Below are 144,179 nucleotides of genomic sequence, written 5' to 3' on the forward strand. Positions count from 1 at the left end.
CAGTGGAGCTCAGTTACAGTGTCCAGGCAGACCCTCCAGAGAGTGTTTAATATAATAAACAGGGTCCAAACCATGGAATGTTCACGACATAAAATTCCCTAGACATGCCACTACTCCACATTTTTCACACTGCATATCTTCCTTTATCAAGGTAATCCCTTAGTCCCACAGAGTAATTACAGCTCCTTTTCTACTTTTTCCACTTAAATGCAGTCAGCAGGGATCTCCCCAAGCTTTATTCACTGGCTGGGGCTTGGACTCTTTCTTCTGCACTCACAGCAGAGTCTTGACCTAGGTTACACATGAAAACAACATGCGAGCTTGAAAAGGCCCCATCACCAGGCCCTGTCCCTAGAGATTCAGACTTCAGTGGCCTGGGGCAGGGCCCAGGCATCATGAGATTTAAAGCCCATCGGATGATTCCGATGGACAGCCAGGGTTGAGGACCACTCACTTATGGCCTGGACGTGTTCATGGGCTACACCACAGCTCCTCCAAACAGGTTTTATCCAAGTCTCTCTTGGTTCCACCTTTCTAAAATCCTAATCTGATAGAACATTCCATGATGATGGAAATACTCGTATAGGGACTGGAAAGAGAATAAAGCAACTGAGGCAGGTAGGGGGCAAATTTTAAGGAAGCTTTTACTTTCAGATTCAGACTCTCCACTTGCATGATCCTGGGAGTGAGTGTCTCCTTAAATTAAAAAATACATATATATATATATATATATATATATATATATATATATATATAATTTTATATTTTAATATAATAACATATAGTTTTAAAATGTATATATACATTTTATTTTTTAAATGTTTATTTATTTTTGAGAGAGAGAGAGAGATAGAAAGAGAGAGACAAAGCACAAGTGGAGAAGGGGCAGAGAGAGAGGGAGACACAGAATCCGAAGCAGACTCCAGGCTCTGAGCTGTCAGCACAGAGCCCGATGCAGGGCTTGAACCCACGGACTGCGAGATCATAACCTGAGCTGAAGTTGGATGCTTAACCAACTGAGCCACCCAGGCTCCCCTTTAATATATATATTTTTAAAGATTTTATTTTCAGGTGATCTCTACACCCTATGTGAGGCTCAAACTCACAACCCTGAGATCAAGAGTCACGTGTTGCACTGACTGAGTCAGCCAGGTATCCTGCCTCCTTAAATTTTGGACCTTGGGTTCCTCACCCTAATATTGGCCTTGGTTAATATGGCACATGCCTTCTCTGTGGGGACCATATTGCCTCCAGGGAGATAAAAATTGGTTCCTGGTTGGAGGTGGGGTGGGAAATCTTGCTGTTTTTATGTTTGAAGCACAGATATACATATAGCACATACAGAGATGTATACTACATCTGTGTTATTAACACTTCATGGTGGTGGCAATCGGGAAAAATGTCTAAATGAAAAGTCTTCTTGGGGAAGCAATAGTGAAAAAAAGGTGGGAAAACACTGATATAGGACATTGAGCGTAAGTGCTATTGAGCCTGTGAAATGTAGCTAGTGGGACTAAGAAACTGAATTTTAAATTACATCGAATTTTAATTAATTTCTCTTTAAATGCCTACCTATGCCTGCTGGTTACCACGTTACACAAGCACAGGTTGAGAGGATGGACGAGACAAGTGAGATTCCTGCTCTGGTCCAAAGCACAGACATGTCCTGGAAATGAATGGATTCTCCCAAGCAGGTCACAGTGTAAGTACTGATCTATTCATTCACACAGTCTCTCAGAGCCCAACACATATTCCCAGACCCCAGATTCTTCTGCCTGTTGCCCAAAGGCCAGTGCTTAAGAGATGAGCTTTGATTGGAAAGGAATATGAGCTTTATTTATTCGGGAGGCTGGCCACTTGAAAACAAGGTGGCCTCTTGTCCAAAGGTCAACTGCGGGGTTTCTGCCTGGCCCAGGAATTTTTAAAGGGGTTTGAGGCAGTTAATCAGTAAAGGCAGTGCAACGGTCCATAAGATTTCTTGATTACGTGCAGACCGGTGTCAGCTCTAGATGGTTATCTCAGTGCTCAGACATTGTGCAAGGGTGTTGGTCTGGTTCCTTAGTGCCCCGGGGATTGTGCAAGTGGGTCTAGTTTCTGTTTCATGACGTGCAGGAGGGCTCTGTTCTTTCTAGGAAAGAATGCGTGATCTACAGATATATGAAGAAAGGTTAATCACTCATGTGAGCTAAAGGCATTTGCTACAGTTTAAAGACTACTGGGTTGGCTGGAAGGGCCAAAGTGGCTCCATCACCAGCCATGTGCCACAGAGGCGCAGACAGGAAGCAGGGCACAAGAAAAAGAAAGGTTAAACCCAACAGGGACAAATATTCTATAAAAGGATAATGAAGACACTGTCCTAGGGGAAAATGATCTCCCAGCCATGTGACTGTCGTCATCGAGGGGTACTTGTAACATCTGCCACACCCTGTCTCACGACCAGGACGCTTTGCATTTATGAAAGTTAACTTTTCCTTACAATTTGCTGGCTTTGCTCTCCTCCATAGCCCCATCTTAAACTTGAATCACTTCACTTGTTCATCCTCACCAGGCTCCCCAGTGATGCAGCTAGATGCAACTGTTTCCTACTCTCCAATTCACGGGGCCTCTGCATTCTGCTCCAAAGGTCCCTTCCTGTTCCCACAGTTGTCCAAGCTGGAGACACTCCCTGCTCCCTCCCACAATTCTCCAGCCTAGAGCTGTTGTGCCCTCAGGAGCCCCTGAAGAACAGGGTGTACTCCATCCCTGCTTCTCCATAGCTTTTTTTTTTTTTTTCCATAACAATAAACATCTATTATCTCAGTAAGTATCTGTGAGTCAAGAGTTCGGGAATAGGTGAGCTGTGTGATCCTGGCATGAAGTCTCCCATGACGTTGCAGTTGGGATGTCAGCAGAAGAGCAGTCATCTGAAGGTGTGAGTGGGGCTGGAGAATCCACTTCCAAGATGGCTCCCTTCACTCACATGGCTGGTGAGTTGGTGCTGGCTGTTGGTGGATGCCTCAGTTGCTTGCCACACAGACCTTCGCTTAAGGCTTCTTGAGTGTTCTTTTTTTTCCAGCTTTTTCTTTTTTCTTTTTTTCTTCATTATTATTTTTTTAATTTACATCCAGGTTAGTTGGCATATAGTGCAACAATGATTTCAGGAGTAGATTCCTTAGTGCCCCTGACCCATTTAGCCCATCCCCCCCCCCCCACAACCCCTCCAGTAACCCTCTGTTTGTTCTCCATATTTAAGAGTCTCTTATGTTTCATCCCCCTCCCTGTTTTTATATTATTTTTGCTTCCCTTCCCTTATATTCATCTGTTTTGTATCTTAAAGTCTTCCTTGAGGGTTCTTTGACTTTTAAAATCTTCAATAAGGGGCTCCTGGGTGGCTCAGTTCACGCAGTGTCCAACTCTTGATTTCGGCTCAGGTCATGATCTCACAGTTTGTGGGACTGAGCCCTGTGATGGGCTCTGTGCTGACAGCACAGAGCCTGCTTGGGATTCTCTCCCTCTCTCCCTCTCTCTGCCCCTCCCCTGCTCGCCCTTACTCTTTCTCAAAATAAATCAACATAAAAAAATCTTCAATAAGCTTTCTCTATTTTGGTAGTACTGGAAGTATTCTTTCTTGCCCACATTATTCCTGCAGCAGAAGCCAATGCTGCTTCCTCTAGAGTTCTAGCCCCATCCCCTTGGGTGCTTCCTATGCTTTTTGAAGTGAAATTGGTTGTGGAGGATGGTTCCTTTCTCTACCGGGGTAGGGCTAACACTCTTTGTAGAGGCAGGTGCCTTCTTCCTTTTTCTTCTCCCATTCCCACCATGCCTGACAAACTATCATTTGTCTCCAGATGCCAAAGTTTGAAGCCATTTTATCTTCTACGAGATGCTCTTGAGAAAACCTGAATTTTATTTAATTTTAATTTTTTTTTTTTGAGAGAGTGCATGCACGCGTGGGAGTGCATGAGCAGGGGGAGGGGGAAGGGCAGAGAGAGAGGGAGAGAGAGAATCTTAAGCAGGCTCAACCTCACGACTGTGAGATCATGACTCAAGCCAAAATCAAGAGTCACACACTCAACTGACTGAGCCACCCAGGTGCCCCGAGAAAACCTGAATTTTAGAACAAAATGGCAGTTTAAGTCCTTAAAAATACTCTCAGCTATGCAATAATTTTATTGCATTTTCCTTCTGCTTCATCCTAAAAAAAACAACACATCCCTTATGGAGGAAGACCCCCCCTTCTTTCTTATCTGTCCATTCATGTTTGAACCCACTCTTGGGGTCCCTAGTCCCCCCAAGATCCTCTGGGCTGAGGAACGGCCAGCTCTGGGTGAGAAACACAATGAGAAGAATATGGGTATTGAATACCACAGCATTTGCTAAACCCCAAATCTGCACACTGGCTCCCAGCCTGCTTTTGTTTGTTTGTCTGTTTTAATTTTATGTTTACGTAATCTCCACAGCCAGCGTGGGGCTCAAACTTACAACCCTGAGATCAAGAGTCCAACGCTCTACTGACCCGACCAGCCAGGCACCCCTTCCATCCTGCTTTGAAGTGAGCCTGCCTTAGTCCTGCAAGGGAGTGAGACCTGGTGCCTCCCAATGTATGACTGAGTTCTTTCCAGCGCTGACTCTATCCCGTGCTGTGCTGCTGCCTGCTTGTACCAGCTCACAAGAGGAAATGGTCACGTTTTCAGGACTTTTGCAAGCTGGCTGTTACACACGGCCTTTATTAAAAATTAAGTTATAGGGGCGGTTGGGTGGCTCAGTCAGGTGAGTGTCCACCTTTGGATTTCGGCTCCGGTCATGATCTCACGCTTTATGGGACGGAGCCCCACATTGGGCTCTGTGCTGACTGTGCAGACTCTGCTTGGATTCTCTCTCTCCCTCTCTCTCTGCCCCGCCCCTGCCTGTGCTCCCTCTCTCTCTCTCTCTCTCTCTCTCTCTCTCAAAATAAATAAACTTAAAAAAAATTAAGTTATATAAACTTATGATTAGCTGAATTATATTTTAAAAGGCAACAAATACTCCAAACTTATTGCTTCCAGATTGTTTTATATTTTGCTATTATGCCCTTGAAGTATATAAATATGTACTTCTATGCATATATGTATATATAAAACATCTATACTACATATTATTTAGCATATATTTGCATAAATATTGTGGACATACTATAAGATGGGGGACTACTGAATGTCTCTTGCAACCCCCAACTCTGCATCCCATGACATCATATCGGTAGCTTGAAATCAGCTGCAACTGAGTATTCACGCCATGGAAATCAGCCAGGACATCAAATCAAAGGTTGATTTATTGTTTTGTTGATTAAACGTCTAGACTTTAGAAGGTGATAGAGAAAGTTTTAATAATGCAGATTAAACGTAAAAGTGTATTGTCATGTCCGCGGCGGTTACATTGTGAATAGCACAAAATATTGTGACATCATGATTGAATTGTAACCAAAGTCTGGGCACAGACACAGGAGTTCAGCAAGATCCAGCAAAAGCATTCCGTAAGAATTAAGTGCGCAGTAAAGAAAACAATCAGTAGAGTGAAAGGCACCTACAAAATGAGAGAAAATATTTGCAAGCCTTAGAACTAATAGGGGTTAATCTCCAGAATATATAAGGAACTCTTACCACTCATGAACAAAATAACTAAGAACCAGATTACAAAATGGACTAAGGACTTGAGACATACCAATGGTCAATGGGTATATGAAGAATTGCTTGCCATCACTAATAATCAGGGGAATGAAAATCAAAACCACAATGGGATATCATCTCCTACCTGTTAGGATTGCTATTATAAAAAAAAAAATCAAAAGATAGTAAGTGTTGGTGAGGTTGTGGAAAAATTGTACCCTTTGTACAGTGTTGTTAGAAATGTAAAATGGTTCAGCTGCTATGGAAAACAGTATGGACGTAGCTCAAAAAATTAAAAATAGAACTACCATATGATTCAGCAATCCCATTTCTGGTATTTATCCCAAAGAAGTGAAATCAGGAGCCTTGAAGAGATATTAGCACTCACATGTTCCTTGCAGCCCTAGCCACAATGGTCAAGATGTGGAAAAAACCCGAATGTCCCTCGAGGGATGAATGGAGAAAGAAAAGGTGGCATTTACATACGATGGAGTATTATTCAACTTTAAAAAGAAGGAAATCCTGCTGTATGCAACAATGCAATAAATAAATCCCGTTTTGAACCCGGAGGACACGACACTGAGTGAAATAAACCAGTCCAGGACTGTGTGATTCCATTTATGTGAGATAGCTACAAGAGTCAAACTTTATAGCAGCAGAGAATACAACTGTGGTTGCCAGTGGCTGGAGGCAAGGAGAAAACGGGGAGCTCTCAATCAATAGGTACCAAGTTTCAGTTCTGCGATTCGACAAATGTTCTAGAGATCTGCTCTATAGCATTGCGCCGATAGATAATGATTCTACACGGTACGCTTAAAACTGTTAAGAGGGCAGGGGCGCCTGGGTGGCGCAGTCGGTTAAGCGTCCGACTTCAGCCAGGTCACGATCTCGCGGTTCGTGAGTTCGAGCCCCGCGTCAGGCTCTGGGCTGATGGCTCGGAGCCTGGAGCCTGTTTCCGATTCTGTGTCTCCCTCTCTCTCTGCCCCTCCCCCGTTCATGCTCTGTCTCTCTCTGTCCCAAAAATAAATAAAAAACGTTGAAAAAAAATTAAAAAAAAAAAATTTAAAAAAAAAAAAAAAAGAGAAAAAAAAAAAACTGTTAAGAGGGCAGATCTCCTGTTAAATGTTTTTACTACAATAAAATTTGAATTTAACTTAATGTATTTATTGTGTTTTATTGTATTTTATTTTTTAAAGTTTATTTTTTACTTTGAGAGAGGGAGAGCAAGTGAGCAAGCACGCGTCGGGGAGGCGCAGAGGGACAGGGAGACAGAGAATCCCAAGTAGGCTCTGTGCTGTCAGCACAGAGCCCAGCACTAGGCTTGATCTCACAAACCGTCTGACCATGACCTGAGCCAAAATCAAGAGTGGGATGCTTAACCGACTGAGCCACCCAGGCGTACCACTGCAATAAAGAAAAAAAAAAAAAAAGAATCCATTGGCTACGTGTTATTGTCAGTGAAGATATTTCGTATTTTATTATTTGCAAAGTATGTGATGCACGTTCTTCATATCAGTAAAATTTATAATAAGCTTAGGTTTGTGTATACACGCGTGCACTCCCTCGCCCTCGCCCCCAAGCTGGTCGTTAAGCATTTAGAGGCACTGCTGAACCTGGCTGTCCGAGCAGGGTTTGGGGGGAAAGGGTGTTTCCGGCTCCGTCCCTGCCAAGCTCGGGTATCTGCCTCGTGAAGGCCCTGTCCTGTGCTGGAACCGGGCTTCCTTCACCTGGGACTTCGCCCAGAAGTGCGGTTTGGCTCTCACAGTGAGGCATCCTCCAAGGAGCTGGCCACCCACGTCCTGCCTCCTGCACACATTCGCTTCCCTCTGCCAAATCGCCAGATGTGAGACGTGTCTCGGCACAGGAGAGAAATGGGTAAAGATGGCTGGCATCCTGAGCCCCCAAGTTGTCAGCCTCCTGCTCTCCCGGCTCGGTTAAGGGAGTTGTGTCTACACGAAACCATGGTTTCTTTTTTTCTCTAAGAAATGTCTCTTCGTGTGTGGCCTCCAGCCATCTCCTTTAAAACCACCTGGCACACATGTATAATCCTGGCCTCTACCCAGGCCCACCAGGTTATAATCTCGGGGGGGCAGAGTCTGCAATTTTAACTGCTCCGCTGATTCCTCATTCTTCTCCTGGGGGCCTGCTGTCTGCCAGGCACTGTTCTAGGCTCTGGATATGCCAGGGAACAAAACAGACAAAAATCCCTGTTTGCACGGATGTTATAGCTAACGGGGAAACACCAAATAGACAAGGTATTTAAGTAAAATATATAGCATATTAGTCAGTCACAAGTGTTAGGGTGAAAAATAAAGCCGGGAGAGAGGGTAGGAAGTATGAAGGTGAAGTTTGAATAAAGACCGGAAGAGGAGTCATGTGAATATCTGGGGGAAAGGTGCTCCAGGCAGAGGGAACAGAAAACCCAACAGCCCCGAGGAAGGACTTTGCTTGGAGTGACCCATGAATAGGAGGAGGCCAGTATGACTGAGGGATCCCCAGAACATTCTTCTGCACGCTAAAATGGAGAACTCCCTCTGTGGGCAAATGCCACTAACTTTTTCCTGTAAAGTCTGCCATCCTGGGCGCACTGACACTTCCGGAATCTTCCTCCGGTTCGTGTGTGTCTTTCACCAAGTTCTTCTTGAGTACTTAGGAGGTGCCTATGAGGTTATGAGGCTGAAAGTCCTTCCCTTGTAAGGGGGCTCCTGTTTCTTTGCCTGCAATCCAGCTCTGGGACTCTGGGACTTCATTCTTCAGCTCCTTAAGCTTTACACCATCCTCAAAATTCTCTTCGGTTATCCTTTATTCTCTGCTCTTGGCCACAGGGTAATAGTACTACGCAGCCTGGGTTCAGCTCCCAGAACCTCTGTCCCAGTGAAAGGCATGGGTCCCTCATTGGCCTGCAGGGGATGCCAGGAGGTTGAGTTTAGTCTTGGACATACTGAGTCTGAATAGGAGGACATGTGCAGGAGTTGGGTTGATATGTCTACGGCCCAGAAGAGAGGTCAGGAATGGAAGTACTGTTTGAAGTCAGTGGTAAACATTTGTTGAAATGCTTTTCATGTGCTAAGCTGGTGATTCTCAACCCTGACTGCACATTAAAAGCACCAGAAGGGCTTTTAGGGCCACCTGGCTGGCTCAGTAGGTAGAGCATATGACTCTTTTTATTTTTTTATTTTTTATTTTTATTTTTTAATTTTTTTTTCAACGTTTTTTATTTATTTTTGGGACAGAGAGAGACAGAGCATGAACAGGGGAGGGGCAGAGAGAGAGGGAGACACAGAATCGGAAACAGGCTCCAGGCTCCGAGCCATCAGCCCAGAGCCTGACGCGGGGCTCGAACTCACGGACCGCGAGATCGTGACCTGGCTGAAGTCGGACGCTTAACCGACTGCGCCACCCAGGCGCCCCAACTCTTTTTATTTTTTAATGTGTATTTATCCTTGAGAGACAGAGAGAGATAGAGCATGAGCAGGGGAGGGGCAGAGAGAGAGGGAGACACAGAATCCGAGGCAGGCTCCAGGCTCTGAGCCATCAGCACAGAGCCTGACGCGGGGCTCAAAGTCTCGAACCATGAGATCATAACCTGAGCCGAAGTCAGATGCTTCGCTGACTGAGCCACCCAGGCTCCCCTAGAGCATGTAACTCTTAATCTCAGAGTCGTGAGTTTGAGCCCCAATGTTGGGTGCAGAGATTAATTAAAAAAATAAACAAACTAAAAAAAAAATACAAGGGTCCTACTTCAGACCAATTAGCATTGAATCTTTGGGGGTGAGGCCCAGGCATCTGTGTATTTTAAAAGTTCCTTACATGATGCTATTATGGAGCCAGGGTTGAGAAGCACTGTGATAAGTAATGGGGTAGATTGGTGTTTCTCAACCTTGGTGTCACATTGGAACAATCTAGGGAGTTTTTGAACATATTGCTGCCTGGGTTTTACCCGTAGAGAGATAATTGGTTTGGGTGCAGGTGGACCTGGGGATTTAAAAAAGCTCCCCAGGCTCCTGGGTGGCTCAGTCGGTTGAGCATCTGACTCTTGATTTTGGCTCAGGTCATGATCCCAGTCTTGTAGGATTGAGCGCCTTGTTGGCCTCCATGCTGAGTATAGAGACTGATTGGGATTCTCCTTAATATTCTCTCTCTCTCTCTCTCTCTCTCTGGACATCTGGGTGGCTCAGTTGGTTAAGCATCCGACTTTGGCTCAGGTCATGATCTTGCGGTTCATGAGGTCGAGCCCCACGTTGGGCTTGCTGCTGTCTGCCCATCAGCGCAGAGCTCACTTCAGATCCTCTCTGCTCCTCCCCTGCTTGCGATCTCCCCCAAATAAGTAAATATACAAAAACAAAGATTCTCTCTCTCCCTCTGCCCCTCCCCCACTCACACACTCTGTCTCAAATTAAAAAAATAATAATAAAATAAAAATTAAAAAGCTCCCTGGGTGACGTAGTCAAAGTTGAGAACCACTGAGCTGGGTGCTGCACGCTTAGGAGGAGAGGATTACAAAGATGAGCCAGAAATCTTTCCCACGTCCAGAATCTCACTTTGTCAGAAAAGGCACCATAAACCAAAAGGTTGCCACCGTACCGGAAAAAAAATTCCAGTTGACTTCCGGTTGCTCCAAATCCTTGTCAACACTCACTATTGTCTGCATTTAAAATTTTAGGCGTGCCAGTAGATGTACAGTAATATCTCACTGGCATAAATTGTAAATTTGTTCATACTTCTTCCTGCTCCACTGTCTGCAATTCTCTGTTGCTTTTGGATGAAGCTCAGAGTTGTTACCATGAACTTGGAAAAGGTACTTGCTCAGTCCCCTGCTTACCTCCGAGACTCACAGGTATCTCATGCTCTAGCCACATGGAACTACTTTCAGCAACCTCAACGCACTATCTTTTCCTCGCTTTTGCATTTCTCTGTCTGTTAGTACCTCTGCCTAGAACATTCCTCACCCTTCTTTCATTGGGTCCATCCCTATTTTCCTGTCCTTAACTTAGAGGTCAATTGCTCCAGACGTCACTGACCGCCTCTTTCCACTCCTAGACTCTGTCCTATCTTTCCTGGAATACCCCATTTTCCCCTCTCCTGCCCAGTTTCCCCACCCCCAACCTGATGAATGCCCTTCCAGCTGATTCCAAGCTGGTAGATTTCCAAGTCAGCCCCCATACTCTTGCCATCAAAAAATGGGGTCTTTCTCTGCTCCCTTGAGTAATTACCCATATAAGGAAAATATTATGCTCATTTTACAGACAAGCAAACCAAGCCCAAGATCACATGGCTTGTAGGTGACATAACTATATTCAAAGGCAAGAGTTCTGGCTCCAGACCCTAAGCTCTTCCCAGTAGGCTGTGGGAATCTGGCTGCCGTGGGCGTGCTTGTCTATAGCTCTTCTTGCCCCCGACTCTCTTCTGACAAGGAGCATCACCTGTCTTCTTTAGGGGGAACTCCTACTCTCATTCTAAGGGGGATTGCCAACCACAACACGCCCTGCTCCTGTGGCTTCAGGGCATCAGACCTGACCAAGAAAATCGGAGCCTTCCTTGCAATTTTCTGAATTAAAACTTATGAAACGTTGGGTGAAGCTGACAAGAGGTGATGAATTGCCATGTTTTCAGCTTCGTGGAGAAAACAGGTCTGAAAAAAAAGGAAGTACCACCCACCTGGTTTGTGTGTGTGTGTGTGTGTGTGCTGGGGGTACAGGGGACAGTGGGGGTGGGGGGTTGCTGAGTGAGCAGTCACACGCTCAGTGAGAGCAGGAGGTATGGAAGTTCTCACTTTTATTGACCGTGAAGTCAGTTGCATCCCTAGGCTTCCCAAGGTTTAGTTACTTTGGTCAATAAATTCCCCCACTTTGCCTCAGTTCCTTGAAACTAGGTCACTTGCAACAATTTAAAGAACCCTCATAATATACAAGCCTTGGAGGAATTAATCAAGGGGGGAGGATTAAGGCATTAGGTAAAACCGGCCTCTTCGAACAGCTTGGGGGGTGGCAGGGGTTGAACTGGAGTAGGGTCTGTTGATGACAAAGGTGAGAACGTAGTCTCTGGCCCTGGCTCCTTCTGTCAAGTGAAAGCCCTCAGCCCCCAGTTCAACTTGACTGCAAAGGCATTTAGGACTTAGGGGAGAAATGAAAATGTATTCTTCTACATCAGAGGAAAAAAAGTGTCTAACAGGTTGTGAATAATTCAGATTTAATTACAAGGAAAATGCCTTCCTTTCCTTTTTTCTTTTTATTCTGTCCCCTGCCTGATGCTTAGGCAGCAGGTTTAGGAGATATTTTTGTTCTAGAAATTCCACTTGAGAAATAGCTAGCCAAGTCCTCAGCTTTTCTTCTTGCTGGGTGTGAAGACAGGGGTGTTTGGGATGTGGGTAGGAAGGAGCAGCAGATATGCCTCAGCTCTTCCTACCGGAGGCTGCCAGGCTTGGTACCCACTCCGGGGGTCCTACTCTAGTGTCTGGGTCCTCTGAGCTTGTGGCTTAGAGACCGGAAGGTACAGATGTGAGACGCTGCCAACCACGCAGATGGGCGCCATTACAATTTTGTGGTGTTGCGTCTCGGAAGGGGCCTTATGCCGCTCAGCAATCCTATTACACGCTTACTGCCGTTGATTTCAGACCTCATTACTCACCTCCAGCCCTCAATACTCACTCTCCCATCCCCATTCTGCCCTCCTCTCCAGAGGCTGATTTTTAAAATACAGCTCTATTGAGATATAATTCATATGCCATAAAATTCACCCCTTTAAATTATAGAATTCAATGATTTTTTTATTATATTCACAAAGTTGGACAACCACGTACCAGTCTCTAATTTTAGAACATTTTTATCACTCCAAAAGGAAGCCCCATACCCATCAGTAAGTACTTCCCATTTCCCCCCTCCCCATAGTCTCTGGCAACAACTAATCTAATTTTCTACCTATTATCTCAGTAGGATTTGCCCATTCTGGATATTTCATATAAATGAAATTCACACAGCATGTGGTCTTTGTGACCGGCTTCTTTCACTAGAATGATGTTTTCTCAATTGATCCATGTTGTAGCATGTATCAGTATTTCATTGCTTTTTTTTTTTTTTTTACGTTGATTTATTATTGAGAGACAGAGAGAGACAGAGCATGACAGAGAGAGAGAGGGAGACACAGAATCTGAAGCAGGATACAGGCTCTGAGCTGTCAGCACAGAGCCCAATGCGGGGCTCAAACCCACAAACCGCGAGATCATGACCTGAGCTGAAGTCAGACGTTCAACTGACTGAGCCACCCAGGCGTCCCATTTCATTCCTTTTTATGGCTGAATAATATTCCTTTGTATGGACATGTATTTGTTTTTTTCCACTCATCAGTTGATAGACATTTGGGTTGTTTCTAGTTTGGGGCTGTTATGAATAATGGTGCTCTACACATTGGTGTACACGTTTTTGTGTGGATATATTTCCAATTCTTTCAGATGTATCTCAAGAGTACCATTGCTCAGTCACATGGTAACTTTCTGAGTCACCATTGAATAGGTAGGTCACATCGGGACTTTTGAGAAATTGCCAGGATGTTTTCCAAAGTGGTTGCACCATTTTACAATCCTACCGACAATGTATAAGGATTCTGATTTCTCCGTATCTTTACCAACGCTTGTGATTGTTATGTCTTTTATATTTTAGTCCTTCTATCATTGTCCTTTTGATTTACATTTCTCTAACGACTAATCTTTTCCAGTCCTGATGTCCTTTGCCCATTTTATAATTAGGTCATTTGTTTTTCTTTTTATTCTTAAGTTGTAATAGTCCTTTATATAGTCTGGGAATAAGTCCCTTATGTTATCTCCAAATATTTTCCCCCCTTGCATGGGTTATCTTTTTGTGTTTTTGATAGTGTCCTTTGAAGCACAAATTTTTAATTTTGATGATGTCTGATATATATATATATATATATATATATATATATATATATATATACATATATATATATATATATACATATATTTTTTTATATATATTTTTTCTTATCACTTATACTTCTAGTGTCATATCTAAGAAATCCCTGCCTAACCCAAGGTCTTGAAGATTTAGTCTAGTATTTTCTTCTATAAGTTTTATAGTTTTGGCTCTTACATTTAGATCTGATTCATCTTGAGTTTATTTCTGTATTTGTGTGAAGTAGGAGTCCAGCTTCATTCTTTTGCATGTGGATATCCAGTTGTCCCAACACCATTTGTTGAAAGATTGTTTTTTTCCCAGGTGCCTGGCTGGCTAGGTTGGAGGAGCATGTGACTCTGGATCTTGGGGTTGTGAGTTTGGGCCCCACGTTGGAATTAGAGATTACATAAAAATAAAATCTTAAAAAAAAAGTCCATGGGGATGTCTGGGTGGCTCAGTCGGTTAATCGTCCAACTCTTGGTTTCGGCTCAGGTCGTGATCTTGTAGTTCATGGGTTCGAGCCCTGCGTGGTCTGCTTGGGATTCTCTCTCTCCCTCTCTCTCTGCCCCTCCCTTGCTCACACTCTTTCTCTTTCAAAATAAATAAATAAACTTAAAAAAAAGTCTAATCTTTCCCATTTGAGTTGTCCTGGCATTGGTGTTGAAAATCAATTGACTATAAATGTAAGGGCTTATCTTTAGCATCCGAATTTGATTCCATTAATCTATAGGTTTACCCTCTTGCTAGAACCACACAGTCTTTATAGTGTAATTTTGAAGTGTGTTTGGAAATCAGGAGGTGTGTCTTCCAACTTTGTTCTTTTTCAAGACTGTTCTAGCTATTCTGAGTTTCTTGAATTCTATATGAATTTTAGGGTCAGCCTGTCAATTTTTGCAAAAAGGCTGCTGGGATTTTGATAGGGATTGTGCTGAATCTGTAGATCAGTTTGGGAATTATTGTCATGTTAGTAATATTAAGTCTTCTGATCCATGAATTGAGATGTCTTTTCATTTCTTTAGGTCTTCCTTAATTCTTTTTTTTTTTTTTTAATTTTTTTAAAATGTTTATTTTTGAGAGAGAGAGAGAAAGTGTGCAAGCAAGAGAGGGGCAGAGAGAGAGGGAGACACGGAATCCAAAGCAGACTCCAGGCTCTGAGCTGTCAGCACAGAGCCTGATGCAGGGCTCAAACCCATGAACCATGAGATTATGACCTGAGCTGAAGTCGGCCGCTTAACTGACTGAGCCACTCATGCATCCCATGTCTTCCTTAATTCTTTCAACAATGTTCTTCAGTAATCAGTGTACAAATCTTGCACTTCTTTCACTGAACTTGTTCTCAAGTATTTTATTCTTTTTGATGCTCTTGTAACCCTAATGGTTTTCTTAATTTCATTTTTGGATTGTTCATTGCTGCTGTGTAGAAATAGAATTGATTTTTTAATAATTGATTTATATATGTTACTGTTGTTGTATTTGTTCATTAGTTCTAATAGTTTTTGAATATCCCTAAGAATATTCTATATATGAGATCATGTCATCTACAAATAGAGATAGATTCACTTCTTCCTTTCCAGTCTGGCTACCTTTTATTTCTTTTTCTTATCTAATTGCCCTAGCAAAAGAGTTTTGAAATGGCTTAATGTAGTTGTCCTAAGGTATATCCTGGGCTTTGGATTCCGTCAGATCTGGTTATGATTTCTGGCTCTACCCCTCCACTCATTGTGTGATTGTAGGCTGGTATCTGGACTCCTTTGAACTTTGATATTTCACCTGTAAAACCCAACTCGTAGGGTTTTAACAAATGTATTTTATTTTATCATTTCATTTCATTTCAGGCTCCATGCCCAATGTGGGGCTTGAACTCACAATCTTGAGGCCAAGAGTTGTGTGCTCTACTGAGGGATAACGATTTTAAGTGAGCATTTTCATCTTTCTGGAAATTTTTAGGATTTTCTCTTTATTCTTGATGTTTCCACCATCATGTATCTGAGCGTGGACTTCTTTGGCTCTTCTTCCTCACCAGTGCTCTTATCTGGTAAGCTGCTCACTGTTACCACAAGGGCTCCTATAGTTCTTTTACGTCCCCAGTTAATCACCTTGGCAAGTACTCCTGGGCCCACCTTTCCTTCTTCTATCCACGTGCAGCTCAGAGTCCCTGTCCCCACATTTCCGCCTTCTCTGGACATTCTCTTGCAGATTTGGGGGATGGTTTCCTCCCGTTTGGCTTACCCTTATTGCTGTCTGCCTCCCTGCTTTCAGCTTTGATTTAAAATTTCTGACCATCTGATGACACTTGCCTGTTTTCCCTGCTGATATAGATTTTCTTCATGGGATTTGAGGGGAACACAGATATAGGTGCTTATACTCAGCTTCTCATGTGAACCAACCTCCAAGGGAACTTTCGAACACACTACTTACGTATTGAGTACAGGGCATGGAATTGGTTCACCGTAGGTACTCAGCAAGTTATTTTCAGATCAAATCAAGGGACAGGTGGATGGTAGAGAACATTCCGGACACCGTAAAGCCCATTAGCCTCTCAGTCCTGACCACCATAATATAATGTTTAGGAGATGTATTGTGGAAAAAAATGGACTAGTTAGGGGACTCTCAACATTACTTTATCTCTCTGGCCCTCACTTTCCAACTCTTGAAATGGGGCTGGTAATAACTCTCACCTGGTGGGATTGCCATGAAGATAAATTCAACAACGCACAGAAGGTGCTTAGAATGTTACTCATGGCATATTAATCAATAAGGATTATATATTTTTTTAATAGTGACAGGGCATCTGGGTGGCTCAGTCAGTTGAGCATCTGACTCTTGATTTTGGCTCAGGTCGTGATCCTGTGGTTCATGAGTTTGAGCCCACTTGGGATTCTCTCTCTCCCCCTCTCTCTGCCCCTGCTTGGAGATTCTCTCTCTCTCCCTCTCTCTGCCCCTCCCCTGCTTGTGTTCTCTCTCTCTCTCTCTCTCTCAAAATAAATAGATAAACTTAAAAACAATAATTAAAAAAAAAATCAGGCAACAGTGAACATGTCAGATTCAAAACTATTCAAAAGTCATGTGATCTGTGTTACTTGAAGCCAATCTAACCTTACCAGCAGCCCTCCCTCCTCCAAGTCTGTTTCCCCATTCATCTGCACCTGCCTCCACTTCGCCCCCACCCCTCCACATCGCATTCGTGTGCCTGCTCTCCCCGGCCAAGCAACCCAGAAGCTTGCCGCATTGTCTTCCCTTTAATGGGCCTTAATAAAAACCCTTAACCAAGGCTGTCATTGCTGTCAGCAGGGGGTGAGTAAGCAATTAGCATTCCTTACTTAATGGGCCAGTATTTCTCTTGGGGTGTCAGTACCGATTAGGAGAAGGAACTAAAGTTTTCATCTTGTTCCCTGATGGACAGAGTACAACGTGTGGCAAGACCCCTTTTCTTCAGGGTACCACACAGGTGAATTTGAGAACAGCTCTACCTGTGGTGGCCCTGGAGCGGTGACATAGAGGTCATCGTCTTACAAGTCACGCTTTAGAAGTACAAATGCTCCTTATGCTCTGACAGTGGCCATATGGATCTAGCTGGGTGAGGTTGGAAGGCACAAAGCTATGAATCTAGAGAAAGAGATTGATAAAAAAAGAGCATAAAGGATGCATTTCTGGCAATTAAGAAAGCATCACATACCAAGAGATGCCTAGAAGAAATGTAGAGAATGTATTTCTGGGCGGATAAAAGAAAGCTCTCGTTTATTTGCAACTATTTATTGAGCAGGGGTTATAGCTGGAAACCAAACAGACCCAAGTCTCTTCCCTCATGTCTCTTACATTCCAGTTGGAGGGTATTGGGGGACCAAGGGGCCAAAGGAAAAAGAAAGTTTAGATGATGGTGGTTAACATTTCAAGATTAGCGATGAACATGAGTAGGTTCTTCAAGGTAGATCTGTAGGGGCAAGTGAAAGACCGCAGATCCCTGATCTTGGCTAGCAAGAGGAGGGGAGAAATTCCAAGAGGTCAAGGAGCTTGTGGGGAGAGGCTGAGAGCTTCTGGGGAGGGCTGGGGAGGGCTGACAGAGAGCAAGGGGACCTGTGACCTAGTTTGGTGGCTGGACGTGGGTTCTTGAGGGAGACGCGGTAAAGGGTTGGTTGGTTGCCGTGGTGTGAACTCGCTAGCAAGCTTGCGTTGCTAGGTGCTGGTGGCTAGAGGAATCCAGGGTTTGGGGACCGAGGAAGACAGAACAGTGTACTGGTTATAGGCCTGAGATCCAGAAGAACTGGGTTTGAGTTGCGGTCTGCCGCCTGCTGTGTGTGTGACCTTAGGAAGTTTTGTAGTTTCTCTGCTGATGAGGACTTCAGTTTCTTCATCTTTAAAATGGGAACAATGTTGTAGCTTAGTTGCATGCATTTAGTAGGTTAATGAGTGTGTGTGTGTGTGTGTGTGTGTGTGTGTGTATATATATATATATATATATATATATATATATATATATATATATATATATCTGACATTATTATCCTGTTTGCAAAATTGTCTCTGCACCGGCTGATTCACAGCCGCCTCTGGAGGGAGACTGGGTGGAAACATGCCTCTTTCTCAGACCTGTCAAGGCCATCATCCCAGGGGGTGAGCCGCTCAGACGCCCAGGGTTGCTTGGGGTCCACTGCAGCTGGGCAGGGGCTCCTGGCCGCCTCTGTGTCCTTGCACTTAGAGGCCTCTTTTCACTTTGTTTTTAAATATTTCTCGAAGCTCTAATTGCTACACTTCCTCAAATGTTCTTAATACAGGCAATCAGCGAGTACTGCAATTAGGAGGGCCTAATTACCATCGGCTTTCTTTCTCTTCTCTCAGAAACCACCATTGGAACAGTCACAAATAAACCTTAATGAAGACCAAAGATCTTTCTCCAGTCGAAAGGCGTTTGTAATCATGATCTGTTATTGTCCAAGCCAGCAGGCAGAGGGGGCTTTACAGGGGCTCTTACACATTCAGCAGCAGGAGGTGCAGGGAGAGGTGTGGCTGGGGTCCGGGAGGAGGTGAGCAGGCAGGCTCAGGGCTGGGGGTCTGTGATCCATGCAGGCGTCCCAGGGGGCTTGCATTCAGTCTCCCTAGGGTTGTGCTTTAATTTATGTATTTGGCTGATAGAGTCTGTTAAGTCACCCTTCTAAACACTTCTTGAGATGCAGCACATGAATGGGAAAGTGTACGCATCTTAAGATTTGTGAGCCTTTAAATGTGTACGTGGATCCCAAATAACCACCACTCAGATCCAGCCTTAGCACGGGGGATTGAGCAAAGGCACTCCCTGGAAGCGGGGACACAGGTGAACACGTCAGATAGTGCGGGGAAGCCTGGAAGCCAGTCACGTCCAGCTGGAGCAGCAAGACCACTGAGGGGCTGGTGCAGAAACCACGGAAGGCCGTAGGCCCATCGGAGCTGCCGTCTCTGTGATCTCACACCGAAGCGTCTGATGGCGGATCAGGTCCCTGTGCATCAGCAAAGCCGGAGTTCGGGCTGGACGTGGTGTGGGGACTGCAGGGCTGGGGCGAGCCGGAGCCTGGTAGCATGTCAACGTCTGTCTCTCACCACCTGGAACCTTCGATGGTACCGTGTCCCTTCTTCCCTCCTCCTCCCCCCACCGCCTACAGCTTCGCTTCACCAGTTCGGACCCGGAACCACGCAGGGAAGGTGGTTGTGGGATGCCTGGCCCCCAGTCTAACCAGGCTGACTGTAGAACAATCCAGCACAATGGAAAAATGTCCGTGTCCACCAGCTGTGGCTCGTGGGGTCGTGTCCTCCAGCCCCAAGATGTAGGGCCCTTGAGAGAGTCTGTGTTCCAGCCGCAGGACGCCTAGAGCAGGGTCCTTCCCAGAGCTGGTGCGAGGTGGAGGTCTCTGGCTGGATCTCACTCTGTGTCCGTCTCTCTCCAAGCTAACAGAACTGGGTCGAACTCTCAGCCGGTGACCTTGGCCACCGCACTGTTAGCATGGCATTCACGGGGCGGGGGGCGGGGGGGGGGTGCGGTTCTCAACCTTGGCTGCACAATGGAATCATCCAGGGAGCTGTACAAAGTGCTGATGCCCACCCCCTAGAGAGGTCGATATGACTGGTCTGCGGTGCGGCCTGGGCGTCAGAATTTAAAAAAAAAAAAATCTCCCTAGATGATTTGAATGGGCAGCCAAGGTTGGGAACCAGTGCAAGATCTATAGATTGGGAGGCTGGCTCTGCTCTCAGGGGCTTTCTGCTTCCCCCCTGCAGCAGAAAGGTTAAATGGAACGGAGGCTGACCTCCCCGGGGTAGGTTCCCCCCCCCCCCCCCCCCAGCCTCCCCGGGCATACTCCTCTTCTTCCTTCCAAGCTCATTGCTTTTGGCTCACAGATCAGCTTGTGATAAGATCTGGAACACGGGGGAGCTAGAAGGTCTGCTTAAGCCTCAAGCTTCCATCCAGCTAATGAGAGATTCCTACACGTGCCCAAACTCTCCCCGTTTCTCCCCATGATGGCGAGAGGAGAGAGGGTCTGCAGGGTCAGAGAGAAGCTACCAGAGCACAGGTCCATTCATGCGGGTCAGAATCCTCAAACTGTAAACTCCCCTGCTGTACTATATAATGTGGCAACCAGAGTTAATCCTGTGTTGTAGATCTGAAAGTTGCTAAGGGAGTAGATCTCAAAAGTTCTCATCACACAGACACAGAAATGGTGACCCTGTGAGGTACGGATGTGTTAATTAACCCTAGGGTGAAGATCATTTCACAACATATACATATATCAAATCGTGAAGTTCTATGACTTAAGCTTACACAATGTTATGTCGATTCTATTTCAATAAAGTTGGAAAAAAAGAAAAAGAATACTCAGACCCTGACTCTTAGATGATCTCCTTGTCTGGGTCCCGTCCAAACCCAGAGAGTGAATCAGACTCTCAGAGAAGTGGGTCCTGGCATAGGTATTTTGTATTTCATATAATTTTGCTAATTTTATAAACATTTGTATGGAGTTATATTACAGTAGAATATGCAAATCTTTAAAAACTTAAAAAAATTTTTTTTAATATTTATTTATTTTTGAGAGAGACAGAGCGTGAGCAGGGGAGGGGCAGAGATAGGAGGAGACACGGAATCTGAAGCAGGCTCCAGGCTCTGAGCTGTGAGCACAGAGCCCGACACGGAGCTCAAACCCACAAACAGCGAGATCATGACCTGAGCCGAAGTCAGTCACTTAATTGAGTGAGCCACCCAGTTGCCCCTAGAATACACGAATCTTAAAGTTTACTTACTTATTATGAGAGAGAGAGAGAAGCAGAGAGAGAGAGGGAGAGAGAGAACCCCAAGCAGGTTCCATGTTGTCAGCGCAGAGCTTGATGGGCTCGATCTCACAAACCCTGAAATGATGGCTTGAGCGGAGACGTCAAGGGTTGGACGCTTAACCAACTGAGCCACCCAGACGTGCCACAATCAGTCGAAGTTGTTTTTTTTTTTTTTTTTTTTTTTTTTAAAGTAGGCTTGGGGCGCCTGGGTGGCACAGTCGGTTAAGCATCCAACTTCAGCCAGGTCACGATCTCGCGGTCCGTGAGTTCGAGCCCCGCGTCAGGCTCTGGGCTGACGGCTCGGAGCCTGGAGCCTGTTTCCGATTCTGTGTCTCCCTCTCTCTCTGCCCCTCCCCCGTTCATGCTCTGTCTCTCTCTGTCCCAAAAATAAATAAAAAAACGTTGAAAAAAAATAAAAAAATAAAAAATAAAAAAAAAATAAAGTAGGCTTTATGTCCAGCAGGGAGCCCAACATGGGGCTTGATCTCATGACCCTGAGATCAAGACCTGGCCTGTATCACAGTGATACAGGACATGGGTCTCCGTCAGTTTACGAATATCTAAGTAAATAATAATAATAAAAAAAAGGCAATCTTATCAATAGCCTAATCTCCAGAAACCTGTAGGCTCAGTTTCCTGGAGCCCCAATATCACCCCTCCAAAATGTTATGGGGAACAAAGGCAAGAAGGAAATGGCAGGGAAAATGAACTTTCCTTATAACCCGCAGCCCATTGACAAATACTTAAGGCAAATACAGGGTATAACATTTCTCCTGGAACTGATGTGTAACATTTAACTAAGGTTAACGCCTTGGTGAAGGGAAAACAGCCTTAGCTTGACAATAGCAAGGCCCGGGGGATCTTAGGAGTCCTGTTTAGCATATCAAAGTCCCTCTGGAGGCCTCCCTTTGATTTTACCTCCCCAACTTCATAGTATATAATGAGGCTCTTTTTGCCCTTGGGTCCTGTCCCCGTGCTTTAATAAAATCACCGTTTTGCACCAAAGAATTCTTTCCTGGTCGTCGGCTCCGTACCCCCCTCCCCCCATCACCCCAAAACCTCATCAGAATACACAGATCTTAAGAGTATAGCTCAATGAATTTTTACAGAAATATATACCCATGTACCACCACCCCAATAAAGCTATAGAACTTTCGGGCACCAGTCCCCCAACTCCTTGTATGCCTCTCCCAGGAGGTAACTGCCCCTCCCGCCACAGGAGACCACTATTCTGACTTCTATCACCTAGTTTAGTTTTGCTTTGCACTTGAACTTCATCTAAATGGCACCATGCAGTACACAGTCTTTTAGATCTAGCAGCTTTCTCTTAACGTCTGTGAAATTCATCTACCTTGCAGGGTCAGCAGTAATTCATTCCATCGACTGACCATGCCCCAGTGTATTGATCCATTCGATTTATGATAGAAATTTGATTGTTTTCCATCTCTGGCTATCCTAACAAAAGCCCCCGTGGTCACTTTTGTACGTATCTTTGGGTGTAACTCATGTTTTGGGTGCACATGTGTTTTTTGGGGGCATATAATTGGAAGGGGAACCGCCGGGACATAGGTTCAGTGTATGTTTAGTATTTACAGACAGGAAATAGTTTTTTTGTTTTGTTTTGTTTTGTTTTGTTTTGTTTTGTTTTGCCTCTTGGAACTTCCTAAGGTGGTTCTAATGTTGAGTCCAAGTTGAGAATAAGGAATCTGGAAGGTCAGGAGAGGCACTTTCAGTAAATGCATCGTATGAGAAAGGGGTTGCTGTGTCTTTAGCATAATCAGGCCAGGTTTGTTATTTCTCAAGTGTTAAACAAACTTCAACAGAGTAAATGTGAAGATGGAATTAGCTTTATTAAGTGATTCATGACTCAGGCAGCGTCCCATCCAGCAGGCGGAGGGGAGCTCCGATGAGTTGTTCAAAATGGAAAATTTTTATAAGTAGAAGGGAGGGATGGGGAGTTATTAGCAAAAGAAAAGAAAAGATGGTTTTGGGCAAGGTCACCTTCCCTTAGGGGGAAGTGCGGGGGGCAGGTGGATTACCTCATCTTCCCGCGGAGGACGGAGAGCCCATGTGACAGATTACCTCACCGGGACTGATCAGAAAATCCCAGGTTGATTGGCTCAAAATTCTGGAGAGAGGATAAACCTGCAATTAAGTCCTGGTTTGCTGTCCTGGGGGCAAGTGACCCCACTTTGGCCCCGTGGCTTTTTTTTTTTTTTGTTAACGCCCTCAATCCTGTCCCGATTTTCTCCCACTCTGAAGCCTGCCTATGTCCCGAGACGTCCTTCCTTAAAATCTGCTCTCCTTGTCCAGCATATAACCAAGCCCCAGCCACCCAAGCTGCCCATTCTGGTGGTCGCTGTCCTCGGCACTCTGGCCAGTGAGGAAGGATGAGCTCTGATCTCGTTTTCTCCTGGTTTCCCAACATGGAGAGAAGGAAGGGTCCTGGCCCCATGGATGAGGCGTACAAGGACAGAGGGGGATACTTTCCAATTCAGCTCTAGTTTTCTTTCCTCCTAAGGCAGCCGAAATCAGACACTACTTGCTTCCCTGAGGATTGACTTCCTAATCAAATCGGTAGACCTCCAAAGGCTACACAGGGAAAGCCTGCCAAAATAGGAGAGAGGTGTGGCTCAAGCCTGTTCTGAGTTATTTTGGAGGAACGTAAGATTTATTACTGTACTGATTCCCGGCCGATGACGTGAAATATTTAAAACCTAATACAGTTGAGGCTAGCATAATTATTGAGGAATGTGAAAGTGTTAACGTTCCCAGAACTGATGTTACCCGGGCCTAATATTATTCAGGAGGAAGCTTACTATTCAAACAGAATTGGAATGAACTGGACTGCTTTCACCATCTTCCTTTGTGTTCAAAGAGGACATTATCTTCTCAAGGGGGGAATGGCTGCCATTTGCATAATGTCATTCCTTTTGTTCCTTCTGTTGTCCCAACTGATTGCTTTAGAATATTCGACCTCTGCTACTCCCCTATCTTTCTTGCTAATAACGATCGTCCTCTTCCCTCTAGATATGGCAAACGTAGGTAAACCGAGCCCACTCCAAAGCGCAAGCCTCCCTGTGAATCCCCCTCCACTGGGGTGGTGATATGAACACATTGACCGTAGGGTGCCAGAGACTGGATGGTGGGGGGTAGGGAGGGACAAGCCAGCTCCCTGGGCTCCCTGCTGAATGGGAATGTCTCATTACCTGATGGGAAAGGGTGGGTTTGAAGAAAACAGAGGCCAGATTGAAGTTTTAGGAGTTCTCTTTCCATCTCAGGAAGTAGGGATTGCTTGTTTCCTTGTGGTTAATAAAATCCACTAAGTTTCTGCAACTCAGCTGCTCTGCCTGCTCTAAATTGTCCTGAGACCTTAAGGGGCAAGGATACTGGGGCTGAGGATGGATAGGACTTTGTAATACTAAATGTTTTCCTTTCTCAAGCACTGGCTATGAGCTGGTCGTGTTAAGTGCCACACAAGCATTCCCTTGTTAATAAACAAACACCGCACCCAGTGAGGCAGATTCTACTGTTAACCCCATTTTGGAATATAGGAAGAGAAAAAACTTTTCCTCTATTCTCTTAGGTTCTGTCCCTGGGTCCTGTAAATTAAACCGACAAAAGATCGGTTAACGGGAGAAGATACTAATTATTTAATTTTTTGCATGCACTCCAAGATCTCACAGGAAAGGAATAACTCAAAGTGGCTAGACCACAAAGGGTGATAAGTTTATGGAGAAGTGACACAACAAAAAGGAAAGAGGTTTGGGCTTCGGATGGCAGTAGACTGTAAGAAGGTAAATATACAGGGTAACTAATGGAAGGTTATTTCAGTAAGATTTGTTTATGCAGATCCAAGTTTGTGCCATCTCCAGTGATAAGAATCCTTTCCTTTTCATGGCACAGGAGTGGGCATTTGGGGGATAACTTCACAAAGGGAAATTTATGCCTTGCCTTTAGGCAGAAAGGGGGAGGGTAGAGAGACTTTCTTATATCTGCTGTTTCTTGATTGCCTTCAGCTCAAAATAATCCTTATGTGTGCTAGGGGGTGAGCCATATTTTGACTTGGCATATCCCGAGCCCCTCCAGCAGCTGAGCGGACTATAGAGTGTAACTTGCCTATCAAATTACAGAGAAGGGCTTGAACTGGGTCTGTTTTAAAGAGAAGAAAGTGGGGTTGAGGCAGCAGGGGCAGACCTCCAAGTGCAAGGAGGTCAAGGTCATGTAGCTCAAAATTTCTGCTCTTCCAAGCCCGTTACCCCTCAGGACACTCAACAAAGGAAGGACTTGTAGAGACGAGCGGTAGCAGGAGAGGGAGAAGAACTAGGACGATGAAGACTTGCGAGTCAAGCCAGGAAGCTTCTATCAGGAAGGCTGGGAGTCAGCCCCAAAAGGTCAGCAACCAGAGATGAATCAACCCCAGAAGTGGGGAATAAAACCCAGGATTTGTTGTTTTATAACAAGGCAGTAGGGAGTGGGAGAAGAGGCAGGGAGAGAAGAGGATGGTAAGGGTTAAAGCTATGAAGAAGTTTATTGCAAGGAAACTGGCTGATATGAATGTGGGGTTGGCTGGACAAATCTGAAATCTGGAGGGCAGGCTGTTAAGGAAGGGCAGGCTGGAAACTCTTGGGCAGGGGCTGATGCTGCTGTGCATGGGTGGAGTTTCCTCTTTAGGGAAGCCTCGGTTCTGCTCTTAAGACCCTTCAACTGATTGCACCAGGCCCACCCAGATTCTTGAGAATAAGCCCTTTCACTTAAAGTCAAATGATCATAGATGTTAATCACACCACACAATTTCTCCACAGCAACACCTGACTAGTGTTTGATGGAATAACTGGGTTATTCACATAGAACTGCCCGTCACAGTGCTCAAAAAGCTCTTGCTGAATTATTAGGCAACAAGAAGCCAGTATTTATTGAGCAGTTAATGGATGTCAGGCACTGTTCTAAGAAGTTTGTATGTGTTAATTACTTTCCCTTCCCAACACATTTATAAAGTCAGTATTATTATTACTTGTGTCCAACATTAGTGCTGCTTATCAATCTGTATTTCCTCTTCTTTCTCTAGGGACATGGTAGGTTTTTACTTTGCTATTCCCTTCAAATTCAGTAGAGCCACGTGACTTGTTTTGATCTATGAATCATGAGCAGGAATGACGTGTATCACTTCCAGGTCGGCACATTTAAGAGCGAGCTTGTCACCTCTTTTTCCTTCCATCTTGTCACTTTGACCAGCAATATCCAGACGGATATCCCTACCAGCCTGGGTGTCCTGGAGCGGGCGATGTGAGCAGAGCCCCCCGGCTGACCACATTGGACACACGGCATGTGTTTTAAGCTACTGATATCTCGGGGCTGTTTGTTTCCACTGTGTAACCCAACCTATCCCCATTATCTGGTTTTGCGAAAGGGGAAACTGAGGCACATGGCGATGAAGTAAGTAACTCTTCCAAAGTCACACAACTAGAAGCCGGGATTCAAATGCCACCATCTATGCGTCCTTGCTGTCTGGAACCCTAGAATGACTCAGACTGCCACTTTTTCTAAAACTTGATGCTTCAGTTTTCCTTTCGGGAGAGACTTTTACTTCCTCTTCTCCCATCCCAGACATTTGGCGACGTCTGGAGACATTTTTGGCCGTCACAACTTGGCGGGTGGGGGGAGGGGGCTTTGTGCTACTGGCATCTGGTGGGTAGAAGCCAGGGATGCTGCAAACATCTAACGCACACGACAGTCTCCCCGTCCCCCCAGCCCCCCAAAAGCTATCCAGCCCAAATCCTCTGTTGCTTAAGTTCACCACAGTTGGCTTCTTTTGCTCGTAACCAGAGACGCGACTGGGTTGTCAGGAGTTAGTTAATTAATTAATCGAAAACAGTGGGGTGTCAGTGCTGGGACTAGTCTTATTTGACATTTGCCTAAGTGATCTGGAGGAGTAAGGGGTGTGGGCCCCGCATTCCCTGTGACACTTAGCTGTGCCAGGTAGTGAAATGCCAAGCCACTGGTGAGAAGCTGCAGGAAGGTCTCACCAGGCTGTGTGAGTGGGCAAGGATGAGCTTCAGTGTGGGCAAGTGCAAGGTGCCGCGTTTGGCAAAAAATAATCCAAGCTATACTTAGAGGTTGGAAAAGGATGGAACGGGAGAGGGGAAAATAGATACAAATGAAAGGACTTCAGGAAGTGATTCCCAAGCCTGATTCTCAGCCTCACCTGAGCTCTAGACAACAACACGGATGCTTAGGCCCTCGTCCGGACGCGCCCGATCAGAGGTCTGGGCGGTACTACTCAGGCCTGTTTTTTATTTTCTGCAGGAATACAGACCCAGTTTCCCCAGATTTTCTGATTTTCAAAAGAAGCTAAAGAGACTGGCTTTTATGTGTAAGTTCCGACGCCCCCCCACCCCCCTTTTGGGAACTTTTAATTTTGAAATAATGTCAAGCCTATAGAAAAAATTCCAAGAATGGTAAGAAGAGCTTCCTTTTTCTTTTTTAAGTTTACTTATTTATTTTGAGAGGGAGAGAGACAGCACGAGCAGAGGAGGGGCAGAGAGAGGGGGAGACAGACAGTCCCAAGCAGGCCCCGCACTGTCAGCACAGAGCCCAGTGTGGGTCTCGAACTCACGAACCGTGAGATCATGACCTGAGCTGAAATCAAGTGTCTGATGCTCAACTGACTGAGCCACCCAGGCGCCCCAAAGAGCTTCTATATCCTATACCCAGATTCGGCAGTTGCTGACCTTTTGCCTCATTGGCTTTATGAGTTCCCAGTTTTTAGAAACATCCAATGGATCAAGCTACACAAGAATGTAAATGGACTTTCACCCTTAAACTATCAGTTGATGACTTCTGAAGGTCAGGCTCACTTCAAACCAAGCAAATAAGAGTCTCTGTGGTGGGGTCTAGACATCTGTGTTTAAAAAATAAATTTTTTTTAACGTTTATTTATTTTTGAGACAGAGAGAGAGACAGAGCATGAACGGGGGAGGAGCAGAGAGAGAGGGAGACACAGAATTGGAAGCAGGCTCCAGGCTCTGAGCCATCAGCCCAGAGCCCGACGCGGGGCTCGAACTCACGGACCGCGAGATCGCGAGATCGTGACCTGAGCTGAAGTTGGACGCTTAACCGACTGAGCCACCCAAGCGCCCTGTATTTTTTTAAAAATTTCCTCCAGACGATGCTAATATGCAGCTAGGGCTGAGAACCATTGGTCCTGGTCCCTCATGGTAATTCCATGTCCCTTATATGTGGTGGCTTTAGGCATAGACAGACATGTGATCCCATTCGTGTGACCCCATCTGGGCCGGAGAGGAGGGGGAAGTCTAATGGAATGATTCTAGGGAAGTTCTCTTCCCTCCTAAAGATACACAGAAATGAGTCAGCTCTCCTTCTGTGGGATGGTGTACTTGGATACAATGGGACGTTGTACCTGGATGTGACGGATGCTGGCCTAAGGACGGAAGGCCTAAAGATGGCCTAAGGGTGGAAAGGTGACAAGACTTTGGGTCCTTGGATGTATATTTGAGCTGCTGAATTAACTAACCTGGGGGCCCCTTTCCCCGGGGATTGCTTTTTACAAGGGATGCGTGTTCCTTACTCCACTTGTGTGGTAGAGGTGACTAGCCACCTGCCAAAGATACACGCATACCTTATATTATGTCGAGTTATTACCGGGAAGTGTGGAGGCCAAGGGCAGCCTACCCCACGATGGCTCACTTTGGAATGAAGACTATTCTGAATTAAAAAGCGATCAGCAACCGGAAGGTTTAGGAAAAGTTCTTTACCTCCCCCACAACTGCCTAAAAAGAATTGAGAGAGAGAAACTGCTCCAGGAAGAGAGCTATGCCCATAGATAACCCAACAGGATGACAGAAACTAAGGTATGGTAGACAGGGACGCACCCAGCAAGGCCTGTTTAGTCAATGTTCTCTATGTCCCACTGACCCACAAACATTTGTCTCATTCCCTTGTGAATCACATTCCTTCCTTTTGAAGTCCCAGACCCCACCTCTTTCTCCTTAGGTCACAATGACATGTGTACGTTCATTTTGCCTGATCGCCTTTGGATTTTCTGTGTCTGTGTGGATTCCACGTCCGTACGCTGTTAAATTTGATTTTCTCCTAATCATCCGTCTCACATGCAGTTTGATTTCTCAGTCTGGCCAGGAGGACCTCGAGGGGGACAGGACACTCTTGCACCCGACAGGAGAAACTCTCCAAACATGGATGCCATTTTCAGCACCTCCCCTGGAATCTAGATGGGACCATGTGACTCGTTCTCACTAGTGGAATGTGACACGAGTGGGTTACTTCGGGTCCAGGTGATTGAGGGTAGGTGTATAATCCTTCACCTCCTCACCCCACCCGTAAGCCCCCTCCACTCCGTCTACCCACGTGGATAACATCAGGACAACCCTGGAGCCCCAAGATGGCACAGGTACGAGACAGAAACAATTTGGTTTCCTCGGTTACAGCCTGGAGCAGAGCCATCCAGGGGCGCGGCTCAGCTAGGAAATCTACACTGGGCTTTGTGTGAGCAGGAAATCAAGGTTTGTTGGGTTAAGCTCCCAAGATTTTGGGGTTTCTTTGCTATGACAGACAGGCTCGACGATCTAAGGAAGACAAGCTATTTGAGTTAGAATTGGGTGTTCCTTGTAGACCAAAGATTATTATTATTTTTTAAGTAAGCTCTACACCCAACATGGGCTTGAACTCACAACCCCAAGATCAAGGGTCTCGTGTTCCACCAACAGAGCCAGCCAGACACTCCTCAAAGATTCTTATTTAAATGATCAGAGAAGGACCTATAAAGTCCAGATAACCATCTCAAAACTAGTTTTTGTTTGTCTGGTTTTGCTTTTGTTTGCAAAGACGCAATCAGGATTCTGCAAATTAAATCACTGTCCAGGAGTTACTTGCTTTCTGCCTGGTGACTTGGCTCTGCCATTGCCTTTGGGGTGGCTTTGATTTTAGACTGATGATTTGCTAGCCCTCAAGACACGTCACCTGATTTCTGGTCCCTGGTTCTTTCTCTGTCTTGGCTCTTTCTGAACGGAACTGGCTCTAAGGTTCTGATTTCCCTTGTATAAACATCATGACTAAATGCCCTCCTGGTCCTGCTGCCCTGCTGTCCCTAAGGGGAACTCTCAGCCAACCCCATATGGCTGGGTATCCCCCAGTTCTGGAAGCTTCCAAAGGCACAGGTTCTGGTCAGTGCTCCTTTGGTAACTAGGAGCAGAGATGCACTCAGGCTTGCTCAAAGGAAAAGGGAGATTGTTGAAGGGATGCAGAAAGTCTCCCAGAGGAAATGGGATGGCAAGCTATCAGAAACCAAGGAAGCCACACTCTGCTTATGATGCTATGGCTTTCCTTTAAACAGTTCTTAATGCATTCACAAGCCCTGCGTCCTTCCTTCAGACAGCGCACTGTCCACCAGATGAATAGTGGTACCACTCTTGGCACGGAGGACAACAGTGGAGGACGAGACAGTTGGGTACGCTCCTCTCGTGGATCTAACATTCTAGTAAGCAAACAAATACACACGCACAAAATATTACAGACTTTTGAACTATCAAGGGAATAAGTATGGACTATACCAAAGAAAAGCAGTGGCTCTCCTGCCGAGAATTGAAGGAAGTCCTCGCTGAAGAGATGATTTGTCAGCCTGGACCTGAAGGATGAGAAAGGGCCAGTCATAGAAAGAGATAGGGGAGATTTCAAGCAATGGGAACAGCAGGTGCAAAGGCCCTGAGGTGGAAATGTGTTTGGCTGGGTCAAAGAAGTGAAAAGAGAAGACACATGACGAGAGGGTAGGCAGCCAGGTGAAAAGTGACAGAATAAAGTTGGACCGGTTAGCAGGGTCTCCCTAATGCAAGACCTTGGAGCCCATGGCAAAAATTTGGATTTTATGTACATACAGTGAGAAACCTTTGCAGGGTTGTCCTCTCTTTGCCACGTATGTGGCCCATTGTTGTTGCCCTGGTCCCAAGGCTTCCTTATATCTTTTCTGTCCTGTACCCTTTAGCCAACTAGCAATTGCTTTCTGTGTCTCTTCATTAGAATTCCTGGCAGAGATCATCTGACTGGCTTAGTTTACCTTTTTTTCTTTTTAAGTTTATTTATTTATTTTGAGAGAGAGACGAGAGAGACAGAGCACACTAGTGGGGGAGGGGCAGAGAGAGAGGGAGAGAGAGAATCCCAAGCAGGCTCCACACTACCAGTGCAGAGCCCTGTGTGGGGCTCGAACCCACGAGCCCTGGGATCACGACCCGAGTCGAAGTCAAGAGCTGGATGCTTAACTGAGTGAGCTACCCGGGTGCCCCGCGTAGTTTACCTTTTTAAGTCAAGTCAATCCCAGGCTGCTGGCCACCCAACAAATAGATTGGCTGGCTGCAGATCTGGTATGATCTGTGATCCAGCCAGCTGTGCTCTGGGGCAAGGTCATGTCTAACTGATGATAATGTCCACATACTGGAGACTTGAGCAAAGCCAGCAATGATAGGAGCTCTTAGAGAAGTATTTCTGAAGATAAAATTTACGAAACTAGGATGTCACTGGGCACCTAACTTATTAAACTTCCAAAAAATATGTATCACATTGTATCTGAGCAGCACACGCTCCCCCCCCCCCCCAAAGGAACTCCAACTCTTTCTTTAGGTCTGACTGTAAATATCACATCCTCTTCCTTGACCCTCCATCAAAATTAGCACCCGCCCCATATATTCCTTGGTATTCTTTGCACTATAGTTTCGCTTTATGACACAGATCACAGTTTTCCATGATGTTGATTTGTGCGCTCACTTGTTTGGTGCACGTTTCCCCCTCTGGATGGAGCATTCCACCAGGGCAGTGCTAGTACCTGTGAGGATTATGGCTGTTTTGGTACACAGTAGGTCCTCGATAGTGAGTGCTAGGTGAATGGGTGAATGAATGAATGAATGAATGCACGGGAGTGAGAGATCGTGTGGCCTGAGGAGTCACCAAAGATTTCGTGGAAGCAATGAGGCTTGATCTTGATCTTGAAGACTGGACAGAATTTGGAGAAGACAAGGACAGACATTTCAGGCAGGAATAATACTCATCAGCAAAGCCCGTGCACAGGCAGTAAGTGCGGTACTGCCAGGGCTGACTGTGGGCACTGATTAGAGCAGAGGCGTGTGTTGATAAGATCTGGAAAATCAGGGGCGCCTGGGTGGCTCAGTTGGTTCAGCACCCAACTTTGGCTCAGGTCATTATTTTGCAGTCCATGTGTTCGAGCCCCACGTCGGGCTCTGTGCTGACGGCTCAGAGCCTGGAGCCTGCTTCGGATTCTGTATCTCCCTCTCTCTCTGTCCCTCACCTGCTCGTGCTCTGTCTCTCTCTCTCTCAAAAATAAATAAACGTTAAGAAAATTTTATAAGATCTGGAAAATCAAATTGTCTGTGTGGGAAAGGGCCTAAATAGAGAAGATAGAAATCTGAGAACTGGATTAAAACAATAGCTAACATGTGCATGGTGATTGTGTTTCAAGCACTTTTCTAAGTGTTTTATGAGTGTAAGCTCATCCAGCCTTCACAGCACACCTGAGGAGTAAGTACTGTGTTTGTGGCCATTTTACAGATGGAGAGGCTGAGGCACAAGGCAATTACCCTGCCGAAGTTCTCACGGCTGATGAATGCAGAGTTGGGATTCAAACACGGGCAGACGCAGCTGCAGAGTGTGTGGGTTTGAAGGTTATGCCAAGCCACCTCTCTGCTCTGGGGAGGTAAAGAGACAGAATTTGGCCAGAGATCAGCTCTGGGGGCCACAGAGCGCGACAGAGACACCCAGGGGTTCTGGTCTTGAGATTGGCCGGAGGATGCTGCGGGTCCAGAAATGAGCGGGCTGGGAAACGGAGCCGCATCCAGGGGAGAAGATGAGGGACTCAGTAAGGAGCAAGAGGTTTGAGAATCGTGGTCGGCAAGGCTTAGGCGGTGACTCTTTCCTTCGCTTTGGAATCAGGCAGACACGGCTTTGAGCACCTGCTTTGCTGCAAGTTTCAACATCAACAATTCAACAAGAGTACCTATCTCAAAAGTGAGGATTAAAAGAGGCAAAACAAGTGAAGTTCACAGCACACAGAGTGGGGGCCAGGGACCACGAATACTCCTCACGGGGTTGGCCGGGCTGGAAACTGCAAACTGCGAGTGGTAATATTAATCTTCATTTGATGTCAGCCACCTAGGTCTCTGAGGCCGCACGCGCCAAAGCCTTGCAGGGAGCAGACCTTAGATGGAACGGGATGCGGGAAAGGTGGGCAGGGGGTCCTTCCAGGGGTCAGGGGCCTACTTCTCTCTTCCTGCTCTCTGGCCTTTGTACCTGTAGTTTGTACTTGGTCTCCAGAGCAGACGTCTGGCTAGTGAAGCCCCTGGGAACTTTCTCTCCATCCCCATCTCCCCAGATGCCCTGTTTTTGATAAAGTCCTAGTTCCCAGGGCTCCGGGCTGCGGCTTGTTCTACTTCACAGGATTCGTCACCTGTTCACTCCATCCCTCAGATCCTTCCCTCTCCAAGGGTGCCTGAAGCCTCGAAGCCCAAAGCCAGGGATGAGACAATGGGACCTGAGTCACCTCTGCAGTGTTAGAGGACACCGGTCCCTTAGTTGAGACAGTTACCCTCCCCAGTGCGCCTTGCATCTTTCTGATTCAACCGAGGGAAGTGTCTTCCCTGGTGAGAGAATATCTCTAACATCTTTCTAACACTTTGGTTACATCCTTCTTATGAAGATCAAGCAGCAGCCGTCAGCTTAGAACGGGCAGCAGCTAGAGGACGGCGTGATTGCTTTGTTTTTATTGTGTCTATTTTCCCAGTTGCCATTTCCTTACGACAAACAATTCCAGTTTTCCTTTCAAAGCAGTGACATAAAGTTCAACTATCAAACCTATTTATTGAAGTAAAATGAGTCGATGTAAAGAAAAACGGTCGACAGGTAGTTGTCGATGTAGTATGTGCCTATGAAAAACTTGATGAGGGTAGTGCTCGGATGGCCGGTCCGGAAAATCCTGGTAGACCAGGAAGTCGCTCACATTAGGGACTATCAATAGGTTGACTATCAATGTCGGTTCCACTCGTTAGCATCTTACACACGTTCCCTCTTCAAGCCTCTGTTCCCTCACTTGCCAAAATGAGGATAGTAATTCCTACTGCACACGGGGTTGTTTTAAGGATTCAGTGAGATAATTTGATGTATGTGAGTGTAATTTGCATGAGATGACTCTTAAAAAAATTTTTTTTAATGTTTATTTATTTTTGAGAGAGACGAAGACGGACAAAGTGTGAGCAGGGGAGGAGCAGAGAGAGGGGGACACAGAATCCTAAGCAAGCTCTGAACTGTCAACATAGAGCCCGACGCGGGGCTCGAACTCACAAACTGTGAGATCATGACCTGAGCCGAAGTCAGACGCTCAACCGACTGAGCCACCCAGGCGCCCCTGCATGTGATGACTCTTAAGGGTTAAATGAAATGAGTTGTTGGGAGTCTGCGTTCTACAAATTCACCGCGTGGGTGTGGGCCAGCGCCTCCCTCCCCAGGCCTTCTGTCCCATGGTAAAGTCTGGGCAAGTCATGTAACCTCTCTTGCCTCAGTTTCCTCCTTGGGAAAAATGGGGCTATTACTGGCAGGATTAAATAACGAAGTTCGTGTCTGGTGCTAGATCACAGCCTGGCACGTGACAGCGTTAGGTAAGCGTGAGCTCTTGGGACCATCACTGTGCCCTCTGCGGTGATCGCAGCCCTAGGTGGCAAAGCTCTCCGGAAGTGTGAGCATCTGACGTGGGCCAAAAGCCCTCTAGGAAGCCAGTGTTGGCGGAGGTGACTTTGACCTCTCTTGCCTTTTGGTACGGAATATTCAAAATATTCAAATGTCCTTCCCCCGTGCCCTCAGGCCCCCTCCCCCCATATAGAACATCTATTTGGCTTCTGTCGTCCTGCAATGATGCTTTTGCTGTATCCCCCTCAACCCCCAAATTCATATGTTGAACTCCTAGCTCTCCTTGTGATGGTATTTGCAGATGGGGCTCTGGGGAGGTAATTAGGGCTCCACGGGGGGCGGGCTGGGCTGGGAATAGTGGCTACCTAAGAAGAAGAAGGAGAGAGAGAGAGACAGAGACAGAGAGACAGAGCGAGGGAACTGCCACCTCGCAGCTGTGAAGACACAGTGAGAAGGGGCCATTTGCAAGCTAGAAGGAAAGCCCTCCGCTGTGGCTCTTAGGCAACAGACTTGACAAGACAAAGGGCCCACAGTGACACCTGGCTGGATACAGAGAGGCTCTTTAAGCCACGGGCCCTATGCAGCTGACCAATGGGCTACTTGCAACCCACTTAAAGATTACCAAAAAAAAGGGAAAGTTCTATCCGTCCCCCCCCCCCCCCCCCCCCACTCTGCCCTGTGACTCTGGCCCGTCAACACCTCCTGGGGCAGGATGGCCTCTCCTGTGCTGTCCTGCCCGCTGCCCCCATTGCGGTGTATTCAATAAACGCTTCTCTCTTCTGTTCTGCTTTGGGCGAATCCTCGCCCGGCCCTCGCCACCGGCCTCCACCCAATCGGGACGCCCCACACTCACCAAGAACCAAATCTGCCGGCACCCTGATCTTGGACTTCCCAGCCCAGAAGGATGAGCAGCAAATATCTGTTGTTTAAGCCTAACTCCTAAACTATGGAGTTTTGTAAGAGCAGCGCACGTTGACTCAAATAAAGCTCACTCTGCTTAGAATGCATCCAAAAATTAAAAACCTATGTATTGATTATTTACACATGACATTTTGTTTGAGCCTCACAACTCTGTGGAGAACACTCTACCATGTTCCATTGTACAGATGAGGAGACTGAGGCTTCAAGGTCAGGAGCACTTGCCCCCGGGCCTAGAGCTCCTGGGTACCAGAGCCAGCTTGCTTGCCCCCAGCTAGCCTCCAGGGATTCAGGGGAGGGACTCGCCGACTCTGACACTGGTCGGGGGAGCACCTTGCTGGCCTCAAGGGGTGACAGGGTGGTGGGGAGCCTTCCTGGTGGTTAGCGTGTGACGAGCAGAATTCAGCTTCTCACACAGAGGCGAGCCAGTCCCACGGCAGGCAGGGAGTTTGTGCAAGAAGTAGCCGGAAGAAACAGAACACGCCCAGCTTGGTTGGTTACAACAAGGCAAAACCTTTAATAACATGAGTGCTTATTACATTAGCTGCTTCAGGGCTCTGACATCTTTGATTTCTGGTCATGTTTTTCTAACACGTAAAGGTGAATGCCTCCCTCAGGGCCACCTGGGCGGGTGGGGTCCTGAGGATTCATGTGAGTGGGCAATGGGGACAACTGCACGCGCCTGGGGAATCGGGGGTCCCCCTCCCCCCCAAGCCACCACCCGTGACTTTGAGTAAAGTCCTCTTCCAAGGAGGGAAGAATGTGGAGGTCCTTCCAGTAAAGAAGGAAGAGAGGAAAACATCTGGCACAGATACACAGAGAGAGAAATGACATCATGGGGTTGGCTTGAAAAGTTGGGGGGGGGGGCCTGGAGGGGGAGGGTTGGGAGTTGGGGGAGGGGGGTAGGACCCGGAGGGCCCGGGGCCAGGTTTGGGAGAGGGCTGAGTCCATTTGGTTTCATTCTTTGTAAAAAGTAATACCATCACGAGGACCATGCCATGCAACCTCCCAGCCACCTCTGTTCGCTGCCCCCGCGGCTGTGCTGGGGCGGAGGCCAGAGGGCAGAGGTCAGTTCAGACGGGCGTAGTGCGCCTGTTGGCCGGATTATTATGCAGCGACTCCTTGAACTCTTTGGGCGTGGAATTGTGGAACTGTAGAAAAGCGTGGTCCCGGTCGGAGTTGAGGAGGGTCCCCATGGTGATCTTTGAGGGGTCCCGGGAGAGGGTGAACATGGAGATGTCAGTGGAAGGGATGGTGTGGAAGCCTTTGCTGATGGGGGACAGGTCTCGGGATCTGGGCTCCGTGGAGCGCGAACTTGAACGCCTCCGGAATCGATACCTGTAGGGCGGAAGGCGTGCAAAGGTGGATTTCTTCAGGAGCTCCGAGTGGGATTTGGCACGTAACTGCTGATGTTTTTCTATATAGATGTGCACAGCGACAACTCCCACGATTTCTGCGATGATGAAAGAGAAGGCCCCGAAATAAAAGGACCAGCCATAGGAGTAGCTTTTTTTGGAGTCACGCTGCCCGGGGTCTCCGGCATTGGCTGATATATAAACTATGATGCCGATGATGTTGCTTAACCCTAAAAGAAGGGAAAAGAGAAACACATCTTTCACACACCTCTGCGGTAACTTTGAGCCTTGAAATATTTACAGAAAGTGTGGAGGTAACAGGGAGACGGGTGAATGGATTTATGGCTGGGAAATCCCACCACGGGGTATGTCTCACGAGGTCCGTCTCTTGGGATGTGAGGAATTCTGCTGCTCGGTCCCCGGTGGCCTGCGTTCAGCTATGGGATGCGCCCTATTTCTGTAGCGAGCGCCGGCGAGCTCCGGAATGCATGCATTCTCCCTTACGAGCCATTCATTCCATCCAAACCTGATCTCTGGCGCTAAGTCATGAGGATGGCAGAATGAAGGAGGTACAGGTACCCGCCTCTGAATTCCTCACCGTGGGTAGGAGAGACTGACATGTAAATGCAATTAGAGCAAAATACAGGGAGGGCTCTATCAGAGACGCACGTAAAATGGTTCGGGAGCAAAGGGAGGCAAGACAGGTGCGCCCCTGGGGTTTGAAAACAAGGTGACATTGAATGGGGTTGAGCCAGGAGCCGAAAGGCTACTGACTACATTATGTGACAGAAGAAATCAAGAGTGACCTGCTAGGGTGTTAGCTTGGATGATGAGGTGACATCCTGAGCTAAAATGAGAGGCAGCAAAGAGAACAGGTTTAGAGAAGAGGAAGGATTGGAATGCACTGAGGTGGACGTGTTTATCGAGAGTCTAAATGCAGCTGTCCGGTGGACATAGATGGGTCTACACCTGTAGTTGGGGGACCCAACGAGTCCAAGGGGAAGGGACAGTAGCTTACTAAGTCTTTTTTATCTGCACCGGAGAAGGTAATGCTTTCAGTTAGCTGTCGGTTGAGCGTCAGGAATTGGGGAGCGCGAAGCCGACGTCCCCAGTAGGCATGGCCTGCAGACTTAGTGTCCCTAAGTGCCATCGGAGTAGCCCTGGAAATAGTCACTTAGAGATGAGCTGATTCTCTAGGGAGTGGTAAGAAGAAACAATATAGAACCTGAGGACCCAGGGGCTGTGATGATCTCTGACCACCTTCCTCACATTATTGTTCCAAAGGTTGAGTCTCTCTTTTTGTCTCTTCCGGGGCGTGATACCAACATTGACTCGGGGGAGTTGGTATATCGGCTGGCATCTCCTTGCCTCCAATTTTAGGGCGGGGCTAAATGGAGGCCCTCGTTACAGTTCCTAGCACAGCTGGTGAGTAACCAGATCCAGCGGCCTCCTGTGCTCCCTTTCTGGTCCTTGGCTGCTCCGTACTCTTCTTGTGGATCCCCAAGGTCTCCCCAGTGGTCCATCAACTAAAGGGTTAAAGCTGGGCACGGCAGGGGCCACGAGACTCTGCTCCAGTGCTGTTCTGACCTGCTGGTGCACGTGCCTTGAGGGGAGTTAATATTGGATTCTGATCTCTGGCCATTCATTCTCCATCTAGGACTTGCTTCAGGAAGGCGGGCTGGGGGGTCTGCTTCTGCCCCGTCTCCTCTTGCAGGCATGATCCTACGCAGGCATCCAGCAGGTAGGCAGCGAGTTCTAATCACTGAGCTATTTCTAAACATGGGCGTTGACACAGACAGCCCCGTGTCAGGCTGCAGGAAACCACAGGATGAAAAACTCCTTCTCTTTCTGGAGTGTCAATTCGGCTTGAAGATTAGTGGGGAAGACACATTCTTTTATATTAAAATGAACATGGATATAATAAGGAGGAGAGAGCAGAATTCACATGAATTTTTAAGTGTAAATGGGAGCCAGACTTCAAAGACATTTCAGCTCACTCAAGGCGCTTCTAGTGATGCCCCCCGAGTCCCCAGGGCCATGTTTTCTTTCTCCTCTGCTAGCAGGGAAATTCTGGTGGCAAAGTTTGGGAGGCCCCTCAAGGAGGCCTTTTTTGGGGGAGGGGGAGGGGGAGAAGTTCAAAGAAAGACTTGGATGTCAGACCAGGTTAAAGGAGGCAGGAAGCCAAGTGACTTGCCATTAACTTATAGGGCTCTTACCATGTGCCAGGCACTGTACAAAGTCTTAACATGCATCATCTCAGTTATTACAACCGACCTGCTCCTCCCTTGGGGAGTCTGGGTGGCACAGTTGGTTAAGCATCTGACTCTTGGTCTCAGCTTGGGTCATGATCTCACAGTTTGTGAGTTTGAGCCCCACATCAGGCTCTGAGCTGATGGCACAGAGCCTGCTTGGGATTCTGTCTCTCCTTCTCTGTGCCCCTCCCCGATTTGTGCGCACGCGTACTCTCTCTCTCTCTCTCTCTCAAAATAAATAAATAAACTTAAAAAATTAAAAAAAAAACTAATCCTCTCTTAAAGTTTATTTCTTTATTTTTTGGTAATCTCTACATCCAACGTGGGGTTAGAGCTCACAACCCTGAGATCAAGAGTTGCACACTCTTCCAGCTAAGCCAGCCAGGTGCCTCTAACCCTCTTTTACAGAAGAGGAAACTGAGGCACAGAGAAGCCATGTAACTTTCCACGCTGACAGTGCTAGGAAATAGTAGAGGTGGGATTTGAACCCAGGACTGTGTTTTGGCCACAGTGCACTTAGATTTCAGTAACAAATTTTAGGAAGAACAAGATGTAGGTGGGCAATCACTTTCTCCCAACCACTAGACTGTCAACATCTTGAGGGCAGACCTAGGCTGGCTTTGTTCATGGCTTTGGCCCCATCTCCTAGCCCAGAGCCTGGCCATAGCCAAGAGTGTTTCCTGAATGACTAAGCACATTGAGGTGCCCGAGAATTAACAGGTGCAATGTATATACCAGCAGCTCCTATGTAGTAAGTGGTTACTGTGTACTAGGTGCTATCCTAGGCATCTTACAAATACAAACTCATTTGAGCCTCTTAACAGCCTCAAGAAGTAGGGCCATCGTTACCCCCACTTTTCAGATAAGGAAACTAAGTCACAGAGAGGTGAAGGGACTTGCCCAAGGTTACACAGCTGGGAAGTAGTAGAGCCAAGATTTGCACCCTGCAGCCTGGCTTCAGAGCCCATGCTCCTCAGTATTATGCACAGTGCCTGTCCCGTAGTAGGTGCTCAATAAAAGGTCGTTGACTGCTTGCCTGAAACCTCAGATCCTAAGAAGAGCTGAGCAAAAAAGAGCCTTAGAGAGTGCCGAATCCTCTGACACTTTCATTTTGTAGGTGGGAAAATGGAGGCATTTCAGCATTCCTTTGGGAGATGGGGGTGTCTAGGAATAGGCCCCAAGCTTCTGGCTTCTCCTCAGGGCTTTCACCGCTGCCCCTCATGTTTCCCAGTCCCCATGTGTCCAATCCACCTGCCATCTTTCACAATACCCTTTGTGAGAAAGAAGTTGCTGGTGACACACTCTTCCCTGAAAATCCCCTTGGGGGACAAAATAATGATCCTTCTCCCACATGGGAAACCCGAATGTCAGCACAATGCATTATGCACTGGGTCAGTCAGAGCCCAGCGGGTCTGGACAGGCCGCGGATGACTAGAAAGTGCCTCAAAGCCACACAAATTCCCGAGTTTGCCAGTTGCTACCGTCAGTCCACACAGAGCGTGGTCAGGGGCCGTGACCACCTTTGGGCTGACCACATCCCCATGGCAAGATGGCGGCTTTCTCTCTGGTCTGTTGCTGGATTTGGTGTGGTTCAACTTCCCCGTTTTCCTGTTTCCCAGGGCAAACAGTGGGGGAAGAATGGGGGCAAGGTCTAGGAGGGGGGCAGGGCGCTGGGTTTTAGACTTTGGAGCCATGTCGTTGCTGCTTTTCCAATACTAGAAAATAATATTGGGGGGCACCTGGCTGGCTCGGTCAGAAGAGCATGTGACCCTCGATCTCGGGGCTGTGAGTTCGAGCCCCGCGTTACGTGTAGTGATGACTAAAAAAAAATAAAATAAACTTAAAAAAGAAAATAAAATAATATTGTGCTTTTTATGGTCAGCCTCTTTCCAACAACACTGAGATGTGGATACTATTATTATTTCCCATTTTACAGTCGAAGAAACCAGGGTATGGGGAGTCGGGGAGGTTCCCGAGGCTCACCCAGGTAGAGCCAGAATTAACATCTAGAAGGAAAGCCCCCCCTTTACACATCATTTCTTCTTCTACTGTTCCCACCCTGCTAAATGGTCTGCCATCACTGGGCCAAGTTGGAAGGCCACCACCAGAGTTGAGTCCCCTTCCCCCACCCACCTTGTTCTACGCTTCTCTAAAGCATTCGTCCTGAGGGCACTGGATGAGGGGTGGGGTGGGAAGAGAAGGAAGGGGGGATGGACACGCAGGGGTAAGGGAGGAAATGAGGCGGGTGGAGGAGGGATGGAAATGGGGGGAGGAGAGAGAAGGCAGAGCATAGGGCCCCTTCCCGAACTGACTCATCCTTCTCGCCACCTTCTGGACAGGCCAGGTATTGGTTATGAGCTCTTCCCAGAGGGCATCCGGAGCTGCTGGCTTTTTACCTGGTTCCCGGAGACGCTTTGAACAATATGAGGATTTGAGCCCTTGGAAAGCCGTGACACGTCTCAAAGGGCCAGAGACATACGCAGACGTGCCCAAGTGAACAGAAAGGCAGACCCCGTCAAAGCACACTGAACCGGTCCTTCAGGGCACACATTACACGCACCACACCTGCCCCCCACCCTACGCACAAGCATGACCCTTGAACAACACGGGAGTTAGGGGTGCTGACCCCCCCGCACAGTCAAAAATCCGTGTTTTACTTTTGGTTTTCCCAAAACTTAACTACTAATTGCCTACTGTTGACGGGAAGCCTTACTGAGAACACGGTCAACAAACTCGTATTTTGTTTGTTCTATGTATTCTATACTGTATTCTTACAATGAAGTAAGCTAGGGAAAAGAAAATGCCATTAAAAAAATCATAGGGAAGACAAAAATACATTTCCACTGCTATATGCATTTACTGAAAATCCGTTCCTCAGTGGACCCGCACAGTTCAAACCCATGTCGTTCAAGGGTCACCGTACATATGCTGTCTCACTAGTCAGCCCCTGTCCCCCTCTGAGCTGATCCTGCCACCCTAGTCTCCTGCCTTCCTATGATGCCACCCTCGCGTATCAGCATCTTTGGTTCTAAGTAAAGTCTGTGGCTCTTCATTCTTTTTTTTTTTTTAATTTTGTTTCAGAGAGAGAGAGAGAGACAGGGAGAGCAGAGGAGAGGGGCAGAGGGAGGGAGAGAGAGAATCCCAAGCAGGTTCCACGCCCAGAGCAGAGCCTGGCAGAGCGGGGCTCCATCCCACGACCCTGGGATCATGACCTGAGCAGAAGTCAAACTCGGAGGCTCAACTGACTGAGCCACCCGGGAGCCCCTGGCTTTTCATTGTTCACACGAGCGGAGTATTTTCTCACTCTTGCCCTGGATGGAACCCTGAAGAGCACTGCTCTGTCCTCGTGGGCCTGGCTGGGGGTTGGTGCCTGTGAGGACCTCGGGGCCGGGGCCGGAAGCTCACCTGCAGAGACGAAAAAGATGCCCGCACTGAGGATGACATTGTGTCTGCTTCGGTGGAATTCGCTGGCCGCCACGCAGAGCCCGCCAAAGAAGAGCAGCGTGACGCTGAGGATGGGGAAGACACTGGAGGCCCTCACAGCTCCTGCGGAGAGAAGGGGAGAGGGTTCCACTTGCGTCCCCGCCAGCCCCGGGATCCACCCATCCCAGGCACAGGCGTCCCAGGGGAAAACAGCGCCTGCGCAGGAGGACAGAGCCTGCATCTAACACGGGCGTGAGACCAGTACGGCCGCTCAGGGTTCTGTGCTCGGTGCTAAAGCTCTCCAGTCGCCGTCCTGAAATTCTTAATCAGTCTGTCTTTGAATTGCGTTTTAGAAGTGAAGCCTGATGGGCCCACGGACATTGCACTAGGGGACTCGGAGCCTTGACTTGTGTCATCGTCTCTGTCTCCCCACACCCCCTTCTCCTTGGGATGGGACCTTAGCTGTCCATTCTCCTGCCCCAACCAGTGATCACTGGCACCCTTCGTTCCTGGTGGGGGCTGGGCATGGATGGAGGAAGGATCAGGGTTCGGTGCGAGCCCCAGGCACCTGCAAAGCTCTGCATTCACCCCTCAGAGTGTCTCCATGCCCCTCGGGGTAGTGTGACATTAGGTAGGCAAATAAAAGACACTGTGACAGATCAAGAGAGAGAGAGAACAGAAAAGAAGAAAAAGCTTTTTTGCCTGTGTTTTGAAGGAGGAGCTGGGATCTTCCTTCACCCTGGACCCTGCCAATTCTGTAGCCAGCCCTGCACCCAGAGTCTCTCCCGTCGGCTCACATGCTGTTGGCCAAAATGCAGAGCCTTTCCCCACTGCACACCTATCTTTGCCTATTCCTTGGTCTGACAATATTCTCTTGATACCCACTTAGTCACTGAATGAACAAAGGATTTACTTATCCATGCAACAATGTTACTGTGTACCTACTGGATGCCAGGCGCTGTGTTGGGCCCTCAGGTACCACCAGGGGACATGTGCGGCCACCCCCAGGGCACAGGAGCTGCCCTTCAAAGTAGGGGCTGGCTGAGGGGCTGGAGCAGCTCTTGGAGGCCCCTGTGTTAACTCTTTAGTTGCTGGATCATGGAGAGGCCCTAAGGGAGGCCCCTTAGGCCTGGGGGAGGGGTCCTATGGTAGGGGTTCCAATATTTACCCAGCCAGTATAAGGGTAGTTCCTGGTCTGTCCAGACCAGAATATACCAGTTGAATAAATTCCATGTTCACGGTGTACAAAAGAGTTAGGGTCCCAGGTCTCATGGGGCTTACAAGCCAGTTGAGTTGACAGTCAGACATGGCTATGTCATTTGCAGGCCCCAGTGCAAAATGAAAATGCAAGGTCTCTTGTTCCAACATTAAGCATTTCAAGATGGCGACTGGAGAGAATTGAACACCATGAGGCTCTTGGAAGGGCCGGGGATGGTGAGAAGTTGGAGGATTTAGGGTATATTTCTTTTGATCGATCGATTGATTGATTGATTTAGAGCAGGGGAGGGGCAGACAGAGAAGGAGAGAGACAGAATCCCAAGGAGGCTCCAAGCTGTCCGCGTGAAGCCAGATGTGGAGCTTGAACTTACAAACCCCGAGATCATGACCTGAGCCAAAACCAAGAGTCAGGTGCTAACCGACCGAGCCACCCAGGCGCCCCAGGATATGATCCTAAGGTGAAGCCACCAGAACTGGCAGTGCATGGTGGGAGACACAGGAGTTGAAAACCGTGCCCATATCTGGTGCCATGCTGCTGAGCTCAGGGTGGTGCCCAAAATGCCTAGGGCAAGTGCAGGTGCAGCAGTGGGGGGGGGGGGGGGGTCATGGCAGGAAGGGTGTGAGTTCATTTTTGGCCTTGGGAAGTTCAAAGCTGAAGGTTCAAGGCTTTCAAGCCCCCCATTCATGGTGACCCTACCCCTGCTGTTTCTCTTTGCCACTGCACAGAGGTGCTTATGTGCCAACTGCCAAACTCTTTCTACAACTTGATGTCATGTCACAAAAGTTTTCTGAAAGTCTGGTAGCTGATTTAGCCAAGTGGGTTGCCTGGGAAGGGCACTGGAGTAGAAGTGGGGTGAGGGTGTGAGGGCACACAAGGGTGAGGTTCTCTTAATGAGAAGAAAAGGAAAGAGTGTTTGCTTTTGCCTAAAGACAGCCACCCAAATACCCAGCACTGGAGTCTGGGCAGACCCGGGGCCCCTTAACAGCGTCCCTCCCAACACTCTGCTTCCATGGTGAGATTTTGGGAGAGGCTGGATTCCCTGCTTCCTTTAGCCCCCAGTCGAGGGGTACCCTGGGGAGGGGGGCTCTGGCGTCCCGGGTGGGCACACGAGCCTGGCTGCAGGCACAGCTCATTTATAACTTCTCAATATTGACGCGTATGACTTATGGGCTTCCATTTGGACCCTCAGCCTGGGACCCCACAAATATCAGGGGTTGATCTGCCTCCAATGGCTTCAAGGGAAACTTGCGAACAAACCTTTAAAGCGTTCGTTCGCATTGTGTATTGGCAGGAATTGCGCAAATATTCAATGTGATGAGTTTAATTGATTGAAGGAGACTTTAAATTAAAAAAAAAATTTCAAAGCATGATTAAATTATGATCATGCACAAAGGAAACAATCTGAACGTTTGACGCTATTGAATCGTGTTGCTTATAAAAGTGCAACTTTGCAAGGTGGCTGCAGTAAGGACGTGGCAACCAGCTGGTGGCCAGACTCACTCTTTACCCACAAACGAGATACAGGGCTGCAGGTGTCTGCCTCAGGACGTCGCCTCTGTGACTTACTCTACGTTCATATTAGCCCTATGGACACGAGGGGGCTTCAAACAAAAACGTTTTACTGTCTTCCTCCCCTACTTACTTCTTTCCTCTACTGTTCTTCCTCCCCAAACTATCTAGGGGTAAGTTGAGGTTGGAGACCCCTGCAGGAGCGTGCCCCTGGCTCCGTGTGGTGGGGTCGGGGATTCCAAAATTCCCAGCGGGACATTCGTGTACTCAGAAAGGCCTCTCCTTAACCTCAGCCTGATTCTGTGGCCAGTGAAGTGTGGGTGGACCGTGGGATGGGGGCAAGGACCCTCATCTTCTTAGGGGGAGCAAAATACTCTGTTGGAAAAGCAATCCACCTCTGGGAAGAACTTAAATCAGTTCTGCAAGTTGTGAAATAGAAGTTATAGCTGTGTTTCACCTCCAGCAGGGCAAACATCACCATGTTGCATTAAAGCAGGAAAGAAAAACAAAGAAAAACCATGGGTACTCAGTAAAATCCCTCTGGAGATGACACTAAGGTCATTCTTCTGAGGAGGTCCATGTACAAAGCAACGTCTCTACGTGTGGCCTGTAGTCCCCATACCAAATTTTTCTGCTGCTGGTACAAATTCCCGTAGGCATTTGGATGAATCCTACTAGATGCATAAGGACCGCAAACAGAGAAATGGTATGTTTACATTTTAAAAATCATCTTAAAAACAACTATTTCTTAATCGACCCTACTACCCCTTACATTGTAATGTGGTTCAAGGCTCATATAGAGACTTACAGTCCGTCTGCAGACTAACAGGTGTGAGTAGGGCTAAAAATGGTTGTAACTGAAACACCATTCTTCTTGAGTTACGAGTTACAAACATACTCTGAATAGGACAATTTATTGAAGTTTTTATTATTTTATTTTATTTTTAAAGTTTATTTTTGCAAGAGAGAGAGAGAGAAAGCAGGGGAGAGAAAGAGAGAGACAGAGAGGGAGACAGAAAATCTGAAGCAGGCTCTGTGTGGACAGTGGAGAGCCCTACTCAGGGGTCGAACTCACGAACCTCGAGATCAGGCCCTGATCCCAAGTTGGACACTTAACCAACTGACCCGTCTAGGTGTCCCTCTTGAAGTTTTTATTTGTAATAGCCATAAAAAAAAAAGACACCCCTTACTTTTAACATTCCCTAACAGTAAATTTAGTCAATGCCTTTGAAATTCCCTTTTGCGTGAACTTGACACACATTTTGTTGAAGAAGTTACATTTAGATTATGTTAAGCCCCAAGTTCTCTCTGTGCCTAGATCAATGTCAGGCCCCTATTTGCAGCTGGACTTTGCTATGCTTGTCTCGTGCAACAGAAAAGAGAGAGCCCACATTGCTTCATCATTCCAAGTTGAGCCCTGGGCTGAGGGTAACGTGTGTGAGCTCAGTTAAATTTCTTGAGCCTGTCACGTAGATGACATTATCATCTCCATATCCGACTAGATAAAGACGGCTGAGAGATGGAAAGGTTAAGCAATTTGACCCAGGTTTAATCCAGCCAGTAGGGAGTCAGACAAGGGTAAAAGCCCAGGCCAACCAGAACTCAGAAACCTCACACCAAGCCATCATCTCTTCTGCCCCTCACGTGCTGCCTTTGTGACAGTCCCGCGTCAGATCCAGGTTACTGATCTCGGGACAACCCCAGCCCAGATGCTGGCCCTGCCCCAATAGGATGGAAACTGCAGAGAGGGGAACTTGGATTTACATCTATTCTCCCAGGGCTTGCCCCTTAGGACCGTGCCCAATAACACCTCAACTCAACTCTCTCAGGAAGGCGAAAACTTGTGTTCTAGTTGGAGAAAATTCCTTAGTTTCCTCCTAAGCAGACTAAAAAGACCTTTCAGTTTTGACTCACCTACTTTTCCCCTTTCTATTTCTGGTTTATTGACATTAAAGAGACTTAGATATCAGAATCGCTTGAATGTCTCTGTCTAGTAGCAAAGGTCCCAGAAGCTCCTTTGGAGTATCCGTTTCCAGGGGTGAGCATTGAGGAGCCTCAGGGGCAGCCGGGTGACTGCAGGGCCACCCTCCCCTCCCTGTCCCCCCACCCTGGGGGAGACCCCAGAAGTGGAAACTTACGCAGGAGGTACTCTGCTGTGTCTTGTTCATAGTCTGCGTCTTCAGGGAAGTGATCGATTTTCTTGCATACTCCTCGGAAAGCCCCTGTGGAAACAAATGTGGGCCTGAGCTGGGGGAGGAGCCAGAGCCCCTGGGGTGAGCCTGGGTCCTCACCCCTACGGTGAAGATCCTTCCATGGTTGTTGCTGGCTGTGCATATTGTTGGCCCGTCAGCATCTGTCTGGGACACAAAAGAGAGACAAGTAGAGGAGGAAAAAAAAAAAGAAGCAGAAGACTTAAATTTTTTGCCTCCTACATTTTTTGCATGATGTTGAGATCTATTGGGAAGGGTAAATAGCTATGAAACATAATCATTCATTATGAGGACTGCTTTATCTATCCCCCCCCCCCCCCCACACACACAATTGGTGAGGAAAAAAAGAAGGAAATGGAGTTTGTGTGTATTAATTTTCCATTTTATCGATGAGGAAATGGGCCTAAGAATTTTGCTTGAGCTCACATGATAAATAGGGGAGCCAGCATTCCAATCATGATCTGCTGACTCCCAGGTGTCTATCCTGGGCGTAGCTTCAGGAATAGCACACTGCCCCTGATCCTGCTCATATCTGACACGGGACTATCCCCTCACTCCTTCTCCTACCCTGGGTCATGGTCTGCTGTGCTTGGCCGTGTGGCCCACGCCTTCAGGAGACACACAATGTACAGGTTTCTTGCAGAAACTGTCAGCATTTGCTTCCTTTTTTCTCTTCAAGATCAGTTTATAAAAAATGTTTATTTGAGACAGAAAGAGAGTGGGGGAGGAGCAAAAGAGAGAGAGAGAGAGAGAGACAGAGAATCCCAAGCAGGCTCCGTGCTGTCAGTGCAGAGACCGACCTCACGAACCCCTGAGATCATGACCTGAGCAGAAATCAAGAGTTGAACACTTAACGGTGCCACCCAGGTGCCCCTAATATCAGTTTGACTTAAATCATTTTGGGTATTTGATAGTCATTGTGGGTGTTTGTTAACTAGGCAATTAACCAATCTCTGGGGCAGCTAATGGCTGTGCCACTTCTTATAAATGACAGCAATTTCTGAACTCCTCACCTTAACCCAGCAGGACATTATGCAACATTGTTCTCATCCCAGCCTGAGAAGGTGGCGTGGAGGGGAGGGGCAGTGTGATGTCACAGAGAGTAGACAAGGTTTTGGATCACACAGATCTGGCCTTATACTGCAGCACAGTTACTATAAGGATTAAATAAAGTATGTGAAGTGGAGATAATTTTTGCAAAACTCCAGGCGTGCCATCGTAACAGCTAGTGCTTATGCAAGGCTTCCAGTGGACCAAGCACAGAGCTGAAACCTGACATCCCTTCTCTCAGTGACTCTTGTCCACCTCCCTGGGAGGTAGGGGCTATTAATCCTGACATTTAATGATGAGGCAACCCAGATCACAGAGGAGACTGAGGTGTCACAGCTGGAGAGGAGAAGAGTCGATATTGGAATCCAAGCTTCAAAGCCTGTGGTTTTCACCATTAGACTATGCAAGGTAGCCATTATTATTATGTCGATTATTATCTCGTAATAATGAGCGTCATGCACTTAACCCCTGTTACAAGTAGGCTCCGAGCCAGAGGCATTTCCCAACAAATGTGATGCGATATGCAGAACATCTCCTTGGTTCTGATTCTCTGCTCACCAGGCAAAGGGTGGACACAGAACCAAGGAGAGGGTCCTGGAGAGAAGACTTGCAGATTAAAGGAAATTCTTGGAAGAAACACAAAGTCATAGCTTCTTCCCTGATATTGAAAGAAAAAGCCTTCATTTTTTTTTCTTGTTCAGACTGTGTAAAAATTTTTGAATATTTATTTGAGAGAGAGAGAGAGAGAGAGTGAATGGGGGAGAAGAGCAGAGAGAGGGAGAGAGAGAGGATCTTAAGCAGGCTCCGCGGTCAGCGCAGAGCCCGACGTGGGGCTCGATCTCAGGACCACGAGATCATGACCTGAGCCGAAATCAAGAGTTGCATGGTTAACCGAATGAGCCACCCAGGCGCTCCTTTTTTTTTTGGTTTAGATGTTAGAGTTCCATTCGCATATTCCCGTTAGTTTGTAAACCCCATTCCCTTCCAGCTCGTTGAATAATAAGTCATAGGAAGTCACACACGCTGAGCCCATGTCATGTACTGGGTGCTAACCTCACTCCTTTACATGTTTTATCCTTGTTAGCTCTCAAAACTGCCTTACGAAGTACCTGGCATTTTGACCCCCTTTTACAGGTGAGAAAACAAAGGCTTAGGAAAGTAAATGATTTCGTCAAGGCACACGGCCATAAATGGCATTCTCATAAGCGGCATGCTTGAATGAAGTCTGCCTGACTCCAAATTTAAAAATTTTTAAATGTTTATTTATTTTTGAGAGAGAGAGAGAGAGAATGAGTGGGGAGGAGCAGAGAGAGGGAGACACAGAATCTGAAGCAGGCTCCAGGCTCTGAGCTGTCGGCACAGAGCCTGATGCGGGGCTCGAACTCATGAATGGTGAGATCGTGACCTGAGCTGAAACCAGGAGTCGGCCGCTCAACCAACGGAGCCCCCCAGGTGCCCCTCCAAAGCCAGAGTCTTAACCACTGTTGTGAATTGCACTCTCTTCCACACATTGAGAGTTGCCAGCAACATCCTGGGCCAGGTGGCTTTATGATAATTTCGTGGTCTATCCATAGCCACCAATTGTGGAAATGAATTGGACCAGTGAGTGATTTTTTCCACCAACCATGTTTTTTTGCCCCATAATCTACGCTGGGGACCACCGAGCAAGGCAAAGGTGGTGGTTGTAGGACCGCCTACTGTTAGCTGTTTGACAGGCACCCCAAAGGCTTTGATAGGAAGAAAAGTTGGGGATGAGAACGAAATGTGAACGTTACTGAGACAGACCAGTCGGATCCACGTGGGAATAAAGAGCTCCGCGCATGTCTGCACCTGCCTGCGAACCGGGACTTACCCGAGGTGGTTCACACCTGGAAACTAGAGCTTAGAGCCAGCAAACACCGGAAGCTCCCGGAGAAACAGTCCCCGGTATTTAGGGTCTCAAGCCACCCACCACCTGTTCTTGCACAGCCCATGAGCTAAGAATGGTTTTTGCATATTCAGATGGCTGGAAAAAAAAAAACCCGAAGAATATTGTTTCATGACACGCAAAAAACTACATGAAATTCAAATTTCAGTGTCTGCAAATAAGATTGTATTGAAGCACAACCGTGCCTGTTTGTTTATGGCTTCCACGCTATGATGGCAGAGCCGCGGAGTTGTGGCAGAAACAGCAAAGCCAAAAAATATTTACTATCTGGCTGGGGAAGGTTTTGCTGATCTGTGGTCTGAAGATCCCTGTCCTGTGAGATAACACAAAAAGAGGAGTCTGGGCCTTCCGGGGACTCTCGGAGGACATAATCCGAGCTGGTTCTTCTGAAGGGGATAACATCTAGGGCAAATCTGGGTCACGGAATGTTCTGTTTGGTGTTTTTGCCTGGTTTGTTTTATTTTTTACCTGCGGTAGTTTAATGCCTATTTTGATGTATTTTTTTTTTTAAATTCAATATGTTGCTGCAATTTAAAATTCAGGATATGTCACATGAAAGCCTCATTTACAGCTTCTGTTAAAAAAAATGGGGATCTCTGTCCCACATCTCCATGTGAAAACACTCCCCTGCACCTGGGGAGTCGGCCACCCCCTGGAGACCCGTGGGAACTTTCCAGCTGGCCAGATTCCTCACCTGGCTCTCTGGCACTTGAGCTACCTGTGGCGAATTACCTCCCCCAGCCTCAGTTTCTTCCTCTGTAGAATGACGATAGCAACAATAATGTCGTGGCGGTTGTCATGAGAATGAACGGAGCCTCTAACAGCAGACAGAGCGTCGGCTGGTATTCTCAGCACATACTCTTTTAATCGGGCAATGACGTAAACCACTTAGCACAGCTCTTGGCACATAGTAAGAGCTCAATAAATTATAGCTATTACTACCATTGGTTTTGGTAGGTATTTTAGGACCAGAAGAGACACATTGGTGCCAGGTTGAGATTTAAAAAAACAATCTAAAACGAAAGGGAATCAAGAATTTCCCTGAGGAAGACTCCACGCTGAAAAGGAAGCTGCTGCCATCACGACTCATCAAAAAGTGAACTTGGCCGTTCATGCAAAGAGCACATTGCCAGCTCCCTGAAATAACCACTGTTTAGCATTGCTGTATATTTCCTTCCAGACGTCCCCCCCCCCATGCTTTCACACACAAATGGTTTTATAAAATTGAGATCATGATGTTCTTCTCACTTACATTTTTCTCAGGAGTATTTCCCCCTATCAGTAAATCTAAGAAAAACAGGATGGGTTGGACTTGCCCACGAACCGCAGAGGGTGGAACCAAGAGAGACGTTGAAAGCATCTTCCCTGCAAGGATGAGGCAGGACACGGGGACAAGCACTCACCCAGCACAGTTTAAGCGAAGGCCCTGGGGCAGAGAGAAGCAGAAAGCAGGAATGTGGTAAACTGGGGGGAGGATCGGTGGTGGGAGGTGATCTGGGCGCAGATCCGGTGGTTACAGGGGAGAGGCAATGGGCACGCAGGGTAGGGCAGGTGTGAGACCTAGGCTGTGAGAACCCACAGACCGCAGGACCCCGGGAAGAGGTCTGGAATGGAAGAGAGAACCAAGGTAGATTTCCTGGCGTGTCAAAGTGAATCAGTTGCAGAGACTGGCTTTCTGGTGAAAACAAGCCTCATCCTGGGCAGAAAAGAATGTGCTGATGGTTCATCTCTGGCTCAGCCGATGGAAAAACACGTCTTCCGTAAGAGGAAGGGGACTTTCTTTCAACCAACAAGCCTTCTTAAAGGTCAGACCCTAGAAATATTCCCAGTAAAATAAAAAATGAGGTAAGAACGCCCACCATTGCTTCTGTTATTTACCACGGTTCTACAAGTTCTAGTGCAAGAAGAAATAAAGCAGAATTGAGAGTAACAGGCAATAGAAAAAAATAGGACAAAATTATCATTTTTTTTCCAGGTGAGAGAATAGTCTGCTTAGAAAGCTCGAGGCAATTTGCTGGACAAAATATTAGTATGAATGAAAGAGCTCAGTCAGGTGGCTTCTTCTAAGCTATTAAACCACATAAGAAAGAAGTAATAATTAAGTCATTGTGGCACCGATGTTTGAAGAGTAACATTGATCAGAATATTTGTCAATGCAGAGAAATATTACAAGGAAAACAAGAAGCAGTCCATTATCCTATGCTCAGATAATTGCCGTTAACTGAAAAGAATAGAGGTATTTAGGGGTGCCTGGATGGCTCAGTTGGTTAAGTGTCTGACTCTTGATTTCAGCTCAGGTCATGATCTCATGGTTTGTGAGATGGAGCCCCACATCAGGCTCTGTGCTGACAGCATGAAGCCTGCTTGGGATTCTCTCTCTCTTTCTCTGTCTGTCTCTCCCTGGCTCGTGCTCACTCGCTCTCTCTCAAAAATAAGTGAATAAACTTAAAAAAATGGAGGTATTCATAGTTGGAAAATTCAGACAGTAGATATCAAAAGGCATAAGATTAAAAGTGAAAGCATTTCCGTAACCCCCCCCCCCCCACAAATTCTGTCACCTGATAGCTCAGTAGAGCAACTTCTGTTGACCAAATGTTGAGTGAAATCATGTCTATGCTGAGATCTGAAGGGTAATTAAAAGTTCATCGGAAGAAGGGAGGTGTGTTGTCCCAGTCAGAGTGCAATAGCATGCGTGTTATCGAGAGGGAGAGGAAAACTCGTTTGGGAACTCAGAGTAACTGAGGGTGTTTAGAGCAGCAGTGGTGGTTGGTCTGAAAGACAGTTCCAGTGGTTCCCGGTGGGTGGCAGAAAGGTGGTGGGAGCCTGGGACGGGGCAGGTATGACATCTGGGCTGTGACGATTGGTTGCTTCAAACTTTGTCCCCCCCTTCCTAGGAATTCACTAGTGGCCAAGGCAGAAGATTCTGGTTCTAGGAATGTACATTCTCACTGGGGACAGAGTCTCCAGACTACATAGATGAACAAGGTCCCTGTGCTTTGAAGGAAACAGAACAGGATGATGTCATCGTGACTAGGCATGGGGTGGGGGCAGACGGTGAGCAATTTGGGGCAGTGTGGTGGTGGTTGGGGGGGGAGCGGTGTTCGGGCTCTGACCTGCATAAAGAGAAGGAGCCAGTTATGTGAAGAGTGCAGAGAGGGCTTTCTAGGCAGAGGCATGGGCTCTGAGGTGGGAATGAGCTTCGTTAGTTTGAGGAACAGAAGGAAGCCCAGAGGAGCAAGACAGGGTCTCTTGTGGCAGATTTACTGGGTCAAACTTCAGCGAGAACAAGCCTAGACCACCTGCTGTGCCAAGTTTGGGCAAGGGCCAGATAGAGCTTTTCTGGGTCATCTTAAGACAGCTCTGCTCAAGTGTTTTTGGTCTCGAGTCCAGAAATACTGGACACAGAGCAAACAGACCTTCTCAAGTTTGAAGTCCTGAAGGGAGACCCTGAGTGAGGGGCAGCCATCCACTGGATGTCCCTCCTCCAGCATCAGCAGAACCTCTAGATGGTTTTCCAGGAAGGACCCCCACATCTGCCTGCTGAGTGCAGTGTGCATAGCCCACACTGATGGTCCTGGGAGAGAATTTGGTGGCTGGGGCACCTGCCTTCCCCAACCTAATAAAGGGACATCACTTCTGAGTCGTCCCTGGATGGTTACCATGTGCTCAGAATGACGGTGGCCCTCTCAGCTCAGTGCCAGTGCCCAGAACATGGTCCAGCCCAGGAACCCTGCCAACCCAGTGCCTGGACCTTGGCACCCATCTCAGCCAGCAGCCCATCTGGGGCACCCAAATTTCAGGCCCCCAAAGTCCAGCTCAGAGCTCAAAACCAAGGCTAAGTGGAGACCGGAGCTCTCGGTCTAGAGACATAGGTCCTTTGTTAGGTCCCCATCGTGACGACTTTGCCTTAAGGAATCAGGAACGAACAAACATCAGGTTTGTTTATGCACCAGGAATACTTAAGAAAGCAAAAGTTACTGCCTGACTGTGAGAATGTAATAGAATAGAGCTCTATTACGGAGGATAAGAATAGCTTAAAACAGTGGTTTTCCAAATGGGCTGCATGTTGGAACTTCCGGAGTGGAGGCTGGGGTGGCTGGAAAATATTGGTGCTCTGTTTTACCCCCAGAGCTTTGTACTTAATCTATCTGGGCATGTGGAGTTTTCTATTTTATTTTTATTTTTTAATGCTTATTTTTGAGACAGAGAGAGAGAGAGAGAGAGAGAGAGCGAGCATGAGCAGGGGAGGGACAGAGAGAGAGGGAGACACAGAACCCGAAGCAGGCTCCAGGCTCTGAGCTGTCAGTGGGTTCGAGCCTGATGTGGGGCTCGAATTCACCAACTGGGAGATCATGACCTGAGCTGAAGTCGGACACTTAACCGACTGAGCCCCCCAGGCGCCCCTGGGCATCTGGAGTTTTCAAAGCTCCCCAGATGAGCCTAACTGTTCAGCCGAGGTTGAGAACCAACCCCTTCCAGGTGAGTCCACTTGAAAGTAGGGACCTTTATTTCATAGTAAATAATGAGGTTCAAAGAGACGCTCCCATCTTTATCTTGAAAATGAAACGATCATTTATGAGCATACATTTGTTTCGTCTTATCTTTTCCAACTATGCGCTGGGATGAACAAAAAAGCAAGCTGTGTTGATTTTCAGCGGGAAGAGAACATAATTTCTTTCTGGTAAAATCACATGAGAGCCCAATATGAAATCCTTCACTCTCCCAGCTGGATCGTAAAGTCTGACTTTCCCAGTAGGATCATAAAGTAGGTCCTTTTGGCAAAAAATATTTGAGTACGTCATCATCTTCTCAAGAGGTTCTCTTAATCCTTTGATATTCAAATCACTGGATGTGCCCTATAGCACATCATCCTTCTTGTTGATTTTTTCTTCTTCCATTGCTAACGGGTGTCCCTCCGCCCAGCTCCTGGGGCCCCCGGCTGGCATACCACATCACTCCTCACATCCATTCCGTGACGCTCCGTGGATTTTGCTAGATGTGCAATCTCACTTTGCCATCGCTTTTGCCTCTATTTGCATTGCATTGGATTGTCCCATGTTGACAAGAGCTGGCAATCAGAGAGAGGCTGCCAGACAAAGATGGTGAATTGTGGGGTACGGAATGGGGGTGGGGGTGTGGGATGGGGCAGGGAGGGTGTTTTAGTTGAGCCTGGTGTTATAAGTGGTCAGGCCATGCATGCACATATTCCCATGAAGATGGGGGTTTGCTTGCTTGTCCCCACAACCGAGCATGTGCAGGGATTTGGGTAATGAGTTCCTGAACTAACCTGGTCTGTCCGAGCACATACAGTATAGCTATTACGGCTCACGGCTTCTAGTAAGAGAACCACAGGAGTGAGTGAATTCGGGAGAAAGAAAGATCCTCTTTGATCGAAGTGTACAACCCGATTCACTCTCGTTCAATGGATGTCTGTCGAGGTGCCTGGTTTGCATCAAGCTCTGTCCTGGGCACTTGGGGGTTTATCAGCGAACTAGATAGACTAGGTTCTGGATCTCAAGGCTGTTATGTTCTAGTGGGGAGACACCTACAGTGAAGGAAGAATAAATACAAATGTTTCTGTACAAAGGAAAAGGTCCTTTTAAATAGTGATACGTGCCATGAAAATAATAAACGTGGAGTTTATTATTTTGACTTGGGGACAGACAGTCATGAGATTGGGCGGACAGGGAAAGCCTCTCCGAGAAGGTGCCGTGAGTGAGAAGATGAAGCCAGCCACAGGGAGATTTGAGGGAAGAGCTTTCTAGGAAGAAGGCATCACATAAGCAAAGGCCCTGGCGCAGGATAATGTGTAGTGTGTTTCTGGAACCAGGAGAACTGATACAGAGTGAGTAGGGGGAGAGCAGGTCCATGAAGAAGCTAGACTAAGCTTTAAGCAGCTGAGAAACGCAGTCTGCCTTATAGTTTTAAAAGATCTCTGGATGCCAGGGGCTCGCAGAGGAACAGGAATGGAGTGCACCTTCAGAGGAATCATCGAAAGCCACTGTGAACCCTTTGAAGAAGTAACTGGCGATTGGGGGTGGAAAGGCAGGCCAGCCAGAGTCCTCGCACATCCACTTGAAGAGAGATGCCCAATGGAGAGAGCATCCTGCCTTGGGACAAAGTACGGGAAATTTAGCCAGGACAAGGGACTCTGGGTCCCTTCTCTGCACCTAGTTGATAGGCCTGCTTCCTTCCTTCCTTCCTTTTATAGAGAGAGAGAGAGAGAGAGAGAGAGAGAGAGAGAGAGAGAGATGAGAGACTGAGGGGGAGGGGCAGAGGGGGAGAGAGAGAGGGAGAGAGAGAATCTTAAGTAGGCTCCATGTTCATATGGAGCTGATGCAGGGCTTATTCCCACAACCCTGGGATCAGGACCTGAGCCGAAATCAGGAGTCAGACGCTCAACCAACCCAGCGTCCCTGGCTTGCTTTATTTCTGAAGAGACTGGTGTTGTTGATCAGCCCATTGGGTGGGTTTGGGGTAAAATACTTTCCCTGGTCCTTAATTATTTGGCTAGCTGCAGGTGCGACAGGAACACCAGCCTAGCCCAAACTCAGGTCCTAGCCAGTCCTGGAGCCCAGAGCTCCGCCCATCCTGACCGAGATGATTCCAGTCTACACCTGTCCTCTGCCTCTCCTTTGCATTCGCACCCAACTGCACAGGCACCGGAGTGAGATTAACTAATGAGGCATGTATTTGGGGTACAGCAAAACAGGGGTACATAAAGGGAGAATGACACTGGAAATTATTTGATTTTTGACTTTTACAAAAGAGCATTAAAATAGTATGGAAAAAAATCAGAAGTGTGTTGATTTTCCTTGTTTGATAGCTTATTTTTTTTTTTTTAAGTTTACTTTCTTGAGAGGCAGAGACAGCGTGAGTAGGGGAGGGGGAGAGAGAGAGAGAGAGAGAGAGAGAGAGAGAGAGAGAGATTGATTACCAAGTAGGCTCTGCACAGTGAATGCGGAGCCTGACGCAGGGCTTGAACTCATGAAACCATGAGCTGAAATCACGAGTGGGACGCTTAACTGACTGAGCCACCCAGGCACCCCAGTATTATTATTTTCAAGGTGGATTACTATGAGGGTGGGGTGGTCACCATAATCACTTGTGTGCTTCTGAAAGTCCTCCTAATCCTACCTAGGCAGGCACTCACAGGAGTGAGAACTCAGCCCGTTTCCTTACCACAGAGGTGGCCATGGCTGGGCAGGGGCTCTGGGGAGAGGCCTGCAGCCCCTTCATTTCTGCTGCTTTTAGGTGATGGCATCTCTCCTCCAGAGGTGCCTGGGAAAGTTGCATCTACCTGTGAAAGTTCCATGAAGGTCCATGAAAGGTCCATGAAAGAGTCAACTGGACCTTTGTTTTAAAAAAAGCACACTCCCGGGCCCCTTACTGGAGGCACTAGTTAGAGTCCGAGAACCTGTGCTTCTTACCAGGCACCTCAGATCCCAATGCACTTCAGAGTCTGAGAGCCACGCTCTCTAGCCAAGTGGACACAAGGTCATCGTCACACGCACAAAGGCCTTGGCCGAGGACAAGGAAGGTGGGGTCTGGAGTGTGGAGGGTTTTTTTTAAAATTTTTTTTTCAACGTTTTTTATTTATTTTTGGGACAGAGAGAGACAGAGCGTGAACGGGGGAGGGGCAGAGAGAGAGGGAGACACAGAATCAGAAACAGGCTCCAGGCTCCGAGCCATCAGCCCAGAGCCCAACGCGGGGCTCGAACTCACGGACCGCGAGATCGTGACCTGGCTGAAGTCGGACGCTTAACCGACTGTGCCACCCAGGCGCCCCTGGAGTATGGAGGGTTTAAGGACAGCGATTCCCCCTTACAAGATCTGAAGCTGGAAGAGGCTGGAAACGGAACAAGGTTGTCTGAGGTCTTCCAGCATGTGGGCGCCCCACAGCCCTGTCCCTGGCACACCTGTGCCTCGGACTTAGCTTTCACGTTCACCAGTGTCAGCGGACTTCGGCCTCGCTCCCAAACGCAGCCCTGCACACGATCACGGAGGCACGCTGACATTTGAAGGAGATTCGGTGACCTATCCCTCGTGACCTGACCCCTCCGTGTGCTCTCTAACTTCTGCATGTCACATGTCAACGCCACAATCACAGCATCACGTGTGGAGGCGTGGGGTTCGAAAGGTTTTTATTTTGAGTGGACTTTATTTTTCAGATCAGTTTTAGGTTCACAGCAGAACTGAGCAGAAGGTACAGAGATGCCTCACATCCTTCCCATATCCTCCACACACACAGCCTCCCCCGCCATCAGTGTCCCTCGCCAGAGAGGTGCACCTGTGACCATCAACGAACCTACCTTGACACGTCATTATCACCCAAAGTCTACAGTTCACACGCGCGTTCGCTCTTGGTGTCGCACGTTCTACGGGTTGGACAAACGTGCAATGATGTGTATCCACCAACAGGCAGAGTAGTTTCACTGCCCTGAAAATCCTCTGTGCTCCACCTGTTCGTCCCTCCATGTCCCCAGTCCTTGGCAACCACTGTGCTTGTTACGGTCTCCATAGTTCTGCCTTTTCCCAGCATGTCAGAGAGTTGGCATCACACAGTATGCAGCCTTTTCAGATGGGTTTCTTTCACTGAGTAATATGCACGTAAGGTTCCTCCGTGTCTTGTCGTAGCTTGAAGTTCATTTCTTTTTAGCACTGGTTAAAATCTCATTGCCTGGATCTAGCACAGGTTTATCTATCCATTCCCCTACTGAATGACATCTTGGTTGTTTCCAGGTTTTTGGCCTTTATGAATAAAGCTGCTATAAATATACACTTGTGGGTTGTGTGTGGACACAAACACCAAGGGGTATCTGGGTAAATACCAAGGCGTATAATTGCTGGATCATACGGTCACAGTAAATTCAGTTTGGAAGGAACTGCCAAACTGTTTCCTTTAAAATGCTTATTTATTTATTTTGAGAGTGAGAGTGAGCAAGCATGAGTGGGGGAGAAGCAGAGAGAGAAGGCGAGAATCCCAAGCAGGCTCTGAGCTGTCAGTGCAGTTCCTAACATGGGGCTTGATCTTATGAACCTCGAGATCATGACCTGAGCTGAAATCAAGAGTCAGATGATTCACCGACTGAGCCACCCAGGCGCCCCACTGTTTTGAATGAGTTTCTGTTCTCCACGTCCAGCAGTGAATGGGTTTCTGTGGCTCCACATCCTTGCCAGCATTTGGAATTGTCAGTGTTCTGGATGTGGGCCATTCTAATAGGTCCACAGGTCCACAGGTCTAAGAGGTATCCTGTGGCTTTAATTTGCATTGCATGACGACATATGATGTGGAGCATCTTTTCATACATGTACTTGACATCTGTATATATTCTCTGAGGATGTATCTCCTCTGTTATCTGTTCTATTTTTTAATCAGGTTGTTTGTTTTCTTATGGCTGAGCTTTAAGACTTCTTTGTATATTTTGGCTCACAGCCCTTTATCAGATGTGTCTTTTGCAAATGTTTTCTCTAGCCTGTGGCTTGTCTTCTTATCTTCTTGACATTGTCTGTCCAAAAGTTTATTTTTTAAACGCTGATTTGGCACTTTCTTCATTAGAAAAAAAAAATTAATCCAGTGGAGCGTTTTAAAAAGCAGCGTCTCTTAACTCTTGAGAGAGCTGGACTCAGATTTCTGCCTACAAACTTTGTAAACATGTTGCAAAATCAAACCTGCAGCACCAGAGCCTGTGTTTAAACTGTCTGTGCAGAAAGTCATACTTTTTGACATTTTGTGCCATTCTGACTCTGCTAAATGGAGGAAAGGGAGAGAGAACCTCTGCGGTCTGTTTCCCGGCTACCCTGGGCTGCTCATTTCAACCTCCACTGGTCAGCTCTGCCCAGCGCTAAACAGCTTTGCTCCCAAGCAAATCCAGCCCAGGCCCTGACATTTATATCCAGAATCTTTTACTCTCTTCTATTCATTAAGCATGGGAGGTTGCCATGGCAACCATTAACCGCACCTGACATCCAGGAATAGTTCTGGCATTTTGAGCAAACACCACACTGGGATTTCGTTCTGCAAGGTAACCTTGCAGCCTGCGCGGTTTCTCCCCGGCATCTGAGCTTTTCCTTCCAGGCCCTTTGCCTGGCTCAGAGGGGGAGAGAGAAGGCGAGTCTCTCCTTCTCGATTCCCCATTCCCCTGCCCACTCGCCCACTAGGATCTCCTCGGGACCTGCAGTATGATGGAGGTGTGGTGGGGTGTCTCTGGGCAGGATGTGTGAGGGCCGCAGCGCGCGCACGTGTGTGTGTGTGTGTGTGTGTGTGTGTGTGTGAGAGAGAGAGAGAGAGAGAGAGAGAGAGAGAGAGAGAGATGGGGTCAGCAGAGGCGGATGCCAACGTATTCCAGAAAAGCAGAGAATGGAAAGGGGTGTGTGGTGCCTGGGTGTGCACATGACTGTATACACGTGTGCTGGCGGGGGTGTGAGCTTCTGTGCGTGGTGCACGCACGCCTGGGTTGCACCTGAACTGGAACCACGGGCTTCGTGTAGAACCCATGGGACCTTCTCTCCCCTCTGCCATCCCGCCTTGTCCTTCTCGCACCCTCTCCCTCTTGCTATGCTCTAGATCAGCCATTCTCAAACTTGAATACGCGTGTGACTAGCCTGGGCACCCCTGAAAACGCAGGCTCTGAACACGCAGGTCTGGGGGAGACCCTGAGATTCTGCCTGCTTCTGGGATTTCTAACCAGTTCCTGGGTGCTGCTCATGCTCCTGGTCCATGAACCACACTTTGAGTAGCCAGGCCTGGCTGACCCCAGAAGCACCGCCCCCCCCCCCCCCCCCCCAGAAACTGAAATAGCACTGGTGTCTGGACCCTACCATGGGGATTCTATCAGAACCTGTGGATATGGGCCCCATCTTTTTATTTAACTTGTTTTTTAAATTTTTTATTTACTTTTGAGAGAGAAAGAGAGACAGACAGAGCACGAGCAGGGGAGGGGCAGAGAGAAAGGGAGACACAGAAGCCGAAGCGGGCTCCAGGCTCTGAGCTGTCAGCACAGAGCCCGACGCGGGGCTCGAACCCACGGACCGTGAGATCATGACCTGAGCCGAAGTCGGACGCTTAATCGGCTGAGCCACCCAGGCGCCCCGGGCCCAGTCTTTTTTAGAGGCTCCGCCAGGTTATTCTAAGGTCCAGCCACAGCCCTGGGTCTGCTGCTCTCCTTACTGTTCCTCTAGCACACATTTTCTGTCTGTGAGACCTTTGCTGTGGCCGGCCTGCCTGCCCGACCACTCTGTCCTGGGCCTTTGGGGAGCTGGCTCGTTCTTAACACTCAGGTCTCCACGTCCTGCCTTAACCGCTTCCAGTCACTTCCTTCGTACAGCTTATGATTCTATCTGAGTGTGCTAATTATTTCTATTTATTGCCTTGTTTACTTTCGGACTCCTTCACCGGAATACAAGTGCCTGTGTATCTCAAACGTCTCACACGAGACCTCATGCAAAGTAGGTAACGTGTGAGTATTTATCAGATGTCTGTCCGTTGTGTGTTGCATGGGAGGGAACCTCAGACAAGGTGGCTTCTCGTGGGATAATGAGCAAAGTTGTTAACCTGGCCTGTGTGGTCCTGTGTGATCTGGCCCTTGCCCGCCCACAGCTTGTTCCACCCATACTCCTCTTGGCTCCACTACATACTGTTTATCCTCAGGCACGTTACTTGACTTCTCTGAGCTTTAGTTTCCTTAGCTTAAAATGGGTATAATGATGCTACCCTTGGAGGGCTGCTACAAGTGTTAAAGGGACAGTGTTAAGAGTCAAAAAGCTTGGAAACATCTTCTGGTGGTTTTATGGGTTGGATTCACTAAATAGGTGACCAGGAAAGAGGTCCATAATGGGTATATTTTTAAAAAGTTGCAGTTCGATATGGAAGCCCTCATCTCATTTTTGCAAGCAAAAAATATGTGCAAATGGATTATAAGGCAGTTAATGTGAATGGTGGCCCCAGGAGTTGAACAGTGCACTGTCTGAGCAGCTGTACATAGGTTCTTTTGTGGATTGAAGCTAGATAGGTAGATATTGATTTAGATTTCAAATAGTCATGGATACAGATCTGCACATAGATATGTCTCAGTAGGCACAGGAAAAGATTAATAAAGTTACTTTCAACAGTGGCTACCTCTGTGGGGTGTGGAGGGCATAGCATTTGAGTGGCAGAATTGGGAAGGCAACTTTTGCCTCTTACTCTCTATTTTTTAAAGTGGATTATGAGTGGGTTTTGCTTTCTTTGACTCTGTTTTCCTATATTTCTCAAATTTAAAACTTGAAAATTTAAAAGTTTAGAACTAAAAGCAGAGATAACATATAAGGAAATGTCTAGCTGATCACTGTCTGGTGTGGGGTTGCGTGTTCAGGAAACAGGGCAACTAGAGGGGAAAGAGAGGCCATCGAGAGTCTGCATGATGGGGGCGGGGGGTGCAGGTAGGTTGGAGGCTAGAAGAAGCCCTCAGCATGAAGCTTACAGCTTGTCTTGGCAGTTTCTGGCCGTACCCAGGGGTGCCCCAGGGTTCCTTGGAAGTGCTAACGAGCTCACAGAGCTGTCCTCGGGTGCTGGCTGGGCCGTGTTTCTCTGGGGCATCTGGAGGTGGTGTCTCCTCTGTCTCACCTAACTACACAATGATGCTGATGTGAGGATCTCGATCCAAGTAGGACAGTGGGAGTCACCAGGAGGGAATGGCGGCGGCTCCATGTGAGTTCTGGGCTGTTTTGCTCTCCTACTCGTGCTTTTCTAGCTTCTAATGCACGTTCTGCCATGGTGCTAGCTGTGTAACCTTGGCAAGTGATGTCTCAGTTTCCTCATCTGGAAAATGGGCATAATCATAGTACTTAACTCTCAGGGTTGTTGTGAGGATTGAATGAGATCAAATAGATGAGGCAGATAGCATGCTGAAATACTCATTTTTAAAATTAAAAAAAAATTTCCAATGTTTATTTTTGAGAGAGAGAGAGCACACATGAGAGAGTGGGGGAGGGGCAGATCGAGAGGGAGACACAGAATCTGAAGCAGGCTCCAGGCTCCGAGCTGTCGGCACAGAGCCTGACACGGGGTTTGAGCCCACAAACCGCAAGATCATGACCTGAGCCAAAGTCTGATGCTTAACTGACTGAGCTGCCCAGGTGCCCCTAAAATTCTTTTTAAAAAATTTATTTATTTAAGTAACCCCTATATCCAATAGCGGGGCTCGAACTCATGACCCCGCGATCAAGAGTCACACGTTCTTCCAACTGAGCCAGCCAAGTGCCCCTTGGTGAAATACTCATTAACTCCCAGCTAGGATTAGTCTAAATATCATTTCCAAGGGCTACCATCCCTAATTCGAAATTCGGAATTCCAAACAGCTCTGAGCAAATAAATGCACCTTATGATTTATTTGGGAGCAAAACTAGGAGATCGTCACATGGACTCAGCTGGGGGCAGAACCTGACCTGAGCTGACTTGGGAAAGCATTCGTGGTCTTCGTTGGTCTCACTTGGTGCAATATTCCCGAGTTTTGCTGCAGAGCGATGGATGCATCTATCTGATGGCGGGAGGCTGTTACAGAGGTGTTCAGCCATCTATAGGAGATGTCCCCTAGCACCTTTCTAAAATCCTACCGTTCTGATTCCTGGAATGCATCTGAGGAAGAGACTAGAGGTACGGCTACGGCAGACCACACTCTTCCATTTGTATGCCTTTCTCCATATATTTATATCACATGTTTTGGCATTTGTCTTCTATTGCTCTTTAAATCAACTCACTTTTTTTTTTTTTTTTAAACTGAGATGTATTTTAAAAGGAAACTTTATAACCCAACTGTAAATGGAAAGCTAGTACCGCTGGCCATAAATAGAAGGGCATTGCAAAAGATACATACAATGGAAACAAAGTGATGTTATTAAATCCAAGCTGGATACTGTGAATTGAAAAGCAAATACCTTTCTCCTCATGGGGTGAGATGTTATTTAGTGCCCTGTCTGGGTACCAGGCATCTGCCGTGGGAGCATGGGTGTCCCCTGCTGGTGGGCTGTCGGTTAGCCCCCTGGGGGAATGAAGGGACCAGGTGACCCCCTTCCATCTGGGGTGGGCAGCACTCACATTCCATGCCCACAGGCATGTGACATCAACGGTCATACTTCATGTGATGAGAGCAGCCTGAATTTGCTCAGTGCCACCCTGCCCCCATCTGCAACCGGAAATTTCCTTCTGATCCACCAGGCCCTTGGGCCTGTGTTGCTGAGACTGCCCCGAGGGAGGCATCATTTAATTTAACTAGAGGACTGCGAGCCTATAAGCTGGTTTGGCCAGGAGCTAGACTCTAGGCAGGAAGATGTTTGTTCATTAATTTGTCCAAAAAAAAAAAAAAAAAAAAAGATCTACAGACTGCCTACTATGTGCTAAGCACCATGCTTGGTTCTAGGGGTGCAGAAGAACATTAGATGAATGAAATCCCTGCCCTTCTGGATGTGGGGGAGAAGAAGCAAGCTCATTACTGCGTAGGAAACATGCTATGAAGGCAATAAGTAAGGTGCCATGACCGCCAATCACAGTGGGATGGACGGGAAGCCTCTAGAAGGGTTGTCTGAGCTGAGGCAGGATGCTGAAAGTGAGTCAGCCACACTGAGAACAAGGGGGAGAGCATTCTGGAGGGCTGGCCGACATGTGCAAAGGCCCAGAGGCTAGAATCCTCAAGGGTGGTGCTTCTCAAACTTCAGGGGGTGCAGAACCCCCAGGAGCACTTGCTAAAATACAGATTCCTCAGAGATTCTGAGCCGGGAGGTCTGGAGCGGGGCCCGAAATTCTGCGTCGGCTCCCAGGAGATGCTCAGGGTCTTTCTATTCCGCATGCCCCACCCCCCGGCACATGTGATGCTTCTCAAGAGAAGCTCCTTTCCTTACGGCCATGGATGCCATCTCCAAACACAGATCCCCCAGCCCAGGGTGTTGGGGGTGTGCGTTCTCTCTGGGCTTCCAGACCCACCAACACTCCACACGCCAAAACCAGGCTGTGGTCTCTCCAGACCTCACTTTGCCAGAACCACTCATCGGCCTGCACAGAAACAGGAGCCTCGTTCTCTCCAGTGCTGTGACTCCAGGGTCTCGTCCATCCCTGGGAGCAGTGACTTCTCCACATTCTGCTGTGGTCCCCGGAAGAGGCAGAGGAGCACACACATCCCCTGTCCTCTTCCCATCTCGCCTCCCACTGTCCGATTCCTACACGATGCAACGGCCTTGAAGAGAGCCAGGGGGCTCTCATCTCTTCTCTCATCTGCTGGGATGGCTTGGTAGTTAAGAGCGCAGGTTCAGGACTAGCCAACCCCAAGTTAGAACCTGCCTGCCCCTTCTTGCTGGTGCAACCTCGTTCAAATTTCTCCATGTCTATGCTTCAGTTTTCTCAGCTGGAAAGCCAGAGAGGCCAAGCAAATGAGATGCTATAAATACAGCATTTGGCATGTGTCTGGGACCCAGACTACATGGACGATGGTCATGATGACGGTCACTATGCAGCCTGGTGGGTCACTCGGGGGAGCCCTTCATTCACAGGAGTTCCCTTTCTTCCCATCTGGGAAGCTGGTCCCCCTTGTGAGGTGTGTGTCCCAGGGCTGTAGGAGGCCTTTGTCTTGTTATGTGTTTGCCTGTGCGTTTTGCCCCTTGTCTCATGGGAGAGGGCACTGCAGCTCAGGGAAATGAAGGACGTGATCTGAGGAAGACCCAGCCGAGTAGCCGAGTTGGAATCTGAACCCAGACCTGTTTGTTTTCACACCCCAAGTCGCCGCCATAATAGGACTCTGGGAGACAGCAGACAAACTGGGCAGACCTGTCACTCATTCCAGGAGCCAAGGGCAGACAAGGCACACACAGCCTGGGTCAAGCTGGGGAGCTTCTGGGGGTGGGGTGGAATCTTAGGGCGTCTCAGCTGGGCTGCTGGGAGGCCATCTGGAAAGGCGCCCAGAGCAGAATGAAGCCACAGACGGATCAATCCGTCGTCGCCCCAGTGAGCAACATGGCCGCCCGCACCATGCTGGCTCTGTGGGGATGTCAGGAAACAGGCCAGGACCTTCCCGCGGGAGCTTTGTCTCATTGGGGAGAGAGCACACAGACTCACAAAGAGGGAATCCATTTGGAGTGGGCAGTGAGTACTCAGAGTTCAGAGGAGCTTCTGGAGTGCTGGGCATCAGGCGGGGCTGAAGGGAAGTCTGAGCCTGGTCCCCAGCCAAGTCGCTGACGCAGAAGGCGTGGGGCAGTCGTGTTTCAGGAGCTGGCGTAGCCAGGGCGGCATCCCCAGGCGGGGGTTCCTGTCAGGGATTGGAAAGGACGGCTGTGCCTGGCCTTGGAGCCCTGCGGGATGGGTAAGGTCCAAAGGGTTCCTGAGACCCTCCAGGTGGTCTTGGGACCTTGGGATCACTTACACTCTCTGAAACTCCGTTTCCTCCTCCGTAAAAGAGGGATCATAACAGTACAAGACCCCCGATGAGACAATGCCTGTACACATTCAATACGTGCTCTCAATTAACACCTGATGCTGGGGATACGGAGGGTGGTGGCCAGAGTTGGGGGAAATGAAGTGACAGGTTTGTTCTCACAGCTGAAGAAATACACCCCAGAAGTCCAAATGCCCCTTCCTTGGATTTGGAGAAGACCTTTCTCCCAGAATGTCTGGGCAAGGCGCAGAGGTGGATAAATCTTGGTCAAAGACACAAGGCAAAGGAGCTGTATGACAATGTGGCCTGGTCCCCTGTAAGCGGTCAGCGAATACTTGTTGAGTTAAGAGAACTCCAAAAATAATTCTGCAGGGCGTCGAAATGGGGCTGGGGCTGCTGAGTTGCGCAAAGTGCCAGCACGAGCCATCTCCTTCGAGCCTCAGGTGGGCCCGGCCACTCCCTTGTTCTGGGAGCTTCCCTAAGATCCTCGGCAGAGAATAAAAATAGCCGCACGAATCTGCAGCTTCCTTAGGCGGTGACTGAGGGGCTCAGGTGGTGACCGAGGGGCTCACAGCCTTGCACACTTGGGGACTGTGGCTCCTCAAACACCATCATGCTCAAAGCCCACGGCTCCTGTTTTCTACCCACTATCATTCCTGATTGTGCAGCAGGGGGGCTCCCGGATGGCATGGACTTGGACAGGGGTTGGTGGTGGGAGGAGGAGGTGGAGGAGGGGGGGGAGGAGGAGGTGGAAGAGGAGGAGAGAGGGAGCAGGGGAGAGGAGGATCATGGGGGAGGAGGAGGAGGGGGCAGGAAGAGGAGGGAGAGGAGGAAGAGGGGACAGGAGAAGGGGGAGGAGGAGGAGGTGGAGGAGGGGGAGGAGGAGGGAGGAGAAGGTGGGGGCAGGAGGAGGAGGGGGCAGAGGGAGGAGGGGGAGGAGGAAGAGGGGGCAGGAGGAGGGAGGAAGAGGAGCAGGGGGGAGAAGGAGGAGGAACAGGAGGAGGGGGAGGGGGAGGAAGGGGAGGAGGAATACGAGGAGGGGGAGGAGGAGGGAGGAAGAAGAGCAGGGGGGAGAAAGAGGTGGGGGCAGGAGGGGGAGGGGGCAGAAGGAGGAGGGGGAGGAGGTGGGGGAGAGGAGGAAGAGGGGGCAGGAGGAGGGAGGAAGAGGAGCAGTGGGGAGGAGGAGGAGGGACAGGAGGAGGGGGAGAAGGAGGAGCAGGGGGGATGAGGAGGGGGCAGAAGGAAGAGGGGAAGAGGTGGAGGGGTAGGAGGAAGAGGGGGCAGGAGGAAGGAGGAAGAGGAGCAGTGGGGAGGAGGAGGAGGAACAGGAGGAAGAGGAGGCAGAGGAGGGGACCGCAGGGGGAGGAGGAGGAGGAACAGGAAGAGGGGAGGGGGAGGAGGGGGAGGAGGAGAGGGGAGGAGGAGCAGGGGGGAGGAGGAGGTGGGGGCAGGAGGGGGAGGGGGCAGAAGAAGGAGGGGGAGGAGGTGGAGGGAGGGGAGGAAGAGGGGGCAGGAAGAGGGAGGAAGAGGAGCAGGGGGGAGGAGGAGGAGGAACACGAGGAGGGGGAGGAGGAGGAGGAGGGGGAGGAGGAGGGAGAGGCACAGGCAGCCGTGAGAGTCCTCAGAGAATTTGCCAGGTTTCAGAATGAAGCTGCCACATGGCTGTAGGGGAGTCGGTGGGAACACAGGGACATATATATCTATACGTGAGGGCTGTGGCACCCACACATGCAGAGCATTGTGCTGGCTAATAAACGCTGGGGAAAAGAACCAGGCTCCGACCAAAGAAGATCCTGTTGTCCAGATTGGCCCACGAGGGCAAGGCTTCCTACATTCTCCGCATCACCGTGGTGCTTTGGGGCAGAAGGGCAAAGCCCCTCACTCAGGCGGCAGGCTCCGGGTCAGCCTTGGCTGCCAGGCCGCCCTGTGGGCGGAGGGGCTCTCGGTACCCTGCAGCGGGCCGCTCCGTGTGCCTGGGCCCAGGGCTGTCTTACAGGGTCCCGTGCTTAGAAGAGTCCTGTGCTTGACCGAATGCTCTGCCCCACTGTCTTGAAAGCCTTCGTGTTCCTGACCCGGGAGCTCCCCATTTTCAGCTAGCACAGGACCCCACAAATCATGCTGCCCATCCTGCAGCCCACACAAGGCGACCAGAGAGGAGCTCCATTTGGGGGCCATGTACACATGCTAGATCTTTTGGGCCAATTTCGTCTTTTCACTGAACCCAAAAAGGGTAGAAAAGTTGAGGTCTTAAACACAGAAAAGTGCTAAGAAAAGGAACCTCTCAACATAGGGAGGCTCAGTCAGTTAAGCAACTGACTTCGGCTCAGGTCATCATCTCTTGGTTCATGGGTTCGAGCCCTGTGTTCGGCTCTGCACTGACAGCTCAGAGTCTGCTTGGGATTCTCTCTCCCTCTCTCTGTCCCTCCCCGACTTGTGCTTTCTCTCTCTCTCTCTCAGAATAAATAAATAAACTTAAAAAACAACCACATAGGGATTATGAGCCTTGACTCTGGAGCCAGAGTGCCTGGGTTCAAATTCTGTCCCTGCTGCTCAAGCTGTATAACCTCAGGCAAGTTGCTCTAGCTCTCTGAGTCTAACTTTCCTCATCTGTAAATCAGAGATAATAGATTCATCTCAGAGGGTTTTTGTAAGAAATAATGATTTTACATATGTAAAGTTCTTAGAATTGTGAAAGTTTCGGCTACTATTATTTTTTTTTTTAAAGACAAATTGTTATACACGCTGTGGTTACTATTTATTCAGTGCCTACTGGGTGAGAAACATAGTTTCATTTAATCCTTACAAGAACACCGTGAGATACATACTGTTGTTTTCATCCGCCGCTTTTATAGATGAGAAAACTGAAGCACAGAGAGGGTAAGTGACTTGTGCAAGGAAGCATGGCTAAGAAGGGGCCTTGAACACAGGTGGCCTAGCTCTGGACCTGGACATTATATTCCTCTTTGCTATGCAACTCACCAAAACTGGGGAGGGACGTAGATTGTTTTGATGGGGAGGGAGGCGACGCTGAACTGAAGTATAGACAGGTCGATTAGAGAGGATTATGGAGGAGCCAAGTGGAGATGCCCAGTGGGCTGTTTCCGACCCGCAGCCTCGGAACAGGAGGCCATGGTTTATAGTCTAAACCATTTTTCCCCACTGCCTGATACGGTCCAGCCCCAGCCACCAATGTTTAGTTCTGTCTTCCTTCTTGTTGGCTGGGATTTCATATTTAGAGCAGGTTGGTGAAGGCGGGCTCTAACAGTTTTCCAAATCAACCCGTAAACGGGTCAGGTCCAGAGACAGACGGGGCAACCGATCACTCTGGAAACACGCATCTGAGGACAATAGGCCTGGCCTGGAAAAGCCTCTCCTGCTTCCTTGTGCCCAACCTCTCGCCTCATTGCTTTTTATCACATACTTAAAAAGGTCTTAAAATGCACCAGGTATTTTTAAATAGCACTTTACAGATACTAACTCACAGTAACCCCATGGGATACTGACCTCCCATTTTACAGATGGGAAAGTCGAGGCACAGAGAGGTCAAATAATGTGCCTTGTGCCTGTCTGTAGAGCTTTTGCTCTTAAGTTTTGCCCATACTGTGGCTGAGAGAGGCAACCCAAGTGTGCTGTGGTTGGCTGCCTCCTCCTGACACAGAAAAGGGAAACAGCCTGAGAATGCTCTGAGGGTCTCGGTCCCCTGTGTCCATGCTGGAGAGCTGTCCAGGAAGCAGGAGACTGTAGAATCCTCGATATTCGTCCCTTGCAGGGACATCACCTAGAGGGTGTCCAGGAAGAGCGTCTACCTCTGAGCTCAAGCACCCTAAGGAGAGTCGCTCCAATGAGCTGATCTGTGCACACTGACTGAGCACCTCACAGCAGGATGTGGGGAGTCCAGAAAGCCTCCCAGTTTTTGAACCCTTCGCCTTGAGGAGGAGAATCCAAGGTGAAATTCCAGGATATGGACACCGGAGCCAGACCGCCCAGGTTCAAACCCCTGCAGCAACACCTACTAGCTGTGTGACCTTGGGAAAGTCACCTAACCTCTCTGTACCTCAGTCTCCCCACGTGTAAAATGGGGATAACAACCGCCCTATCGCATAGGAATGTTGCGAGGATTAAACGAGTTCATCTGTGGTAAGTGATGACAACAGTGGTGGGCACGTAGGAGACACGGTCTAAGCGACAGCTATTTTCATTGTTGGGGATTTCCTGTCTCAGATCGACTATCTGATACCTTTCCCTTGCCCTCAGATGTTCAGTTTGTCAGCAGATTCCGACAATCTCCAAAGCATGTCACCGTGTGGAACACTTCCCCTGCATGCCGGTCCGAGCTACCAGCACCTCCTGCCTGGATGGCTCCAGTAACCTACATGTTCTCCCTGCTCCGCTTTTCCTCATGCCTGACCCACAGTGATGTTTTACAAACAAAACCACTTCGCATGACTCCCTCGCTTCCCATCAGATTTAGAACCACCTCTGAAGTTCCCACCAGGCTCAATGGTCCCTCCATCATCCGATTCCCTTCTGTCTCCTAGCCCTCATCTCCTACCATGCTACCCCCTTGGTCACTGTGTTCCAGTCACACCAGCTGCAAACACACGGAGCTCTTCACTGCCCCAGGGCCTTAGCACATGCTGTTCCATCCACCTGGAATACATATCTGTATTCTCACATGCCTGGCTTCATCTTCCACTCGGGTCTCGGCTCAGATGCCCTCCCCATCATCCATGGTAGGACATGATCTGATTTCCTCTTGAAGATCTGCTCCCGTCTTTGGGGAGAAATCATTACTCACACAGCGTGCTCTTACACTGTTTCTACTAAGTCCCACCAGGCACTAGGCACCCCTGTGTGGAAGTACGTGAACTGGAATTCATCTGCTCACTCAACAGGCATTGTGCTAGGAAGTGTGTGCAAAACCAAGACAAACGAATAATGTGCCGGCTCGCCAGGAGATCAAAGCCCGAGCTAGAAGCTTATCTGGTGGTTTTCTCAGGCTGAAAACATGTCGTGGCCCAGAACTTTCTGTAAAGAGTGAAATTGCTCTAACAGGTGTCAGGAGGCCTAGGTTTGAATCCCAGCTCTGATGCTTGTTGTGATGACCTTAGGCAAGTTACTTAACATTTCTGAGCCTCTCCTACCTGATGATGCTGCTGTTGGGAGAAAAAGACATAAAATACAGAAAAGCAGCTAGCACATTAGGCACTAAATACTTGTTTGTTGCTTTCTTTTTCTACCCTACATACTCATTAGTCCTTTTTTCTTCGTTCAAATGCCTTAACTTTGTGCACTTTGCTGAGATATAGAGCAGTGGTTAAGCATTTCTACTAGAGCCTGACTCCACTGCTTTCTCAGCTGTGTGACCTCAGGCAGGTTGCTCGACATCTCTGTGCCTTAGTTGCCACATCTGCAAAGTGAGAATAATAATTCACAGAGCTGTTATGAAGGATGATCTAATTCAGAAAAGGTGGGTTGGCCAGTGGCACCTAGTCAATGCTTTAAAAACCATTAGCTCTAGGGGCGCCTGGGTGGCTCAGTCGGTTGAGCGGCCGACTTCGGCTCAGGTCATGATCTCACGGTCCGTGAGTTGGAGCCCCGTGTTGGGCTCTGTGCTGACAGCTCAGAGCCTGGAGCCTGCTTCCGATTCTGTGTCTCCCTCCCTCTCTGCCCCCCTCCCACTTATACTTTGTCTCTCTCTCGCTCTCAAAAGTAAATAAAACATTAAAAAAAACCCAAAACGATTAGCTTTCACCACTGATACTATTAAGCAGTGGGCTCAGGCACAGACAAGGGCAGCCTGCAGAGAGGACGGATGGGATGGAAAAACACAAGGCCACAGCCTCGAAGTTGTACGGATGGCACAGGCACCCCAGAACGCAAGAGGGAAATGCATGTTCGGTCTGTGCCCTGGCCAGCTGCAGGCACCAGAAGGGCAGACTGCTTCCAGAACAGCCACACTCAGACGCAGAACGCACTGCACTTCTGTCTACGGTGGCTACAATGGGGAGTGCTTTGGGGTGACCCAGCATCTCCCCCCACACCGGGTGCACTGGCCTTCCTCCTGGATCCCTGGCTCATCTGTTCATTCATGTGAGCTTTCCTGAGGGTCCACAGAGACAAAGCCTCTGTCCCATGCCCAGGAAGTTTCAGGTGCAAACAAGAGTCGGGGTTGGGGGGCAAGTGAAGAGTTCAGGGCGGAGAGGAGGCAGACGCATCACCAAGCTCATCCCCCTCCTCACGTGCAGATGAGGGGACGCTAAACGGACACCCTTGTGCTGCAGGCCCAGGGCTGCTGGAGGCGTCCGGCCTCTGCAACCCACCCCCTGTTTTCGGAGATGCCACCGCCAGCCCCAAGACGCGGAGCCATGCCTCAGAAACACGAAGGACACAAGGAAGTTCCCCCACCCCCCCGGGGATGAGAGCCCTTCCCTGTCACACACCAGGCAGGATTCCTTCCCTGGCTGTGTGTTCCCCACGAACATTTTGTCGCAGGTGGGGGGCCTCTGGTTCTCTCAAGGGGTGCATGGAACGGAAAGGTGACCCTTCCCTGTTCACTGGGTGCCGTGATGGGGGGAGCACGTGGGTGCAGGTTACAGCAGAGTCTAGGAGCGCAGTGTGTGACTTAGGAGTTGTCGTCGCTTGTGTTGCTGGTACACACACTCCTGGAGCTGTGTGTGCCAGAGGCTTCCGGGCTGGGCTCTTGGGAACAATCCCCGAGGGGTGGCGGAGGGAGAGGGAGAGCGGAACGGCCGCGCAGCTGTTATGTGGACTCAGCACTTCCACGGGGACTGTGGAGTGAGAAGGCATTTTATTAAATTATTTACTTATTTATTACTGTCTCAAAAATGTTTTTTTTTTGAGATACAGAGCGCCAGTGGGGGAGGGGCAGAGAGAGATCGAGGAAAGAGGGTCAGAAGCGGGTGTGGCCCTGACAGCAGCTAGCCCGATGTGGGGCTCGAAACTCAAGAATTGTTAGATGGTGACCTGAGCCCGAGGCACCCCGAGAAGGTGTTTTTGAGTGTCCCGAATGAAGGCAAGGAGGGAAGGCCTCCGCATCCCCACCTCGACCAGCTGCTGGATGTGGGATGCGCGTGTGACCTTGGCCAGGGCAGCTCCCTTATGCGAAGGGCAATTCTGGGATAGGGGCTCAGCTGTGAACAGGCTGGGCCAGCAGGTGCAATCCCAGCAGTGGGAGGAGGAGGGCTGAAGGGGAGCTTGTGCACCTGCTGCAAAGGTCAAACAGACGGGGGTGCGAGTCCTGGCTCTGTCACTTTCTAGCCCAGAGATCTTGGCTAAGTCAACCTCTGGGAGCCTCATTTCCCCCACCTGTAAAAGGGGGAGGCGGCCAGGATGGGCTTCCTAGGGCTGGGGTGAGGGCTGACGGAGGGCTGAAGGTGGAGTGTGGCCTAGAGCTTGGCAGTGTTAGGAGAGGTCGTTATTATGCCCAGAAACAGCACATGGAACTGGGGGATTGGTGTGTGGTGGGGGGTGGGGGGGGGGCAGGAGTTAGGGGTGGGAAAGATGGTTCCCCGGAAAGCGTCTCACAGCTGGGGACAGCTGAATTTTGAAGAAACTGGCCCTACAGGGAAAGGTGTGGGGTGGGGGAGGTGAAACACAGACAGAGGGAGAGTTAATAACCCAGTGGTGGGAGAGAGCCCGCAGATGGCCAGGCGGTCCCTGCCCTTTGGGGTCAGCACCTGCCTCCCTTTGCCCCACACTCCTGCTACACGGGAAACCAGAGTTTAGTACCTTTCTGCTTCTGAAACTTCCATTCAGCCTTTTCACCTTGCTCAGCATGGTGAGCTTCACCAGCTGGAAGCGAAAAAGCGAAAAGCCCAGAAGGAAGAATAGGAGCCCCGAGCTTCCATGGGGCTAAATATAAGCCCCAGTCAAATGCAAAGAAACCTAAAAGGCAGTGAGCACGGTGACTCCAAGAAAAGCCCACTGGAGGGATAATCCCCTCAATGGCGGTGGCACGGCTGGGTGAATGACACCAGGTAGGCACCAAAGAAAATTCACCGGGTTGGTTCCATCAAAAGGCTCCACGCCAACTGGACCTGGAAAATGTGCCATACTGCCTGGTGTCCAAAAAGGAGACTGAGGCCAGCTCTGAGCCTACCTCTTTTTTGGGTTCAAATCAGTTCAGTCTCTGAGACTGGATTCCCCAGAAAGGGTGAGCAGAGAGATGATCGGAGGCGAGTAATTAATGAATTGGTCCATTAGTTCATTCAACAAACGCCGATTGGTCAGCTAGTACTTGCCGGGCACTGCTTAGTTGCGGGGCCTCAGAGGAGATGATGTTGGATTAGCACTTTGAAAAAACCCAGTCTCCCCTGTTACAAGTCAGAGCTGGTGGTGACCGGAAGGCGAACGACAGAGGCTGAGCAAACGCACCTTTCTTGAGCCGGGTGCTGGTGACCAGGTGTGTTTAGTTTATGGAACTTCATGAAGCGTGGGATGCATCTCTTTGTGTGCACCTTACACTGTGATTTTTTTTTTTAAGTTGAACAATTTAAAACCTCTAAGTCCGAAAAAGATGACGGTACCCTTTTCCATGGGCAATTAGAAAAACCACTCTGTTTTAACATATGTATGAGGAAGTACAACACATTCTAATTTTTTCCATGATGACTACTCTGGTCAGTTTTTGAAATATCAGATCTCATTTTGAAAAAGCTTTTCTCTCTCTCTCTCTCCACTCCCCCACGTGTTCTGGCCCCAAGCACACGCTTAAGTTTGCTCCGAATCCGGCCCTGGTGGTGACTGAAACCCACCAGGTCTCTGTCTTCCCGAAACTGAAATTCTAATGAAGGAAAGCAGCCATTCTGTAGGCAAATTAATACAGAAACGAGTTGACTGCAGATAGCAATGAATGCTATGGAGAAAATCAAACAGGGCAACGGAGCACAGAGCTGGTGGGGGGTGTGAAGAGTCAGGGAAGGTTCCCTGAGACGATGATATTTAAGTGGATTTCTAAGTGGTGAGACGACCTCCACAAGAAGAGCTTTGTAGGCAGCAAGAATGCGCGGTTGAGGGACCACAGAGCTTGCTAGATAGGAACAAAGGGTTGATGTGGCTGGAGGAGAGGAGAGAAGGGGGAAAGGAACGGGAAGGAAGCTGGAGAGGCAAACAGGGACAGAATGGGCAGAGCAGCACTTTACAAACACCTAGGCAGCTTTAAAAATTCCAGTGCCTGAACCCTCACCCCCCCCCCCCCCACCCAGTCCTTGCAGCCCAGGCATGAGTGTGTTTAAAAAGTCCCCAGGTGGGGTGCCTGGGTGGCTCAGTCGGTTGAGCTTCCGACTTCGGCCCAGGTCATGATCTCACCGTCTGTGAGTTCGAGCCCCGCGTCGGGCTCTGTGCTGACAGCTCAGAGCCTGGAACCTGCTTCGGATTCTGTGTCTCCCTCTGTCTCTGCCCCTCCCCTACTTGCACTCTGTGTGTGTCTCTCTCTCTCTCAAAAATAAATAAACATTAACAAATTCTTTTTAAAATTGGATTCTGTGTCTCCCTCTCTCTGACCGCACCTCCCCCCCCCCACCCCCGCTTGCACTCTGTGTCTCTCTCAAAAATAAACATTAAAAAAAATATTTAAAAAAAAAAGTCCCCAGGTGATTAAATGTGCAACCATGGGCACCGGAAGCCCACACAGACGTTTTTGAACTTTTATGTGCACCCCATTCACCAGAGGATCTTGTTAAAATCCAGATTCTGATTCAATAGGTGGGTTTAGGAGCTGCGTTTCCTTTTTTTTTTTTTTTTTTAGTTAAAAAATGATTTATTTTGAGAGAGGAAGAGAGCAGGGGAGGGGCAGAGAGAAGGAAGAGAGAGAGAACCCCAAGCAGGCTCTGCACTGTGAGCACAGAGCCTGTTTCGGAGCTCAAACTCATGAACTGTTGAGATCATGACCTGAGCCGAAACCAAGAGTCAGATGCTTAACTGACTGAGTCACCCAGGTGCCCAAGGAGCTGCATTTCTTTTTTTTTCTTTTAAATGTTTATTTATTTTTGAGAAAGAGCATGAGCAGGGGAGGGGCAGAGAGAGAGGGGGAACAGAGAATCCAAAGTGGGCTCCACACTGACAGCAGAGACCCTGACCCAGGGCTCGAACTCATGAACTGTGAGATCATGACCTGAGCCAAAGGCGGACCCTTAACTGACTGAGCCACCCAGGCGCCCCAGGAGCTGCATTTCTAGTGAGCTCCCAGGTGATGCTGATGCTCCTGGTCCAAGGACCACACTTTGAGTAGCAAGGTTTTGGGCTGTGATAAGGAGGCTTATTTTTTAAAGAGCCGGGGAAGCCATTGGAGAAAAGTAAGCAGGAGGCTAGCACGACCTTCTGGATGTTTTCAAAAGATTACTCGGGTGACAATGTGGAAAATGGATTGGAGGGAGAAAAGAGTGGGCACTGGAAGATAAGGGATAAAGGAATCAAGGGGGAAGGCTGAGTGACTTCTCTTGCTTTTCCTGCTGCCCCAGGCCCTAGGGGCCATGGGCATTGGGAGAGCACAAGAGAGATTACAAATCTACAGCCTCCAAGGCTTTAATCTCGAGTACCTATCTGTGTCATCTCACTAGACAGATATTCAGAACTATCCCACGAGGAGTAAGTCAACTAAGTAATGACTTTCAAAGCCAGATCTATGCCCCAAGCAGAGCAGAAAGGAGGTGCAGGTCTGGGGAAGCACAGAGGACCAGCAAAGTATACGGTCGTTTTAAAGTATAAGAAAATGATCACTGATGTCTCAGCTCTTTGGTTGACAGCTAATAGCAATCTCTTGGGTGACAGAGAGGCCAAGGTGAGTGAAGGAAGCATGTTGTTATTTGGAGAGCTGATCCTGCTGGATGCATATTATTAATTCCCCCAGCCCTACTCCCTGCCTCGAGCAATGCCTTCAAACCAGTCTCCACAGTCCTGAAAAGAGTCAGGAGCCAGAGAAGCAAGGGGCGTAATGAAGATCGCGGGGGATGAAGGGCAGGCCTTCGCAGAGCAGACAGGGGTCCTTCCTGCTCACGTACTTGCTGTGACCGTGTTGGGCTGTGGGATGTCACACTCCTCCCAACCCTGCCAGAGAAGCTGGCTGCCTTGGGTTGCTGTGCCTCCAGTGGTGTGCTAACATTCCCGGCTTAATCCCTCAGCCCCCAGGGAATAGATCCCAACTTATCTGGAAATTCATTGACCCAGGAAGGAAATAAAAGTGAATGTTTCTGCAAGACAAAATGACCCAATGTTACCCAAACTTCATAGTGTGTGAGACCCCTTTTTAGTATAAAGGACGGCCATAGATCCCCAGATAATTGAGTTATTATGCTTTTTTCTAGCAACCAGGGAGTACAAAACCAGGGGTTCTGAAGGTCATATCCTGCCAGAGGACTTAGTGTGGTTGGCTCTTCCAGCATTTTGGAAAGACTGACAATCATAGCTAACATTTGAAAACTTCAGAGGCTCACACAAAATCTAGAATTCTGGCTTTCTTCCAAAAAAAAAAAAAAAAAAATCAGAGGACCCGGCAACAATGGGCCCACATTTCTGCATGGGGCCATATAATTTCCGGCTTGCCATCATGCCTCCAACCCCTTCCCTCGAGACAACCCATCTGGCTCTGTAGGCACCTGGGTTTGTGGCCCTTGTCTCCAGATTCCGGAGTCCATTGCTTGCCCCATGAGGTCCCAGGTCCACAAGCTGGGAACAAAAGACTGACTCTTTATCTGCACTTAAAAGCAGTTTGGAAGCCACTCAGATCAAAGATCTTAGTCATAGCTCAAAAAAGGAGCCTACAAAGTGAGAAATGAATGTAGAAATAACCACAGCTTTCCACCCAGAGTTCTTTGATGTCAGTGGTCTCTGATTCTCAAAGTGGGGGAGTTGTGCACACAAGTACTTTCAGATTTTGATCTCTCCAAGCAAAAAGGACTGTAAGTCCCTCAAATAGCATGGGAAATGTTGTCCTAGGAGGCATCATTCCATCCTCTGTGTGTGTGCAAACGACTTCATTAAGACCTGATGGGCAGCAAATAGGTTCAGGTCATCCTTCTCCCCTTCCTGTCCTCCCCTCACCACTCCCACCCCCGTCCCCAGAATAAGTTCATGGAAGGCAACATGGCAATATAAATCAAAAGACTTTGAGATATGGCTATCTTTAAGGAGGGAGAAGGCTGGAATAAACCATGGATTTCAACTGGAGATATGATGGCAAACTCATGCTTAGCTTAATATCAATATAGATTGGGAAATATCAGATTATAGATATGTCTATACACGTGGGTTTGTATACACACATACATTTCCAAGCTCTGTCTGCCGGCAGGGTCTAGAAGCAACAGCATGCTGGTACACTGAGCGTAATCAGTACCCCGGATCTTGATCTCCAATCAGAGAACCAGAGCTCTCTGGAGAAATTACTTCCTTTAGGGCTGCAGCAGGGAACACACAAGATGAGCCTGGAGCATCTCATAGGCCAGGAAACAAGGAAGTGTCCAAGATACCCACCAGTGGGCATCTATCAAAAGGACACAGGTGGGGTGCCTGGGTGGCTCAGCTGATTAAGCGTCCGACTTCCGCTCAGGTCATGATCTCATGGCTCGTGGGTTCGAGCCCCACGTCGGGCTCTGTGCTGACAGCTCAGAGCCTGGAGCCTGCTTCCGATTCTATGTTTCCCTCTCTCTCTGCCCCTCCCCTGCTAGTACTCTGTCTCTGTCTCTCAAAAATAAATAAACATGAAAAAAAAAAAAAAAAAAAAGGACACAGGAGCCAACCAACAGAGCTCCCAGTAGCCAAAGCTGGAACATTCTCAGCAACGAGATAAACAGTGGAGTAATGGATTATAATCCAAGGTATAAAATAAGTAGCTATGGGTCCATAGTGATATAAAGCAATAAACGGATGAATAAGTAAATGGGCGGTAGGGAGGGAGACAAATCTCCTGTACAGAAGAATTCCAAATAATTTATACAGTTATGGCCACCTCAAGGAGGGGAGCATAATTCCCCAGAGGAATTTCCTTCCAAATAGCAAAGTCTAGAAAGGGGTGCAATGCAACTCTACAGGGGAGAAAACTGACACACACAACCTCGGCCAGGTGATGGAGGTCAACATCAATAGTGACAAGTCATGTGGAGATTTCGCGCCCTTGGTAAGATGTGATGAGAACGGCACCTTGTGTGGTCCTTCCTCTCGAAGCCCCATAACCCCTGATGTAATCATGAGAAAAGCATATTCTACAGAATCCCCAGACAGCCCTTCTCAAAGCCACTGAGGTCATCAAAAACCAGGGAAGTCTAAGAAACCCACAGTCTAAAGAAGCCTAAGGAGATATGACAGCTAAACATAATAGGAGTGGCCCAGATGGGATCCTGAAACAGGAAAAGGACATTAGGTAAAAACTAAGGAAATCAGAATAAAACTCAGCTTTAGTTAATAATGTGTCAATATATTGGTTCATGAGCTGGAACGAATGCATCATTCTAATGTCAGTTCTTAACACCAAGGGAAACTGGATGTACATATACAGGAACTCACTCTACTATCTTGGCAGCTTTTCTATAAATCAAAAACTATTCTAAGTCGAAAGTTTATTGAAACATATGCTCATCTTTTAACTCAGTGTTCTCAGCTCTAAAAATTCCATAAAGAAATAATTCTGAACGTGCGCGAGAATTTATTTACAACAGTGTGTGTGTGTGTGTGTGTGTGTGTGTGTGTGTGTGTGTGTATTGTTTTTAACTGGAAGCAGACTAAATACCCAATAAGAGGGGATGAAGTAAATAAATTATGATACATTAGAAAATGACATACTATCTGGTCATTAAATGATGCAGTAAAACATTTGTTCATGTAGGAAAGATGAACGTGATGCTTTAGTAAATAAAAAAGTACTTTACAAAAAAATTTATGGTATAATCTCATTCTGGTTAAAAATAAGGGACTCCTGGGGTGCCTGGGTGGCTCAGTCAGCTAAGCATCTGACTCCTGATTTTAGGTTAGGTCATGATCTCACAGTTCATAAGTTTGAGCCCCACCCACATCAGGCTCTGTGCTAGCAGTGTGGAGCCTGCTTGGGATTCTCTCTCTCTCTCTCTCTCTCTCTCTCTCTCTCTGCACCCCCCCCCCCCTTAAAATAGATGCATAAACATTAAAAAAAAGTAAGGGATAGAGGTGCCTATGTGGCTCAGTCAGTTTCGCAACTGACTCTTGGTTTCAGCTCAGGTCATGATCTCACAGCTTGCGAGTTCAAGCTCTGCATTGGGCTCTGTGCTGACAGTGCAGAGCCTGCTTAGAATTCTCTCTCTCTCTCTCTCTCTCTCTCTCTCTCTCTGCCCCTCCCCCATTTGTGCACGCTCTCTCTCTCTCAAAAATAAATAAAAATAAACTAAAAAAAAAAATAAGGGTTAGCTAAGTAGGGCATAAAATGTAAATGAGCCTGGGTGGCTCAGTTTGTTAAGCGAATGGCTTCAGCTCTGGTCAGATCTCGCAGTTTATGAGTTCCAGCCCCGTGTCGGCCTCTGTGCTGACAGCTCAGAGCCTGGAGCCTGCTTCCGATTCTGTGTCTCCCTCTCTCTCTGCCCCTCCTCTGTTCACATTCTGTCTCTCTCTGTCTCTCAGAAATGAATAAAAATGTTAAAAAAATTAAGAAAATGTAAATATGTATATTTGATAGGGGTTATAGCTGTGCTAAGAGAATATGAGGATTATCATTACTTGTTACTTTCAAGCTAATTTTTATTTCCTAAGTTTTCTATAGTGAACAATACATTGTTTCTATTGTAAAAAAGAACATTAAACATACATATGTATTTATGTTTGCATATGTTTATATACACATATGTATTAAGTATATACATATATATGTATATAGTTTATATGGATATATATTTTTTCTTTTTCTTTTTCTTCTATATATATGTTTATATATACATATGTATTAAGTATATGCATATATATTTATATGGTTTATGAGACTGACTCAGGACAATATTTATATGGTTTATATGGATATATATATATGTGTGTGTGTGTGTATATATATATATATATATTTTTTTTTTTCTTTTTTTTCCTTAAGAAAAGGAAACACAGGCCCAGGCTGTGGACCCCCACTTGACTATGGCGACAAGCAGCTTTGGGGTAAAATCCAGTTTTTCTCTTTCTCAAGGCCACCAGGAAAACAACGAGGAGATCCTTCTCAGTACAAGGGTGTTGTTGCTGGACACGTGTGGGAAGCAGAACAAGATGGCACTCATGGGTGGAGAGGTTCTAGAACTTTGCAGACCCATGGTCCTTCCTGTCCATCTTCAGCCTCCTTTCTTGGATGGTTCTCCAAGAGGTTGCCATTTGTCCAGGCTGCCAAGTCTGGGGGACTCTCCCAGCCGCCTGGCAGGCACTAGGCTCCCACAAAACGCTTGCTGAGCGAGCCGGAGAGTAAGTGGACGGACACATGCATCTTCTTCTCTGCTTGCTCCTTGTCCTCTCTCGTTTCCATTTCTAAGTTGAGAGGATTTCTATTTTGGTTTTTGGAGGCCTTGCTTTCCATAGCACAGCCGTCCTCTTTCCGGCTGCCCGTTCCAATCCCCTGAGCAGCTTCAAAACAAGCCCAGGACTCGGGGTTTTGGGGGTCCGGAGGAGGGGGCGGGCATCAGCGCTTTTGAGCATCCCCTGGGTCACCTTCTATGTAGCCAGGACTGAGGACCGCCCTGCCGGCTGGGCTCCCAGCTCCTGTCCCTGGGTGGGGGGCGGCTGCCGGTAAGGGCCACTCGCAGATCCAAATAACCAGCAGACTCTGAATGAATGACCAAGCCCTTTCAGGTGCAGGGCGTCACCTGCTTGGGACTTTGGTGACTCATGCAGGCAGCGGGCAGCCCCTCCCTCCTCCCTTCCTTGGCATTCTGATAATCCTGGGTTTACAGATAATTTCATTCTTCAGACACAGGAGTAGTTGTCATGCACACCAAGGAATGAGGAAGGTTAATGCTTTAAAATCATCACTTAATGTGTGTGTGTGTGTGTGTGTGTGTGTGTGTGTGTGTGTGTGTGTGTGAGAGAGAGAGAGAGAGAGAGAGAGAGAGAGAGAGAGAGAGAGAGAGAGGCATCACAGGGGAGCCTGTAGATCTTGAAACACCCCTGGGATGAGCACGCGTCCCCAGCACGCCCAACCTCCCTTTCCAGAGGATAGTTCAGGAGTGTCTTCAGAGATAACAGGAATATTGCCTCAGCCCCCCTGAGCTTGTCCTTTGCAGCGCTTATCTCAAAAATAATTGATTAATTTTTTGTGCACAGCTGGGTGTCTGGTGAGGAAGAGGTTTAATTTTGTTTTCTGCAAGAGAAACAGTTGATGTGTAGTTCTGGGAAAGCTGCAAGTTCAGAGGACAGATTTATGGAAGGAGACAAAGATGGGAAGTTATAGAGCCCTGTCAGGGCAAACTGGCCCAGCTGTTGGTGTGGGAAGGCAAGGTGTACCTGCCCCCAATATGGAAGCCACCCTGGGGTGGGGGTGGGGGGCAGGGGAGGATAGGACCGGAAGTGAGGTCATCGAAAGGGAAAGACAGTCATGGATTGATGGACAATGGGAACACTCCTGACCTTGCCATCCAGAGAGCAGGCTTGTACTTGAATCTAAAAATCTGTATGTCTTATTCTGGTGTGATGTACCTCTTGCAAAATTCTCCTCTTTAGCTGCTCCAGCAGAGTTTGGTGGCTGGAGGTGATGGCTCTAGGTGAAATCCTGGTGCTGTCCCTTAGAGCTGTGACCTAGCAGGTTACTTAACCTCTCCAAACCTTAATTTTCTCACCTGTAAAATGGGTTTAATCCTAATACCCCTTAGAGTTGTTTTGTTTTTTTTGTTTGTTTTTGGTTTTGCTTTTGAGAGAGAGAGAGAGAGAGAGAGAGAGAGAGAGCGCACATGAGTAATGGAAAGGGCAGAGGGAGAGAGAGAAAATCTCAAGCAGGCTCCACACTCAGCATGGAGCCCACTGTGGGGCTCTGTCCCATGACCCTGGGATCACGACCTGAGCCAAAATCAAGAGTCAGTCACTCAACGGACTGAACCACCCCGGCGCCCCACCTCTGAGAGTTATTTTAAGGATTAAATGAGATATTGTGTGAAACATGCTCAGAATAATACCCAGTCCAGAAATCGCTAAATCACTCAATAAATGTCAGCTTTTTCCTTTTTTTCTTTTTTTATTCACACCTTAAAGGATTATAGCAGCATGGGTAGAAATTGCACTCTCTCTGGATACTGAGATCTAGCTGCCATCAGTGCCAAGAGTAGCAACTTGAGAATGTATTTGGGATTTTCCTGTCCCAGGAGGCAGGCTGGGTGTCTCGGCAATGGGGATCCTTTCTGAAGCTAGAATCTATGGTGGCAGTTGTGACACATCGTAGCCTCCAGGGAGCACATCTCCCTGGGCTCCAGTTCAGGCAGAGCCTCTGCAGAAAGATGGACTGACCACTTGGACCCCAGGAAGCAACCCGGAGACTTAGAAGGACCCAAGGAAAGAAACCGGACCTCCCGCTGAACTGGCAGGTGGACTGCTAGGACCTGGCCTCTGGAGGGCGCTCCTGAGAAACCATTCCTAGGCTCAGGCGGCAGTCACCTGTCCCCCACCTCGAGGGCAGTCACCACCTAGCACCACTCTATCCCCAGTGCCTGGCGCCTAGTGCACACTCAGTATCTATCTGAATGAACAAGTGAATTAATGAATGACATACATTTTTCAAAGTCCTTTCACACCTAGTATCTCATTTAATTCTCATAAAAGCCCTATGAAATATGCAGGGCAAGGATCATTTTTCCAATTTTTACCGGATAAACCGGACCAGGACTCATACGTAGTTGGCAAGACTCCAGGTCTCAGACCCCTATTGTTCTTTCTACTATAGCATGTGGCTTCTAAAATGTCTTTCGTTTGTTTTGCCAGAAGTTCAGGACAGTATGGTTTTATCACCATCATCTGCCTAGACTTTTTTGGAGTGTATAAAGTCACTTGACCTCCTTGCCAAGCATCTCCTGGCTATGAAGACAATTATCTCCTCCAGTGCCCTGGAACCTGGACCTTCTGCCCATCAGAGCAGACAGACTTCTCCCTTGGCCTGTGGGCAGCATTAATGAACAGCGGCTGGGAACCCCGTGGCTTTGGCACAGGAAGCCCTGCTGCCAGCAGGGATGGTGTTGTGTCCCTTCCCACTGGCTAATTCAGGGGATTTCTCATTCCTAAGCCAAGGGGATTGCTGGCCCAGCTGCCTGGAGGGGAGACATCCTGGTGTCTTCTCCAATGCCCTCTCTAAGCGAAGAGTTTTCAGATAAGCAAAAGGAGGCAGTTTCACTACCTAGATTTGCCTTCCTGCTCCTGGACCTACGACAGGTGCACAACACTGTTTGTGGGAAGAATAGATCTTTTTAGAAGCAGCAAATTTTTCTCAGAAGGGAGATAAGGCATGCACGGTTTTCTATGAAAACACATTCCTGCAGCTGAGTTAGAAGCTGGGGAATCAGATGGATGGGATAAGAGGCAAGAGGATTGGAAAGGTTTTGATTCAAGGTTTTTACGTTTTTTTTTTTTTTTTCTTCCCCACCCATAATGTTTCTAGTGTGGATCCTGGAACCAGATGCATGGTCAGGGGTGAGAGAGAACCTCTCCTCTTTAGATCTCCCTTGGTGATTTCCAGGGGACTCAGAACATCTGTTGACTGATGCGAGGCAGATAGATTTGCTTCACTGGGGGGTCAGGTTTCGCAGGCTGGAACTGAAATGGAACCAGATCCGAGTTGGAGAATATTTCTCAATCACTTGTAGAGGGTATCACAAGAATCTTATTATCAATAACTGTAAGTTCTGAAATGTACAAGGGACGTGCTTCTTATTTTTAGATTAGGGCGGCCTCTGTTCTCACTCGATTGCATTCTGATATACTCACTTCAATGGGACGGAAAAAGAAGGTGGAGCGAACAACCTTACTGTCCATTTTGCAGATGAGGAAACTGAGGACACCAAGAGTTCCACAGTCTCTTGTGCAGATTCACAGCTGTCAGGTACAGAGGAAGATTCAAATGCTGCAAGGTAGCTCTGAAGTCTACACTCCCAACTGGATAAATGGAGTAACAAGAGAACCAGAGATTGTATGGCAGAGTTGGGGGACCCTAAGGTCATCTAATCTTCTTGTTCTGTAAAGATGGGGCCCCCAAAGGGCATGATTTATTCCGGGGCACAGAGTAAGTCGGGGCAGAGTGGAGTCCAGAACTAAGATTCTGGCTCTTCTAACAGCGAAGATTTCAAATATTTTCCCAACATCTCCAGGATCTTTAAATCCAAGGGACAGGTATTTTCTTGACTTGGGTGAGAACCCATGTCCAGAGTGGTCAAGATCTGAAAAACCGGGTCTACACAATCACCCACACGTTTTCCAGAGCCCGATGTTTAGCATGAAAGAAACTTGACATCCAAGCGACGGAAATAATGTTTCACTTTCTCCCTGCCAGCTTTCCGGTCTTCTAATCAAACACCTCGGTTTGGTTTCTTCTCCCGACACACCAGCGTCAAGTCCTCTCTGGCCTTCCCCGTGCCCCATCCTGGTCTGGGGAATTTAGGCTCTTTTCCTTAACCCATTTCATTTTTTAGGATTATTGTTTGGTTCATTCTGGTTTAGACTGTACCCAAATTTCTTAGGACTGACTCAAAGGAAAAAGCATTTTGTTAAAATAGCTGCATTGCTTTTAAACAATTTGTCCTCCTACTCACTTTTTCTTTTTGGAAGACAGAAACTGAATATAGATTTGTGGGAGAGAGATACAGAGGGAACCAGAGAAGAGGGGCAGAGAAGAGAGAGGCTCGGGAGAGGGGACGGGAGAGAGGAAGAGGGGAGGGCAGGACAAGGCAGAATACCAGCTCCAGGAATGACGCCAGGACATCAGCCAGGACTCTTCCCCACTTCTGGTTGTGTACAGGCTGAGACCCAAAACCAGTCCCTGTTTCTGTCAAAACGGAATCAATGCCCAGCCCACACGTATATTTTTAAAGATCGCATCTTTTCCACTGCCCCTAAACAGGTAGTTTCATTAACGAAGGGAAGGGAGGTCTCTCTGTGGTCCCCTAACCGGGTTTGGGTTTGGGGAAGCTGGTAGCCAGAACACAGGGAAAACAGGCACAGGCTGTACCCCACAGGGGGGATTCCTGCTGACTCTGTTTCCCCATTCATGACTCCCCAGGAGGAGCAATTGAAAAATTGAGCTGCTTGGCACAGCGGGAGGGCAGTTCATGCATATTCAAATCCCTCCCTCCCAGCACTAAACTTAGCTGCCACCTTGCTCATCCTGAATGCCTTCCACCTCCGCGTACCGGTTATCCTATCCGCTCCACCTGTGCCCAGGAGCCTGTCTCCTCTGTCGCCCCCACGTGCTTACCTTGTCATTGACCGTGATAATAACAGCTAACACTTAGGCTGGCTCTACCGGGTATCCCTGTTCAATGCATGCTACATGTGCGAAACCGTTTAATCCTTATCACAACCATATGAGGTTGGTGCTGTTATTGTCCCTTCCCTTTTGTTGACAGATGATGAACCTGAGGCACAGAGAGGTTAAGTAACTTGTCCCAGGTCACACAGCCAGTAAGTGGCAGAAGCAGGTCTTGAACCCAGCACTGTCTGACCCCCTATGCCATGCTTCTATGGCATATGTCTGACCCCCTATGCCATGATAATAACTCAATCCTGTGTACCTGGCTTTTGCCAACACAACTTTTCTGAGGAGAATACTGGCCTTTCATTCTGGTCCAGGTTCTTATAGGGCCCGTTGTCATCTTCTCCTAAAGGATATCGCTTCTACCCCTCACTTGATTATTTAGGACTGAATGGTTTGTACTAAGTCAGCAAGATAAAATAGTTGCCCTTGAACGCCTGCCAGAGAGCGCATTCTTCAAGTGCATTGTTACAAGGTGGTCGCCAAAAGTACAGAAGTACCACTGAGAGGAGGGTATTTGGCAAAGGTTTCACCCATCTCCCAGGTATTCTGAGTATCCCTCTGGATCAAGCCGGACTAGTGCTGGATCACTCAGTGCTGTGAACATCCACAATGCCAGCACAGTCACTGAGTGAGAACTATATACAAACACTTGGCCAAGGGCTCTATCAATTATTATCTCATTTAATTTCCATAACAACCCTAGAAGGGAGGTACTATTTTTAAAAATGTTTTTAATATTTATTATTTTTGAGAGAGAGAGAGAGAGAGGAGAGAGAGAGAGAGAGGCAGAGAGAGAGGGGGAGACAGAATCTGAAGCAGGCTCCAGGCTCCGGGCTGTCAGCACAGAGCCCGACGCGGGGTGCGAACCCACGGACCAAGAGATCATGACCTGAGCCGAAGTCAGACGCTTAACCGACTGAGCCCCCCAGGTGCCCAAGGGAGGTAGTATTACTTTGCCCATTTACAGATGGGTACCCGTGTACCGGAAAAGTGAAGCAGTGTGCCCAAGGTCACACAGCCACTTAATGGCAGAGCCAGACGGGACTTCAACACAGAGCACTGTGCTCTGTGGCTTTGGGGACTTTGCCATCAGCCCGTGTTGAGGATACTCTGTTTTGTGACATGAAACATCATCCACTTAGGAAGGAAAATATTCTTATCCGATCTTGGTACCAAGGAGAGTGGGATGTGTCTATAAATTCTAAAACTTATTTATTCTAGCAACTATTTATCAAACACATACTAAGTGGCTGGTGCTGTGCTAAACACTTCATATATAATATTTTATTTTGCCCTCAAAATAACCTCATGACTACAGTTTTATCCCCATTCCATGTAAAGAAACTCAGACTCCAAGAGATTAAGCAATTTGCTCAAGGACAAAACACGGAGCCTGTTGGAGAGCCAGGTCGGCTTGACTGCAGATCTGCTTGGCCACTGGGTTCTCCCTTATTCTGAGCACTGTGGGTGTGCGGTTGACCAGGTTTCCCCTAGACAAGGGACTGTGAGGAAGCTTGGTTCACAGGCGGCTTTATGAACCACCCTTAGCTAGAATGTAGTTCATTGTGAGGTGCAATTCACTCTCATTCTTGGCTCTGTCCAGTCCCTTTTTTTCTTAGTCCAATTTTAAAAATTGGACCCATCTTTTCTTATTTTGTGTAACTAAAGCCCCCTTAACTCTTTTCTGGAGCAAGATGGGTATCAATCAACAAACATATTAAATATTATAGCCCCATTTCACAGATGAGGAAACCGAGGCACAGAAGAATTAAGTAACTTGAATAGGGTCCCCTAGTTTACAGGTGGTAGAATCAGGACTGCAAACCCAGGTGATCGGGCTCCACAGGCTGAATCCTTGCCCACTCTGCTAAGCTACCAGCAGCTACCAGGGCAATGGAAGGAGCCAGGAGTGTCTCTTAGAGTGAGCTCTGCAGGTAGCTAGAGGGGAGACTGGGACCCAGGCACGAAGGGCTCCCTGTGAGTGGGTGGCCACCCATTGTGTTGATGGCTCAGGCCCACGGGCTCATCAAAACCCTCTGAAATGCAAGGCTCCCACTCTTGTCAAATTGAACCGGCTTTGCAGATTTCAGTTTCAATCCTGCCAACTTGAAAGTTTTAGCATTTCAGCTGTTTCAGAATTATAAAAGCCTACAAATGCTAAGGTGCTTTTTTTAGAGTTAAAAAAAATGTGTCTTTTCCCCACCATCACATAACAATCTGAAGGGATTTTTTTGCAGATTCTTGCCAAATGTGTATTTTTAAAGATTGCATTTGGCTAAAGACCAGAAGTGGAAAATCTGGGAGGAATGTTGAGGAAGTTCTAAGGCATATTCATAGAGGAGGAGAGGGGAAAGCTCCTTCCTCTCTGCAGACCCCTGGGTCTGCTGGGTGGATGTTGTTTATTTCAGCTTTCTTGCTACCTTTGGTGACAAAGAGTTTCTTTAAAATACTGACACCTCAGCTGGTTGGGTGGCCCAGAGGACATGTGGAGTGTGGCCCTGGCCAGGGAGGACCACCATCACTGCATGAAAAGCTCCCGGCTCAGCAACTGTCACCAGGAGCCAGATGGCCTCTTAGTGGACAAAGTTACTGCACTTATTGGATCAGGTGGCAGCTCAGTCCTCACTAATTAGGTGTCGTGTGTGTGTGTGTGTGTGTGTGTGTGTGTGTGTTTATGTGTCACAGACTCTTCCCCAGTGTGAATCAGCTCAATCATCATTTTGCAGTGTTTCAGATTCAGATTGCAAACATCCACCAACAAATAGGAGCCTTGCTTTCTAACGAGCTGGAGATGTGTGGAAAATAGAATCACTCACAGTAGTAGTGAGCCACAGATGTTCCATGGAGACAGCCGGCTGTGCCAAGCACAGACGGTATGTGTGACCACGAGACAGGATGCAGAATCTTGCAATGAAAGTGTTGCCCACAGAGCCCAAAAGATGAAGAGATGAAGACAGGCAGAGATGGAATCTGGTTTCTTCTTCCAAAGTCCTGGCCTTCTGTATAGCTGCCTGACACTCCATTTGGGAGTGGTCCAAAACGCTGAATGTTTAAATTTGAGTAACTGCCACCAAGGCCTTCACTACCAAAGTAAAAAGATGCTTCTAAGGAATCAGAATAACCTGGGTTCAAATCCCAGCCCCAACCCTCTACTGACTTGAGTGTCTGTAACAAGTCACTTAATCTTTTAGGACCTTGCGCATAATAATAGGGCTTCCCTGTTGGGTTTTCATGAGGATTAAATGAGAGAATACAAAGAAGTCTCTTGGCATCATGCCTACTCACAGCATATGTTCAGTAAACAATAGCTATTACCACCACCATCACCATCATCACCATTACTACATCATCATCACCACCACCCTTATCACCATCATCACCATCATCATCACCACCATCACCATCATCACCATCATCACCATCACCACCATCACCCTCATTTCTAGCTCTGCAATCCTAGCAAGTTTGACTGACCTGCTAAATTTCATTTTTCTCCTCTGTAAAAATGGAAATAATTATGTCTACTTCAGAGTTGAGTTAATGTTTATTAACTTCCAGCACAGTGCCCAGCACATAGATGCTCAGGAAATGTGAATTAATTTTTCTTCTCCATATTACCTTCAACCTTACTTTAAAACATCACTGAATTTGGTTATTAAGAATCAATATTTATAGTTCAATGCAGGTTCCCTCAGGACCCATGAGCCAAGAGGCATGGACATTGACCTGTCCTCCAGGAGATGATCCTCTAACAGGTAAGACAAAAGCTGAGTAGAATGGTTATGTTTCCAGGGAGACCAAGAGGTTAGAGAGTCTCAAGGCATTTGCTCAAGGATAACAAAGTGGTTTCCAAACAGGTCATTCTGAGTCCAGAGTCTACACTTTTAACCATGACTATCACGACTACCATGGCTTCCAGGAGAGAATGGGTAGAGGTGAAACCAAGGGTTTCCATTTCTCTTAATTGCTTCAGTTCTTTGTTTTGAGGAAGAAAAAGAGAGAAGGGGAGGGAGAAGAAAAATGGTTTCTGATTTGTGTGTAGGGGCAAACAAGTATGCTCACTCAGTTTCCTTTGAATAAGGAAGGCCCTACTCAGAGGTCAAGATCACTTTAAATACCTTATAGAGGAGTACTCCTCCTTCACAGCAGGAGGCAGGGCTTGGCCCCTGCCACTGTTCAAGGCAAATAGCAGAGTTTGTGTCACTGTTGGGGCTCTGATGAAACAGCCCCAGCAATGGCATCCTTGGAAGAAATCCCACACAGTGGTTAAGAGCCCAGGTTTGGAGCCAAACAGAACGGGAATCACATCCCAGCTATGCTACCTACTGGATGGGTGACCTTGAGTAAGTGGCTTAAACTTTCTAAGTCCCTGGTTTCCATTTCTGTAAAGTGAGGATGGTAGTTAATAGGATTTATATCTTACATGGAGGGTAAAAACACAAACATGCACTTAAGGCACTAGCTTGTTACATGGGAATCACTCAATAAATGGCTTTGCTGTTTTTATTGTTTTCAGAACAGTGCCCCCTGGGGGCGGGCATGGTGGTGGCAACAGAGGGTGCTAGGGACAACTGAAACTCAGAGCTCATATTTGTGCTTCCAACCCATTCTAGGTGGTCTCCTTTCACTACAAAATCTTTGAATGTATGTGTGTGTGTGTGTATGTGGGGGGGTATCTTTTAATAATTAAGACATTTTCCTGATAACCACCCCCTTGCTACAATCTTTCAGGATAATAACCTGTCCATATCTATTAAAATCATAACCCCATACCTCTACTGATTTAGCAATCTCATTTTTGGTAATCTAGTCTATAAAAACAAAAGCACCAGCATATAAGGACACATATGTAAAAATGACTGAAAGTGAGACAAAACAAAACAAAATTGGAAACAAGGTGGATAGTGCTCGCTTCGGCAGCACATATACTAAAATTGGAACGATACAGAGAAGATTAGCATGGCCCTGCGCAAGGATGACACGGAAACAAGGTGGATATTCATCGACAGGGAAAAGGTCGAATACACTGAAGGGATTCCAGTCTGTGGAATATTATGCAACCATTAAAAAGATTGAGTCAGATCAGTGCCTATAAACCTGGAGGAATATCTATGATGTATTGAGGGAAAAAAGCAAGTGGCAGACTAGTATCTCCAGTGTGGATTCAATTTTAAAAATCAAACAATGCCGCTCCCCCACCATGTGCATGTATGTATGCATTTCGAGAGTGAAGATAGGGAGGAAACACATCTAGCTGTTGACATTGGTCACTTTGGAGTGAGGTAGGGAGGGGACAGAGAGGGAGTTGGGCAGGGCATATTATTACTTCTCTTTCTATTTTTAGATGGTTTCACTGCTTAGAGTAAACAAATGTTACTCTTACAATTTTATCTAAGTAACCTCTACACTCAACGTGGGGCTCAAACTCAGGATGCCAACAGTAAGAGCCACACACTCTACGGACTGAGACAAGCTTGTGCTATAGGCGATCACATAAAATAGGCTTTTCTGGACACTCCCAAGTCCTTGAGGGAAGGGGTCACACCTTTTCAGCTTTGCTGGTCTCAGACCTGCTCAGTGCCACCCTTACCCAGAGGAAGTCCTCGGTACATGTGAAATACATGATTGAGCATTTACTCAGCCAGTGTTATGGGATCTGGCTTTCCAGGGAGCCCATTGGTCTCGAAGTGAGTTTCCACTCAGACAAACCTCCTGATGGCCATCATGCTTAGCTAATTCCCTACCACAGAGCTGTGTTCTTCAATGCTTCCTTTTCAGTGATTGATGACTGTGAAAAATTGAAGTGGCAAAGCTGGTCAATCACCCTGGAAGATGACACTTAGCTGGGAGGTCTAGTGGCTTTGCTGGATGACAGTTAGGACCCCTAAAAGGACCTCTTCACACTAACACACACCAACCTGAACAAGGAGCAAATTTAAATCTGGGTTAAAAAGTCCCAAGGGCAAAAACGTGTTGCTCAAAATGGCATTTGGCTAGCTACCTTCCAACAGCTTTTCCCAGCTTCTTAAAAAATACATAACATACCAGAAAGAGATAAAGACTCATAAGCCTAAAACCAAAGACTGAAAGACAACCTAATGGCACAGTCTTGGGAGAAACAACGCCAACTATTAATGCAGTTGGAGATAAATGAGAAATAGAGGGGGGAAAAAGACAGATTTGAAAGAAAATAAACTGTAAGCAATCACACTGTTCAACTCTGTACTAAAACATTTATACGTTTCTATGAAGTGAATGATTTTCTAGGCAACAAAAATGACTCCAGAAAAAGGCCCAGTATAGACAAGACATGAGAGAAGTTATCAAAGAACTACTTTCAAAAAAGCCCCAGGCCCAGAAGGTTTTACATGAAAATTTCCATGCTGCAGAATCTATGTCACAGCATAGAAAATCATTTTATCAAGCTACTACCACTCTGATTCCAAAACTTGACACCAGGAGCACACAAAAAGGCAAATTTCATTGACAAATACAGAGAAAAACCCTATTTACATACTAGCAAATCTATTTCAGCATTATCAAAAATTAAGTATGTCTCAAACAAATTTATCACAGGAATGAAAGATAGTTGGCTAATATGAAAGGCACTAACTTCGCCTATTAGCCAGCCAAAGGAGAGAAAGCTAGCCATGTCAATAGATACCCCGAAATGGAACCCTTCATGCCCAATTAAAATTCTTACTTAGCTACATACTGACAGAAACTCCAGAGCATGATAAAGAAAACACTTTGCGCCAAGAGCAGATGCCAGGCTTCTCGGTGAAACCCTGGAGCAGCTGGCTGTTCACTTTAGGGGGAGCAGGAATCACCCCTAGGAGTCTGCTAAAATGCAGATTACCAGCTTTGTACAAATTCTATGATTTATATCCAAATCTGCAACCACACTTTGGGAAACACAGTCTGCAAAGCATTACAATTACAGTTAGGAGCAGGGCAAGGTGACCTTTGAGCATCACCACTACTTAACTAAGCTTCTAACTAAGCCTTGACTATTCTCTAAGCCTCAAAGGAAAAACAGCAGGGGGAGAAAAAGTTCTATCTACTATTTGCAGATGATATGATTGTTTACCTGAAAAACCAAATTAAATTAATTACAGTGCAGATAGCACCGCTAACCAAGTTCAAGCAACTTACAAATAGATAATTACTGATCACTAGCTTCTTCATATTAGTAATACTAACCACTTAGAAAATATCTTGGAGAACACCACCCATTAACGTTAGTAACCAAAAATATAAAACCTACCTACAAACAATGTGCCCAATCAACATACAGGCTCGAATGAGGAAAATGGAACTTCTCTAAAATACATAAAAGAAAACATTAATAAATGGGATATATATTATGTTTTTAAATGGGGGAAGACTCGATGTCTGAAAGAGGTCAATTGTGCCCAAATAAGTCTATTAATTAAATTTTTATTAATATCTCAGTTTTCCTGGCAACTTGATAGAATGGTCAGAAAATTCACAGGGAAAATCAAAACGTGAGAACTAAGAAGATGTTAATAAAGAAGCATGGTAAGGGAGAACATGACCTTCCGGTATTAAGAGTCTCATGAAGCTATATTAGTTCAAACAACAGAGTGATAGAGCCTCAGAAATAAAAATATAGATTAAAAGAAAAGAATAGAAAATCCAGAAACAGATACAGTTCTAGTATGTGTGTGTGTATGCGTGCATTTAATAAAAGATAAAGGTCATAATTCAACTCCATGTGGATGAACTATTTCGTAATTCATAAATAGTGTAATTTGCAGTTTAAATATCTAGGGCAACTTTGTGTCCAAGTACTTGGTATTTTCCTACTGCTTACAACAAACACAGGAGGAAAGTAGCATGGAGGCGGGAGAGGGGTATAAAGCCTTCAGGATTAGCTTGCTATGAGCCCAATACGAGTTTCCAGGCCTTTGTGGTTTCCCAAACATTTATTAAGCTCTTAGGCTCCATTATTGCAGGGTCAGAAAGGATGGGTGTGGGGTTTCAGTTCTTGTTCCGCTGTTTACTTGATGTTTGACTTGGGGCAAACCACTCAGCCTGAACCTCAATTTTCTCACCAGAAAATGAGGATAATGCTCCCAAGTCTTGTGTCGTTACTCAAGTTGGGAGGAAAAATGAAGTCATGGATGAAAGCTCTGTAATCGTAAAGCATTGAGTGAAGGTAGACATCTGGTGACCGGATTCTTATTTAGGGTTAAAAGCCCAGGTTGTGGTTAGAGGCTGCCTTAATTTGCATTGGGGCTCCATCACTTCCGATCTGTGGGTCTCTGGAAAGGCTGTTTGTACGTTGGTTTTGTCATTTGCCAGCTGTGGGTCCTTGGGCAGTTTAGTTAACCTCACTGTATTTTGGCTTTCCTCATCATTAGAAGGGTGATAACAACAGTGGATAACTCAAAGTGTTGTTACAGGAAGCATACCACTTAGATCAGTGCCCAACATGTACTAGCTAATCAATAATGTTTGTTGTTTATCATAATGATCTCTGGGGATCTATGCCTCTCCTACTCCAAGGTTAAAAGACTGGGCCTGAGCCAATCAGCCCCGTGGGACCTCTGGTCTACAGTGATTGGGTCAGTAATGGACATGTGATCTAATCAGAGCCTATGAAATGAAATGAGGCTTGTACCTGCTGCAAAAGACACTCCTACACTAATGCTGGATTCAAGCATAGAAGAATCTAACCCTGAGAGCTGCTCTCATACATATTGTATCCGTGAGTCTCTCATTGTTGGAGGAGGTCACTGAGAGGATGTGGCTGCCAGCTGACTTATGAATTGGACCCAGGCAATTGGAGGCTCCTCACACCCCCATCCCCACCTCCACCCCCACCTTTGGAATGTATGCTCTGCTCATTGTCCCCACAGTGGAAGCCATTTTCAAGGACATAACCTTGAGAGAGTAAGGTGGTGTTGAGACCTTCTGGACTGAAAATGTGACTGAACCCAGTTATAAGGCCTCTAAGTAAACTTTTACGATTCTGGCGGGCAATGAAGAGAATAATTTGTCTTGCGGCCGGCTCAAGACAAGCCTTGTATATAAGTTCCCTTGCCTATTAAAACTACCACCTTCCAATCTGTAGTGGTCTGCCTCTTTCTTGGGTCTCTCCTTGCCCTCAGGGCATGCGGGGACAGTTTACAAAGCTCCCCTCCTGTGCTACTATGAACCAAAGTCAACAGAGAGGAAGAGAGAAGAGAATGGTAAGAGAAATTCTGTACTTGTGAGTTTGATCCCTGTGCGAAGCCATCCCTTTACTATCCACTTATGTGAGCCAATAGAGATCTCTCTGAATGTCTGTCTGTCTGTCTGTCTCTTTTTTCTTAAGTCCATTAGAATTGGGTTTTCTGTCACTTACAATTGAATGAATTCTATACGATACAACAGTATTATTATCCTATTATGAGCTCAGACAATATGTTCCCAAATTCGCCAGAACAGTTGGGTCTTGCTGTTAACACAAACTTGGCACTTAGTACATTTTTCATCCTCAGTGTGTGGTCACAGAATTATGAATGACGATCCTTCATCCAAATGATGGGCACTTTTAAGGATGAAGACAACACTGCCCTTTTCCAAATACTGGTTGAGAGCACAGACTAGGGACAAGTTTGGAGCTTCAAGCTCATGACCTTCAAGCAGCAGCCCCAGGGCTGGAATGGAAATTAGCTGAGACCATCATTTCAAATTTCAAAAGGTCACCATTTATGAATAGATTCTTTAATGTTCACCCAAAACCGGATGATAAATCAGAAATGAAAGGATAAAGGGCTGAAACAATGGTTACACACGACTTGCTTTCCATGACCTAGTAAACTCTATCTGTGCCCAATTAGACTGGCAATGACCTCCTGGGGTTGCATTCAGACTTTTAACATCAGTTACTCCGTCACATGGCACCTCATCTAATAACCTTTCGCTGGCTGTCTGTGATAGAATTAGCAGGGGTTGGAATGTCCGTGTTTGAGTGTTTTCTGATCAAAAAATACAGGATGAATATGGGGAAGAAATTAGATAAAACATCCCTTCTGAGTTCAGCATTAGTGCATCCAGTGGCCCTCTTAACACCCCCACTCGAACGTTAGATGGGAAGCTGTAAATTCATCATGTTCAAAACCTAATTACCAGCTCCCCCTACAAACTTTCCATCAATAGAAGGCCTCGCCATCCATGCAGAGGTCAAAGCTAGAAACATAGGAGTCCCCTGACCTTGTTTTCCCCTGTCCTTGATGTTCAACAGGGAATTCTGTTGATTCCAGCTTTTCAGCATCTCCCAAAGCGATAGCCAATGTCTCTGTCACCACTGCCACTTCCCCAATGGGGAAATCCATCATTGAACCTGGATTATTGCATGAAGGACTTTTTAAAAAAATTTTTATTTGTTTTGAGGGGTGGGGAGGGGCAGAGAGAGAGGGAGAGCAAGAAAACTGAGCAGACTCCACAGTATCAATGCAGAATCCTATGTGGGGCTTGACCCCATGAACTGTGAGATCATGACCTGAGCTGAAATCAAGAGTCAGACTCTTAATCAACTGAGCTACCTCAGGCGCCCCTGCATGAAGGACTTTGAACTGGCCTTCAGATATTCTTCTTCCCATTGATTGTCCATACTGCAGCCAGAATGAGCCTCAAAAATGAAAACCTTATCATATCAGATTTTTAAACTTACATTGTAAATGTTCCAAAGGGCTCCTTTTGCTCCCAGGATAAACTTAACATACCTTCCACAGATCTGAATGGCTCCTGCTATTCTCGGGACTCACCCCACCTGTGAATTTACACCTGCCTCTAGCCACTACTGAATGTTTAGGCTTCCCTATTAGTCCACACTCTCTCTAGCCCTGAGACCTCTGTGCCTGCTGTTCCTTCTGTCTGGAACAACCACCTTATTCCTTCATCTCTGTAACTCCCCTTCATCCTTCAGCTCTTAAGAGAATTGTAATTTTTCTTAGTTCTTTTTAAATGTTTATTTATTTTGGGATGCCTGGGTGGCTCAGTCGGTTGGGTGCCTGACTTCGGCTCAGGTCATGATCTCACAGCTTGTGAGTTCGAGCCCCGCATCGGGCTTTGTGCTGACAGCTCAGAGCCTGGAGCCTCTTCAGAGTCTGTGTCTTTCTCTCTCTCTCTGCCCCTCCCCCGCTCACACTCTCTGTCTCCCAAAAATAAATAAACATTAAAAAATTAAAAAAAAATAAATGTTTATTTATTTTTGAGAGACAGAGCACAAACGGGGGATAAGGAGAGAGAGAGGAAGGGAGACACAGAATCTGATCTGGGCTCTGGGCTCTGAGTTGTCAGCACAGAGCCCGATGTGGGGCTTGAACCCATGAACTGCAACATCATGATCTGAGATGACGGAGCCACCCGGGCGCCCCTGTAATTTTTATTTTGGAAGATTCTTCTCAGCCCAGGGAGGAAGCAGCTTGGTGGTTAAAAGGAAAAACCACGGAGTCGTGTTGTTGTGAGTTCAAACTCTGTCTCAGATAATAACTAGGAGTGTGACTTTGGGCCACTTACTTAACCTCTCCATTCCTATGTTGTCTTATTTGTAAAACGAGGACGATAAGCATTGTTAAAGGGTCAAATGTGATCACATAAATTACTTAGCATAGTAGCTGGCACATAAATTCTGAAGCAGTGTTAGATATTATCATTATTATTTCACTTCTATACACGGTCGCTTGAAAGGCTTTGTGTTTGGTTCCGTTCTCTTATTTTTCACACCCAAAATGTGAAATTTTTTTCACAAATGTATTTTCACATTTTTCCACTGACAATTTCTAAGTATGCATTTCCAGATGAAGCTTCTAAAGTCTTCTCTTACTGGGGTTGTAATAGCCCCGTGGCTTAATCTCTCTGCTTCCCTTTTAAATCTCTAAAATCTGTTTCCACAAAGCACCTGACTATACTTAAAAAAAAAAAAAAAAAATGTCAGTTCAGACCACATCACTCCTCTGCTCCAAACCTTTCAATGGCTTCTCATTATCTTTCTTTCAGTCAGGTGTCTCAACCCCAGTTGCCACTGTTGACACTGGGGACTGGAAAGCTCTTTGCTGTGAGAACTGTCTTGCGCATGGCAAGATGCTTAGAAATCATCCCTGGCCTCACCCAGCACCTGCCAGTGCTTGCCTACACCCCTACCTAAGTCGTGACAACCAAAAATGTCACCGGACATTACTAACGTCCCCAAGGGGCAAAAGCACCCCCTGTTGAGAACCACTGCCTTGGCATAAACTCTTGATACCTTATGATAATCTTCAAGATTATTCCTGGGTCACATGCTCATCCTGAGAGCCAGGCCGGGGTTGGCGCCACATGGACAGAGAGGACAGAATGATAGAGTGATGGGTCAGCCCCCAAAGTAGATTAGAATACTGTTATCAGAAGGGGGGGGGGGATAGATGCAGGGCTGGCCAAACAGCAAACCAGCAGGAACAGACATTCCTGGAAGCATCCTCAATACCCTTTGATTCTGCATTTCACTTTGCTTCCCAGGGCCCAGCACTGGGACTGGCCAGGAGCAATGCCTGTTCTCTGGAGGCCTGGCATCACCCTCCCTCCCCTAAACTCTCCCATCTTCACGCACAGGGTCCTTTAATTATAGGTAGAAGGTAGACAGTTTATACATTTAAGCCCCCATCCGCTAAGAACCTGAGGACTCAGCTCTGTTTTCCTATGCTTTGCTTTGTCTCACATGTAAGGTGTCTCTCAACAGATCCCGAGCCTCCAGCTCTCTGTGGAGTCGTGGCTGAGCTTTGTTGGTGTTCCTGAACAAAGACACAAGGCGCAATGAATCCTCCAGGCCCTGTCGGGTGTTCTACCAGCAGGGTTGCATTTTAATCAAAGACATTGCTTTCAGTGCTTGCTGGAACCTCACGTTGCCTCTTACATCCCAGTGGTGGTGCAACAATGGTGGAGCTTAGCTGCAGCAAAAGAGAACTCAGAGCAGAGAGACTGGAACGCGCCAAGGGGACTGTTTCATCTCCCAGTGGGGAAGATAAGGCACAACTAGAAGGAAGTCTTCTGAAGGAAGTACGAAAATGGTTCCTTCAGGTTCTCTCCTCAGCCACTGGAAGTTTGTCAACAAAATTAAAATAACAGCTGTAGCAGCCATTCTCCACGTTTTTGATCTCAGGACTCCTTTCTATTTGTGCAAATTACTGAGCTGCTGTTAACGTGGGTTATATTTACCAGTATTTCCTGTTTCGGAAAATAAAACTCAGAGAATTTAGAAATATTTATTTTAAAATTCGTTTTGCAAATATTAAACTTGACTGCATGTTAATACAAACAACATATTTCTATGGAAAATAGCGATATTTACCACCCTCCCTCCCCCCAAAAAGTAGAGGGGTGCTATTTGTTTTTACATTTTTGCAAATCTCTTTAATGTCTGGCTTAATAGAAGACAGGTTCTCGTATCTACTTCTGTATTTGACCTGCTGCCAAATGTTTTGGTCGAAGCACAGGAAGAAAACGCAGCCTCACACAAATATGTGGTTAGGAAACACACGAGTATCTGAATAGCCTTCAGACATGATTGTGGATATTCTTCTTTGATACGACACCAAAACTCAACAAGAACTGATTTCTTAAAGGCTGGTGACTATGTGGAATCTGAAACCATATTAATTAACTTTTTATGTTCTTATCCACTAAAATCTTTGTTGTAATCCTGTATTTTGACCAAATCTTTTACCCAGGGATAATTTTTTAAGTAGGCTCCATGCCCAATATGGGGCTTGAACTCATGACCCTGAGATCAAGAGTCATGTGTTCTACCAAGCGAGCCAGCTGGGCACCCCCAGAAATAATTTTTAACATGATGCATTGGTCCTTTGAGAAATATTGGTTCACTGAGTTACACGGGTCTTCCAAATTTGGCACATTTCTTGACACAATATAAAAAAAAATCACATTCACTCACAGGGGCAGATACAAGCAAAATTGTAATTTTCATGTGAAATCTTGAATTTTACCCTTGGCAACAAATGCCATCAGTGGCTTTCCTCGAAGTGACAGGATCACTTAGCTCATTTTCAAGAAAATGTCTGCCAAATATCCAAGACCAAATAACCATCATTTGCCTGTCAGTCATTCTTTCAAGTGAATGTGGTGTTTCATAGGAAAAAAAAGCAGCTAGCTCAGCACACAACTCAGTTGCACAAATGCCTTTGCTGGAGACCAGCAGCGTAGCCTGGCTTGCCAATGAAGAGCTTTTGTGTGCTTCCTATGTTGTTACATGTAAGGCTTGAGATTTCATAAAATTTAATAAGGACACTTTGAAGGGACACTAGTGTTTTCTTGCACTGTGAGTTAGCGATGGTGATAAAGACAGTGACAGCTAGTGTGGATGGGTGCTACTGCCTTTATTCGAGCTCAGGTTCCAGTAGTGTCACCCACTGTTGGCTTTGGCGTCATTGGTGCAAATGTCAACACAATGAAAAAGGCGGATCACATCTAATTATTGCTCTGAGATAGTCTTGACCTTGCAGACTCGCGGCCATGAAATGGTCTTGGGAGGCCTTCCTTAGCCGCTGGAGTTAATAACACATGCTCTGAGAACACTGAACTATCACAACAGTGTTAAGGATCTCAGTTGTCAGATTTGAAAGACTCAGGGTTGAATCCCACCTCTACCACTCACTAGCTGTGAGACTTTGGAAGTTACTACGCTGAGTTCCCCTTGTTCATCAGTAAAATGGGTGTAATACCCCATGGGGCCCTTGAGAGAACTAAGTGAGATAATGCATGTAAACACTCAGTATGCACCTGCTATTGTTATTTATCAAGGTTCTAATGGAACTAATGGTTCCTCAGTGTGGCTTATCTGGGGGACATTCTGGAATACAGATTTCTTAAAATTTTGACCACCTCATCAACCAGTATGAAAAGAACCTAGCTTAAGATCACTAGTTGGGTTCTGTGCTGACAGCTCAGAGCCTGGAGCCTTCTTCGAATTCTGTATCTCCCTCTCTCTCTGCCCCTCCCCTGCTCATATTCTGCCTCTCTCTTCTCTCTCAAAAATTAATACATTAAAAAAAATTAAAGATGTGTCACTAGAGACCATGAATCTGATTCCTTGGTAGGATCTCCGTCAGCTGTATCACTGGCTTTGCTCCTAGAAAGCAAAGATGCGAAGATTTGTGAGGGTGAGGGGACTAGCAGAATAATGGTAACCATGGCCTGGAGAGTTCCTTGCTGTGGACAGAACTACGAACATGGGCAGACATTGCCCAGTGCCAGACACTGTTCTATGTGTTGTACAGATATTCGCTCATCAAATACCCATAGCAACCTCTGAGTGGTACAATAAGAACCTCCATTTTACAGATGAGGAAAGAGACACAGAAAGGTTAAGTAACATTGGTATACTGTCGTGCACTGTTATACACTGTTGACCTTGGGATGTGAGCCCAAGCAACATGACTGTAGAGGTGAGCTCTTAACTACTATACTATACTAGGAAAGCAGAAAAAAAGGAGGGGAGTAGGTAATGGCTTTTCCAGAAGGTTCTTTCCTCCACCACAGGACTTATATTTAAAAAGCACAATTTTGCTCTGAAATAACCTGTTAAGAAACCCTTTGAGTCACTCAGAAACTCTAAGAAAAATGAAAACCGTACCAAAAAGCACAGTGCAATGCAAATAAATATATGGCATGATTTTGAACAACTGGTTAAGTATTAGAAAAAAAAGATTCCATTTGGACCTTTTTTTTTTTTTTTGAATAGCTATGAGACTGTGACTTTGAAACCACAAAAAGGAAAATGAAATCCTAGAAAACAACTTAGATTTGCACTGAACATTGTCCACCTAATCATAATAATTTCATTGGCTTTCAAACTTCAGAATCGACCTATAGCCCCAGCATGGGAGGCACTGGCATAGATACAGAACAAAATGCAAATAGAATGAATTCTTGACAATGTAAAAGTAAAAATACAACTAACAGATACGGGTGAGTGGAAGGGACAATGTGGACACCGTCATTCCAGAAAGGGGAAGCTGAGACATTCTATCCAAGGTGGATGGGGAAAGAAATAAAGATTTATGTTATCTTTAGAAATTGGAAAGGTAATCAATACAGAGGGTGGAGTGATTTAGCTAATCCTCCTCTATTATGGCAGGAAGTCGATAGATTGTAAGTCAAGAAATAGAAGATAAACATGTTATTTAGACATACAGATGTAACCACTGGGAGAACCAAATCAGAAATGGTTAAAGAGGAAACAAAAATCTTGCTCTGAGGAAGAGAACTTGGGGTAGGGGGAGTAAGCACCCCTGAGGCAGATGCTTGTCATTAAAAGCCCTTCTGGATGATTTAATTTTTTAAGTAGGCTCCATGCCTAGCGAGCAGACCAACGCGGGGCTCAAACTCATGACCCTGAGATCAAAACCTGAGCTGAAATCAAGAGTCGGATGCTTAACTGACTGAGCCACCCAGGCGCCTCTACATGATCTAATTTTAAACATAATGCGCATGATTAAATGCCTTCATAAATTATAAGACAATTTTTAAAAGCTTTTTGAGTAAATTGTGAAGAATTTGAACTGGAGGAGATAAACACACCCTTTCCCATCTCTTTCACACAGTAGAGCACAAAGACAGGGAATGATATTTATTACAAATTCACCAAACTGGAAGTAATAGTCCTTTCGGGGCAAGGGGATGCGATTCCAGTGATGTGGATCCAGCACAGAGGAAAGCTTGCCTGGCCTGTTTTGTTTTAAAAGTTTATATTGAGGGGGCGCCTGGGTGGCGCAGTCGGTTAAGCGTCCGACTTCAGCCAGGTCACCATCTCGCGGTCCGTGAGTTCGAGCCCCGCGTCAGGCTCTGGGCTGATGGCTCAGAGCCTGGAGCCTGTTTCCGATTCTGTGTCTCCCTCTCTCTGCCCCTCCCCCGTTCATGCTCTGTCTCTCTCTGTCCCAAAAATAAATAAAAAACGTTGAAAAAAAAAATAAAAAAAAAAAGTTTATATTGAGAATGTGTTTTGTGTTACTTGTATGTTACCAGTGTTTTAAGAAAATACAATAAGAAAAATATGCCACTCAAAAAACATGACAAAAATCAAGTATCCAGGTTTTTTTTTTTAAAAGACAGTTTAAAATTTTAACCAATGTGTGTAGTCACTCAATTTGTCTCCATGGATTTTTCTAGAAGTAGGCTATTGTCCTGCTTTCTTTCCCCTCTGCTTAAGGATAAGAAACCAGGAACTCTGAATTCGTTTCTACTCCAGCCCCCAGCACTTAGGAGAAGTCAGTTCTCCTCTGTGTGACCTACACAGCCTTTCAGTGAGTGCATTTGGCAAATGTGTTTTGAGCCCTTACTGTAGGTCAGGCTCCTTGGAGACATACAAGCCCGAAGAGAACGTTCTGTGGCAAGCCCCTTCTCCCCCTGACTAATACAGGACCCTTACTCCATGTTCTGAGAGTCATCTGGTCCGAGAGACATCCTGGTCTGTTCACCTGGATACACTCTCTCAGCATCTTTCCTACGCATTTCTGGACTTACCAAAGACGAGAATTTGTCTACTTTACTCTCTGCTGAGTCCTCAGCACCTAGAACACAGTAAGTGCTCGGTAAGGACTTGGAGAGCAGGGGATCCAGGATGGATCTGCCCCGGCTGCAAACCACTCACTTCCCACCTCCTATTGGATCTCCAGGCTGAGAAGAGGGACCAGCCCAGGAGAAGGCGTTAGCCTGGGCTGGAGAAGGGCGAGGATCTGAGTTAGGAGGGGCTGCCCACTGGGAGGGGTGAGTCTAAGAATTTTGCAAGATTCGCTAAACGTTAGAAACTTCCATGTCACTATCATCCACCCCCTTTCCCCACAATAAGAGATACAATACTGAAAACAGTAAGGGGCCAAGAGCTTGCTTTCAGGGGGAGAGGTAAGATGAGGGTGAAGAGGTGCTATTCCACTGTGACCAGTTTTCTAGAAGCACCAGGGCAAGGTGAGGCAAAAACTTAGAAGACTAGGGTCGAAGTTCGTGCCTGCGGGAAGCCAGGGAGGTCACAGGACAAAGCACTCCTTTTATCAAGCAGCAAAGAACTCCATTGAGGAGGAAACCCAGACCGTGGCAAACTGAAGAACATGTCAGTTGTGGGCTTAAAACCTCCAAAGCCTTCCAGTTTACCCAGAGTCAAAGTCAAAGTTCTTACAACATCTTTCAAGGCCTCATACAATCTGGTGTCTAGCCCCCTCGACTGACGCACTTGCTCCTCTGAGCTCATCCTCTTCAGCCATAGTGGCTCCCTTGCTCCTTGAGCACCCCAGTCACATCCCACCACTGGGCCTTTGCACTTGCTGTTTTTTTCCCCCTGTCTGGAATGATCTTTCTCCCAGTAGCTGCCTGGCTTGGCTCCTCATCTCCTTTATACCTGGGGTTAAATGCCACCTTCTCAGGGAAGCCTACCTTGATCACACTACACTTTCACCCTCCTTCCTGCTCTCCAGTGCATCTTCCAGCTTTTGGACAGTTTGGAGAAAGTCCATAGCGCTGGGCTGGGACTCTCCATTACCTAGGCTAAAGGGATGGCCTCGCAGCTCAGCCCCAGGGACTGTGACTGGAAAATCATCTTTGGAGGTGGCCCAGCATGAATTTTCCTTGGTTCAGACCTTATGATCTCTTGGAACCTAACCCCTGCCATCCCCCCAGCACACGGGAGCTGAGCCATCCCTCACCACAGAGCGAAAAAGCAGAGAAGAGCAATTATTATGCTGTGCAGCAGACCTTTGACTCAGATTAACATCATTGCCTGTTGATTTGATCTTTTTATTTTTCTCTAAACACTTAGAGCATTTTGATCACAAGCCGGATTCATCTCTGGTGAAAAGTACTATTTTGAAAAACAAGGACTTACATGGTAGTATATATTTTAAGGCATTTTCAGCTGATAAACCGCTAATTGGTCCTGCGGTCCTGTAATTTGCAAAGGGTCAAAACGATTTGTTGTAAATACACATCTGTATTGATTGCGGCATGCCAAAACCAGCTTCCACAGGTGAAGCAGAATTTTGCAACGGCTGAGATGCGGAAGACACCTCAACAGTTACCCATGGTTTTTGGAACTATTTTAACAGGTGGGTGTTATTATATTGCAAGACAGCTTTGCCTCATGCTGAATGGCATATGCCACGGAATACAGAGTGGTGGAGATACCATTTCCTAAACATGCAGGTAACTGAATATACATAGAATCTGAAGCACAAGGGATGGAAACAGGGTCTGATGGATTTGTGCACACTATGTCCCCACAACATGTATTTACTTTTTTCTCTCCCCGAGTGTACACCCAGAGTATTGCAAGAATTTGAAATGAGACTATTGAACTACTCTGGATAATCTTTGAGGGAAAAGATGGAAAATAAGGGACAGACAAATAATGTTGAGATATTCAACATAGTGACGTCAGTCTTCCTCAAAAGACACGCTTACTGAATTGCTAACAGTCACGGCAGAGATTATAGGATATATTATTTTAAAAGTGGTTTGTGAACGCTTAAGAGCAGAACAGTGACTGGTAGGGATTAGCATGGGTTCACCAGGAGAAGCTCAAGGTAATTGAATTACCTACCCTGAAGCGACAAATTCAATGAATATTTATTGAGTATCTAGTATGTTCCAGTTCTAGGTGGTTCAGCAAAATGTGGTGGGTAGAGCTATTTGATAATATTTCTTAAAACGCACAGGCTGAAAGGTAGATACATGGTGTCAGGTTTTGCCCTCCCCAATCTCATCCCAGGTGTCCACTTCTGTCCTCTCCAAGCCCAAGGTCATCAAGACCCAGGCCTGGTGGTGTATTGGTCTGTTGCATATCTAGTGGGTGTTTGTGCTCCTCGAAGATGGTTTCAGGGGTGCCTGGGTGGCTCAGTTGGTTAAGTGTCTGACTGCAGCTCAGGTCATGGTCTTGCCTTTGGTGATTTTGAGCCCTACATCAGGCTCTCTGCTATCAGCAAGGAGCCCGCTTAGGATCCTGTCTCCCTCTCTCTGCTCCTTCCCCACTCTCTCTCTGTCTTTCTCAAAAATAAATAAACATTAAAATATATATATATGGTTTCCGCCTTTCTGAGTGCTGCATGAGAATCAGGCTGCAGATCCCGAAGTAACAGTAATCTACACCAGAACTTGATTCCTGCCTGACACAGAGGCGAAAGCTCAAAGAAGTCAAACAAATGATGTGTCCCAGTGTACTCCTCAGGAAGTGGGACAGCCATGAACCTAGTGGCTTCCCCAAGTTTGCAGACACTCAAGTCCAACGTAGAAGATGCAACGATCTCCAGTGGTTTGCTTACTTGCATCTAATCAGGTTCTTTAAGAAACTCTGTTCTTCTCACTTCCAAACCATTGGTGTTGCCCTTAAAAAAATACACACACACACACACACACTATCTCTCTCTCTCTCTCAAAATAAATAAACATTAAAAACAATTTCTTCTAATTTACATTTGATTTAAAGAGGTGGTGTTTCTCAGAAGCTCAGTGCTACAGTATCTGAATCTTGTTAGCTTTACCATTTCTTTTCCTTGACCTTGCTGGATTTAGAGGAAACATTGGGAAAGGTTGGGATAATTCTTTTTCACAGTTGTTTCCGTTGTTGAATGGCTCAGAGCCAGTGACTAACATCAAATCCTCCTTGGCACAGGAGTGAGCTGGTTGGAAGAGACCTGTCCGTCAGGCCCCAGGCCCTTCAATGAAGGCAGTGCAGTGTGGTGGTTCAGGTGAAGCTTCTGGCGATCACATTGGCAGGTGACCCAATGCAAGCGAGTTACTTCTATGAGCCTCAGTCTCCTTGTGGGTGGAGCAGGTCTGCTAACAGCACACAGGACTATTATGAGTTGCATCTATTTATACTAAATGCTTATCCAAGTGCATGGAATACAGTAATGAAAGGCAGCACAGGGTAGGGTTGGAATACCAGCTCTGCCTCTTACTAACCATGGACTCTCTGGGTCTCCATTCTCTCCTTTGCAAAATGGGGATAAAAATAATATCTACCTCCTGAAGAAGTAACAAGGATCAAATCATATTTGTCAAACACTCACTTAGAACAGTGGCTGGTATATAGTATGTGTCTGGGTTTTTTTTTAAGTTTATTTATTTACTTTTGAGAGAGAGAGAGAGAGAGAGAGAGAGAGAGAAAGAAAGAATATGAACAGGGTAGGGACAGAGAGAGAGGAAGACAGAGAGAATCCCAAGCAGGCTCTGCACTGTCAGCGCAGAGCCCAGCGTGGGGCTTGAACTCACAAACCGTGAGATCATGACCACAGAACCACTGAGGCGCCTCTACGGTATGTGTCTGTTAAGTAAGTAAATAAATGCTCAGCATTTAGCCCAGACGTGAACATTCAGTCGGCCCCAGTAATCGTAGCTTGGTACACACAAGGCGTTCGTTAAGTGTCAGTTATTTCTTATTTCCTTGGCCCTTCCGGGTTCTCATGGCCCAGCATCTCCTTTTCCAGCTTCCTTGGAAGCAGTCCCCAGGATCTATAATTGACACCTGCCCTGTTTCCTGATTCCAGGAGGGAGGGCAGGCCTATCCTGGAGGTGTGTCCTCTTATGCAAGCCTCTTGGGCTGGTGAGCTGCTAGTCTAGACTTTACTGTTCATCTACATCATTTTGGAGCAAGCCTCAAGAGACCCTGAAAATGCTAGTCAAATCCTGACAACTTCTTCAATCTCTGCTTTTCTTTCCAATTTTCACCAGCCCCTCTGCTCCTTGCCCCCTAAGCGTCAGTGCTCCCTAGGGTTTTGTCATTTTCCCTGTTTATATTCATTGGCTTTTCTCTGGCCCTTCTTGTGTGCTTTCATGTCTTCAATTTCCACCTATGTTTAGGTGATCCTAAGGTCATGCCTGGTTTCACCTCTGACCTAAGCTCTACAATACTGATCCTTAACATTTTGGAGGATGCAACTCTCTCCTTAAAAGCACGTATTTACATAACATTTTTCTTCAAGTTTCATGAACTACTGAACCTCATGTATGGAGCAAATGGAGGGGAACTGCTGTCTAGACTTCCAATACCAGCTGCCTGTTTTTTGTGGACACCGATTTCTTTACCCTCACTTACTCAGGAGCCATCTATGACTGACTCCACCTTCACCCTAGTCTCTAGGGTCCTGTTCTTTCCCCTGCCATCAGAACACTGGCTCCTAAAGTTTCCCCCTTTTGCCAGCGCTGACAGATGCTGTTCCCTGCATACCTGGGCAGGGGTTGCATTTTCCTGGAGACCTTTAAGAGGGAAGGATCTCACTGACTTTCTTCCACCCTCTCCAAGTCTCAGGAAGAAGTGAAGTACTACCTGGGCAAAGAACTAAGTGCCAGTTCTCCCAGAAAGAGAAGAGGACGCACAGAATACCTGGTGAGATGAAGAGTCTATGATGAAGGCAAATAGTACAACCACCTCTCCCGACCCAATATTCTTTTATGAAAAAGACTGTTTTTTTACATTTATTTATTTTTGAGAGACAGAGTGAGACAGAGCACGAGCAGGGAAGGGGCAGAGAGAGAGAAGGAGACACAGAATCTGAAGCAGCTTCCACACTCTGAGCAAGCAGTCAGCCCACAGCTTGATGTGGAGCTCGAACCCACGAACCGTGAGATCATGACCCGAGCCGAAGTCGGACGCCCAGCCGACTAAGCCACCCAGGCTCCCCCGCCCCCAATATTCTTGAGAAAACAAAGGCTACTTCCAGAAATAAAATGTTGTTATGGATTCCTACATGCCTCTCCAGTGAGATATAACAGGAGTTGGCAAACTTTACTTCTTCTGTAAAGGGCCAGACAGTAAATATTTTAGGCTTTGCAGGCCAAGCAGCAAAATTGAGGATACTATGTAGGTACATATGCAACAAGAGAGAAAACAAATTTCCATAAAATTTTTATTGGCAACGTTCAGAAGTACAGATGCTTAAATTTGAATTTCTCATCATTTTTATGTGTCATGAAATATTATTGGATATTATTTAATTTTTTCAACTACTTAAAAATGTACAACACATTCTTAGTTTGTGGGTTGTACAAAAATAGTAAAAGGGCTGAATTTGGCCCATGGGCTATAGTTTGCCAACCCCTGAGATATAGTTACGTATCATGGTAGATATATACTACTGTGTTTTCGGCTTCCAGAATTTTAGAGACAAAGCATGAGGATATATACCCTGTCTATTGAAGAGTGTCAAATGAGTGGAGTGTAAGTGTGTAACTTTTATTTTAGCTTTCAACTGTGTTATATCTAATCTCTTATTTCCTTAATGATATTTTGGGCAGGTGTCAAAACTTTCCAGTCACTTGTGCCTGTTAAAACTTCCAGATTGCAATGCTCTATCCATGTTTGTCCCTCTTAAAAATATTTTTTTAACATTTATTCATTTTTGAGACAGAGAGAGACAGTGCGTCAGTGGGGGAGGGGCAGAGAGAGAGGGAGACACAGAATCCGAAGCAGGCTCCAGGCTTGGAGCTGTCAGTAGACAGCCTGATACGGGGCTTGAACCCACAAACCATGAGATCACGACCTGAGCTGAAGTCCGACGCTTAACACTCACTGAGCGTCCCTCGTCCCTCTTTTAGCTTCTAGCACCTTCAGTATGCTGTGGCCGGGAGCAGAAAGAAAAGAAGGCCAAAGTGTTACTTCACTCAACTTGGTGAAGGTGTAAACCTTTACTATTTGTTGTTACTGCTTCGCCAGCTAACACTGACGATCAGGGTTCTCTGCGTGGCGGGGACCTACGTGTTGTCTGTCTTGTGGAGACACATGCATTGGTTACTGGAGGCCTTCCCACTGCAACTTCCCTCTCTGATGTGGGGTATCTGAGTCTGATCCAGTCTCTTCCCTCCCACTTGGCTTCCGACACTGGAAACTCATGGCTCCACGCTGCTGGACCAGCAGTTGAGTCATACAGTACCCTGTGACCACTTTCGAAAGGACTTCTTCCCTTTGGATGGACTCAGCTCTGGGCCAAGGTGCATGGTTTGGGGAATGCAGCAGGAGATGACTCTCAGTCCTTGCTGCACCCCCAGGCCCAGCAGCCCTGTGCAGGGCAACATCTTTGTGAACATCATGTAGCTCTAACCAGGGTCTGCTTGCCTAACGGGTGGCTCTCTTGGGTGGGATACTGACCAAATGGCTCACGCTCAGCCATTCACCAGTTCCACACAACCCACTGAACCTCCCCATTCCAAAAAGGCTGCCCCAGTGTCATTCCCTCTCTCAGCCTGGTGTCTCCCCCAACTTCCCTGCCCAAATAGGCACACAAGCAACGTCCAAACCAGGAATGTGATGCCAGTCTCTCTTTTTTCCAGGCACCCTCAATCTTTATAAAAAATTCTTCTTGGAGCCACAGGTGACTCACTGAAGAACCACAAGTATTTAGGAGAAAGGAGGTGGCATAAGAAAGCTAGCTTATCGTTTGTCTTTGCACATGGGTATTATCTTTCCAGGATGAATTAAGGACTACTGGTCAACATATTATTTAGAGGTATGAAGGAATAAAGGAACCATAAGAAGCATAAAAATACAAATAGTTGAAAATGCTTGCTACTGTGTTTCTTCATTTTACAGGTGTGGAAACTCATGATCAGAGGTTAAGCATCTTCCCAGGTGTTGCAGGCAATAAACGGCAGGATCCAGGTAAGAACCCAAGTCTACCTGATCTCAAGCCCCTTGCTGTTATCCCATGTTCTCTGTGGTCAGAGAACAGTGCATAAATGATTAAAGGCCCATTTGCTCCTACAGTGAAAAAGTGGGCTTTGGCAGGGTCGTGTGGATGGAGGAAAAAAGAAAAACAACATTGGAGTTTTGTGGGCTTCTCTTTAGCCTCAGAAACACTGGTGTCACTGGGGGGGCACTTCCACATGTCAGAGTATAACTTTTAAATAGTTAGAAACATAATTTTCCTAAAATATACAATGAGCTCATGTCAAGTTTTATTCAACTCCTCAATGAGAGAACTGGCAGAATGACAAAGCTAGTTCAAAGGGGGATGTTATATATATTTTTCAGGGAAAAAATTCTGAAGTAAGATTGTCAAGTTAGGAAACTGATTCATGTTCTAGAGAAAGGGCAATAAATCTACAACATTTGGGGTTATGTCTTCTAATGAACAGAAATCATTTGCACCTCTAATGAGCAAATTAATTTGCATCTTTCCACGTTTCTACAAGTAAACATTTAACTATACCACTGACCCTGAATCTGTAATGAAACTTAAGTCAAACAAAATTACATTCCCCTAGAGGATCCGATGACCCCTTCGGTAAGATTGTTAGAAACTGCTCTAAGAGAACACTCAAAGGATACAGTCATCTTTTTGTGGGCTTTTTTTTCTTGTTTTATTTTTTCTTGATGGATACCAGTAAGCCCACTAGCCACCATGCTAATAACCTACACTGGTTACCCAACCTTGGAACTCGGATCACTTGCCTTTTTTTCTAATCCAGAAAATAAAATGTCAAGTGATGAAGCAAACAGAATTACTTTCAAATCATCTACTTCCTTGAATGAGTAGGATGGTAGGGGGGCTGGTTTGAGGTAGAAGGAAGAGGAGTCAGTCCTTTTCACCAATGATAGAACTTAGGAATAAGATTCAGAATATTTAATCACCGGTAAGACACGAGACCAGTCCGAATAGATGCTTCCGTAGGGCTGGGGCAGGATCATGATGGACCCTGCTGGGCTGGGTCTTAACCCTTTACTGGACAAATCTCATAGATGTCTGGGAGGTTCCAGGATAGGCTAGGGTAGCTACAGTGGTGGTGGAAGGGGGAGGGTTGATGGGGGACTTGGGCCAGATGCTGTTTACCAAGAAGTAGGAAAGTATTTCAACATTTTAACAAGCAATATGGCCATACAGACGTGTTCTAGTTGAATGTTATCATGCTCACACCTCAACCTCTGCCACCTCCCCAATCCTGACTGGCCCTACAAACACAGGCATAGTTACTCACCCCCATCCTGCCTTAAAGCTCCAGTCCACTTCTCTCCTCTATTTGCCTCTTGGGCTTTAGGGACAAAGAAGAAGCATGCAGGGAAAGGAACAGGAAGGAGGTCAAGAGTAAGGAAGAGAGTCAGAGCATTCTGTACCCACGTCTCAGGGAAGGTGCTGCATCAGAGCACCAGAGGGGTGCTCCTCAGAGAGGAGGAGCAGAAGTGACTGGTTGACTGTTCCTAAGCTCTAGAGATAGACCAGGGCTCCCAACAGCCAAGGATCCCTGTCCTTATATTCTATTGGAGGGAGCTAGGAAATATGAAAAGTATGAGTTACCATATGCGAGAGCACCCAGCACAGAGCTTGGCACATGGGAAATACTCAACAAACGTTACACCCTTCTCTCATCCCTGTCCTCAATCACATCTTTGCAGCTTCCCCGAAGGCTTCTGAACACATAAATAAAGCTGCAACCCCATCTGGCTGAAAAAGTCAACCATCTGGAGATTTGGAAATACAGGGGAACTTCTAATGACTGGCTAATTTTTTTTTTCAGTTTTTCAGCCAGATGTTTGATGTCATTCAGGCCCATCTGTAGCAGAAATAGCATTTTGTTGAAACTCTTTTCTGTCATTTTAAGTTCCTTGTCCTAAAAGCTAAGTGGGCTTTATTTTCTTTGTAAGCATTTTTTTCAATGAATTGAAAAAGTGATCACTGACTAATGGAGAACAATTCAGGAATAAAATACGAAAATATCAGAAATTTAGATTAAAAAGGACTTTTAGATAATTTCCAGGGCTCAAAACTGGCAGCCTATGGATCAAATTCAACAATAAGGTAAGTTTGGCTTGGCAGGCACTGCATTAAAAATTGTTTTAATTTAGTTTCCCACATTTTATTTACTTAAAAATTTTTTTTCAGTGTTTGTTTATTTTTGAGAGAGAGAGAGAGAGAGAGAGACAGAGACAGAGACAGAGTATGAGTGGGGAGGGGCAGAGAGAGAGGGAGACACAGAATCTGAAGCAGGCCCTATCTAGGCTTGGAACTGTCAGCACAGAGCCCAATGTGGGGGGGCTTGAACTCGTGAACCACAAGGTCATGACCTGAGCTGAAGTTGGATACTTAACCAACTGAGCCACCCAGGAGCCCCTAGTTGCCCACATTTTAAAAATCAAGAGATCTTACAACTGGCTTTTTAATATTTGGAATATTGGGATGAATTTGGTACACATCGGCCCAGAGTAAAAATCAACTCAAGTCCCATAGTAATTGTCCCTTAGATGGGGGATTCTTCTCTCTGGTTTTCCTCAGTCCCCACCACTCTCTGTTGCCCCACCCTGAGACCACATTTCAGTTACTATAGATCTTCTCAAATGCAATTACTTCCCCCTCCCCCACCATAGAATTAAGAGGACAGCGAAATCCTTGTTCCAAATGTAAATTGGAACAGGTAAATGTTATATTACCTGCTTCGTCTGCATGGACATTTGGATTTGTTACTCCCTAATCTTACCTGGGGCTTTCATTTCAGACTTGGATAAACTGAGGCTCAAGGGAGGAAAATAACATGTACAATTCACAGAACTGTTAGTGACAGAAATGTGATGTGTCCTCGGGGTTCCTTGCTACCAGGCCAGTGGTCTTTCCATTATGTAAATATATCACTTTGACTGTGTCTCAGACTTCAAGAGGTCTTAATGAGAGAATCATGCATTGAACGTGTTCTCATTCAAATGCACATGCTGCCATTGAAAACACGCAGCAAGTTGGGGCCCTACTTTGTGAATGCCTTGCGTGCTTTCCAGATAATGAGTCAGGCATTCGTTCTGCTTTCTGAGTGTGGGTGTCTCTACATAGGTCGATTGTTGTTTTTTTTTTTTTTCTCATTCAAAACGTGTCCTTTGCTGTCTCTGAGTGTGTGCCTGTCTGATGTCTCCTGCACTCCTGCAGATGCTGCACAGGCATGCTGAGTGTTCCGGGACCTGACACTTCTGAGTGGAAAAACCCATGTGTCTGGGCATTCTCACGAGCTAATGTTTGTAGCAGTAGCAACCTATCCACTGGAGCATGAATTAATGTTCTCTAGCAAATGCTCTGAGAAGAAACATGGCTAAGGTGAAGTAGGGCCTGCTGGGTTTAGGTATATAACCTCAGGCAAGTCATATAATTTGTCTAGGCCTCAGTTTCTTCACCTATAAAGTGAGGATAATACGGGTGCCTGGGTTGGCTCAGTCGGTTAGGCATCCGCCTCTTGGTTTCGGTTCAGGTCATGATCTCACAGTTGTGAGATCGAGCCCCACATCGGGCTCTGTGCTATCAGCGTGGAGCCCGCTTGGGATTTTCTCTCTCCCTCTCTCTCTGTCCCTCCCCACTCTCTCTCCCTCTCAAAATAGATAAATAAACTTTAAAAAATGAGGACAATAACAATACCTACATCAATGAGCTCCTTTAAAGAGGAAAAAGTTAATTTTTCAAAATTTTGAGAACAGTGCTAGCATATAGTAAGTACTAAATATAAATGACATTCTGGTGAGTTATAGAAGTGAAAACTGGAAACATCCCTTCTCTCACTTGAGTGATGTGATCCTTCTTAACTCATGTAATCATTGCCAGGCCTGTTGTAAATAGTCAATACTTGTTGCTTTTAACATCATAATGACTTAGAGGAGTTTCAGAAAATTTAGATTCCAGTGATCCACTACAGACCTATGGAAGCAGAGAATCTACTTGTGAGGCCTCATAATCTTTTTTTTTTTTTTAAGCTGCCCATGTAATTCTGATGATTTAGCCAAGTTTGGAAACATTGATGTAGTTTCATTATTCTTGAATATCTTTGGTGGTGAAGAACTCATAACCTCTTAAAGCTCCCCATTCCACACTGCATAGTTATTTATATTGAGGTAACACCTATTTTCCTCTAGCTCTTACTTCTACCCTCTGGAGGCCACAGAGAACATTTCAAATCTCCTTTCCATATGACAACTCTTCAGATATTTGCAGACAGCTGTCATGTCCCTCCCAAGCATTCTCTTTTGGACAAAATAGTCACATTCTCTCATGGTTCTTAAAAAAGTGTGGATGAACTGACTCTTCTAATTTGATATTAGGGAAAACTGAGCTACAAGACCTCCAGTTATCCTTTGACGCTAAAAGACCAGAAAAATGAGGATGTCGAGACTCTGGGAGACAAGGGATCCTGAATGAGAGATGGGTATGCAGCTTTATTCCACAGGATGAATGCTGCCTACTGCATGTGTCTTCTCATGCAGGAGATCAGAGGTTCCTGAAAATTCCTTGAACATTTGCTATATTCATGCACAAAGAAAAATCTTGGCTTCAGATTTTCAGCCAGGTCCATCTAGGTGGTAGTTCTACAGGTGTACACATAGCTAATAATTCACTGTGATTCATTCAAGTTCATGCATCTTACTGTATTTAATACTTCAAAAATGTAAAAAAAAATGTATAGCTGGGTCAAGTTGCATGAAGACTGCAACGAATTTTCTCCAAAGAATTCACCTAAAAACATATCTTAGATTCATCTAGTTCCATCTTGATTCAAATTCTCACTTCTCCCACTAAGCCCACAGAATGCCTGGGTGGGATTCCAATTCCTTGTGCAAACTGTGGGTGTAGGACATGATGTTGGAGAAAAGAGAAACCATCAGTTGAGAAATTCTGAGCAAGGATTCAGGGATTTTAGGCCCTAACAGGGGAAGCCAAAATTAGTGTTTAATTCTGCATTCCAAGGTTAGTTCCAAGAGGCAGAAGAATCAGAAATAACTGAAGCATGGTCTACATATGTACCTTGTTTGACTCAGATTTTTTATGCCATCCCTAGAACCATGTATACATCAAAACATCCACCAAATCACAACTTTACAAAAGATAATTCTTTGTTGTCAATATAGGAAAGGGAACTATGGAACTTCCCTAAGGTAAATGACTTCACCATATCTGATCACCAATGATCACAAACTTTAGATTTTTGTCAATGTTTGGGAAATAATTATTCTAAAATTTCCATCAGTGCCCTGGATAAAATAAGAGCTTTGGATAGTGCTAATTCATGACCACCTATTCCAAACTAATCATTTCCCAGATTAATAATTGAGGGTTGGAGTAGGTAAATGTCTTAGCCAAGGTCACATGCATAGTTTGCAGCATTACCCAGGTCTTCTGGCTTCAAGTACAATGATCTTTGTTGCATTTAAAGTAGTCTTTTCCTACCTGGGATTCCCACCAGTTGCAAATTTGTGTTGGAAACAGAATCAATGGTAGTAGTGCTACAGTCAGGAGAGCAGTTGTTCAGAGTGTGAGGACATGGGAAGAAGGCCAGGGAATGATGCAATATTACACTAGCAAGTGATGTCATAGCATGATTTCCTAAGAGATTTACATAAATGCAAGTTCTCAAAAAGCCCTGACAAATGCCAGCCAGTGGGAATGCAGGCATGGAGAACCAATGGCAAACAAGGGAGGGGAACACACAGGAAACCCAGATTTCCTTGCTCATCACTGTGACAAGCTTCACAGATTCCTCAGAAGCCTGAGAAAATTCCCTTTTGCCCCTCTAATCCAGTACCTTCCCTCAGGCACATAAGCTCCACAGAGCTTTGATTTTCTTCTCTATTTTCCTATTTGCTACCACTGACATTCAGGCATTTCCCAGTGATGCTGAGAGTGACTCCTCATGTAGTGAAAGTGAGTTTAATCATCAGTCAGGCTACCCAAGAGCTTGACATTCTAAAAATTGGTCTGTCCTCTTCGTTATAATTTGGAGCAAAAATCTTCAATTTTTTAAATTAGAAGCTGTGATTTTTGGAGAATCAATCTTATACAAATGTAATGAGAATATATTTGTTGAGTTTGGAGATGACTTAAGAAAGAAAACAGATGGATACCAAATACTAACACTTCAGTTTTGTTTTGATCCCAAACAGTGAAACACCTATTAGTAAGGAAGTTTTGTTAAAATGTGTGTGTGCATGTGCGTGTGTAAGGGTTCACATATGTTAAGTCTCGTTGGCAATGCAAGTTCGTGAAAATATCTACTTAGACCAAACTCATAAGAAACTGATAAGACTATGTTATAAATAAGGAAATAGCTCAGAGTGTGCCAGCCTAGGTCACAGTTTCTCCCTCTCTCTCTCTTTCTCTCTCTCTCCCTTTCCCTCCCTCCAATCCTCCCTCCCTTTCGCCCTCCCTTCTCCTCTCTCTTCCTTCCTCCTTCTCCCTCTCCCTCCTCCACTGAAAGGCAGTTTAAACAGAGCCAAAGACCCCATCTCAAGCCACAGATCAAAGCAGTTCACAATATGCTTAGGAATTTTAGATCTGAAGACTTTGCTCAACTGCAGAAGCTGCCTAGAGTGCCATAAAATCGCATCTCACGAAGCTTAAACCATAAACAATCAACAAGATCCAACCCCTTCATCCCACTCAGCATTCGTCTTGCTGGAAACAGTCTGGACATCTGCACCTTCTCAGCAATAATTCAAACTATTCCTCTTTCCCCATCACTCCATCTCCCCCAACCCCTGCTGGAATATCAGAATATCAGAAACTGCATTATTTGGGGCCACTGAGAGGAATTTGTAAATACCTTCTAGGCAGCAGGTCCTCCACAGCCCCGAATGGGTCATTACTTCCTCATTCTTCCTGCTGGTTTCATTATCACTTGTAGATTTAGTCCTGCACACACCTCTGGAATATAACCAGTAGTCCGTGCCCACCGCAATGGTCATTAAACTAAAAGCTGCGAAGGCTCCCACGGTGGTGATCAACATCTGGATACCTCTGTCACACATCCTCATAATTCTTCATGGTACTCTGGATGGCTGGGGGTTGGAGGGGTAGGTTCAATGCCAGAGGGGAAAATCACTCTGCAGCTGGGTAACCTAGGGCAGGCTCTTCCAAAAATTCGGGTCTCCTTTTGTCACCATCCACAGAGACTTTAGGAAACCTGGGATCTCCTGTCTGGAGCTCTCTCCGGTTCCCTGGGTCGCCTATGGCCCTTGGAAGGGTGCAGGCTCCAGGGGGTTGGTCCACATCACTGCTGCCTTCTGAGGATCCCTGGGTTCCTTTCATTCCTCAGGAGCTTGGTAAAGATGAGGGTCCGTGCAGGGCATGGCTCCGGAGCCTGGAGCTGCCAGCTTGGTTTGAGATGCGCCTGGCTCCTCACAGCCCCGGGAGACTCAAGGCAAAGAAATCCAGAGAGGTCTATGTGTGTGTGTGTGTGCGTGCGTGCGTGTGTGTGCGAGCGCGTGTGCTGGGGGTGAAGGCGGATGGCAAAAAATAGCACTGCTGGGAGGCGAGTCGCTGAGAAGAGTGTTCATTGCTTCCCCAGCCTCCCAGGAAAGCTCTCCGCCTGCTCCTGACACCCCCGCTCAAACTGGAGAAAAGACAGAGTCCTGGGGCGGGGGCCGGCCGGTTTCATCGGAGGGCAAAGGTCTGCCGTGCTGAAGGGACAGCTCCCGCCTGTTGCCCCGCCTCCGCCTCCCTAACGCCCAGGCTTTAGGTCCGTGGTGCTGAAGGGACAGCTCCCTGGCAGCCGCTGCTGTTGCACCCCCTGCCTTTCCAGCGTCGGGGCTAGATTGCTGGGGTGCCGGAGGGTCAGTCCTCCCTCCCGCCGCCCTTCCCCAGTCCCTTTCCAGGCCAGCCAGCCGGCTCGGCTCTGCCTGGTCAATCCCACGCTCCGCGCAAAGTTTCCGGAGCCCAGGGCAGTCAGCGCCCCGGCTCGTCGGCGCTGCAGCACACCCTGTTCCTCCGCTCCCGGAAGGGTTAAGAAAAGGGGAAGGGGAAAGAAGCCCGCAGCGCACTCTGGCGCTCTCTCAGCTCCCACCCAGCGCGGCGTTTTCCCCCCACCAATGAGCCAGGCAAGTTTGCCTTTTGCTGCGGGCGCCGCTGGAGCCCATTGGGGAAGACCGAGTCTTCTTAAAGGGACCGGCAACTCCCGGCGACAGATCTATGTCTTACTCGGGCGGGTAAAAAGTGTGGTCACAGGCACATCTGTGTATAGTCTGTCTCAATTTGGCTCCCCAGAAAACAAACCAATATGTCTACCCTCCTTTCTCTGGAGCTCTCGTTTACACCGGAGACAACGTGCTCAGATCAGACCCGGAACTGTTCATATACATATGATCATGTATTCCTAAAAGACAGAAGGAACTGAACGTATATAGACTCTGTTGTACGCATATTACAGATTTGGGGCGATGGGGTGTGAGATATTGGTCTTTGATCTCATATACTTTAACATCTTTACGTCTGTGGTGGTGGGGGTTGATGGATTCAAGGTGGGATAGTCAATAAAAATGTCAAATTCTTTCCAAAAGTCCCTGGAATGTTCATTTGTTTACATTTTTGTCTAAGTTAGACCATGAAGCAGGTGAAGTTAGGTCTGCTTTCCTTGTTAGTCCAAAGTGCAAATGCCATTGCACACTTGAAAGCTAGTGAGAGTCTCCCTTTAAAATAGTGTTGCAAATGATCAGCATTTGACCAGCTTTCTATTACTATGTATTCTGGCATACACATGAACACAGAGTTGACTAATGACAGTCCACAGAAATGCCTTTATTATTATTATTATTATTTTCCTATGGCATGACGGGAGGCTGGGTGTTTGGAATTGAGGCTGCTTGGGTTGTTTCTGCAGTTTCTGAGATGTGACCACTACCAACTGTCATGTTTGAGTATTATTAAACTGGACAAAAATATAATGGAAGGTAATCACAAACACATATAGTCTCCTGGTGCCAAGTCAGGCTCTCTGTCTGAGAGCATCTATACAGATGACTGAGTAGCAGTAATGTATTGAAGAGTTCTCAGATGTAATCACAACTTCTTGGTTACTTTGCTACATTGGGGGGGGGGGGGGGCAGTTTAAGGTCACTTGAAGACTTGATTCTTGGTGTTAGATAAACATACCTATGCATACATGGATTTGAATATAAGGTCATGGTGTGATTGTGTTTAAATGTTAACCTGTGCTGTGTTCGATTTAGTTATGAGTTCTGAATGCCTGGGAATTTGTGGCAGAAGAAAAGAATTGCATATATGCAAATACATACATGTACCTGTAGACACTGTTGTGGGCCATGTGAATATGTTTGCTATAAATACATAGCTGTGTGGATGGGTGGGCACGCATGCTTGTGTATAGGCATAGCATATGTTTGTGCACCTATATGTATTTAATTCCATATGCATATGTCATGGTTCATAAATACTGTTTTATGGGCAGGAAGTAGAAATATGAAAAATCTGCCACATAACCAAAATGAAAAAGATAAACTTGGGCCCACAACCATAGCTAGCTTTACTCCCAAAGAATGTAAGAGACAACAGAGGAAGGTCTCCAAGGCCTTCTATAAGTGACTTAATTTTTTTCTTAAAAAGAAAATTTGCTTCTTATTACAATGTTCTGCTTTGGCTTTTTTTTTTTTTTTCTTTTTCAAGGAAAAAGCTATCTGTAACTTGGAGATGAAGTTGCTAATGAGATGTTATTAGATGAGTGAAATTTTCCTTCCCTCCTCTCAGAAAATTAAATAATATAAAATAATTGAAAAATGACCATAATAGCCATTCCAGGATCTGTTTCTTTCTTCCTTTAGTCCAGTAAGGGTAAGAAAGGTCTTTTCCCAGAGCAGGGCCATGTAGATGGGAGGTCAGTGACTTTGGGCTTAAGGAGAGTATGCTCTAGTCACTCCATTCACCAGACCTGCAGTAAAATGAGAGCAGCTTCAGCTAAGGTGATTGTGCCCAGGAGGTCCAGCAGAAGGAATTGGGTACCCAAGTAGGATACTGTGGAATAGCGAGGGGAGAGTCAGGAGCTCAGGCAGATGAAAGTGATAATTGTAGATCAGGATACTGTAGACAGTAGGAAGGAAAGAAAGGGGCATGTGTTATAAGATGGAGCTTTATACTGAACCTTTGGCCTGATGAAGCAGGATCACCCTTTGCAACTTCTGCCCAGGGCCAAAGCTGATCACAGATTGTGGGAAGTCCTGAACCTGCATTTGAAGCAAGTAAGAACACCTGCCTGGAGTGGGAGTGTGGAGGTAAGGGGGCCATCAGTTAGTTCCCCGTGATGATTCCCCACTTACTAGGGGGTGACCTCATCCTTTCATTCAATTGAATGTGTAGGCGGTATATACATGGGAGCGTAGAATCAGCTTCTAAGCTTAGATTTAATTGCTTATTTCTACCACTAGAGGGCTCTTTCACCAGATCAATCTGGGACCCAAGAGATTCAAAGCACTATCACATCTGAGGAGCCAAGATGGCAGAACAGCATGGAAGGTTTTTTTGTGTGTCTCATGAAATACAACCAGATCAACACCTAGAAAACCGATCTGAGGATTAACACAACAATCTGCACAACCTGAACCACAGAACTCAGCAGGTACATGGCGCAGAGAGGTGAACTGGGGTAGAGAGAAGCCGCAGAGGGCAGGGAGCTGGTGGAGAGAGGATGGAGCTGGTGAAGAGTATGGGAAAAGCACTCCCCAGTAGCAGCTGGAGAGAAAGTGGAAAAGTAGAAACAGCTGCAGGGACCGAACTAAAAAGGAGAAAGGAGAGGGTTTAAATTTCATTAAGACTATAAACGGGGAGCGCAGAGTCTGAAACGCCGCAGCTCTATACCTGGCGGTGCTCTGGTGAGAAGGGCGAATCCCCAGGAACAGAGTGGGGTCCGGTGTTCTTCAGGCCACACAGGAGAGGCGGTTCCCCTGCTGGGAGGACATCTGGTAGAGGCTGTGTGGGTCCCCCCCAAAGCAAGGCTCCAGTGTCCCTGGGAGAACAACCACTTTCGCTGGTGCTGGAACAAAGTCCCTGGGGGTGAAGCCTGGTGCCAGATGCGTGTTGTGATCGGCCATAGACCCTGAAACGCTGCTGCTACACTGTCGCGCAAACTTTTTCTGGGGAGGGCTGGCACCCGGTCGCAGTCTCCGGCCTGCGGCAGCAGCACAGTCTTGCGAACATTCCTGAGTGTGGCCGGCATCCGGCCATTGCTTGGTGAGACCCTCCACAGAGGGGCAGAACAGGTCGATGCCGCAGTCCCTCAGAAGTGAGGGGTCGGGAAACACAGCCGCATCTGCCTGGGTCTTGGTCACGGACGGTCTAAAAGCGGATGGAAGCCGAAGACAAAGGATAGATGTGCAATTGCTGATCCGCGAGAACAGAATTCTGATACTAGAGACCTGGCGGCTGGCTGACGCCATTTTCACTGCCCCTGCGCATGTGCGTACGCCCCTACAAGCGCCACAATCATCCACCCCAGTAAGCTAAGCAGCTCCATCTAGTGGAGAATGGAGCCATTACACTAAGCCCCGTCCAAATGGGCCAACATCGCTCTTCAGAAACACAACTCTCTGCCTGCTTAGTTTACGGACAATAAAGCGCTTCACAGTTTGACTTCTAGGGGAAAACGAAGTAATTTCAATCATATTTCAGTCTGTTTGCTGGTCCATCTATTAAATTTTCTTTTTTTCTTTTTTCTCTTTTTCATTTCTTTTTCTTGAATACAGAAAGAGAAAAATTACTTGAATTTTCAATTTTTATTAAAATATTTTTCTTCAATTTTTTTCTACTATACTTTTTACTTTTGTGTAAATTTTTTCAAATTCTATTTTACTTCCATCATTTCATTTTATTCTACTTCAGTCTATTCATTTTTTCAAATTTTCAAACAATTTCCTCTTTCTTTCTTTCTTTCTTTCCCCCATTTCTCTAATCTATCAAGCTCCTTTCAACACGCAGACCAAAAGGCACCTAGAATCTGACATCATTTATTTCATTAGTGTGTGTGTATGTTGTTTTTAATTTTTTTAATTTTAATTTTTTTAACCTCATTAATTCCTTTTATCCCTTCAAAATGACAAAATGAAGGAATTCACCACAAAAGAAAGAGCAGGAAGAAATGACAGCCAGGGACTTAACCAACACAGATACAAGCAAGATATCTGAACCATAATTTAGAATCATGATAATAATAATACTAGCTGGAGTTGAAAATACATTAGAATCCCTTTCTGTGGAGATAAAAGAAGTGAAAGTTAGTCAGGATGAAATAAAAAATGCTAGAACTGAGCTGCAACCTCAAATGGATGCCACGGAGGCAAGGATGGATGAGGCAGAGCAGAGATCAGTGATATAGAGGACAAACTTATGGAGAATAATGAAGCAGAAAAAAGAGGGAGATTAAGGGGAAAGAGCATGATTTAAGAATTAGAGAAATCAGTGACTCATTAAAAAGGAACAACATCAGAATCATAGGGGTCCCAGAAGATGAAGAGAAATAGGGGTAGAAGGGTTATGTGAACAAATCAGAGTGGGAAACTCTCCCAACCTGGGGAAAGACACAGACATCAAAATCCAGGAAGCAGAGAGGATTCCCATTAGATTCAACAAGAGCCAACCATCAACAAGGCATATTATAGTCAAATTCACAAAATACTCCAGGTAAGGAAAGAATCATGAAAGCAGCAAGGGAAAAAAAGTCCTTAGCCTACAAGGGAAGACAGATGAGGTTTGCAGAAGACCTATCCACAGAAACTTGGCAAGCCAGAAAGGAGTGGCAGGATATATTCAATGTGCTGAGTCAAAAAAAAATATGCAGTCAAGAATTCCTTGTCCAGCAAGGCTGTCATTCAAAATATAAGGAGAGACTAAAAGTTTCCCAACAAAAATTAAAGGACTTTTGACCCCTAAACCAGCCCTGCAAGAAATTTTAAGAGGGACTCTCTGAGGGGAGGAAAGATGGAAAATAAATAAATAAAAATAAATAAATACCAAAAGCAACAAAGACTAGAAAGGACCGGAGAACACCACCAGAAACTCCAACTCTACAAGCAACATAATGGCAATAAATTCATATCTTTCAGTACTCACTCTAAACGTCAATGGACTAGATGCTCCAATCAAAAGACACAGGGCAACAGAATGGGTAAGAAAACAAGATCCATCTATATGCTGTTTACAAGAGACCCACTTTAGACCTAAAGACACCTTCAGATTGAAAGGAAGGGGATGGACAACCATCTATCATGCTAAGGGTCAACAAAAGAAAGCCAGGCTAGTCATACTTATATCAGACAATTTAGTCTTTAAAATAAAGACTGTATCAAGAGATGAAGAATGGCATTATGTCATAATCAAGGGGCCTATCCACCAAGAAGACCTAACAATTGTAAACATTTATGCTCCAAATGTGAAAGCACCCAAATATGTAAATCAGTTAATCACAAACATAAAGAAACTCATTGATAATAATACCAGAATAGTGGGGGGCTTCAACACCCCACTTATAGCAATGGACAGATCATCTAATCAGAAAATCAACAAGGAAACAATGGCTTTGAATGACACACTGGACCAGATGGACTTAACAGATATACTCAGAACATTTCATCCAGAAGCAGTGGAATATACATTCTTCTCCAGTGCACATGGAACGTTCTCCAGAATAGACCACATACTGGGACACAAATCAGCCCTCAATAAGTACAAAAAGACTGAGATCATACCGTGCATATTTTCAGACCACAAAGCTACGAACCTCGAAATCAACCACAAGAAAAAAATTTGGAAAGGTAACAAATACTTGGAGACTAAAGAACATCCTACTAAAGAATGAATGGGCTAACCAAGAAGTTAAAGAGGAAATTAAAAAGTACATGGAAACCAATGAAAATGATAACACTACAACCCAAAACCTCTGGGATGCAGCAAAGGTGGTCATAAGAGGAAAGTATACAGCAAATTCAGGCCTTCCTAAAGAAGGAAGAAAGGTCTCAGATACACAACCTAACCTTATACCTTAAAGAGCTGGAAAAAGAACAGCAAATAAAACTCAAAACCAGCAGAAGACAGGAAATAATAAAGATTAGAGCAGAAATTAATGCTATCAAAACCAAACAAACAAACAAACAACAACAACAACAAAAAAAACCCAATAGAACAGATCAATGAAACCAGAAGACGGTCCTTTGAAAGAATTAACAAAATTGATAAACCACTAGCCAGTTGGATCAAAAAGAAAAAGGAAAGGACCCAAATAAGTAAAATCAAGAATGAAAGAGGAGAGATCACAACCAACACAGCAGAAATAAAAACAATAATAAGAGAATATTATGAGCAATTATGCGCCAATAAAATGGGCAATCTGGAAGAAATGGACAAATTCCTAGAAACACATATACTACCAAAACTGAAACAGGAAGAAATAGAAAATTTGAACAGACCCATAACCAGTAAATAAATCGAATTAGTAATCAAAAATCTCCCAAAAAACAAGAGTCCTGGGCCAGATGGCTTTCCAGGGGAATTCTACCAAACATTTAAGGAAGAGTTAACACGTATTCTCTTGAAGCTGTTCCAAAACATAGAAATGGAAGGAAAACTTCCAAACTCTTTCTATGAACCCAGCATTGCCTTGATTCCAAAACAAGACAGAAACCCCACTAAAAAAGGAGAACTATAGACCAATTTCCCTGATGAACATGGATGCAAAAAATCCTCAACAAGATATTAGCCAACCAGATCCAATATACATTAAAAAAATTATTCACTACAACCAAGTGGGATTTATACCTGGGATGCAGGGCTGGTTCAATATTCGCAAAACAATCAATGTGATTCATCACATCAATAAAAGAAAGGACAAGAACCACATGATCCTCTCAGAAGATGCAGAGAAAGCATTCGACAAAATACAGCATCCTTTCTTGATGAAAACCCTCCAGAAAGTAGGGATAGAAAGATCATACCTCGAGATCATAAAAGCCATTTATGAAAGACCCAATGCTAATATCATCCTCAATGGGGAAAAACTGAGAACTTTCCCCCTAAGGTCAGGAGAAAGACAGGGATGTCCACTCTCGCCACTGTTATTCAACATAGTATTGGAAGTCTTAGCCTCAGCAATCAGACAACACAAAGAAATAAAAGGCATCCACATTGGGCAGGAGGAGGTCAAACTTTCACTCTTTGCAGATGACATGATACTCCATATGGAAAACCCAAAGGATTCCACCAAAAAACTGCTAGAACTGATTCACGAATTCAAAAAAGTTGCAGGATATAAAATCAATGCACAGAAATCAGTTACATTCCTATACACCAACAATGAAGCAACAGGAAGAGAAATCAAGGAATCGATCCCATTTACAATTGTACCAGAAACCATAAAATACCTAGGAAGAAATCTAACCAAAGAGGTACCAATCTATACACTGAAAACTATAGAAAGCTTATGAAAGAAATTGAAGAAGACACACAAAAAATGGAAAAGTATTCCATGTTCCTGGATAGGAAGAACAAATATTGTTAAAATGTCAATACTACCCAAAGCAATCTACATATTCAATGCAATCCCTATCAAAATAACACCAGCATTCTTCACAGAGCTAGAACATACAATCCTAAAATTTGTATGGAACCAGACAAGAGTCTGAATAGCCAAAGCAATCTTGAAAAAGAAAACCAGAGCAGGAGGCATCACAATCCTGGACTTCAAGCTGTACTACAAAGCAGTAATCATCAAGACAATATGGTACTGGCACAAGAACAGACACTCAGATCAATGGAACAGAATAGAGAACCCAGAAATGGACCTACAAACATATGGCCAACTAATCTTTGACAAAGCAGGAAAGAATATCCAATGGAATAAAGACAGTCTCTTCAGCAAATGGTGCTGGGAAAACTGGACAGCGACATGGAGAAGAATGAACCTGAACCACTTTCTTACACCAGACACAAAAATAAACTCAACATGGATGAAAGACCTCAATGTAAGACAGGAAGCCATAAAAATTCTTGAGGAGAAAGCAGGAAAAAGCCTCTCTGATCTTGGCCTCAGCAAATTTTTACTTAACATATCTCTGGAGGCAAGGGAAACAAAAGCAAAAATGAACTACTGGAACCTCATCAAAATAAAAAGCTTCTTCACAGTGAAGGAAACCATCAGCAAAACTAAAAGGCAACCGACGGAATGGGAGAAGATATTTGCAAATGACATATTAGATAAAGGGTTAGTATCCAAAATCTATAAAGAACTTACCAAACTCAATACCCAAAAAACAAATAATCCAGTGAGGAAATGGGCAAAAGACATGAATAGAGACTTTTCCAAAGAAGATATCCAGATGGTGAACAGACACATGAAAAAATGCTCAACATCACTCATCATCAGGCAAATACAAATCAAAACCACAATGAGATACCACCTCACACCTGTCAGAATGGCTAACATTAACAGCTCAGGCAACAACAGATGTTGGCGAGGATGTGGAGAAAGAGGATCTCTTCTGAACTGCTGGTGGGAATGCAAACTGGTGCAGTCACTCTGGAAAAAAGTATGGAGGTTCCTCAGAAAATGAAAAATAGAACTACTGTAGAACCCAGCAATTGCACTATTAGGCATTTATCCAAGGGATACAGGTGTGCTGTTTTGAAGGGACACATGCACTCCAATGTTTATAGCAGCACTATCAACAACAGCCAAAGTATGGAAAGAGCCCAAAAGTCCATTGATGGATAAATGAAGATGTGATATATATATATATATATATATATATATATATATATATATGTACATACATACAATGCAGTGTTACTTGGCAATCAAAAAGAATGAAATCTTGCCATTTGCAACTATGTGGATGGAACTGGAGGGTATTATGCTAAGTGAAATTAGTCAGAGAAAGACAAATATCATATGACTTCACTCATATGAGGACTTTAAGAGACAAAACAGATGAACATAAGGGAAGGGAAGCCAAAATAATATAAAAACAGGGAGGGGGACAAAACATAAGAGACTCTTAAATATGGAGAACAAACAGAGGGTTACTGGAGGGGTTGTGGGAGGGGAGATGGGCTAAATGAGTAAGGGGCACTAAGGACTCCTGAAGTCATTGTTGGATATAAATTTAAAAAATTTGGATGTAAATTTAAAAAATACAAAAAATAAATTAAAAAAAAAAACAAAACAAAAACACAAAGCACTATCACATCTTACAGTAATGGAGCCTGGCTCTCCCTGTTTGCTGATAATTTCTGATCCTACTTTTGTGGTGGGAGACTGGGAGGCATTTACATGGTTTAAAACTGATGTTTGATCCTCTTATTAAGGCTTCGTTCTATCTCTTCTTTAAGTAGGCTTCATGCCCAGCACAGAGTCCAACATGGGGCTTAAACTCACAACCCTGAGATGAAGACCTGAGCTGAGATCAAAAGTTGGATGCTTAACCGACTGAGCCACCCAGGTACCCCGAGGCTTATCTTTTTTTTTTTTTTTTTTTTTTATTGGACTCTTAGTGGAGTAGCTGGCTTGGTATATCTGCTTTTTTCTCTGTGTATCCTTTTATATATTGGAGTCACCTTCAACTCAGGAGGGGTCAGTGCCCCTTGAAGGTGGTTGTGTCTTTCAGGAAGGTGTACTGACAGTTGTTTTAATTCAATAAATGCTTCCTGTGTGCCTACTATGTGCAAAGCTTACCACTTTGCAGGACACAAAGATATGGTTCCTATCCTCCAAGGAGCCCATAACATAGTAGGGGGCATTTCATTACTACATTTGGCTGTAAACACTGGAAACTCACTGGCGACAGTTTAAAAAATTGGGAGATTTTGTATAAAGATACGGTGGCATTTCAAGGAACCTTAGGGCAAAGACACAATCAGGCCTTAGCAAGGAATTGAAGCCAGGAAATAAAAGTCATCAGGGGTCTTGCCAGTCACTTTATTTTTCATCTCAGCCTCTTTTTCTTATTATTTTGGTGTTGTTGTTATTGTTGAGAAAAACCATTTTGCCTTCTCTATTCTTCAATCCTTAAGCTAAAACCTGGATTTAGAGTTTTTACATCATCTCTACTCAAGAGACCCAGACTGAAGTGGGAAATTTTAGTCCCAATTCCAAATTTCCAGGAGAGCAAATGATTGGTCTGTCTTGTTTCATGTGCCATTTCTTGGCCCAACCAGCTGTGGTCATGGAGAGAGGATCGTGTGCTACAAACATGGCTATCGGGACCAGCCGCTGGGAGCTGAGGAAGGGAGGAAAGATCTTGGGGTAGGAGGAATTTCTGTAACATCTTAAATGACTACTACAAAAAGTCCATGTAATTCACATTTGGAGCCACTCCATGATGCCCAGGTATTCAACAGTAAAACAGGATCACAAATGAGAAGACAACATGGCAGGACTGGGGGACTCTTGGAGCACTCTGATAGAAGTGGTACTGGGCTAAGTGTCAGTGATACCAAACCAGCCTCACCTTTTGTCTATGCCCTTATTCCAAGGGCAAAAGGTTAAAAGAGAAAAATTTTTCTAGACTTACCTGAGGTAAAGGTCAAGGAGGATGGTGGAAACCAAGCTGACTCAGCCTGGGTAGTATAGTTTCTGCTGTCTTATAATTTCTCCTTGATGTTTCCACATGGTCTAGTTATTCGTTTTTCTACTGTTAGATTCAACTTCATGCAAAAAAGCATTGAAAATGACATGTGGCTATAAAGCACACCTTCCCATTATTATTGAAACTCTAGCCTTACCAACATTTAGGCAACTGAAGCCCCCTGTTCTCACTTGCTCACAGCCAAGTGCTTGCAAGTTCGATTCCCACTATACACACAGGTGACGGGACAGTGGGTGGTGGAACGGGGGCGGTGGGGGGGGGGAGGGGTGGCAGGGACGCAGCATCCTGATATTACAAAGAGAACAGCTAAGATATACCGTCTAGAGTTCATGAAAGGAGAACTAGAGGTTGAGGCATGTTATTGAGAGTTACAAAGATAACAGAGGAACTAAAAATATCCTACAACTGTACTTGGGGTGAAGCAATTTGAACTAAGACAAAAACACAACTTGGTTGCCTTCTGGGGAGAGGGACAGGAGTGAGACCAGTCCCTTGGGACCGGTCACATAAGGCCTTGCACCCTATTGGATTAAAAATCTTGTGCATGTATCCTTTGATAAATGTTTAGTCAATTAGAAAATAAATGAAAACAGTATGCAGCTAGCTGCCACCTGCCCGTCTCTCTCAGCCACCTCCTGCTTTATCAGTATAGAAATGCCAGGTGTTTCCTGTGACTCATCTGTCTATTCCCCGTGCCTGGAATGCTCTTCCATGAGATAGCCTTTTTATATTAAAAAAAACACATTTATTTTGAAATAATTTTGAATTTACATAAAAGTTGCTGCCACCAGATGTTCTCCTGGTTCAATCCCTCACTTCATTCACATCTCAGCTCAAATGTCACCTTCTCAGAGAGTCCTTTTTTAACTGCTCTCTCTAAAATAACACCCCGTGCTTCTCTCTGTCCTCTTACTCTTTTCTCTTTCTCCATAGCATTTATTAATATCTGACACTATTCTATGTATATATACACATATGTCCATATGCATGTATATATGCTTTTATGTTTATTGCCATCTCCCCCAACTAGAGCAAAAGAATCCTGAGAGGACAGGTGCTTTGTCTTGTTCACATTTAAATGAGAAGACCCTGGAACAGTGCCCAGAATATAGTAGGCACTCAATTAGCATTTGATTAATCAATTAATTGCATAAAGAATCATTACATTTCACACACTGCAACAGGCGCTGGAAAGTCAGTAATAATAAGCAAGACAGACATGTTATTAATCGTCTGGAACTCTCAGTCTACTGGAGAGGACAGGGGTAATTGAACAAATCAGAGTAATTGTAGTAGATGCTGCCGGTACCCCCCAGAAGCCCAGATCCCCTTTACTGGGTTGGTGCATTTTTACCCCCAATCTTGATCTCTTTAGCCCCTCTACCTGCTCTCAGCTGCCTCTTCTTGGGAGAATTGCTCTCAGCCAATAGGAGCCCCCCCCCGCCCCCCCCAAGGAACTGCGAGGCCCTTCCTCAGGGACAGCCTGCAGTCAGCCAGTGGCTGAAACAAGGGAGCAAAAGGCAGCCCTCTTGCCAGAGGGACAACTCTGTGGCACAGGTGATGCTCCAGAGTCCTCCGTGGGCCAGGCCAAGGCTAGACTTCATCTGGGGACATGCCCTTGTTTGACTTTGTCCCCTTTCTCTGTGGTTCTCAAACTTTTAGTGTGCATCGGAATTGCTTTAGAGACTGACCACACAACATATTATCACTGAGTTCCATCCCCAGAGCTTCTAGGGTGGTTCTTGAAATTTTTCATTTGGAGTAAGTTCCCAGGTGATGCTGATGGTGCTCCTCTGAGAAATCACAAGTGGAGAATCACTGCCTTCCTAATGCTGCTCCCCATGCTCCCTTACAGGTTTTCCCCAAAGATTACTCCTTCTATAAATCACATGTATCTGAATCCCTGCCTCAGGCTCTGCTTCCAGGAAACTCTTCCTAAGAAAACAAGGAGGGCCGTCAAGGAGTCTGTGAGGGGAAGTGCAGGTCAGGGACAATTAGTGTTGTCGAGGGTCATGGAAGAAGGCTTCACAGAGGACGTTCCATGTAACCTGAACCCTTAGGGATGGGTAGCCAAGTGAAGAGCAGGGGAAACTGTGTTCCGTGCACTGGACTAGCATGTGCAAAGGATGGTGCATAATGAACTTGAGGGAGTGAAAGATGTTTAGTGTGGCAAGTGTATAATGTGGGGTCAGCGTGGTCGACTCTTCATGCTTGAATATTGTACACAGATAAGATGCTTGGCCATGAACACTCTTCAAGAAAATATTCGAAGCCGATTAGCTTTTTGGAGGAACAATATTGCCAACTGATTCCCAAGCTTGATATGTAGCAACCTGTGAATATTAAACCTTGAAACAAGTAAATCCCAGGGGCGCCTGGGTGGCTCAGTCAGTTAAACGTCTGACTTCGGCTCAGGTCACGATCTCACGGTCCGTGAGTTCGAGCCCCGCGTCGGGCTCTGTGCTGACAGCTCAGAGCCTGGAGCCTGTTTCAGATTCTGTGTCTCCCTCTCTCTGACCCTTCCCCATTCATGCTCTGTCTCTCTCTCAAAAATAAATAAACGTTAAAAAAAAAAAAACACACAAGTAAATCCCGAAAAGATCCTTGAGCCCAGCTGGGAGCTGGTCATTCCCCATTCCACCTCAGATGAATCCAGGAAGAGAGATGGACAGAGGAGCATCTCCCAGAGGGCAGAGAGAAGGGTGGTGGAAAGCGCTAAATAAAGGAGTTCTCCCTGCTCACTAGGAAACTTCTTTCATTCTCAGGAAAGGGGAATTTTTGTTATTCCTACCCAGTTGGATTAGATGGTGTCTATGGACCTTGACTGCTGCGGGTACCTCGGTCTCTGTTTTCAAAAGGAGTTCTTCTTCCAGGCCAGGACTGCTTATCTACAACATTCTTATTACATGACAAAAATAGATTCAATTTATTTCATCCCTTTTCGAGTTTAGCAGATGAACATAAATCCCAATTTATACAGATGACAAGAAGTGAAATTAGACAAGTAGTCTATTGGTCATGAAGTTTCTAGTCAGTTGACAGAAACCCAGCTCCAAGCATAAAAGACAAATGAAAGCAATCAATCAGTGCACGTGACTGCAAAGTAGATATGCCCGTGGGTGGCTGGACCTGGGACCTGCATCTTCCTCTCAGCCCTGTGTCCCTCTAGACAGGTCCATTCTTAGATGGGCTGTCTTCTCAAGTACCAAGAACTCCTGGCTTGCATCCTCCCAACTGAGTAACCCTAGAAGAAAGAGAACATTTCTCCATCAACAGTTATAGTAAAGGTCTTGGGACAGGTTTCTCAGTGACTCATTTTGTTCATAACCACCTGAGTCAATCATTGTGGCCAGGAAATGAGATTCACTGATTTTCAAGTCTGGGCTATCTTTTTGTCCCTGAACACACAAGAAGGATGATCGGCCTCAGCTTAATTCATGTAGCCTGAGAGTGGGTTAAGGGGCTGACTCTTTAGGGGAAATCAAGGTAGTGTCTGAAGAAGGATAAGTAGATGATGAGTTGTAAAAGCTGACAGATGTTCATGGTGCTCTACAGGTAAAAAGATGCCAGATCATGCAGGGTCTTTTAGCCATGTTAGATCATTCAACAGATTATCTCCTAAGATCCACTGGTTTACCAGGTCCTGCTGTAGCTACTGAAGATACAGCAATGAGCAGTACAGATTCTCTGCCCCTAAGGAACTTCCATTCTAGGTGAGAGAGACAGCCAGTGAACACGTAACCAAACAAAAAAGGCAGGTAGTGATAAGGCTGCAAAGGATATAGAATCAAGTAATCTAATGGGATACGACTGGTGTTGGCAGCAGAGGAAGGACCACACTAGGTAGCATGGTTGGGGGGGGGGGGCGTTCTGAGGAGGTGACTAAGTTGAGAAAAGTCAGCGGTAGAGGAGTCAGCCCTAAAAGGATCTAGAGCAAATGCCCACAGGAGAGGGGTTTTCAGATGCAGAATCCCTGAAATGAGCATGAATGTGGCTCGCTGAAGAACAGAAATGATAGTGTGGTGGGAATCTTATGCACAAGACAAAAACTCATAGCAAAGTGAGGTCAGGGAGGTGGGCTGGGGTCAGATTATGCAGAACAGGGGCCAGGGTAAACTGGTTTTCTTCAACAGTGTAAAGCCACTGCATGATTTCAGACAGGGAGTAAAATTATTTGATCTATACTTTGGAAATTTCACTCTGCCCACTGAGTGGGTAGACTCTACAGGGGCAAGAGTGAAGGTCTGGAGACAAATTAGGAAGCTATTTCTTTTTTTTTTTTAATTTTTATTTATTTTTGAGACAGAGAGAGAGAGAGAGACAGAGCATGAGTGGGGGAGGGGCAGAGAGAGAGGGAGACACAGAATCCAAAGCAGGCTCCAGACTCTGTCTGCACAGAGCCTGACATGGGGCTCAAACTCACAAACCTTGAGATCGTGACCTGAGCCGAAGTCAGACATTTGACTGGGCCACCCAGGTGCCCCAGGAAGCTATTTCATTAACTCAAGCTAGACATATTGGCATCTCAGACTAGGGTTGCTAAGGATTGTGACTTTTTCCTGAGGGCAGTGGGGAATTGGGATGTTTTAGCAGGGAATGATGTTTTCAGGGTTTTTTTTGTGGTTTTTTTGGGGGGGGCTGTGTGTGTGTGCATGCATGCGCATGTGTGTATGTGTGTTACATCGGAGCTTTGGCTGTACTCCATGGAATAGAAATTACAGCAGAGACCAGGAAGATAACAAGAAAGTAGCAGTCATTTGGCCCCAAGCTTCTCCAGGACATTTGCTCTCCTTCCCACCTTCTAGGCTGAGGTATGTGGAAGGAGGGCATTGTCTTTTCCTCAAGACCTAGCTAAGGAAATCAGACTTGGGGGGCGGGTAGAGACCCTCAAATGGTATCCTGGACAAACTTAGCCAGAAAAGTTAGGAGAAAGCCTTTCTTCTTCTCTCATCCTAAACTGGTTTTGGGGACAGAGGCTTACCTCTATAGAAGCACCAAACATTGTAACTTGGTTGACATCTGACAGAATTGGTGGAGAGTATGGGCTTGGAGTCTGTTGAAACCTGGATTCAAGTCCTAATTGCATTACTTGCTCCATGACCTTGAGAAAACTACTGAATCCTCTGTGGCCACTCTTTCCTTGTAAATACAATGATAGGACCTGTGTCTTTGGTCCATGTGATCTCCTTATTATATAATAAGGATTATATATGACATTACACATAAAGGCTTAATACAGTGCCTGGCATATATGAAGTGCTCAATAAACGTCAGCTGTAGCTATAAATAAAGCGATGATGCCAAAGAAGCCCGTCCTCTTAATGAGATTAGTTTTAATCTGCCACCTTCAGAATAACAAACGGGTGACTATTACATGGTTAATCACTTTCCATGAGAATTCTGTGCTAGGAAAGCAAAATGACCCAAGAGGCACTTAGAGATTCAAAAGGTGTCTTTATTGAGAGGTAGGATTAACACCTCAATAGATAACTAAGAGGCATAACATCCTTTTGGATACCTTCCTAAAATCAGTGGAACAGGATATGGTTTAGGACTTTTCCTATGGCTTAGAATGTTGGCCAAAGCCCTAAGGCTAAAAACAACAAGCATGAAATAGTCCCACATCTGGAGCCACAGAGCTGCCAAGCAACTCCCCCAGGGTCTTGAAGAGATGGCCAGATAGGTTCTGCAGCTCTGCCTCTGATAACTCCCATCTAGACTCTACGGACTGAAGAGTAGGACTCAATGAGGTAGGGGAAATAAGAGGGCCTGGGGGAGAAAGGTGCTTTTGTTCTTTTTGTCCCAACCCCATGGTGGAGGAGGGGATGGTTCTTACCCACCAAACCAGTCAACTCATTAGAGAGATTATGGATACGCCAGAGGGGAGGCTGAAACCTCATTCCCTGGCCAGTGCTTGCTGAGCCGTGGATGCTCTAGGCTGGCACCTGAAACTAAGTGTGGGCTGGAGCAGAGCCCCAGGAGGGAGCACATGAGACAGACTGACAAGTGTCACCCATGAACGCGTGAACAAAGAGAGGTGCCTGGTTCCTGCCTGGAGAATGGCGAAGGCAAGCAGCTGGCTGGAGCAGCTCTTCCATTATAGGGTGAGGAGAGAGGGCACCAGAAAGGCAGTCTGGACTATCAGGGTGTCGTGAGGCAACGATGCACTGAGTGCCGCACAGGTACTGAAGAAAATCAGTGAGCTCAAACTCTCTTCATAGGACCATTCACACAAGAGATCAGCATTCGGGAGAGCAGCACTTGAGATCAGCAGCTACAAGAGACCCGCTTGTGGCACCGTCTAAGTAAGGCGACTCTTGACTCTTGCCCTCTGCCTACCACTCCTTCCCCATCCTCAGCCCCAGAGGAGGAGGAGGAGCAGAGAAGGAACTCCTAGCCTCCTCTCCCACTGCGGAGGCCCAGCACTGGCAGCCAGGCTGGACCTGGAGAGAGAGAAAGGCTTTGGATTGAATGCGAGGTTGGGGTTTTGACTTTGATGGAACTGGACCTAAAAACCCTTTCATTATGCAAAAATTCCAAATATGCATAAAGGCAGGGAGGAAAGTATAATGAATGAAGGCCCCTGTGCTACGTGCCACACGCGGCAGCAGTTACTGGCATATGGCCCAACTTGTCTCATCTCTATGTCCCATCACTGTCCCTCCTCACTGAATTATTTTGAAGAAGGCCCCAGATGTCATATTGTTTCTGGGTTGGGCTTTTGACTGCCTACGAATGAGTCCTAATTACAAAACTCAGGTTCTTAACATTGAGAGTGACCAGGAGCCCCTGGGTTCTGTCTGTTGCTTCCTTTTATGTTCTAGAATATAAAGAACATAAAGTTCCATGGATGCAGAGACTTTTTCCTTTTTACTCACTGCTCTATCCCCATACTTAAAAAAATATTTTTTAATGTTTATATTTTAGAGAGAGAGAGAGAGACAGAGAGTATGAGTGGGGGAGGGGCAGAGAGAGAGGAGGACAGAGGATCCGAAGTAGGCTCTGCACTGTCAGCACACAGCCTGACATGGGGCTCAAACTCACGAACTGTGAGATCATGACCTGAGCTGAAGTCCAGTGCTCAACCGACTGAGCCATCCAGGAGCCCCAAGCCCCCTGGTTTAGAACCAAACAGAGACATGGAAGTATGGATTCAACTTCTGTCAATTTGCCCAAATGTATGATCTCATTCATGAAACCAAGTGGGCCCACGGCCATTCTTTGGCTAATTTTTCAGTTTTCCCCACTGTGTTGTATTGCACTCAGATCTTTTGAAACTTCTTTTGGAATCAATTTTTTGGCCATCTATATTTTCCTATAATATAACCTAGTTCATCAAAATTTTCTAATTTCCTAGTCTGTATGTAGTTATGCATAATTTCTTGCATGTTTCAGTTATTTTCCTTAGTGGTAATTCTGATTCATCTTATTCTTTTTTTTTTTTTTCTTGATTTCTCTTGTTCTTAATGGTTCCTTGTCTCCCTTCTTCTTGATCAGATTAATTTAAGATTTCCTTTTTTTCTTATTGACCCCCAACACCCACCAAAGATCCACTTTTGAATTTTGTCTCATCCATATCATATTGGGTGTAAGTATTTTAAAGTTTCAAATATATGGATGGCAGCCTTCCATAATTGTTGACAGAGAGATAGCTTTACCTCTTTTTAAAAAATAGGTAAATCTGTATATAACTATATATACTGTGCATACATACATATGTGTATACACATACATACATATATGCTTTTATGTATAAACTTATATATAATACGTATCTATTTTTTTTAATGATTTTTTAAAAGTAGGCTTAACGCCCAGTGCAGAACCCAATATGGGACTTGAACTACAACCCTGAGATCAAGACCTGAGCTGAGATCAAGAGTCAGACACTTAACTGACTGAGCTACCCAAGCATCCCCATACACATCAATTAAAAAAAAAGGGGGGGTGGGTATTGGGGCACCTGGGTGACTGAGTAGGTTAAGCATCCAACTTTGGCTCAGGTCACAATCTCATGGTTTGTGCGTTCAAGCCTTGAGTCGGGCTCTGTGCTGACAGTTTAGAGCCTGGAGCCTGCTTCAGATTTTGTGTCTCCCTCTCTCTCTGCCCCTCCCCCACTTGCTCTCTCTCTCTCTCTCTCTCTCAAAAATAAACATTAAAAAATTAAATAAAATAATAAAATAAAAATAAAAAATGGGTATCTGGGAGGTAGGAGGACCAGATAGATATTAGATACGTGATCAAGTGATCAAGTTTCCTTTGTCCCCAGAAGTCTAGATTGTTTATTAGTCTCAATTAACTTTTAAATTACTTTATACTCTTTAATCAATCCGGAATTTACACTGATGTATAGTGTGAGATGAAAATTTAATTTTGCTTTATTTATTCCTCCCCCCCCAAATATTAATCAACTGTCCCACTGTCATTTATTGAATATTTTTCTTTCTTGCCTTTGTGTGGCTGCTTTTATTATCTAATAAAGTCAGGTACATGAAAGATTATCTCAGCGCCATCTGCTCTATTCCATTGATCTATGTTTCAGTACTTACACACACTATGCTCTTTTCATCTTTGAAACTTTATAGTCCATTTTAGTATCTGTATTCAGTGTGTCCCTTAATTATGTTTCACTTTCAAGTCTTTTGGCCATTTACTTACCTGGTTGAATTTTAGAGTTATTTTGTCAAATTCTCTTCCTCCCCACCAAAGGAAAAGAAGTACAACAAATAGAAATTAGGAGTATGGGGATATTTGTTAGGATTGCATCAAACCTATGTATTTGTTTAGGAAGAACTGACATTATGAAATAATTATTCTTTAATTCCATTCTTCTGATCTTGTTTCAAATTCCCTGGATGATTTTTCTTCACATATGTTGCTTCTTGTTCTTTTTATCCTCATTTTAAAAGGGAAGAAATTGGGGCGCCTGGGTGGTTCGGTCGGTTAAACATTTGACTTGGGCTCATCTCAGGTCATGATCTCGTGGTTCCTGAGTTTCAGCCCTGCTTTGGGATCCCTGCAGAGTCTGTGCATAATCTGCTTCGGATCCACTGTCTCCCTCTGTCTCTGCCCCTCCCTCACTCTCTCTCTCAAAAAAAAATTAAAAATTAAAAAAAAAAAAGATACAAGGGAAGAAATTGAGTGTTGCCTGAGATTACACGGCTAGTACGCAGTAGAGGCTGGATTTGAACCCACATCCATCTGATGGGGGAGCCTGCCCTCTTAATAATCACTATGCTCCTTTATTTAAGATTATATTATACTGGGAAAGAATGCTAATGACTGTTTTCCGGAGAAGTATCAATTTCATCAAGATTTTCTAGTGTTCCAGCATGAATTGCACATTGCACTTTTAATTAATAATTTTTTAAATTAATTAATGGAAACTATTGTGGCTACCCTCTCCTTCCCATGCCCCTGGCCCACTCTCTCATCCTGAATTCAGAACCTTATGATTTAGGCTTTTCCACACGCGGGTTCGTCAAGCCCCTGTTGCGTGAGTCGAGAGAATTCTCGCTCAGGATAGAGTGCTCTGGTCAGGCCAAGCAGTTCAAGTCTCGGATCCCAAGGGTCTGATGTTCAGTTCAAGTTCAGGGTTACAAGGTCCAACTGTATGTGCCCTTTGGCCAACACTGAGTAGTTTCCTGGCCTACGTGTCGCCCCCTCAGGTGGGTCCATGGAACAGCCAGAAATGCCACTTTTTTAGAAGTTAACCAGATCCTGTCACTACCCAATGAAAAAGCAAAAACTTCCACATTTCCCATGTTTCTTAGAACAGACCTATGTTCTATTTACCTTGGTCAACAGGGCCGTGTGAAGTCTGGCCTCACCTCCCTCTTTGTCTTCATCTCGCACCCTGTTTTCTTTCGTTCACTTCGAGGCTGGTGTCTTTATTTTGCTTCTTGAATGTGCCAGGTCCTTCGCCCAACCCTGGCTCCCCTCTGGGTGTTTCTGCTGCCCGGGATGCACATCCCACAAAGGCCACTTCCTCGGAGGGGATTGAAGGCAGCTCTTTGGCTACTACCAGCCTCACTGCTCTTCCCAGCAAGGCTCACACAGCAATGCTGTTATTTATTGACTTGCTTGCTTGTCTGTTTCCTTACCACCCGCCTGCCGCCCTGGAGTCCGCATGCACGAAGTCTTCTCCGCAGTGTCTCCAGAGTCCGGCACAGTGTGGGGCACATGGTAGGAGCTCAAGTCATACACGTTGGACCGGGAATCCACGACAACCTGGTCTTGCGGCATCCTAGCTGTGCGCCTCTGGACAACTTAACTCCTTGAGTACAGTTCTGAACCTGAAAAACTGACAATACCATGGGGATGTTTTGGGAAAGAAAGAAAGAAAGAAAGAAAGAAAGAAAGAAAGAAAGAAAGAAAGAAAGAAAGAAAGAAAGAAGAAAGAAAGGAAAGAAGAAAGGAAGAAAGAAGAAAGAAGCAAGAAGGAAGGAAAGAAAGAAAGAAAGAAAGAAAGAAAGATGAAGCCCTTAACTCTCCATGTGGCACACACAAAGCTCTCAAGAAACACTAGCACAAATCACCACCCCCCCCCCCACCATCATCATCACAATTAATTAATAAAAGCGCTGTGAAAGAAGCAGGCAGAGAGTGGCCCAGACGAGATTTTGTAGGATTGGAAGCTATTCAGTTTGGAGCAAAATCATACAAGTCAAACAGCTCATTGCTATTTTATTTATTTATTTTTTGCCAGGGCCCAAAGACTCATAATTTTTTACAGGAACTAATTCACCCTAACTGTTGCTCACACCAGCCGTTTATTATTACCTCTCACGGTTCTGGGAACTGACCTGGGACCAGCTGTGTGGTGCCGTTCAGAGTCCTTTCCTGGTTGCAGTTAGTTGGTGGCTGGGGCTCGATTCATCCCAGGGGCTTCCCCACTCACGTGTCGATGCTGGCCGTGGGCTGGGACCTCAGCAGGATTCTTTGAGGGAGCACCCACACGTGGCCTCTGTGTGGCCGGGCTTCCTGACAGCATGGCAGGTGAGGCCCAAGAGTGGGCATCCCAGGACATGAAGCCAGGTGGACACTCTGTAGCTTTTTCTAACCTAGCCTTGGGAATCACAAGGCATTACTTCTGCCACATTCTATTTGTGAGAAGCAGCCCAAACTCAAAGGGAGGGGGTAAGTCTCTACCTTTGGGTGGGTGACGAGTCAAATAATTTGTGGACATGTTTAAGACCACCAAACTAGCCATCATGAGAGAAAACTGGGGTATGGATCAGATGATTCTTTTTCTTTTTTAATTTTTATTTTAGAGAGAGAGAGAGAGCATGTGTACAAGAGCAATGGAGAGGGGTAGCGGGAGAGAGAGAATCTGAAGCAGGCTCCACACTTAGTGCAGAGCCTGATGTGGAACTTGATCCCATGACTCTGGAAGCATGACCTGAGCCAAAATCAAGAGTCGGTCACTCAACCCACTAAGCCACCCAGGCGCCTTGATTCTTTAATCATCAGCAGAAATAAATACAGTTGTCAAGTGGCTCCAAACATTCACGTCAGCTCTCTCTCCCGGTAGGCATTATGGTTATTATGTTGGAGCGCTAGGTTTGTACCCACCGAGGTTCAAATTCTGGCTCTGCCACCATTAGCCTGGAGACTCTAGGCGAGTTTGCTGGCCTCTCCAGGAAGCGGATGTGATAACAGCAGAAGCACAACGAGCATCGGCCACACGGGAGATTCACTATCTCTACTGTCACAGGCACTCCAACCGGGCAGAGGCACACTCCTTCCAAAGCAGGGGACTAGCGTGAGGGTCCCTTTGCCCTCAGCCAGGTCCCTTGGGGACTTGAATTCCACGCTTCTTACCGTTCATGCGGCTCTCAAGTGAGCCCCTCTAAAGGCTGGGTTCCAGGTGCTGGGGTGGGTGGTCATGGCAACAGCCCCGTCGCAGCCGGCGCGTGGCCAGGGACTCAGATTTGCCAGTGTGGGCGCAAACACTCTCTCCCCAGAAAAGCTGCTTGAAGGCATAGACTAGGGGAAGGGAAGGTTAAAAATAAAGAGTGGTCATGTTCGGTTTTGAAATTAAGGAAAGCCTGGACTCAAAGGCCCTTTGATTCTCTTGCTTTGGGAGAGGCAGGCTGTTGATGGAGGCATCATGGAGCTTCCTTCCCTAGAGCTTTTATCCGTGGGAACATGTCGAACCGAACGACTGCACTTCCTGGCTCACAGCTGGGGTCTCCTCTGGAACATTCATGTTTCAGTTGCTTTTCAAGGTTTGTGAACTGGCAGCCCTCGTCCTCAATTTGTTTGAGAGATTTTGAATTTTCAAGCTTGAATGTTGTCGCAGCGGGCACTTACTCTCCAGTTGTTCCCTACCCTCCCTGTTATCTGTGTCCAGACAGCTCGTTTACATCTAATGTTTTCTTGGCTCCAACAGTCATCCAAGTTTGGTTTTGATCCTGCTTCCTTTGGCTTTCGTTTTCCTGCTCTCCCAGTGCCAGTAAAACATACCTGTATGAAGTGCCCATGGCGTTGCCAGAATTGTGCTCGGTACTAATCAGCTATAACCTCAGTTACTATCCTGGAAACCCTGCCACGGGGGTGATCTCCACTCCACGGAGAAAGCAGCCAAGAATCAGAGGGGTTTGTCGATTTACCCAAAATGACAAGGTTTATAAAAGTGACAAGACTGGTGTTTGAATCTAGATGGTAGCAGTCAGGCGTTTTTAGTTGTAAGTGACAAAGAAATCCACTTCAAATGGGCTTAATTTAAGAAAAAAATAATGTGATTGATTGTCTCTAATAGTGTATGTCTGGGTCCAGGGGCTCAAACTCGATCTCCCAGTTCTGGTTTCCTCTATCCGGCATCATTTTCAGACCAGCCCTATCCTTGTGACAAGACGGCCTCTAGCAATCTCCTAGCCAACAGCCTACCCTCTCACCAACCCTAGTAAAAAAAAAAAAAAAAAAAGAAAAAGAAAAAAGAAAAAAAAAAGAGCTTTTTTTCCCCTCCAGTAGGCTTTTTTTTTTTTTTTTTTAAACACCCAGGACACGATGACTCTGGTAAGAATCAAATCCCATAATCATCTCAGAACTGATCTTGAGGCCAGAGGTATACAGTGGACTTAGGTCACATCTTCATGCTTGAAGCCTCGGTGGGTTAGCCCCACCTGAACCGAAGTGACGGAAAATGAGGGATGCACTGTATCGCAAGGAATATTGGTGTGCTCTTTTTTTCCAGAAGGGAAAAATGTCCAGTACCTATGCTAGCAAAGACGTTTATGGACTTTCTCATAGGCCTCAGAGGTATTGAGAACCTTCCACTAAGAGTGAATATGTAAGCACATTAGGGACTAGATGGATCTGTGCCTATAATCTTAGCATCTAGAAGGTGACTTTATAATATGAGCTTATAGAGGACACCTGTTGTTGGCATCTCCTAGAACCCATTCCCCTCACTCTTTTAAAAATTAAAAGACCATTTTCTTCTGGAAAACCACCTATCTCCCATGTAACCCAAGGAGACTGCCTCTTATCTCCACACTGCTCCAAGGGCAAACACGTGACCCAGGCTTGAAAAATCTGATATTTATCTCCCTGGTGAGGA

General features: G+C 46.2%; 1 protein-coding gene, 1 long non-coding RNA gene and 1 pseudogene across 3 annotated transcripts in view; 1 reads left to right on the forward strand and 2 right to left on the reverse strand.

Annotated features, from left to right (window-relative positions):
- Positions 1–35,951: 35,951 nt before the first annotated feature.
- On the reverse strand, positions 35,952–120,076 carry CACNG3 (calcium voltage-gated channel auxiliary subunit gamma 3). Its single transcript, XM_060648800.3, has 4 exons — positions 118,804–120,076; positions 47,355–47,438; positions 42,471–42,611; positions 35,952–37,043 (listed from the first exon to the last, which is right to left on the reverse strand). Exons 1-4 carry the CDS (start codon positions 119,012–119,014, stop codon positions 36,532–36,534), a joined length of 948 nt encoding a protein of 315 aa, XP_060504783.1. The 5' UTR covers positions 119,015–120,076; the 3' UTR covers positions 35,952–36,531.
- On the forward strand, positions 92,163–92,261 carry LOC132689815 (U6 spliceosomal RNA; annotated as a pseudogene).
- Positions 120,077–132,104: 12,028 nt separating the features above from the next.
- The window catches only part of LOC145713300 (uncharacterized), a 13,063-nt gene continuing 988 nt past the window's right edge, over positions 132,105–144,179 (reverse strand). Inside the window, exons 2-4 of one of the 2 annotated variants that reach the window (XR_014136355.1) lie at positions 142,439–142,603; positions 140,411–140,918; positions 132,105–133,859 (exon numbers count right to left, since the gene is read on the reverse strand). This is a non-coding gene — a long non-coding RNA (uncharacterized LOC145713300). Of the gene's footprint in view, positions 133,860–138,440; positions 140,919–142,438; positions 142,604–144,179 lie in introns of those variants that run through there. The other variant, XR_014136354.1, reaches the window with a different exon arrangement.

Source organism: Panthera onca, chromosome E3 (genome assembly GCF_046562875.1).
Source record: "Panthera onca isolate mPanOnc1 chromosome E3, mPanOnc1 haplotype 2, whole genome shotgun sequence".
In the NCBI taxonomy this organism is placed as follows: domain Eukaryota; kingdom Metazoa; phylum Chordata; class Mammalia; order Carnivora; family Felidae; genus Panthera; species Panthera onca.

Bases quoted from the DNA above. Each gene is read 5' to 3' on its own strand.
- CACNG3 (XM_060648800.3), bottom strand. From the start codon at position 119,014: ATGAGGATGTGTGACAGAGGTATCCAGATGTTGATCACCACCGTGGGA. The intron at 42,612-47,354 runs GTAAGTTTCCAC...TTCTCTCCGCAG, and splicing joins CACAGCAGAGTACCTCCTGC to GAGCTGTGAGGGCCTCCAGT. The intron at 37,044-42,470 runs GTGAGCTTCCGG...CCCTTCTTTTAG, and splicing joins CATCTTTTTCGTCTCTGCAG to GGTTAAGCAACATCATCGGC.